At 33.3% G+C, this 141,927-nt stretch overlaps 13 protein-coding genes and 1 long non-coding RNA gene across 20 annotated transcripts; 10 read left to right on the top strand and 4 right to left on the bottom strand.

The window, feature by feature from the left end:
- The first annotated feature begins 9,211 nt into the window (after positions 1-9,211).
- LOC145614772 (alcohol dehydrogenase-like 2) lies at positions 9,212-15,453 on the top strand. Its single transcript, XM_081669835.1, has 9 exons — positions 9,212-9,329; positions 9,438-9,577; positions 9,776-9,822; positions 10,407-10,729; positions 11,225-11,307; positions 12,695-12,770; positions 12,954-13,114; positions 13,487-13,648; positions 14,934-15,453. The coding sequence occupies exons 1-9, from the start codon at positions 9,269-9,271 to the stop codon at positions 15,063-15,065; spliced, it is 1,185 nt and encodes a 394-aa protein (XP_081525961.1). The 5' UTR covers positions 9,212-9,268; the 3' UTR covers positions 15,066-15,453.
- Positions 15,454-17,012: 1,559 nt separating this feature from the next.
- LOC145614454 (uncharacterized) lies at positions 17,013-20,625 on the top strand. Its single transcript, XM_081669508.1, has 5 exons — positions 17,013-17,170; positions 18,768-19,070; positions 19,187-19,269; positions 19,353-19,434; positions 20,262-20,625. The coding sequence occupies exons 1-5, from the start codon at positions 17,144-17,146 to the stop codon at positions 20,313-20,315; spliced, it is 549 nt and encodes a 182-aa protein (XP_081525634.1). The 5' UTR covers positions 17,013-17,143; the 3' UTR covers positions 20,316-20,625.
- Positions 20,626-21,670: 1,045 nt separating this feature from the next.
- On the top strand, positions 21,671-27,166 carry LOC145614297 (serine--tRNA ligase, chloroplastic/mitochondrial-like). Of its 2 annotated transcripts, none has more exons than XM_081669327.1 (10): positions 21,671-22,017; positions 22,101-22,249; positions 23,676-23,769; positions 23,846-23,994; positions 24,124-24,216; positions 24,668-24,847; positions 25,118-25,284; positions 25,627-25,761; positions 25,848-25,941; positions 26,705-27,166. In XM_081669327.1, the coding sequence occupies exons 1-10, from the start codon at positions 21,774-21,776 to the stop codon at positions 26,969-26,971; spliced, it is 1,572 nt and encodes a 523-aa protein (XP_081525453.1). In that variant the 5' UTR covers positions 21,671-21,773; the 3' UTR covers positions 26,972-27,166. The 2 variants fall into 2 exon arrangements, with proteins under 2 accessions (XP_081525453.1, XP_081525454.1); XM_081669328.1 differs by having other exon boundaries at positions 21,881-22,017; positions 23,669-23,769.
- A 1,564-nt stretch (positions 27,167-28,730) lies between these two features.
- LOC145613627 (putative galacturan 1,4-alpha-galacturonidase SALK6) lies at positions 28,731-30,380 on the top strand. The gene is made up of 4 exons (XM_081668724.1): positions 28,731-28,853; positions 29,001-29,321; positions 29,512-30,027; positions 30,123-30,380. The coding sequence occupies exons 1-4, from the start codon at positions 28,731-28,733 to the stop codon at positions 30,378-30,380; spliced, it is 1,218 nt and encodes a 405-aa protein (XP_081524850.1).
- Positions 30,381-32,900: 2,520 nt separating this feature from the next.
- Positions 32,901-34,965, top strand: LOC145613626 (putative galacturan 1,4-alpha-galacturonidase SALK6). Its single transcript, XM_081668723.1, has 4 exons — positions 32,901-33,047; positions 33,244-33,567; positions 33,880-34,395; positions 34,711-34,965. Exons 1-4 carry the CDS (start codon positions 32,901-32,903, stop codon positions 34,963-34,965), a joined length of 1,242 nt encoding a protein of 413 aa, XP_081524849.1.
- A 4,082-nt stretch (positions 34,966-39,047) lies between these two features.
- On the top strand, positions 39,048-40,957 carry LOC145613625 (putative galacturan 1,4-alpha-galacturonidase SALK6). Its single transcript, XM_081668722.1, has 4 exons — positions 39,048-39,194; positions 39,320-39,643; positions 39,997-40,512; positions 40,703-40,957. The coding sequence occupies exons 1-4, from the start codon at positions 39,048-39,050 to the stop codon at positions 40,955-40,957; spliced, it is 1,242 nt and encodes a 413-aa protein (XP_081524848.1).
- Positions 40,958-47,891: 6,934 nt separating this feature from the next.
- LOC145613106 (putative galacturan 1,4-alpha-galacturonidase SALK6) lies at positions 47,892-50,612 on the top strand. Its single transcript, XM_081668160.1, has 4 exons — positions 47,892-48,047; positions 48,201-48,524; positions 48,640-49,155; positions 49,236-50,612. The coding sequence occupies exons 1-4, from the start codon at positions 47,892-47,894 to the stop codon at positions 49,488-49,490; spliced, it is 1,251 nt and encodes a 416-aa protein (XP_081524286.1). The 3' UTR covers positions 49,491-50,612.
- Positions 50,613-50,938: 326 nt separating this feature from the next.
- On the top strand, positions 50,939-52,676 carry LOC145613624 (putative galacturan 1,4-alpha-galacturonidase SALK6). The gene is made up of 4 exons (XM_081668720.1): positions 50,939-51,082; positions 51,194-51,514; positions 51,636-52,151; positions 52,422-52,676. Exons 1-4 carry the CDS (start codon positions 50,939-50,941, stop codon positions 52,674-52,676), a joined length of 1,236 nt encoding a protein of 411 aa, XP_081524846.1.
- LOC145613107 (thylakoid lumenal 29 kDa protein, chloroplastic-like) lies at positions 51,835-57,752 on the bottom strand. 2 transcript variants are annotated; one of them, XR_014106865.1, is made up of 12 exons: positions 57,578-57,752; positions 57,403-57,498; positions 56,496-56,580; positions 56,384-56,418; positions 56,192-56,257; positions 56,037-56,077; positions 55,670-55,800; positions 55,124-55,230; positions 54,838-54,975; positions 54,041-54,175; positions 53,650-53,868; positions 51,835-52,138 (listed from the first exon to the last, which is right to left on the bottom strand). XR_014106865.1 is itself a non-coding variant. In XM_081668161.1 (11 exons), the coding sequence occupies exons 1-11, from the start codon at positions 57,677-57,679 to the stop codon at positions 53,758-53,760; spliced, it is 1,047 nt and encodes a 348-aa protein (XP_081524287.1). In that variant the 5' UTR covers positions 57,680-57,752; the 3' UTR covers positions 53,442-53,757. The 2 variants fall into 2 exon arrangements, 1 of the variants encoding a protein (XP_081524287.1); XM_081668161.1 differs by lacking the exon at positions 51,835-52,138 and having other exon boundaries at positions 53,442-53,868.
- A 973-nt stretch (positions 57,753-58,725) lies between these two features.
- Positions 58,726-64,063, bottom strand: LOC145614140 (O-fucosyltransferase 7-like). Its single transcript, XM_081669140.1, has 12 exons — positions 63,530-64,063; positions 62,969-63,070; positions 62,586-62,685; positions 62,424-62,491; positions 61,652-61,740; positions 61,363-61,543; positions 61,128-61,256; positions 60,895-61,028; positions 60,562-60,775; positions 59,779-59,963; positions 59,603-59,698; positions 58,726-59,367 (listed from the first exon to the last, which is right to left on the bottom strand). The coding sequence occupies exons 1-12, from the start codon at positions 63,671-63,673 to the stop codon at positions 59,211-59,213; spliced, it is 1,599 nt and encodes a 532-aa protein (XP_081525266.1). The 5' UTR covers positions 63,674-64,063; the 3' UTR covers positions 58,726-59,210.
- Positions 64,064-77,043: 12,980 nt separating this feature from the next.
- LOC145613278 (E3 ubiquitin-protein ligase BRE1-like 2) lies at positions 77,044-88,799 on the bottom strand. 3 transcript variants are annotated; one of them, XM_081668352.1, is made up of 20 exons: positions 88,659-88,799; positions 88,195-88,520; positions 86,613-86,774; positions 86,430-86,517; positions 86,083-86,322; positions 85,775-85,942; positions 85,412-85,605; positions 85,218-85,301; positions 84,917-85,036; positions 84,662-84,848; positions 84,418-84,581; positions 83,956-84,027; positions 83,701-83,777; positions 80,710-80,904; positions 79,275-79,347; positions 79,072-79,158; positions 78,833-78,970; positions 78,552-78,754; positions 77,620-77,782; positions 77,044-77,473 (listed from the first exon to the last, which is right to left on the bottom strand). In XM_081668352.1, the coding sequence occupies exons 2-20, from the start codon at positions 88,297-88,299 to the stop codon at positions 77,342-77,344; spliced, it is 2,652 nt and encodes an 883-aa protein (XP_081524478.1). In that variant the 5' UTR covers positions 88,300-88,520; positions 88,659-88,799; the 3' UTR covers positions 77,044-77,341. The 3 variants fall into 3 exon arrangements, with proteins under 3 accessions (XP_081524478.1, XP_081524480.1, XP_081524479.1); XM_081668354.1 differs by having other exon boundaries at positions 84,418-84,578; XM_081668353.1 differs by having other exon boundaries at positions 88,195-88,472; positions 88,659-88,791.
- A 9,473-nt stretch (positions 88,800-98,272) lies between these two features.
- LOC145615015 (uncharacterized) lies at positions 98,273-102,339 on the bottom strand. Of its 2 annotated transcripts, none has more exons than XR_014107201.1 (4): positions 102,165-102,339; positions 101,970-102,068; positions 99,705-100,511; positions 98,273-98,615 (listed from the first exon to the last, which is right to left on the bottom strand). It is a non-coding gene; the product is annotated as an uncharacterized LOC145615015 (long non-coding RNA). The 2 variants fall into 2 exon arrangements; XR_014107200.1 differs by having other exon boundaries at positions 99,705-99,815.
- A 1,927-nt stretch (positions 102,340-104,266) lies between these two features.
- On the top strand, positions 104,267-115,872 carry LOC145614134 (uncharacterized). Of its 2 annotated transcripts, none has more exons than XM_081669133.1 (12): positions 104,267-104,442; positions 104,580-104,740; positions 107,501-107,618; positions 109,058-109,154; positions 110,128-110,234; positions 110,863-110,985; positions 111,196-111,349; positions 111,947-112,007; positions 112,104-112,474; positions 112,883-114,476; positions 114,714-115,125; positions 115,775-115,872. In XM_081669133.1, exons 2-11 carry the CDS (start codon positions 104,613-104,615, stop codon positions 114,958-114,960), a joined length of 3,000 nt encoding a protein of 999 aa, XP_081525259.1. In that variant the 5' UTR covers positions 104,267-104,442; positions 104,580-104,612; the 3' UTR covers positions 114,961-115,125; positions 115,775-115,872. The 2 variants fall into 2 exon arrangements, with proteins under 2 accessions (XP_081525259.1, XP_081525260.1); XM_081669134.1 differs by having other exon boundaries at positions 104,559-104,740.
- A 1,320-nt stretch (positions 115,873-117,192) lies between these two features.
- On the top strand, positions 117,193-134,942 carry LOC145614175 (isoamylase 3, chloroplastic-like). Its single transcript, XM_081669184.1, has 24 exons — positions 117,193-117,446; positions 118,754-118,802; positions 118,899-118,967; positions 119,658-119,821; positions 120,184-120,277; positions 121,207-121,440; positions 122,417-122,521; positions 122,665-122,769; positions 123,096-123,230; positions 123,701-123,787; positions 124,615-124,666; positions 125,412-125,475; positions 125,606-125,705; positions 127,464-127,564; positions 127,762-127,813; positions 127,944-128,006; positions 128,583-128,672; positions 128,753-128,825; positions 130,728-130,807; positions 131,970-132,074; positions 132,153-132,251; positions 132,836-132,897; positions 133,720-133,828; positions 134,434-134,942. The coding sequence occupies exons 1-24, from the start codon at positions 117,289-117,291 to the stop codon at positions 134,542-134,544; spliced, it is 2,361 nt and encodes a 786-aa protein (XP_081525310.1). The 5' UTR covers positions 117,193-117,288; the 3' UTR covers positions 134,545-134,942.
- The last annotated feature ends 6,985 nt before the right edge of the window (positions 134,943-141,927 follow it).

Below are 141,927 nucleotides of genomic sequence, written 5' to 3'. Positions count from 1 at the left end.
AAGAAATATGTATCGCGGGCTAGCCTGTCCGTCTCGTTTACTAATATATAATAATAATAACATTTTCATTTTAATAATTTTATTTAGTTAGTTAGTTATGACATACTTTGTGTATTTTTGAAAATAAATACAAAGAGACTATATTGAACTATAAGCATTTATTAGTTACAATTATTCATTTTAATTTTATATTTTAGCATTAACACTTATTAAATAAGTTTTATCTTACATATATTTATAACATATGTCATAATTTCAACCTTTTTTTAAATTTCTATTACCATTTGTGAACAAAAAATTATAAGACAACTATACCAAAATAATTTATCACAAATAAATAATAAAAAGATTAGTTGGTGTTATAAAAAATAAAACAAAAACTAAGGCCCGTTAGCCCGCGGGCAAGCCCGACCCGTTTAACAAGCAGGCATGGACATACAAATTTTTACCTAGACTCTAAGGCAGGGAACACTGCCTGCACCCCCCCTCCGCGCGTGCCCCGCCCCCACCCCTTTTTATTTATGAATTTCTGCAAATTTTTCATACTATGTTCATTTCTGTATTGGTAAATGTTCATTTATAAATCATTAGATGTTCATTTTTATAATAAGGAGTTTTTGTTCAAATTAATATATTTTGCATTGCATTTTAAGAATTTTTTTATCAATAAAAATGAGCAAATTTATTTATATGGATTGTTGCGTTCAAATCATTTTTATTATTAGAAGTATTGCATCATCCAATGTACATTTTTTTTTATTCGTGTTTCAACATATGTTCATTTTTGTATCATTAAATGTTCATTTTAAGAGTTATGTGTAAGTTTTACAGTAAGATGTATGCAAATACATACGTCTTAGAATTGTATTGATGTAAATAAAGAGTTGTTTAAAATAATTTCCAATATAAAATAAATTCAATTTAATTACAATAATAATGCATTTCCATACAGGTATACTATTACATGTAATTGTTTCATAAACACGAAAGTGAACATTTCCATCATCTAATGTTCATTTATGTTTAATGTATGTTTTCTGTAGTAAACTATAGGATTATTGTAGTTGTACTTGAATATAAATGTTGTACACGTGAATTTCAATGATTTTTATTCTTTTAAAGGCGCTCATATATATTTTAACTAGTGAACATATTTTAAAATTTGTTATTTTGTGTATTTGTAATAATTCTTTTAAAGACGCTCATATATATTTGTGTTTATGGGATTATAAGTTGTACGTGTGACTTTTAATGTTCATTTATATATATATATTAGTTATGAATATTTACTTTTTTGTTTATGAACATATTGTTTTCCTAATATGAACATTATATAAGTCGTCAAAAAATATAAACATTATATATACTTTGGGAAAAAAAAGTTTATTTCCTTTTAAATGTTTGCTTTTGAAGGATGTGATTTGTAATAATACTTTGGGCAAAAAAAAAAAAAAGATTATTTCCTTCTTGTTAAAATCAAATAGAAATTTTATATCACCAAAAATTGAAATATTGGATATTAAAATATACAACACAATTCCACACATATTATTATACATACTGAATTCTCGATCTAAAATTGAAAGATACAAGCTCGTGTTATTGGTTCATGTTGCACAAATACATGTCTTGTTGATTAATTTCCTAATTTTTGTTGTCTTCTTTTTTCTCCTTGATATTATGTGGTGTAACTAACTCACTATATCCACGATTCTTTGTTTAACTAATAGACAAAAACAAATGAATTTTTAGTTAGATTTGAGCAAGAATAAATGTTGAAATGAACCGATTTTCATATGAATATGAATAGTAGAACAATTGAAATGATCGATATATATATATATATATATATATATATATATATATATATATATATATATATATGGAAATGAACATATATTAATAAATAAATAAATGAACATATAATAGTATAGAAATGATCATCCATTAATATGGAAATGAACAACTCTTAATACATAAATGAACATAATTAGATAATTGAATATTAAAATGACCATCTATTAATATATAAATTAACATGCATTAGTTTAAAAATGCCTATGAAAGATATCAATCAATGAACATGAAATACAAATGAACATTCATCAGAATAATTTTCCACCCCAAACTATGAAAAAGAATTAATATTAATACAATGACTATATATATATATATATATTAATCATCTATTAACAAGTGAATGATTGTATACTAATATACAAATGATTATCTATCAAAATGGAAAAGAACATTTATTAAATAAAAAACCCACTACGAACTAGTTTAATTAATGCTTACTTTTCTCCAGATTTTTTATTTTCTTTTCTAAAACTATTTCCTTCGCACTGCAATAAAAATGAACATTCATCAAACACCTTTGATGTTCTAATAATCGTATGCTAATATGTGAAATTGTGAATGACCATGTATTATTATGTGATTGAACATTTACCAAAATAAAAACGAACATTCATCAAAATAATTCTCCACTTCAAACTATGAAAAAATGAACATTGTTACACGAATGACTATAAATTATTAAATACATATGAATTGAATGAGCATTTGTATTAATTAAATGAGAGTTTTTTCGAAAAAAAAACATGTGAATGATAGTGTACTAATGTATAAATGAGCATTTATCAAAATGGAAATGAACATTCATCAAAAGAAAAATTTCACTACGAATTAATTTTATTAATACTTACATTTTTCCAGAATCTTTGTTTTCCTTTTCTGGAACTGTTTTCTTCGTTGTACAAAAAAAAATGAAGAATGTAATGATTTGATTTACTAGTTTTTGAACAAAAATTACTAAAACTATAGTAAATGCTTACATGATGCATTTTCCACAGTTGATTTTTCAATAATTGTTTTGAAATACAATCACAACAAAAAAAAATTTAGTAAAACCTAGGTTTCATACTCTTTTTTGAACCAAATATAAACAAAACCACTTATTCTTTCGAATTTCAATCTTGTTTTGTTGAATTTTGTAGTGATTGAACAATTTTTATTGATAATTTGTCTCAAATTCGTAGAAATTTTGGGTTTGAAAAAGTAGATCAATGGGTTTAGGGAGAGAAATTGGGTGAAGAGAGAGAAAATGGGTAAGGAGAGAGAAAATGAAATGAAATGATGATTTAAATTATTTTTTTATTTATTTTATCTATAGGTGGGTAAAAAGTGTGGTTACTATTCAGTTACTACATAATTACAAGAGTTGTTGGGTTTGTTTATGCATTGTTTAGGGGTGGGGGTGTAGGGATAGATAGCTACACTAGAGTCTAGGAGTATATAATTAGCATGGACAAAGTATCAAGCCCACTTAAAGGGTTCGGATTTGCTACATAAAGCCCGTTGGACAAAAAAATAAGCATAGGTCCGGCCCGCTACCCATCCAAGCCCTCAAATTATCACCTCTACTTCCCTCCCATAAATAATCCCATTTCTTACACAATAGTTTTCCTTTAACAAACATCCCAAAATAAGATGTCCAAGCCCAATATTCAAAAAAAAAAAAAAAAAAAAAAAAAAAAGTGTCCAAGCCCAAACCATCACAAACTTAAATTCCCTCTGCAAATGCGAAATGCCCAACAAGAAATGGCTTGACATGTACGAGCAACCTTTTATTTTCTACTGTACTCTAGTCTATAGACTCACTTGATGAGCAGAATTTTTTTTTTTTAGGGAAAATCAATATAATTTCTGCACAAAATTTTACATGTGGCCGGGGTAACTTATAGAGGTTACTTGTTTGATTTGGGGTTACTTACAGAGGTTACCTATTTAGGGATTACTTATTCAAGGGTTACTCGATCGATCATGGTTAATCTCACACAGAAAATGCATTGACCGACTTGGAAATTTAGAATAAATAACCCCTGACCGACTGAGTAACTCTTAAATAATTAACCCCGGAATAAGTAACCCCGACGAAAACACGTCAACTGACTTAATAACTCCAGAATAAGTAACCCCGGCCACAAACCGTGTGGCCAACCACAAAGAAAAAACATTGTTTCTACTAATACTCGTAGGAATTAAGAAAGAACACTGATAGAAAATCTAAACTACTAATGTATTATTTCAAATGAATATCAAACAGTTCATGATGAGTTGACGACAAATAATCAATAAGAAAAAAGAGTGCAATGCAACCTTTTTTTTTTTTTTTGAAGCAAGTGCAATGCAACCTCGTTCTACGTCATTTAATTATTAAGTCAATCATGAATAAATTTAGCAATACTTAATAAAGTATTGACTTACTTAGTAAGACTTTTGCTTCATATCTTAAAGATTTGGTGTTCGCTCGTCATACGTTGAACATCAAACCTTACTTTAAAAACGTGAATAATAATTTAACTCCAAAGAACACGAAGACTAACATATATAGATTTCACATTGAGCCAAAAACTATCCCATTATTCCCATAGTACAATTATTTTTCACTAAAAGAGTAACATACAAGTATTTGGCAATTGGATAATCTGTTTCTTTTTTTACCCAAATGTAGCATCTTGCAATGTTGTTTTTTTTTTTTTTAGGGCAATCTTGCAATGTTGGTGGATAATGCAGTAGTGCAGCTACGAGAATAATTCGTTATATATGGCTCTACCTTTATTTTTATTTTTTTATTATTTTTTTTTTTGTGAAATATATGGCTCTACCTTAAATAAAAGTCAAGGGTGAAAATTATGAAATATAGCTTAGAGAACAAGACATGACAGAAGAAATGATATTTTGCACTATCCTGAAAAAAAGTGAATCAAATTTATCACTTTACAACACTAGTAGAAAAAAGCAATTGGCCACCTGTTCAAAATCCCCTATGCCACCGGTTTTAAACCGGTGGTCATTTGGGGGGTGGCAATAATCTGATGCAAAAGCCACCGGTTCAAAACCGGTGGCAAAAACAAGTATTGCCACCGGTTAACTGGTGGCAATTACAATTGGCGGTTTTTTTTTTTTTGGGTATTAAACATCTTTGCCACCGGTTAACCGGTGGCAATAATAGGTACATAATTTTTTTTTTCCTTTTTCTTTTCTGCTGCAATTATAATACTAATACTATACTATAAAAACAATCAATGTAAGGCAAACAACATCACATTAGCGCAAAAGAATTGTTATTATAAATTGTTATTGTACAATACTAAAAAAAATTAAAAAATTACATTGAATTATAATCAAACAATGAAATTCAACTTTAAATTATTGTACAATAAAAAATAATAAATAAAAAAAATACATATAAAACAATTTTCTAAATCAAAGTCTTGAATCTTGTTGCATGTCTTGAATCTTGATGCATCAATTAAGACCTGCATAAATTAAACCCAGAATTAATAAAACTTACCAAAAAAATGCGAAAAAAAGTACCCAAAAAATTCACGAACTCTAAATAATAAAAAAAATCCCGAACCCAGAAATCAAACAAAAATAAATAAGCTGCGAAAAAATAAAGAAAAAAAAAACCATAAACCCATAAATCAAACAAAAATCTAGAAAAAAAAAACAAAAAAACCCAGAAAAAGAAAACCCAGACATTGTAATCGATCAAACCCAGCAAACCCAGAAATTATTAAAACTCAAAAAAAAAAAAAAAAAGCGAAAAAAACCCACAAATTATTAAAATTCAAAAAAAAAAAAAAAATCCCAGATATCATGCATGTACCCATAAACCTTCGAATATCAATCACACCCGGCAAAAAATTAAACCCAGAAATTTCAAACAATATTGAACCAATCAATTTCGAAATTAAACCTAGAAATTTCAAAACTCAATTAAACGCAAACAACTAAACAAAATCAATTAACCCCAGAAAATTCCAAAATCAATTAAACCTATCAATTTCGAACAATATTACAACAATCAAACCCAAAAAAAAAAATCAAGGCATGTGACATAAATAATTAAACCCAGAAATCCTAACCCCAAATAATTAAACCCAACTACATGCACTAAACTCGAATTTTACCTGAAAATAACCTCGAATTTTACAAGTTGTGGTTGATTTCGGACTTGGTGGCGGCGGTGGTTAGTGGCGTTGGTGGTGGTGGGCAGAAGACAGAGGGAAATCGAAGAGATCGAGCTGGGAAAGACGAGGGATAATAGAGGTGAGAGAAGAGGGAGAGATCATCAAGAGGGGAAAGAAGTTGACGGCGGCGGTGGTGGTAAGACGAGAGAGCAGGAAAGAGAAGAAGAGGGACGGCGGCGGTGGTGGTGAGGTGAGAGAGGAGGAAAAGAGGAGATGAGATCCGGAGAGGAGAGGAGATGAGATGAGATCTGGAGAGAGAGGAGAGGGGAGAGAGAATGAGGGAGGCTGATGAGTGATTTGGGAGTAGGGTTTGGGTTTTTATATGGGGCGTTTTTTTTTTTTTTTTAATTTAATTGGATATTGCCACCGGTTCAAAACCGGTGGCCTTATAATTATTGCCACGGGTTTGGTTTGAACCGGTGGCAATATCGGTTTGGCTCATCCCGCCCATTAATTAAGCCACCGGTTTTCAAAAACCGGTGGCCAATTAGCGGTGCATTTTTCAATTTTTCTACTAGTGCAATGTGAAACACAACCATATAGGAAACATTTATAAAAGTTAATAGATTTCAGTACTCCTCGAGATTTAACTTTACATAAGTCCAATAAGATATAATTAGACAAGAGTTGATGAATTCAGATAAGAAGATTGATAAATTCAAATAAGATAAATTTAAAGACTAATAAAATAAGATATGTGAAATTCAGATAAAGAAAAAACACTGCCTTAATACTTACTTCGTAGCAATTTAAAAATTACAATATTAAAGTGAAGAAAATTAGGCCATAGCAAAAGAGAATGCAACATTTTTTTTTACTGAAGATCTATATAGTAATATTATTGAAACTCGAAGAGACAACATGTTACTACCATGTGTCACGGTTCCTTCCATATGACTTGACGCTACATGAGCACTATTACGTGTAATCATTCATCACCCTAAAACTCTTCATATATGTAATCTTTGTACTTAAATTATTTTTCCTATTTTCCATTAATTGTAACTCCTAAATAATTGCAAATTAAGACATTAATCTCACACTAATTGCTATTGATTCCTTGCATGCTAATTTTCTAGATTCAATACTGGTAAATAGTAATAGTAAAGCAATTTTACAAAGTACTCCGTAATATTTACATAAGTTATTATTTTATTGTTAGCAGAGAGAGTTATTATTATATTTTTATTCACTTATTTATATTGTTGAACACTATTACATTGATACGGGGCATCCCCTGGGCCAATAGCTAGTTTTTATTTAAAAGTACTCCTTTTGTTTCTAACATAGTAATTTTAATTCTATCACTAATTAATGTTTTGACAATTTTAAATGCATGTTTATGAGTTATAGCCATTAAGAACTTAATTTTAGTAAGTTTTGCAAAAAAAAAAAAAAGGTAAAGAAATATATATATATGTAATACTAAGGGCTTGTCTGGTTCAACATATTTTTGCTTTTCTGAACTTATCTGATTTGGTTTGACTAATATGAACTTATCTGATTTGGTCTGATCTGACAACCTTTGATCTTAAGTTACGATAGATAATTTATAAGAATTAATTTATCAAGTGGGATTTTGTTAGATTCGTAATAATGTGTATTTTATTAATATGTAATTTTCATAATTTTAATAATGACTATATATTACTCTGACAACTCTATATATCATTTAAATATATTTAGTAAATAATATAAATATGACAAAAACGCACATAAATTGACGTAATTACCTTTCAATTTTTTAGCTTCTTTATATGCAACTCCTCTTAGGGCTTGTTTAGTTCACCTCATTTTTGCTAATCTGAACTTATTTGATCTAGTCTGATGTGATCTTATTGTCTTATTTAACTAAACTTTGACCTTAAGTGTACGATAATATATAAAGCGTGGTCTTGTTAGATTCGTAATAATGTAATTTTCATAATTTTTTTCATTAAGAAATTTAATATATTTATCGATAAAAAACTGCACATAAAACGATGATTTGATCATTTTTTTTTTGAAATTAGTAAAAATAAGTTGAACTAAACAACTTAGTACATACTAATACATTTTCCTTTTTTTTGAGGGAAAATAATACAGTTTCCTTGTAAAAGAGTTAAAAGAGGTAATTATAAAAAACAATACGAAGTATTTTGATAATATACGATAACCAAACAAGCCTAAAACACAAGTCTATAATTTTTGTAACAGGTTAACGTTTGGTATAGTTTTAACCATAAACTAGTGTGTGGCTCGGGCGATGTCCCGAGTTGCTAGTTTGTAATTAACATTTGATTATTTTTGCTTAATGTATTGATAATTATCTTCAAAATGTAATATTTTGAATAAAGATTTGTATAAGGAGAGCCATATTCAATATTTGTAACCAAATTTAATATAAGTTGTTAGGTTATCCTATGATATGTAACAAATAGTACAATTAAGGACCGATCATCTAATATAAGTTAACTATAACTTTGTTGGATAAATTCACACAATTTATGGTTAGCTAAGGTGGTAAGACTTGTATCGTAGTACTTATTGGTATCAAGTTCAAGTCATGCTGTACTATTAATCACTGTGTCTATACAAGAATGTAGCTTCAATTTGTACAAAAATACAAAATTTGTCCACAAATCTCAATATTATTTCATTACCAATCATATGAAAAACACGTTAAGCAACTAATTGAATATTGCAATCAGACAAGAAAAAATGTAGCTGGTGGAGAAATTATTGAGTCACTTTTTAAATTAAGCTACTGACTCTCTTTATTAATGCATGCATCAAAGGGTAAATATCAATTCCAAATTTCTAATGTTCGGATTGGGTTTTTGAATCTATTATTATATTCATACAAGTTGAATTGAAATTTAAATCGGGTATTTTTTAAGTCTAATTTTGAGTCAGGTCAGTCGTATTAGGTTTTAACACCTCTAAATTTGTAAACATAACAAATTCTTTTGTTCCAAAATAATAACAAGAAACAAAAGTAGTATTAAAATAAGCATATTTCTTTCAAGTAGTTTCAACCATCACATGTTTTTTTATTTTTTAAAAAACATGATGATGAGTTGAAAGAAATACTACGTATGTTTTTTATTTTTTTTGACAGTGAGAAAGAAATATGTTTGTTATAATACAACATCTGTTTCGTGTTATCTGAATAGCCACACAAACTTTTTTGCCTTCCACAAGTTCCACCCTCCCACATCTTTCTTGAGCTCTCTTTGATTTTGAGCATGGACTATGTTAATGGCAACGGTCCATCGAAAACGGCTGGCAAACCAATCATATGCAAAGGTTAGTACTCCATCAATGATTTGAGTTTGTTTTTCGCTCTTTTGATCTACTAAAAGAATCAATCTTATCTGAACTTATTAACCGTTAACTTATCGAAAAACTTTGCAGGTGCAGTATGTAGAAAAGCAGGGGAAGCTTTAGTAATAGAAGATGTTGTAGTGGCACCACCTAAAGCTTGGGAAGTTCGGATCAAAATACTATGTACTTCTCTTTGTCATACTGATCTTTCCTTCTGGAAGATGGATTCAGTAAGTTTTCATTTATTAATAATATTTCAAGAAATTCATTATACAGTATGTATTTTAATATAATTACTACTAATAAAATTGTTATAATGTAAGCATTTTTTTTTTAAACTTTTAATAAAATTGTTATACTAATAATAGTAATAAAATTGTTATATGAAATGTAAGCATAATTTTTATATTACCATTATTGGACATTAGGGACCAATTGTTGCACATCCAAGGATCTTTGGGCATGAAGCTGTCGGGTGAGTTGAGTCTCCCTCTCTTCAATTTCTTTCAAAATCCGTCTCTTTCATGTGTGATCTTGTTTAATTATTGAAAGTTTTAGAAATCTTGTTGCTTAAAAATAATCCAATCATTATCTTTCATGAGTTTTCGAAGTTTGACTTATGTTTAGAGAGTGAGTCGATAGTTGTTAAATCAGCCTGCCCTATCACATATTTGTACAAAGTCCTTTTCAAATAGTGTTTACATCTGGTCTAATTTAATTGTTTTACAAAATAATCCTAAATGTTATGCATTTTATGAGTAACAATATTTTGCATTTTATGAGTAACAATATTTATTCTTTATTTTCATGTTACACGAATCAATTTTGTTATAATATACTCCTTTCCTTTAATCCTAAATGTTCATTTCATTTTGACTGTGTAAGTTTGTCAATTCATACTGTCCAGATTTTCACGCTTTGTGAATAGTGGCATGAAACCAAATTAGAAGAATAAAAAGGATTGGAAAAAATTACTTGTATTAGATTCACTACCAGAATAGTATTTTTTTATTTTCCTACTTTTTAATTGTTGTTTCAATTAACATTTTGTGATAATAGGATAGTAGAGAGTGTAGGAGAGTATGTTGAGGAAGTAAAAGAAGGGGATACAGTGATACCAGTGTTCTTCCCCGAATGTGGCGAGTGCAGAGACTGTAAGTCCAGTAAAAGCAATGTTTGCACAAAGTTTGGCAAGTACTCTAACGCCATGCCAAGGGACGAGGTTGGTAGGTTTACGGACATGAAAGGGGACCCAATTCATCACTTCCTCCGCGTTTCGAGCTTCGTCGAATATACTGTTGTGGATATCACGGTTGTGGTTAAGATCAGCCCTCAGATGCCTGTTGACAAAGCTTGTTTGCTTAGTTGTGGTGTTACTACAGGTATGACCTGGCCTAAAAATAAACTTGTACTCCCTCCGTTTCATAATATTAGTTTCATATGGAATCAATCACATAAAATAAGAAAACAAATTTATTTGGAATTTAACATTAAAGTACAACAAAATTTATATTTAGTTTACCTTATTTAACATTTTCGATTTTTTATTAAGAAAGCACAATTCACAATTGCATAATTTAAGGTAAAAATTTCCTTACTTAGAGTCATGTCACCAATCCACAATCAATGAATTTAAAAAAAAATCAAGTAATAAATGAAATATATTCAATATGGGTAGATCTTTTTAAAACGTCCAAAATAGTATATGAGACTATCATTATGAAACGAAGGGAGTAATTATTTTGAGTTGATTCGAAAGTAACATGACAAACAATAAGTTATTGAATGATCCATTATTGTTTGAAAGCGATAAATAGAAAGGTTTAAATTAGTCGAATTATAGCAAATAAGTTCGTTGTTGTTTTGTGAGGGTGCAGGGATTGGAGCTGTGTGGAAGGTGGCTAAGGTGGAGGAAGGATCTACTGTGGCTATTTTTGGACTTGGTGCAGTTGGACTTGCGGTAAATAATTACTCCGTACTAATTACTTTGTTTTCGACTTTATGCATTACTCCCTCGGCCCCTTTTTGCATGCACCATGAGCCTACTTTTTATGAGAGCTTTTTGGGTCAAATGGTGCAAACAATAAGGGATGGATGGAGTATTATTCTCGTAATTGTCTCAAACAAAAAGCCAAATTATGTGAGCTTTAATAAAATATAATCATTAAGAATCACATGAACGTAACACTGTACAAGTTGCAATATGGAGAGATGTTAAACATGTGAGTCCTACAAAACAAACAAATCAATTTAATTACAAGGATAACTCAAGTGGTTAGAGTTTACCTCCCAATTCTAGGAGATCTGAGATCGATTTTCACCCTTGCCTTTATGACTCTCTAAACACCAAAAAAAAAAACATTAGAAAACGATTGAAATGCTGCGCTATACCTGTTCGATTTGAAATTATCTTTCTAAATCAATTTGTAATCAATCAATCAAGAAGGTATAGGGTGTCACATTATTTTATTTTAACTCATCAATCCATGATTTCATTAAAGATATTTATTTTGGACAAATTAAGTTGTGACATGTGTAAATTAAATTTAATTAAAAAAAATTACCTCTTCAACCGTGACATGTGTAAGTTATACATATTCGTGTATGCACTAAAATTATCACTGTGGTTGTGAAGTAATCATGCAATTATTAAGGTTAAATGCATAGATTAATAAAAGTATATGTATAATAGTGATGGTGATCACCAAGAAGAGATTCGAAAAGAAGCGCAACCAAATTTTCTAAATTACACCTTTGCAATTTCCGACCACCACAAACCCCACACTGCAGCCAATTTCGCAGCCAACAACAACAACAACCTTGGTGCCCAACCAACCCTAGGAGCAGCAATTTCCGCTCAATCTCAACTCCACCAGCCACCAATTGCAAAATACACCGCGCAACAACCTCGATCTTCGCACCACCGTAGCAGCCCTAATTGACCGCCGCTCCCTCTTCACCCGCAAACTCCGGCAGCCAGCCAACAATCGCAACCCAAAATCCCAATCCGACAAATTTTAAATTGTGAGGAACAATGATGAACAATTTTAATTTTGTGATTTTTAATTATAAGTATAATTTTGAAGATTAATTAATATTATAAAATAGATTTTCATAATTTATAATTATGTATTTCTAAAAAAAATATATGTATTAATATAAATACAATTTAATACATTAGGGACCTAAAAATAATTCAAAATGAAATTCAAATTACTAAATATGAGTCAATTAAATTTTGCCATGTCACCATATTGTGGTGCCTTTTTTTAAAGAATGACGTTATAGAATTTTTATTATGGGTTAGCAAAGATATGTTAGCAATATTGCTTTGGCTGTTGAGACAGGTGGCTCAAGCAGCAAAAAACCAAGGAGCTTCAAGAATCATTGGAGTAGACCTTAACCCTGAAAAAGAGGATTTAGGTTAGTCTCTCAATTTTGTTACATACCTATTTGAATTCTTTGGCTTATACTATTTCTGTCCGTCCATGTTTAGTTGTCGCACTTCTAAACTTTAGTTGACATTATTACTTGTATGACCATTTATTTGATCACATACATGCCGGGCTAAGTACTCGTAACTAAATTGATTATTTGTTTTGGCAGGGAAGAGATTTGGGATTACTGATTTTATAAATCCAAAATCTTGTGAAGAGAAGAAAGTAAGCGAGTTTATTAAGGAACTTACTGATGGAGGTGCGGATTATTGTTTTGAGTGTATAGGCTCAGCTACTGTTATGCAAGATGCTTTTAAAAGCTGTAGAGAGGTTTGTACTAATTTTCAACTATAAGGCCCTGTTTGATTCATCTTAATTTTGCTGAACTGAAATTATTTTTACTGAACTGAACTTATTTTTACTGAACTGAACTTATTTTTACTGAACTAAACTTAATTTTACTGAAATTAAATTATTTTTACTGAACTGAAATTATTTTTACTGATTTTCTATTATAATTCTTCTTTAAGAAAACTGAATTTTACTGAACTGAACTTATTTTTACTGAACTGAAATTAATTTTACTGAACTGAAATTATTTTTACTTAATATTATTTTTTTAAGGTGAAAAGAACAGGGTCTAATTATCGATCTAATACGAAGCATCTATTTTTACAATTACTAAATTTGTTTGTTTGATAGGGTTGGGGAAGGACAATAATACTTGGCGTGGAGGTACGAGGCATTCCCTTGAATTTGGATTGCATGGAAATTATAAGAGGCAAAAGTGTTACAGGGTCTATATTTGGTGGGATTAAACCCAAAGTCGATATACCTGTACTTGTCAAAAAATATATGAACGAGGTAAGTCGATATTGACATCATTTTCATTTCATATTTTCATGTTTAATCAATACGACCTTATATCTTAGAATGTTGTTTGTCAATTCAAGATACTCATTAATGAGTTTTATTTATACTTTTGCAATTACTAGGGTATCCTACGCGCGCGAAAAAGTTAGCTCTTGCATAGAAGTTGTATTAGCGAGTAGTTACACCTTTGGTTTGGGTGATATATCTGGTAGTTTTAATACGTACTATTTGGTTATGTGCCTATATAGTGGTTTTGTAGAATTATAAAAAAGCCACCAAAATCTTAAATGATAATTATTTTTTAAAACCCTCAAAAGTTTGACAGTGTTATTTCAAAATTATTATTAAATAATATTTAATTGATTTGCATCCCTTCATATCTTAATCTAGTTTAGAACTCTTAATTGATTTGCATGATTCAATAATACTTAACGTATTTTTCTTCAAACGAATTTTTTGTGAGATTGGTCATACGGAGTAATAATATGTGAAATGTTCGATGTGGCTAAAAACTTAATAATGTAAGTTCAATGTTCTACGACCATCTAATATCTATATCTATATCTAATAATAAAGCAATAACCACTTAGTTATATTTTTCCTCTTAAATTCTCTCCATATTTAATACATTTTTTTTCCTATCATCGATTTCCTTCGATTTTAGGATTTTAAAGTTATTTATACCTCTTGATAACATCTGCTCAAATATCATTATTTATTATGAATGTCATTTAAATTCCACGTTGTTTATGTGCGTACCATCAAATAATGTACAATTAAAAAGCTAATGAACAATAACAATATTCGTAATAATTAAAGGACAACAAAATTGTAAATAAGAAGAGCAACCACGAAGGAGTAAAAATAAATCATCTCGTGGTAATAAACAAAGTCTTCGTACATACAATTTTTTTTCCTTTTTAAATAATAATAATAACATATGAAGTACAAAACATTATAATTTTTTTATTTAAAAAAAGGCATTACAAGTTTTTGTTAAAAAATTTTTTGTATTAATTGATGGTATGTTTAATGAAAAAAAAAACCTAATTAAATATTATATTAATGAGAGTAAACATGTTAATGAGGGTAAAAAAGTAAATATACATTTTTATTTACAATTTTGTACATATTTTTGAGGGTATATTTGGTAGCACACTATTCCTAAGAGTTATATTCTATTTTTTATAAGGTAGATTTTTTATAAGGTAGGGATTTACTTCCAATAAGTATCTTTTCATAAACATAATATAGACAATATTGACTTAATTTGTAGGAGCTTTCGCTTGATGGATTCATTACTCATGAAGTTAGCTTACGTGATATCAACAAAGCATTTGAATATCTCATCAATGGGCAGAGTCTTCGCTGCATTATATGGATGGACAATATGATGGATCGTCAGTGAATGAAATTATTCTTGCCTGTGTAAATTACAGATCCTACAAAATCTAATTTGTATTTTAAGTACGAGACGTAAATAATAAGGTATGTTTGATATGGAGTATCAATCATACCGCGCATACTCTCTAGTTTTTAGAGAGAGATAGTTCCCTTTAGGGTTTTATCTTGGGAGGGTTTTTCCTAGCTAGCCTCTTTTGCTAGGATTTTTTTTCTTTGTTTTTTCTTCAATCCTTCCTTCTCTTCATCTCCTTCATTCTTAATTTTTATTTGTGAATTTTGTAGGGGCTTCCACTAGTTGTTACCGGTGAAAAGCCCCGAAATCTCTTTAATTGCTTTCAAATAAAAAATACCATCCGTAAGATGGTGTTCATGGCAGGGATTTTAATTACTTGTTTATTGAAGAATGAAGATCGAATATTTTGCAATTTCTAACGGAGTTTAGAAGACCAAGGAAGTATATTCATCCAAAATATTATGCATTTGCAGATCTTATGCCGAATTAGAGCGAACTCACAAATTGTATTGCTTCAGATGAAGTTTTTTGTTAAGGCTACTATCAATCGATTCTGCGATGTTATATTTAGGGTTTTATACATTCTTGTTGGAATTTTAAATTTCTTAAAAATTGATTGTAAGTGATGTTTGGCTATTTTAGAAATGAAATCTTTAATCTTCCCGTCAAAAAAAAAAAAAAAAGTTCAATCATACCGTGCATCCAGATATCAAGTAGTACTTGGCTAGTGATGGGATCAATCCCCCACTAAAAGCAACTTGGGGATGGTAGGGATACCCTCTTCCAACATGCAAGGGACAACCCTCACCTACATGGCTACAAGAATCGGATTGACTTGTGATAGACTTTGGTCCAGTTATACGTCTTTTCCTTACCTAGAAATGTATAAACTCAATCAAATCCTTACCTAGAAATGTATAAACTCAATCAAATCCTTACCTAGAAATGTATAAACTCAATCAAAGTGTAACAATACAACGCTACCTTCCTAGAAATGGAGGATTATATGGATATGATCTTTTGATGAGTATATCACCAAGCACGCATAAAACAAAACAAATTGTTTATTTCAAATGTTCATTTCAAATGTTTCAACATTAACATTTAAAATATCTAACTTTAACTTCCTTTGTTTTCTTTTTAATGTAACATGTTGACTTTTCCACCATTATAAATTTCTAATACTTCATCTTGATTAGTTTAGGAGAAATATAGTCGATCATGTGAGATTTTGTTTTAACGTTTTTTATATAACTCATCCTTTTCTAGAAGGAACTCTTATCCTTCGAAAGACAGAGTTTTTTTTCTTCCATAGGAGAATGTTTTTTCCTTCAAAAGATAAAGTTTCTCTTCTTCCACTGGATAATGTTTTTCCTTCAAAAGATAGGGTTTCGTTTTTGTTTTTTAGGAAGATCCTTTCTCCTTCGAAAGACAAGATTTTACTTCTACTCTTTTGAGGGAGGAATTGCTTTGATATACTGCTGTATGAAAATCATTTTTACAGTTACAACAAACAGTTATCTCTAAAAGAATTGTATATTACAACAATGTAAACAAGAAATATTTCACAGTGCAAGATCTGCTCGACGATTGAGTTTATACTAAGGATTTTTTTTTAAAAGTAAAATTAATCCATTAATAAAAAGTCATACGACATCTACAAAGATAATCGAATTTAAGTATTTAACAAATACACAATTTGAATAAAATAAAATTTCCTTCATAAAACTACGATATGCATTTCTGCTCGACGATTGTGATTTCTTTGTGTTATGTATTTTTGAATTCGAGTAGTTTTTATTTTCTTATAAATGTCATATGACTTTTTATTAATGAATAATTTAATTTAATTTTTATTTTTTTCTATTGGTTCCCTTAGGCCAAGTCAGCAATACACGTGTAAAATAACAATTGGACAGAAATTTCTCAATGTCAATTGACGGAGCAATCCTTTCTCCTTTCTCTCTCCACTAGCAGTGAGCAACACCTACCCTAAAAAAGCTTCAAACTTTTTCTCATTTTCTCACCGCAACTCAACCCAGCTTCGTACGCCGTCCCACCAACCTTCAATGGCTGCTCCCCCTTCTCTCTCCGAGGTACCCTCTTTTTTTCTCTCTCCTACTTTATTATGCTTCTTATCGTCTTCATTTCAATTGGTAAATCTGAACTTTAATTGACTTTATGTGTTTATTTCGATCTGATTTCCCCCCTTTATTTGCATCTATTTATTGAGGTTTTAGATGGGTATTTGATCGGTTATTATGAGATGTCAATTTGGATTGTTTTTATTTGAATGGATCAATTTTTGGTTTGATAGCTTCATCTGAAGTTGATAACTCTTGATACTGTTGATTGTAAGTTTTATTTTTTCTTTCATTTGATTTTTATATAATGGGTTTTAAAATGATCTTAATTAGTGTTCTTCCCGAGTATTGTTTATATCAATACTACAACTTTAATGAATTGTAGATTTGTGGATGTCAATTAGTTTTAATTGGTCGAATTCGGGGGATTGGTATTCAAGAATTGGAATCGAATTCCATTTACACTCTCTCTAAACCAAGAAATAATGCAATTCAATTGAACTTGAATTAGATGATTTTGATTCTAATTTGACCCTTGAGTGCCTTTTATAGCTCTTGATTTCAAGCTATTGATAGGGTTATATACTATTATTTATTAGTAAGATTGGATGATATAGACTTATAGAGTGTTGAACCCTAAGAATCGCCCAATTGTGCAATAAAAGAGTTGTCTTAAAGAATGAAATATGTATGATACGACTGTATAACGGTATAACCTCATATTTAGTTTCATATTGTTAAGGGGATGTTGAATTTGATTGGCAGTGCATGTTGGAAAAACCAGAGTGGTTTTTAGCTCCATATTTGAGTTTACGATTTGAATGTGATTAAAACTGCAATCTAGCAGTTCTTTGGTATTCTAATGAAAACTAATACCAGAAATTAGAGAGAGAGAAAGTTTGTAATAAATAATTTAATTTTTATCACAGGCTTTAGAGCTCTATTTATACTTCGTATATTGCTGCTTGTACGAATAAACGTAGTTACAGATTGATAACAGAATTCGTAGAATCAAGGATTTCTGTTGTAACAGAATCTATACGGATTTCTTGAAGCATCTATACATTTTGAGCTGAGCTGAGCTTAAGCATTGACCTGTTGAACTCCATAGACTGCTTTGATCAATAGTGAAACACATGTGCTTGCTATCCTTGCTTGTGTCATGCCTGCCAAGTCTTGCTGCTGACTGTAGACCTTTTGCACTGTGAGGCTGTATTTCAACAACAGCATGACTATTACCATTAGATTGATTGCAAAGTTTGCCTATTTTTACTTACAAAATGGGAAGGAAATTTTTTGTCATAAATTCCAAAATCCATGGATTTTTCCGTTATTTGTTTCTGCCAGCCCAAATTCTCCTTATAAATCTCTTGTGTGTTACAAGTTGAACTATTGATTTAACAATGTTTGGTCATGATGTATCTCTACTGATGTTCTATGCTAATCTTCTCAGTTATGCTTATATATCGTGAAGCACTTGCTTATTCTTTTGAGTGTGTGTAGTGTATTGGTCATTAAATTTGCATGCTTGCACATAATTGTTTTTAGAAAGCACTGATCACATATTAGTTTGAATCTAAAATGCTCTGCCTAATGCTGTTGAACTCAGCAATATTCTTTGCCAAAAGATGAGAAGCCTGTTGAATCAAAACCTGTTGAAGTAGTAGAGGTTGAGACTGCAGCAGAGGCTGCTCCTGAGAAAACTGAAGAAGCACCTGCTGCTGTAGAAGAGAGCAGTGAAGCACCCTCTGCTCCAGCTGTTGAGAGTAGTGAGGCTCCAGCTGTTGAGAGCAGTGAGGCTCCAGCTGATGATGCTCAAACAAGCAATGAGGATGCCGCTCCAGCAGCTGAGGAAAGCAGCGAAGCTCCAGAGCAAGAAGAAGCCAGTGAAGAGACCCCAGAAGAAATAAAGGTCATTTTACTAAGAATTAAATGAGATACATTGGCTTTCTGTGTTAGCTTTCTATGTTCATCTTAAGCATGACCTCCTTGTGAGCCTCTTTCTTATCTTTGTATTATATGCTACAGCTTGAGACTGCACCAGCAGATTTTCGTTTCCCAACCACAAACCAAACAAGGCATTGCTTTACCCGATACATTGAGTATCATCGGTAAGACAACTGACTCAATGAATTGGTATTTCTTTTTTAAACACTTGCTCCTTGTGATTAACAAATATTCTGTCCTCTTTTAGGTGCACCGCTGCCAAGGGTGAAGATGCCCCAGAGTGTGATAAATTTGCCAAGTTCTATAGGTCTCTCTGCCCTGGTGAATGGGTAAGTACATTGTTTCTTGTTAATTACCTAAAATTTCTTACGAGTTTCCTTCTTTTTTGATGAGTAAATATCATCATACAGCACAAACAGTGATTTAGATTCAAAAATTTCTGTCTAGGATAGATAATTGTTTGTAGCCTGTTTAGTTCTCTGCTTCCCTATGATGAGTGGAAAGGAGGGGAGGAGCAAAGAAGGGCAAAAGAACATACATTTCAATGCTTTTAAAGTCAGAACTTGGAATTGAAGTGAATTCTTGGTTTACGAGTGGACTAGAAAAGAATTTGCCAAAATATGAAGTTTACATTGTAAGCTTCTGTTGAGTGCAAATCACTGCAAATCAGACTACGACTGAGTTCCCAACGGAGTGGCCTCATAAATTTGTAGAAAATATCTTAGTTTGATACCCTTTTTCCTGAAATTCTGTGTATAATTCTGAACCTGTGATGAAGATGTGATCCGTGCTATCCCACTTGTTGTTTTCAATCAAACAAAATTTTAAGGAATCTTGGAGGCTGAGGTTTGGTAACTTAGAACTTGAGGGTAATCACTGAGAACACTAAGGAATAACCGTGCGTAATTTGTAGTATATTGTTGGCTTGTCGCTTCTTGTCGGAATTTTGGTATATGTAGAAATCAAACTGAGATAAACTCACCTTCACATATTACTTGTCAAGTTGTCTGCTATTATTGCAAATTTCTTTGTGAGAATTTCCTTCTTACATTGCCTTGACATTGAGATGAATCAATTTTTTTTTTAATTTTTTTTCTATGTCAGCTCTCCATGTTGGTTAATATGGTTGCAAATTTGCAATGTTTGTTGAATGCAGATTGACAGGTGGAATGAGCAAAGGGAGAACGGCACCTTTCCTGGACCTCTGTAGGATGCGTCTTCCTGAACAGATGGATTCATGTGGTTATGTTGATTTTGTCTAATTCAACTGTTTGTCAAGGGAAACCCGCTGCCTAAAGCAAATCTCATATAGAAGGCCTAGTTAATAAATTTAGGCTTGTCTGTTGGAACTAATTTTAGTCCCAAAATACAGAAAGATGTACTTTTTGCTCATGTAATAATTTTGGTTATGTATCCTGTTAACTGAGCAGTGGAACTCAGTTATTGTAGGTCCAAATGTCCAATGGTCTCCATTTTTTACACACTGAAATTGTGAGAAAAATTCTGCGGCACTTTTATAATTCTGCGGCTTCTGCATATTCACTTTAAACAGCACATTTGTTGTAGCCTTAAAATGATCCCATAACGAAAAAGGAGCAACTAAGCGGGTGCTTAGTGATAAAGCTGAGTATAGGTCTCTTAATATTGATCTCGAGTAAGACTCGCAGCAGAAGGTTATTTTGTAGCTGGCTTGATAGCACGATCGCTTGTTTTACACTTTTACCTAATACTTCCTCCGTTTCTTTATAGTTGCAACACTTCTCTAAAATAGAATTGTCACAATATTTGCAACACACTATAAATGGAAGGTTTTTATGGTGGAGTTTGTTCTATTACCTTTATTTGAAGCACATGCCCCATTTGCTTATACTCATAACAACCTTTTAACCTCATTTTAAATGTATATTATATCATATGAGACTTACTTTTCTTAAATATTGTGATAAATTGTGTGTTGCAACTACAAAAAAACGGAGGAAGTATGAAGTATTATTTGGAGTTACAAATCTTGGAATACCGAGTTACTAGCAGATCATTTCATGATTCATCTTCTATCCCTTTCTTTCTACGAGTATTTTTTAAGTCTTCTTCACACAACATGAACAGTACCATTTAACATTGTTGTGAAAATAATAGTGTTTTAGGTGTCATTGAAGGAGATATGCCTTATTTGATACTTTTGAAAAATCTATAGATTTGGGAATTTATACTTGTATAATGTTAATGTTGATTGAGTTATATTTGTAGCCTAAATATAGATACAATGTTTAGGTACTGTTCACTGCATCTTATTTTTGCTAAATTACAAAATACAAATGTATTGTTTAGGCTTTGTTCACTTCACCTTATTTCTGCCGAGTTTAATTGTTTTTACTGAATTGAAATTATTATTTACTAATTTTCTATATTTTTTCGTTAAATTTCTGATATTTACTTAACTGAAATTATTACTACATCTTATTTTCTTTAAGGTGAAGTGAACATTGCCTTACGTTATGCAATCGATTCGGGTGCATAAACCATACCTTAGTATCGACACTCGACAGTATTGCAACCAAACCCTTATCTATCCGCTGCCTAAAACCCCACAAGGACAAGGCCACACTATTGCAAGCAGGCAACTCCGTCAAACATCGTCATCTTCATCTCAAAGCTTCAACAATCAACAATGGGGTTCCCACAATGTTTAGGTGGAGCAACCTTCCACACCTTAAAAATGGCGGGCATTCCTCCTCCTTCCATTTTCAGACCCCTATTAACAACCCCATCTCTTAACCTTCTTCTTCTTCCTCGCCCCACTAAACTCCCCCATCTCCCATTTCCTTCACTTCTTCGCCCATTTTCTCTCTCCTCCTCCGCCGCTGCACAATCAGCTCCCTCAGCCGCACCCACAACTGCCTCATCTGATTCAGGTACCCTCTTCTCTTTTAATTTCTGGGTTTTCTTAATTGAAGTTAATAAATTTTAATTTGGGGTTTTTTTGTTGGGGTTGTAGGATTGAAGACTCAGTGGAAAGCAACGATTGATTTCAAGTGGATAAGGGATAACAAAGATGCAGTTGCTGCTAATATAAAGAACAGGAATTCTATTGCTAATTTGGATTTGGTGCTTGAGCTTTATGACAAAATGCTTACTCTTCAGAAGGTTAAGCCTCTTTCTTAATTGTTGGTTTTAATTTTTTCATTCCATTTTGCTTAGTTAGTTGGTTAGTTTAGATAAAGAGGACTAATATGATAAATTGGAAAACGGTTGATGTTTCTAGCAATGTTGTAAGATGAGAACTTTGATAAGTGTTCAATTTATCAAATATGGAACCTTTGAATGCTTGGAGAGTGTTAATTACCGCTGAAAATAGTGGAGTGCGTAGGGATTAGCTGCGAGATTTGCCTTTTAGTTTAGTGAGGTTTCTGAATTTACCATGGCATTTATGCACCATGCTTGGAAAGAAGTGAGAATGGTGTAGTGCGAGGAATTAGCGAGGTCATGCTTCTTAGTAGTTAAGTTAGGTTGCTGAATATACCATGGCACTAGTGCACCATGCTGGGAAAGAAGTGAAAATGGTGGAGTGGTGTGTGGGATTTAGCTATGAAATTATGCTTCTTAGTTTAGTATGCCAAGGTTGCTGACTTTGCTGCCTATCCGAGTATGCTCTCGTGTGGACTTTAGTATGATGTTGCTAAAGTTGAGTAGATCTTTAGCATAACTCTAGTATATCAACATGATATGAAATCGTTGGGATGCTCAATCAAGTTTGTTTTGGTGTTATATTAACATGTTGAGGATTGGTCTTTCAAATAAATTAAAAAATTTTGAGGACTTGGGTACTAGTCATAAACTTTAGATTTTAGCAAATTAGTTTGGAATTGTGCTTTTGTTGGATATTTTTAATTTCTTTTGATATACATGAATCATATGATAAAGGTTTTGTTTGTTTTGTGGGGACTTTCCTTTATAACTTTTTTAAGGAAACTAGTTCTCCAATTATCAAATTTGTTAGGTTTCTAAATGGGAAAGATCAAATTTGTTAAGTGATGAAGGTGAAATAGATTTCTTCACTTAAAAGAATGTTATGCTTTCCATCGCATGCCTTTTGTTACTCATTTCCTCCTTTCCCTCCCCTCTATGTATCTTAGTAACACCCCCCCCCAGGTGTCTGGTCCGGGTTTGGTAGCATCAGGTCAGGCCGGGTCTAATTAGATTTTGAGTCATGCTAAATCATTTGCATATACAAGATGAAATTTGAATCGTGTTACTTTCAGGTCGGGTCGGGTGAGTTTTTGACATTTCTACTCCTACTTTTTCCTAAGTGTGCTAAGTGCTAGTACTTCATGTAAACAAGTGTAATAATTATATATTATTTTCTTTATTTACCCCCTCCCTCCACCCCACTTTCAAAGCTGCACCATCCTTTTTGAAAAATTATTATTATGGTGTGTGTGTGTGTGTGTGTGTGTAACTTGGCACAGTCTTTTAAAGTGATCAGCTATATGTGTATCGTTTCTCGACTTCTTGTTACTGCACTAGAGTAGGTTTCTTCTGAATTTAGCTAATTGTCGCTCACAGAGAGCAGGAGGTTGAGCAGCTTCGTGGGGAAAGAAATGCAGTGGCAAACAAGATGAAAGGAAAACTGGAACCATCTGAGCGTCAGAAGCTGATAGAAGAAGGTAATAAGGGTTCTACGCAGTTGCTCGTAAAAAGTAGCTTGATTCGATGAAAACATCTGTAATGATTTGCGTTTAGGTAAGAACTTGAAGGAAAAACTTGCTAGCCTGGAGGAAGATCTCCTCAGACTAACAGATGAGCTTCAGCAGGAAGCTCAATGCATTCCAAATATGACTCATCCGGATGTGCCAATAGGAGATGAAGATGGTTCTGTGTTGAGAAAAATGGTAACTTTGTTCATACGATTCTGAATTTATGTCTCATTTTCTTTCACAATAACTTGAGGTTGGATGTTAAGAAAATGAGGGTTGTTTTCCATCCTTTTTTGTACATGTATCTAATTTTTGTCTCTGTAGGTTGGCAGGCCACGTGAATTTGGCTTTCCTGTCAAGGATCACCTTGCACTAGGCAAAGAGCTTGATCTTTTTGATTTCGATGCTGCAGCTGAGGTAATTTCCTGTTTAAGTGAGGCTAGAAGTACCTTTTCATTATTGTGTTGAATAGCCCTTTATAAATGTCATGTGATATCCTTGACTTGAGAGCTGTCGTTGTAGCATAATACTGACTAATTTTTCTTGTCAACACATACTAAACTACTTTTTTTTCCTGTGGCAATAAGTACTTTCCTTCAGATTGTGGGTGCATTCGGGATTTGGGATGTTAATTGGAAGGGATATTAATGGATTTCTGTTTCCCTTTCCGTATTCACTAAGACTGTTATTCTATGTTTCATCCTCTTAAAGAGATTTTTTTTTACTTGGTATTGGTATTGTTGCTCAATTATTGTTTGAAAATCTTAGTTACAATTTTTAAATATGGCAATGGATATTTGTTGGTGTGCAAATCCCTAATAATGTCTCAATATATTTACATTTCAATTCTTCTGTTTGCCCATTTTAGGTTAGTGGCTCCAAATTTTACTACCTGAAAAATGAAGCAGTCATGCTAGAAATGGCCCTTGTTAACTGGACTCTTTCAGAGGTCACAAAAAGAGGTTTTACTCCTTTGACAACCCCAGAAATTGTGAGGGCATCTGTTGTAGAAAAATGTGGGTTTCAACCTCGGGCAGAGAATACACAGGTTTGTCAATGGTTTTCTTTTGTAATGGTTAATTATGTTTTGCATATATTTCCTCAACAGTATGATGTTTTGATTCATGATTTCTGGAGTGCCTAATCTGTCAGGCTTGTCATATAGTAGCCTTGTTGTGCTTTATTGCTCCAATTTTTTTCTTGTAGGCATATCCAGTGATTGCTCACATATTTGTAAAGCTGTTGTTGTATCCTGTAGGAGCTAATTACCTCACTTGAACGATGAAGCTTATGTTTGGCTTTTATGAAACCTCCACAGGTTTATACTATTTCAGGTTCTGATCAGTGCCTCATAGGCACCGCTGAAATACCATTAGGAGGACTTCATATGGATTCTATTCTTTCTGAATCATCATTACCTTTGAAGTATGTTGCTTATTCACATTGCTTCCGGACTGAGGCAGGGGCTGCTGGCGCCGCCACAAGGTAAATAATCTGAAAAAGTCATATCTTCCTTTTCTGCTGCTTCTGTCTATTTTGACTTTTAAATCTATATCCCTTCTTGTGACTACATCTCATTTTTGAAAACCAGCAATTTGAATTTCTGGTTTGGTTGACATTGCTGGTTTTCTGCTCCATAGTTTGCGCAAAACTTCACCGTTCATTTACCTAATTTTTGTTCAGAATCTTGAAGGATATATTTTTCCCTATTATATTGTCATCTCACAAATAAATTGTTTTTCGTATGTTCCTGCTTGGTTTCTTCCTTGCACATAGGCCTTTTGAATTTCTTGTGTCATCTGACAAGTTTGTTGTAAACCAATACAGAGGGCTTTACCGAGTGCATCAGTTTAGCAAGGTTGAGATGTTCGTCCTGTGTAGACCTGAGGACAGTGATACATATCTTGAAGAGCTTATTGGAATTGAAGAAGACCTCTTTACAGCCCTGGGTTTTCACTTCAAGTAGGAAGAACCCTGTTCTTGTCTAATTATGTTGTGGTTCTCTCTTCTCCTCAAATAATGTTGTTATTTACTTTTGGTTGTGGCAGAACCCTGGATATGTCATCTGCAGATCTAGGTGCTCCTGCTTTTCGTAAGTTTGATGTGGAATCATGGATGCCAGGATTGGAACGTTATGGTGAGGTATGTTGACTTTCTCTATCTGTGTGAGTACAAGTTAATGACAATCAGTACATTAGTGTTATCTAGACCTAGCAAAAGTGACTCGTCAGTACGATCTGACTTGATGCAAACTAGCCTGGTCCAAACCTGAACCCCAAAATTAGGCAACCTGATATCTGCCCATTCTGACCAAATTTATAATATGATCAAAATTGATTTGACTTTTTATGCGAAGCAAATTGATGACAGATCTGAATATGACTTGATCTGAACCAAACAATTCACTGCCTGAATAAAATGCCTATTGGCCCAACCCCAATCAGAAGGATCAATTTGCCACCTCTAAAGTCTGGATTGTTATCTGCCATAAAAACTGTACTCAACCGTAATATAGTGCCTAGTTTCCTTTTGAATTCTAGTAAAAGATCATACAAGATTCTAGCACTCAACCAATTTGGGGGACAATATGCTCTTAGCCAATGGAATCTCTGCATCTTGGATAAACTACAAATCCTAAATGTCTTACGACTCTATCTAGAGAACTGTTTGTTCATGTGGTAAAGCTTGGGCTATGGACCTATGTTGCTATGACCTTTCTTCCACACACCCAGTCTCGGGTTCTATTTTTCTCACCACCCCTCCATGTTCTGTAATATCTCAAAAATAGGGGGTAGCGGGTAGTTGTGTATATGCACATCTCCAAAATATGAAGATGCTGGTTGATTTACCATCTTAGAATCTTGGTTCTTTATGTAAAGCTTGGATTCCTGAATTTCATGTGTAGATATCAAGCGCCTCAAATTGTACGGACTATCAAAGTCGTCGGTTAGGGATCCGATATCGCCCAGAATCACCGTCTATGAATCAGAAAAAGGCTAAGAATACTCCAACACAGTTCGTCCACACTCTAAATGCTACAGCATGTGCAGTGCCACGTATGATTGTTTGTTTGCTGGAGAATTACCAACAAGAGGATGGCTCGGTTATCATTCCTGAGCCACTAAGGCCCTTTATGGGCGGGATTGAGCGGATAACTTATAAATTCCGATAGGAGTAGCTCTTGTAAGCTAAGCTCTATCTTCATTTTTGGATTCGAGATGTATATTTGACGATTTTTACATCTTCTTAAGGGCTTCAATGCAAATTAGAGTTGAGAATAGGTTGAAACAGTTTGCTAATGATTTCATGGACACTTGAATAATAAATTTTACTACTCACTTTATAATACAAGGCCATGCTTTACTTATGTGGTAAGTCTTATCAACGCTTTGATTACCTTTTTTTCCTTAATTAATTTTTTTTTTTTTTAAAAATTTTTGTTAACATTTTAGCACTGAAGCAGATCACTATTGGATGGGGACCAAATGACCAATGTTGGAAGGAAAAGCTCAATTTGAATTCTTCATAATAAGAAAAGTATGAATATTCATGTATGCATTATTGACATGTTGTACTTTGGCCAACTTTGATGATCATGGTTAAAGAATAATATAGTCATATGGAAATTTGTTAAGTTCGCACCAAAAGTGAAATTGTTGTAAATAACAAAGGAAGTATTTAACACCAGAGTTGTATGGTGAGATACAATTAACAAGACTTGATTATTCACTTAAGTTTGTCTAACAGTGACTTATGAATTATCATAATTCTCTTATAATACTTGAGAAAAAACTTAGAAGAGAGCAGCAAATATGGCCAATTTTTATAGTTTCTCTATTACATTAAAGTGCTCAATACTTAAGAGAATGGAAACATACTTGAAGAGACATATTCCCAAGAGGGTTGTCTTTTGATATCAATATCAAAAACATCATCAACATCACATTAGGTCTTTAGCTATAACTTCGTGTGTTTACTACTACATACGAAGTAATAGTCAATAATCACAAAGCATAAACATGCACGGTTGTACAACAATGAAATGTCAAGGTTGTACAACAATGAAATGTATATGGTGCTACAACAAAACAACGCGGCAATGAACCAAGCTAACCAAAGGACACACAAATGTGCCGCCTTGATCACGCTCAGATACTAACATGTATGTTTTCAAAATTTTCAAGCACTTCTAGAGTAGTTAAGTGCGAACAAAATTGTATAGGCAAGTGCAGATGTGCTACATCCTTTAATCACTAGCACTTAAGTTCTTGGATTTTGTAATTACTTAATCACTTAGGATCTCCTGAAATCGGGAGGGAGCTCTAACCACTTGAGCTATCCCTCACTCTCATACATTATGATATAATGAAAATGTTGTTAAATCAATTTCAATGTATATTGTTAAAATGTAATGTAATTTTGGTAATGAATAACTAAAAATATAAATTATTAAAGTTGTGTGTTGGCACACCTGTCTAAATAAAATGACAAGCTTTTTGTAGGATTTAGGGAGTAACCGAGTAATTCTCTAACTTATAACTGCTTCATTAAACTACACAGCTCCAAATGACATAAAACCTTGTGAAATACTCATTATCAATTTTGTTACATAAATTTAATTAGTTCCAACAGAAAATAAAAACACTAATGCAACACGCGTTTAGTTTATCAATGGATAGGAGTTTATCAAGGTGAAAGAAGTAGATCTGAAATTAATTTTAATTTACAATAACCACAAACTTAGCTTAAATATAGTAACTTGCTTGAAACTGAATTAACATATGAGTGGTAGAGGATTTCAGCTGCTACTATATAAGCAGCAGTTGTTTCTGTCAATGATCATAATAAAAAAATTAAAAAAAAAAACCAAAAAAAAAAAAAAAAACAATATTTTTTTTTAAAAAACCCAAAAAAAAAAAAAAAAAAAAAAAATGAAAACTCCCATTCTCCCATTGTTGTTTAGCTTGTTATATACATTTGTTATAGTCGTAAGATCCCATAAGTCCATCGACATAACAAAATTTGGTGCTAAGCCTAATGCAGATGCAACACAGGTACATTTTTTTCTTTCTTGATTCAGTTTTGTATTATTCTTCAACATTTGATAAGTAGTTCTTGTCCATCTTGATGAATGATGATTTTTTTTTTTGAAATGTCGCGAATTTTGCTTACTAAGATGTATGTACGTTATGTTGTTTCAGGGCTTGTTGGGTGCCTGGAAAAAAGCATGTGCAGCAAAAGCACCTACAACGATTGTAGTACCTAAAGGAACCTTCTTGTTGAATGCTGTGAAGCTTATGGGTCCTTGCAAGGGTCCGATTACTATCGAAGTTAGAGGAAACTTCAAAGCTCCACCAAAAGTAGCCCAGTTTAAAGGCCAAGACACTTGGGTTAAATTTGAAAACGTTGAGGGTCTTACCATCAATGGTCTAGCCGGTGGTGGAACTTTTGATGGTCAAGGACAATCGGCGTGGAAGCAGAATGATTGTGCTAAGACTGGCTCTTGCAACGATCTTCCTTACGTATGTCACCTTTGTTACATTTAGGAGTCTTATAATATACTATTTCCGTTTCATATTATTTGCAATGATTAGACATATTCTACTCATATTTTATGTCAAATCATTGCAAATAATATGAAACAGGGTAGTAATTAGATCTTTTTTTATTAAGGAGTACTAATCAATCATGTCATTACAATTATGCGTGCAGAATTTCAGGTTCAACATGGTAACAAACGGTAAAATAAATGGGATCAAATCATTGAACAGCAAGCTATATCACATGGGAGTTTTGGGGTGCAAAAACTTAACATTAAACGATTTAACTATCGAAGCACCACAAGACAGTCTTAATACAGATGGTATGCACATTGGACGTTCAAACGGGGTGTTTGTCACCAATTCAAAGATCGGTACAGGAGATGATTGTATCTCTTTGGGTGATGGAGCTGTCGACGTGCACATTGAGGGTATCACATGTGGTCCTGGCCATGGTATAAGTATTGGAAGCATGGGCAGGTACCCGAATGAGGCTCCTAATAAAGGTATCACTGTTAAGAACTGCACCTTTACTGATACCGAAAATGGTGTTAGAATCAAGAGTTGGATGAACTCTTATGCAGCAACTGGTACTGATCTTCACTTTGAGGACATCACTGTTAAGAATGTGCTAAATCCTGTTATTATCGATCAAGAGTATTGCCCCTACAATCACTGCAAGGATAAGGTTATCAATTGAACGATTTGATCTAACTGATATACATCTTAATTTATTAAGTCATTCACACTTTAGTTGTACACTAATAAATGTTTTATTTTCAGACACCATCAAAGGTTAAGCTCAGCAACATTAGTTTCAAAAGAGTAAGAGGAACTGCAACTTCAAAGGAGGCAGTGAAGCTGTTGTGCAGCAGTGGAGCTCCTTGTGACAAGGTCGAGCTTTGTGACATTGACTTGACTTACTCTGGAGGGGCCGCTGTCTCAGAGTGTAAAAATGTCAAGCCAATCATTACTGGCAAGCAGAACCCTGCTGCATGTGGTGCACCTGCTAAGGATTCCGGGGAGTCAAAATCTTCGTAGATCAATTGACAAAGCACTTTATGTTTGTACGTATCAAGTATTTGACCGCTGAGCTGTAAACGTATAATTTTGTCAACTGCATAGATTCTGTACTAGGATGTCTTTGGTTTAGTACCTTTTCAAGACTATTTTGTTGATGCCTTGATAACATATGATTGTAAGAGAATTTATGCAATAATATAACTTGATTGTTACACTAACATTTCTATTGTTTGTGTGAATGAGTGATGTATGTCTTACATTTTTATCTTTTTACGCACACATTATTAGAAAATGGCATTGAGTTGAGTATGTTTGGCTAACTTACAGGATAAATTTCCTTCAGAAAATTACCCGATTATTGTAGCGGTACATAAGTAATTAAGGGAGTAGAAATTTATGAAGTATCAATTTGAATATTCGAGTATAGTATCCAATTTAATTTGTCTCCACGACTCCACCATTTTAACCTCTACGTTCATGAATTTATACAGTCTCGAACGATTTTATTTTATATTTTATTTTATTTAATTTTTTTTTTTTGAGGGAGTCTCGAATGAATTTAGTTTCTTGAGAACTAATTTTAATGTTCTTAACAAAGTGCAGTTTCATGAAATTTTTTAAATTTCTATTTAGTTTAGTTGGTTAAGGTTTTGAGGCTCAAGATAGCTAGGGATCATATCATTCTAAATGATCATTTTTCATAAGGGATTTCCTCTCCCAATAAAAAACCCAAAAAAAAAAAAAAATTGAAAAAAAAGAAACAACTAACTTTGTCCTCTCCTTTTTTTAGTAGTTGCAATAAGTAGAAAGAAAACTATGTAATAAAGAAAGTGTTAGGGTATATTAATAGTAATGACAAACATTTAAATAAATCTGGTGTAAAACAAATTGTACATCTATATTGGTGTGGTAAAGTCACTCTAAAATGATCAAAAGTTATCCCAATATGTAGAAGTTATCTTAGCTCTTTTTTATTGATATATAGATAGAGTACTCTTTTAATTTGATAAGAGTAAAAATCAAATCCGATCTTAGTGTATGAAAATAAACTTGTCATATGAACTAATTACATTAGGCTTAAAGTTACCTCTAATATAATACAAGTACATACGGGTTAAAAGTTACTCAAACTTGTATTGTTTACACTACTACCTCTGTCTATTTTTTATGTTACTCATTAACTAGCATGTAATTATAGGCAATTTAATTGATTTTAATATAATAAGAGGTAAGTGGGCGTAATTGAAATATTAAAAATCATGATATAAGATAGTGAAGTTTAGTATTTTATTGAAAAGTAAGAAATATAAGAGGGAAAGAAATAATAATAAAAAAGTATTAAATTAGAATGAGGACTATGAGATCAGAAGAGATATAAATAATATTAAAATGTAGTTGTTTGCCAAAAATAGAATTGCAACAATTAAAATAAAAAGGCCATGGTAGGTGGTGTTACAGAAAAAAAGGAAAGAGTAATTAGTAATATCACTACAAATACATGTGGTGTAACAATCTATACTTTATGTTTACAAAGTTTGTGATATATATATTATGTTTATTTCATCTGTCCATTTTAAGAATTGAAGATGAAGGCCTTTAGAGCTGTGGTGAAAACTTTGAAAACAACTCCTCCATTACCGTGTTAGATTAAATTTATTCGTACCATTGTCTAGAAAAAATAACCACCTTGAAGCCTATATTAGCTTGTAGGTACTACGGAAAATATATTAGTGCCTCTGTTAATTTCTAGTTGCAACAAAGATACTTTTAATATACTGGCCTTGTTTGGCAATTGGCTGTCGGCTGTTGGCTGGTTTGATTGGCTGGTTTGACTGGCTGTTTGTATTGGCTTTTTTGTTGGCTGTTTGACTTTTTATTAGTCTAAAAACATGTTTGGTAAAATTGGCTGTTTGATGTTATTAGTAACTTAGGTAGCCAAAAGCCAAAAGCTACTCCAAGTAGCTTTTTCATTTTGGCTTAAAAGCCAGCTTTTCAGCTGGCTGAAAAAACCATTTACCAAACACAAATTTTGGATGTTTGACCAAATGAAAGAGCCAAAAGCCAACCAAAAAGCCAATGAAAAGCCATTTATCAAACAAGCCTACTATCTCACAAGCAAATAATACCCTGTTGTTACAGTTAAAGATTAACGGAAGTAGTATTAATTAAAGTCGATTGATATTTCTAGCGTCTTGCATTGTTTCTAGGAGTGAAACATATTTTCTAAAAGCAGATATCGACTGTACTGTGATGGTATGAGTGTAGTTATGATATGTATTTTTAGCAACACTTATAATAGGTTTCTTAAAATGGTTAACCTCTTGTTCTACATCAAGTAAGTTATAATAAGTGAATATTTAGTAAATAACTCATGGCAGAGAACAAAAGAGATTAAAAATTTGCTCGGCCTAATCATATGTTTACCAGAAACTGTTTAGTATATATATTGTAGTTTTAACAAAGAAAATCATAGAGCAATAATATTTCAACTACTACTTTCTAAACTAATTATTCTAAGAAAAAAAAAAAATTAAAAAAATGGCAGCGAATTTAAATTACATTTTGCTTTTCCTTGCATTTAATTTGCTTGTGTTACAAATAAATGGTCATGAAGCTGCTGTGGGTGATACCATTGTATTTGACATAACCAAATATGGTGCAAAGCCTAATGCCGATGTTGCACAGGTAAAGGAACACTATAGGATCAACGTCATGATTACAAAGAGTAGTTTCTATGTGATTGAGACGTACGGGCGTGTACATAGATATATAGGGATGTGTTAGATGACCTAAAGACGAATTTTATATCTATTTTTCGATCAACTTGTAATATCATATCAATTTGTGAGAATTGAACGTTTATTTGTTGATTATATTTCAGGCATTTTTAGATGCATGGAGTGATGCATGTGAATCAAAAAAACGAAGCAAGGTATTAATTCCTAAAGGTGAATACTTGCTAGGCCCAATAAAACTTAAAGGTCCATGCCAAACACCAACTACAATAGAAATTCTTGGAAACTTCAAGGCCCCTTCAAGTGTGGCTTCATTTAAGAAAGAAGATACATGGTTTAAGGTAGAATATGTCGATAGTTTGACAATCACAGCTCCTAAAGGGGCAGGTGTATTTGACGGCCAAGGAAAAGATGCTTGGAAACAGAATGGATGCGTCAAGAGCTACGTCGGATGCTTCACCCTACCTTACGTAAGATCTTCGAATCTTTATAACTTTTTGAGAGGTCTTGGGTCAAAAAAAAGGTCACAAATTATAATAATTTAATATGACTCGTCATATGTTAGAAAAAGTATCTATATTTTACATCAACATTTATCGACATAGTCATCTCTTGGTTAATCTTGAGGTGACTTATTATATTGTTGAGAGGTGGCTTGTTATATGTCTAACCATACACTGCATAACCTTGGTCACATATACTCAAGACTTTGTCGATTTTATATATACCAAGCAGTTTGTTTACAAAATATGAAATTACTAATAGTATGTTGTCCATTGCAGAACTTTAGATTCAATTTTGTGACGAATTCAAAGATTGTTGGCTTAACCTCAAAAGACAGCAAGCTATTTCACATAGCCCTCCTAGGGTGTAAGCACCTGGAGATGAGTAGCATAACTATTAAAGCCCCAGCAGATAGCCCTAATACAGATGGCATTCACATCGGCCGTTCAGAATTTATTACCATAAGAGGATTCACCATTGGCACCGGAGATGACTGTGTGTCCTTCGGTGATGGTGCTAAGAACGTCCTGGTAGAGCATGTCACCTGTGGACCTGGCCACGGCATAAGTGTTGGGAGTCTTGGCAGATATCCTAATGAGGATCCAGTGTCGAATATCACTGTAAGGCATTGTACCATTAAGAACACTGACAATGGTGTCCGTGTTAAAACATGGCACAACTCGTATCCATCCACTGTTAGCAAGCTGCATTTCGAAGATATCACTGTCGAAAATGTTAGAAACCCCGTCATTGTTGATCAAGAGTATTGCCCCTACAATCACTGCAAAGAAAAGGTAAGCCTAAAACAAATACTTACTCCGTTTCTTTTTAGTGGTCACGTTTGCCAATGTACTTATTCAATCATTAATATCTTTAATTATCGATAAACAAAATTATGAAAAGTTGATATTTAGAAAGTATATAACGTGACGAATCTAACAAGATCCCACATGACTATATTTTTCATTACGTATAAAGTACAAAATACTGTCAAGGTGTGTGAATAGTGCTAAAGTCAAAACGTGTCAACTAAATAAAGTAGTAATTTTTTTCTTTTCATTTTTTTTTTTGGCCTTTTTTTGACAATGAATATCATTTCATTTTGGCAGACACCATCAAAAGTTAAGATTTCGGACATTAAGTTTATGAACATTAAGGGAGCTTCATGTGGAAAGGAGGCCGTGAAGTTGATTTGTAGCAGCGGATATCCATGTGACAAGGTGGAGCTCGCAGACATAGACTTAAAATACACTGGCAGCGATGGTCCTGCAGTTTCGATGTGTAAATTCGTTAAGCCTACTCTTGTTGGAAAGCAGAATCCGCCTGCTTGTGATGCTCCTGCTACCCCTGTTGTTGAATTGTAGTCTCTAGATTTACCTTGTAGTATCTTTCATAAGTAGACTTTCGAATACTTTGTAAGATTCTACAAATACTCATCGATTTCTTGTGAATAAAAAGCAAGAGAAAATGTGAATTTGACACAGAAAATCATATTCCTCTGATCTTCTCATTGAAAGATTAGAAGAATGATAGCCTTTTTGTATTGAGATTGAAAGAGATTATATGATTACAAGATATTGGCTATAATAATGTTTGTGATTTTCTAGGATAAGAAAAACTTTGGTACGAAAATGATATCATACTTGTATTTTTCACTTATTATAAATTCCGTACCATTAATTTCCTATTACAGTTCCTTGGTTCCATCATTTGGCTTGTAATACAAAGCCAAATTAGAAATACCCTAATAGGATTCAATTATTCACAGTTTCGAGGACTATATTGTTTGAGAGCATGTATGTCCTCTTGATTGATTAGCAAAGGAGTGGGCTTAAATCGCGTAGTATTTAACATAAACTCTGGTATTCTAAATATCCTACTCGTACAATAGTCTTCCTTAAAATGACTATCACAATATTTAATTTTCATTACAATTTTTTATATAGTTTTATTGGTCAAACTTAATAGACAATTAAATTGAATTTTGAACTAAATTTTATTGGCCAAACTTATTACTTTTTTCGTGTTTTTAATAAGTGTTACAATTTGATCTGCACATAATTTTAGACAATTTAATTGACTTGAATGAAATAAGATGTAAGTGGGGTAGTTGGATAGTTAGATTATTTAAAATATTGTAAAAGAAAGATATAGTAGTGTTGATAGTTTGTTGAAAAGTACAGGTAATGAATATGAGAGGAAGATAAATAAAAAAAAGTACTCCCTCCATCCCAAAAAGAACGACCCATTTGGGTTGATTACGCGGGTATTAAGGAAGTTAAGTAAAAAGAAGTAAAAGTATATTGGAAAGATAAATTTACATGGGATTTGTAAAAAAATAGAGAGAGAAAGTAATAAAATAACATGGAAAATCAAATTTTTATATGGGAAAGCTAATTTTGCACAAATATTGTAGCAAATTGGTGGGTGTTTTAATGCAAATGGGTCATTCTTTTTGGGACAAAGTTTTGGCCAAATGGGTCGTTCTTTTTGGGACGGAGGGAGTAGTACGGTAATGGATTTAGGTGGAGACCATGAGAGGAGAGATATAATATTTGGGTGGGGACCAAAAAAAGAAATGTAACACTTATGATAATACGACCTCATTTAGTAAGCGTAACACTCTTTTTTTTTTAAAAAAAAAACAGTAAGTTCAACACTTATTAAAACACAAAGGGAGTTGATAGGTTGTCGTACACCTGTCAAAAATAAATTCCTAACGAATCCAACTAACAATGTAGTAGGGTAAGTAGGGTCGAATCCACAGAGAGATGGTATTCAATCTAACCTCTAAGAAATTGAAGAAACTAAACAAGTCACGAAATTCAAATAGAAAAGTAGTCTAAATTAAAATAGGAATAAAACAAATAATAAAAAGACCTAGGGTTATGGTTCACCATGTTTATAGTTCTAAATCTATCAAAAATCAATAACAATTCAATCAATCAATTATCTAGAGCAATTGCTAAGCCTACGGTCGGGTCTTAACGCTCTCAATTCAACATATATAGTTCGGTCGCTAACATAATCAGAATTGCTAATTGTAGGTAAGCCTCTAAAAGTAAGATCTTTCGATTCAAACTCTTATTAACACGAATTAATCATACAATTGATCAGGTTGCAGGATTAACAATAAAACACTATCAATTAGAGAAATCAATAATCAAAATATCAACCAAGATTCATAATATAAACATGGATTCCCAAACCCTAGAAATAAAACTACTCAAGCATGAAATAAATAATTAAAAATAAAACTAACAAAGAAAACATAATTAAAATAAAGAAATAAAATTACCTCTATAAATTAAAGTAACAAATTCAAGGACAAATCCATGGAGGAATCCATGGAGTTGTCCATGAAAAACTGGGGCAAGAGAGAAACTACAACAAACGTAAAATAAAAAGTATAAAAAGGCATAAGGGAAAATAATTATCCCTTGAGTATTTATATTATCCTAAAACTAATCTTAAAATAAATAAATAAAATAAAATCAGAAAAATAGCAATTACACAAGTCGTGATGTGATTGGTCGATTGAAAGAATTATAATCGATGTAGGATTCCTAGTAGCTTGCGCGCACACCCCATCCATCGGGCGATGGGTGGCCGATGGTCGTACAAGCTGCACAAGGAGGAGGTCGACCAGCGGGCGCTGGCTTCCCATCGCCCCAACCAGCAGCTCCAGCACGAGCGCACATCACGGCCATCGCCCGATGGCCGGGCGATGGGTTGGCAGTTTCGCAGGGTCAACTTTAAAGGGCTGTATCTCAAGATCTAGGAAGTGTATATGGGCGTGCAACCTATCAATGGAAAGATCTTCAAGTCTAGTTTCTAATGCAATTTGAATCGCTTCATCCCGATCTGTAGAACTCAAGTTATGATCAAAAGAGTGATCAAAGGTCTGTTTTGACACTTTGTAGACCATCGTTTTCCTTCGTTTCTAACTCAAATTCATTTCCGAAAGATGCATAGCGACCCTTGTGGATGCAATTATCAATCCTAATGCATATAAATATCAACCGAAGCTTCCACAAACACATATCCTTGTTTGAGCAATCCTCGATTCATCGACTTTTCATCCTTTCATTATCCGGTTCTTCCAAAATCACTCCGAAAGCGTCCAAATAGTTATAGAAACTACCTGAAACATTAAGAAAACACAAACGAAGCGTAATAGAGCACAAAATGAACAACTCATTCATTTGAGACCTAAAAAGCGGCAAAAGACTCAAAAAACAGCTATTAAACTTAGCGTAAACGTGCCTATAAATCCTATATAAATGTGATTCATCAGGAGTAAAATGAAAATTCATTTTTTTTTCATCTTTTTTAATTAATTTCCCAAACTAAGTAATTATTTTTTTTAAACTAAAAATCATTTTTAATAAGTTTGGCCAATAAAATAATAAAATAAAAAATCAACTAATAAAAATTAAGTACTCGGTATAGTGTTTTGTCCAGCAAACCTCATTTACAACGTATGCATATATTTTAGTCATCAATTCAATTTATCAATGTTGTACTCCCTCTGTTTCATGCTACCTTCGTCTCTTAATACACAACCTTTTTCAACAAACTATGGACGGAGGGAGATGATGTTCCTGTTTACATAAACCGATGCAAATTTTTACCCATCTTTGACCGCAAATATCTTTAGTATCACATTAGCAAAAATTATAAAAGTTAGATATTAATAATGTACTCATCAAGACGAATCAAACTTGATCCCACATGACTATATTTGTTCTTATAAATTGAGAGAAATTTAGAAGATTCCCTCTTATTTTCAAAAAGTCAAAGATTCTAAACAGGAACATCAATGTGGAACGGAGAGAGTTAAATTTTTGGCTGATTAATAAAAAGTTAAGTAACTAAAACAGTACAGAGGGAGTATGGGAGTTCTTTCAAAAAAAAAAAAAAAAAAAAAAAAAAAAAAAAAAAAAAGAGGGAGTATGAGAGTATTTCGAGTCATGGTCTTGATATTAGCTTAGACATCCTAAACACCTCTAAAAAAATTACATTTGAGAAAGCAAGACGATTATCACATTAATTAGAGTACGTATTTTGCTATAATTTAGTGTAAACAAGCATCATAAGTCTCTTCTCCTTAAACTTTTTCCATATTTTGTCCGTTTGACCCCTTCAACACTCAAACTTCTATGCATGGATTATGTTAGTTTAGGTATATTATTATGCATATTTAGCAACACTTATAATAGGTTTAATAAAATGGTTAACCTCTATTATTCATAATGTAAATTAGATTTATTGATATATTTAGAAAACAACTCATGGCAGCGAACAGAACAAATTTCAACAACTGATCGTCTAACCTATGTTTAACATAAACTGTTGACTATATATATCGAAGTTTTTACAAAGAAAATCATAAAGCAATATATTTTAACTAGTTTCATAACCCAAAAAAAAAAAAAAAAAAAAAATGGCTACTAAATTAAATTACACATTGTTTTTTCTTGCATTTTGTTTGCTCGTCTTACAAATAAATGGTCAGGAACCTGCTGAAGGTGATACCATTGTATTTGACATAACAACAAAAGGTGCAAAGCCTAATTGCGATGTTACACAGGTAAAGGAATAGAAGAAAGATCGGCGTTATAATCATAAAAAGTAGTTTATACGTGATATTGATTTGTGAATGCTTGTATGTCCGAAATGAATTGAGTGTTTATTTGTTTGTTGATTATTTTTCAGGCCTTTTTAGACGCATGGAGTGCTGCATGTGAATCAAAAAAGCGAAGCAAGGTATTAGTTCCTGAAGGCGATTACTTGCTAGGCCCTATTAAACTAAAAGGTCCATGCCAAACACCAACTACAATAGAAATTCTAGGGAACTTCAAGGCCCCTGCAAGTTTGGCTCCGTTTAAGAACGAAGATACATGGTTTAAGGTAGAAAATGTCGATAGTTTGACAATCACAGCTCCTAAAGGGGCTGGTGTCTTTGATGGCCAAGGACAAGATGCTTGGAAACAGAATGGGTGCGTTAAGAGCTACGTCGGTTGCTTCACCCTTCCTTATGTAAGATCTTTAAATCCCTTTAAGTTTTTGAGAATGTCACACATTATAACATAATGTGAGTTGTTATATATTCGTAAGGAAATTTGATGCAACAGTTGACATTAATATATTTTCGTTACAGTCATCTGGTTAGTCTTGGGATGACTTGTTATATTGTTAAGGGATGATTTGTTGTTTGTCTCATCATACGTTGTATAACATTGGTCACATCCAAGACTATTTGCTAAAAGTAACCCCTAAAAAAAATCAAATGTCAACTCCTTTATAGATTAAGTCTCTACCATTTTTCATACATACCAAGATTGTTTACAAATGATACAATTCCTAATGATTTATGTTGTTGTGCATTGCAGAACTTTAGGTTCAATTTTGTAACGAATTCAAAGGTCACCGGCTTAACTTCAAAAGACAGCAAGATATTTCACTTTGCCCTCCTAGGGTGTAAGCACCTGGAAATGTCCGACATAACAATAACGGCTCCAGCAGACAGCCCCAACACTGATGGCATTCACATCGGACGTTCAGAATTTGTTACCATAAGAGGATTCACAATTGGCACAGGAGATGATTGTGTGTCCTTTGGTGATGGTGCTAAGAACGTCCTCGTAGAAAATGTCACCTGTGGACCTGGCCACGGAATTAGTGTTGGTAGTCTTGGCAGATACCCTAATGAAGAGCCAGTGTCAAACATCACTGTAAGGCATTGTACCATCAAGGATACCGACAATGGTGTCCGTGTTAAAACATGGCACAACTCTTACCCATCTAATGTTGATGGGTTGCATTTTGAAGATATCACGGTTGAAAATGTTAGAAACCCCGTCATTGTCGATCAAGAATATTGCCCCTACAATCACTGCAAAGAAAAGGTAAACCTATAAATTTTAATAGATATATTTACATCCTACCTCTGTTAATTATAATCTGCAACATTGAAATTTTTTTATTTGTCACAAATAATACACAAAAGTTGCACATAATAATTAACAGAGGTAGTATATATATTTGTACAAATATTTGTTTCTCCTCCTAACAATGTATATCGTATCATTTTTGTAGACACCCTCAAAAGTTAAGCTTTCCGACATGAAGTTTATGAACGTTAAGGGAGCTTCAAGTGGAAAGGAAGCCGTGAAGTTGATTTGCAGCAGCGGCTTTCCGTGTGACAAGGTAGAGCTCGCAGACATAGACATTAAGTACACTGGCAGCGATGGTCCAGCGGTTTCGATGTGTAAATTCGTTAAGCCTACTCTTGTTGGAACGCAGAATCCACCTGCTTGTGATGCCCCTGCTACCCCTGTTGTTGAACTTTAAGGGTTGAGTCAACAAGGCTTTTTACCATTTAAAGTTTTGTAGTCTCCAATTTTACCTTGTATTAGTATCGAACTTGCATAATTATTCTATCACTTTAGCATAGACTTTTGAATACTTTGTATTATTTTACAAGAATTTGTCTATTTCATGTGAATAAAAAGCAAGCAAATTAATGAATTGCCACTGAAAAATCATGTTCCTTTTCTCATTGCTTGAGTCATCGAAAAATTAGATGAATGATATATAATCTTTGTGTTGAGATTGAAAGAGCTTGTATATTTGCAAAAGAAAGGCTAATTTTATTTGTGTGTGATATTCTAAGTAAGCTAGAAAATAAGAATAGTATATCCTTTGCAAAGAATACTTTGCAAAGAATACTTTACAAGAATACAGAGATTGCTAATTAAAAATCAAGCTTAATAGGATGATTTTCAAAGATGATCACAACACGATAATAGATATTAATATAAACTTATTCTTTTTTTTACGTTATTTATATATATATTCTTACATTCTACAACGCAATTTATAGGTTCCTTTTAATTTATACACAAAGTACTAGCATATATTAATATATACTAGGCCAGCATCCCTAAATAATTTCCTCTTTCTCACCAAAAATAAATAAAAATGGATCCCGTTTTTCACTAACTTTTCATTTTCATTGTTTAAATTGGTACAATAATTAGTAGCAGGAGAAAAAATAACCATGGAAATACAAAGAACCATATCAATATACAGTATAATCAAATTCTTGATATTATCTTATCTTTGATATCCTTATCATGTCCTAGTAAGATGGACTCTCTGTCGAAGTCCGATTTTGTTGAGTAGAATATCATGTTATCGATGGTCATGTAGTTAAAGACTTTGTTAGGAAATTATATAGCAAACGTGACAAGTGATGGTGTGGGCGGCGGATTTTGATTTGATTATACCTTTGAATCCTTTGATGCGTGTTCAGTTCTTCCTCGCTAATCCGATTAATCACAATGCTATCCCTCTATCAATATCCACTCGACAAAGAATGAATCCCAAAGAGTTTGCCAGATGAGCAGTAATTGGTTGGTGAGAGGAGGAGGTAACGTTCAACGGGCAATCAAGGAAGTCGAATCTGGAACTGTTCGAATCAGCTTCTTATGAGAAAACCTGTGCCTCGATTGAGTATTCACCGCATCAACCTCGATATCTTGAAAGATCGATTGACAACCTAGTTTATGTCTAGTATGATTGTGTGATGGTAGTAGGTTACTATATGTAATTAAAGCTGTCAAAAACTGACCCGACTTGAGAACTCGACCTGAACCGGCAATGATCTGAACTCAACCTGTACCCGGACAATGAGGTGAAACTAGTGACCTGTAACCCGACTTAAACCTGACCATATGTTAACCGACAACCGATTTGGTCAAATATTTTTTGACCTTTTTTCGTCCAAAAATAAAATTTGCCGAGATGTTTACCATGGTTCCTAATACCCTCCAAGAGTCCAATTGGGTCGGTGGAACCATCCAATATGTCCTTAAACAATCATTTTACCCGTTCACAACTTGAATTGATTTGGTAAAATCAAGCCTAAGGACATTTATGACAACATAAAATGATCATATGTGGTTTCAAACGGAATTATATGATCCCGCGCGAGATGTATCCCTTAGGGTCTCAAGGTTTTTCGCCACCGGGCCCCGAAATCTCAAAATTTCCTCAAAAAGCGTGGATTATAGCCTTCAATTTTGTAATTTTTTGACATTCTTTCGCCCAAAACTAAATATTGCCAAGATGTTTACCATGGTCCCTAATACCCTCTAGGAGTACAATTGGGTCGGTGGAACCATCCAATATGCCCTTAAACAATCATTTTACCCGTTCACAACTTGAAGTGATTTCGTAAAATTAAGTCTACCACGGACGTTTAAGACAACATATAATGATCATATATGGTTTCAAAAGGAATTATACGACCCCGAGATGTATCCCTTAGGGTCTTAAACCTTTTCGCCACCGGGCCCCGAAACCTCAAAATTTCCTCAAAAAGCGTGTATTATAGCCTTCGATTTTGTAATTTTTTGACCTTTTTTCGCCCGGAAATAAAAATTTATGAGATGTTTACCATGGTCCCTAATATCCTCCCGGAGTCAAATTGGGTCGGTGGAACCATCCAATATGCCCTTAAACGATTCTTTTACCCGTTCACAACTTGCAATAATTTCGTAAACTCAAGCGTACCACGGACGTTTATGACAACATATAATGATCATATATGGTTCCAAATGGCATTATACGACCCCGTGATGTATCCCTTAGGGTTTCAAGGCTTTTCGCCACAGGCCCTCAAACCTTAAAATTTCCTAGAAAAGCGTGGATTATAGCCTTCATTTTTGTAATTTTTCGACCTTTTTTTACACGGAAATAAAATTACCTAGACGTTTATGACAACATATAATGATCATATATGGTTCCAAACGGTATTAGACGACCCCGTTATGTATCCCTTAGGGTTTCAAGGCTTTTCGCCACAGGCCCTTAAACCTTAAAATTTCCTAGAAAAGCGTGGATTGTAGCCTTCATTTTTGTAATTTTTCGACCTTTATTTGCGCGGAAATAAAAATTACCAAGATGTTTACCATTGTCCCTAATATCCTACGGGAGTCCAATTGGGTCAGTGGAACCATCCAATATGTCCTTAAACGGTCATTTTACCCATTCACAACTTGCAGTGATTTCGTAAACTCAAGCGGCCTACCACGGACGTTTATGACAACATATAATGATCATATGTGGTTTCAAACGGCATTATATGACCCCGAGATGTATCACTTAGGGTTTCAAGGCTTTTCGCCATCGGGGCCCTGAAACCTCAAATTTTCATCAAAAAGCGTGGATTATAGCCTTCAATTTTGTAATTTTTTTGACTTTTTTTCGCCCGAAAAACAAAATTGCCGAGATGTTTAACATGGTCCCTAATGTCCTCCGGGACTCAAATTGGGTCGGTGACACCGTCTAATTTGTCCTTAAACAGTTATTTTACCCGTTCACAACTTGAAGTGATTTCGTAAACTCAAGTCTACCACGGATGTTTATGACAACCTATAATGATCATATGTGGTTTCAAACAGCATTATATGACCCAGAGATGTGTCACTTAGGGTCTCAAGGCTTTTCGCCACCGAGCTCCAAAACCTTAAAATTTCATCAAAAAGCTTGGATTATAGCCTTCAATTTTGTAATTTTTTTATCTTTTTCGCGGAAAAAAATATTTCCGAGATGTTTACCATGGTCCCTAATATCCTACGGGAGTCTAATTGGGTCGGTGGAACCATCCAATATGCCCTTAAACGGTCATTTTACTCGTTAACAACTTGTAGTGATCGATTTCGTAAACTTAAGCCTATCACGGACGTTTATGTCAACATATAATGATCATATATGGTTTCAAACGACATTATACGACACCGAGATATATCCCCTAGGGTCTCAACACTTTTGGTGGCCCTGAAACCTCAAAATTTCTTCAAAAAGCGTGGATTAGAGCCTTCAAATATTTTGACTATTTTTCGTCCGGAAATAAAAATTGTCGAGATGTTCACCATGGTCTCTAATACCCTCCAGGAGTCAAATTAGGTCAGTGGAACCGTCCAATAGACCCTTATTCGGTTATTTTACTTGTTCACAACTAAAAGTGATTTCGTAAACTCAAGCCTACCACTGACGTTTATGATAACATATGATTATCTTATATGGTTTTAAACGACATTATATGACTCCAAGTTGTACTCTTAGGGTCTCAAGGCATTTCGCCACCGGGCTCCGAAACGTTTAAATTTCATCAAAAACCGTGGATTATAGCCTTCTATATATATTGTTATTTTTTGATCTTTTTTCGCCCGAAAACAAATATTGCTGAGATGTTTACCATGGTCCCTAATATCCTTCGGGAGTCCAATTGGGTCGGTGGAACCATTCAATATGCCCTTAAACGGTCATTTTACCCGTTCACAACTTGTAGTGATTTCGTAAACTCAAGCCTGCTAAGGACGTTTATGTCAACATATAATGATCATGTATGGTTTCAAACGACATTATATGACACCAAGATACATCCCTTAGTGTCTCAACACTTTTCGCCACTGGCCCTGAAACCTCAAAATTTCCTCAAAAAGCGTGGATTATAGCCTTCAATTTTATAATTTTTTGACCTTTTTTCTCCCTGGAAATAAAAATTGCCGAGATGTTTACCATGGTTCCTAATACCCTCCGGGAATCCAATTGAGTCGGTGGAACCATCCAATATGTCCTAAAACGGTCATTTTACCCGTTTGCAACATGCACCGATTTCGTTATCTCAAGCCTAGCTACCACGGACGTGTATCCCATATGGTTTCAAACAGCATTATATGACCCCGAGATGTATCCCTTAGGGTCTCAAGGATTTTCGCAACATGGCCTAAAACCCCAAAATTTCCTCAAAAAGCTTGGATTGTAGCCTTTAATTTTGCAATTGTTTAACCTTTTTATTACCCGAAAATAAAAATTGGCGAGATGTTTAATTACCATGGTCCCTAATACCCTCCGGGTGTCCAATTTGGTCGGTTGAACCATCAAATATGCCCTTAAACGATCATTCACATTTATTTTATCCATTCATAAATTGCATTGATTTCGTAAACTCAAGCCTACCACGTACGTTTATGACAACATATAATGATCATATATGGTTTCAAACGGCATTATATGATCCCAAGATATGTCCCCTAGGGTCTCAACACTTATTGCCACCGGGCCCCAAAACCTCTAAATTTCCTCAAAGAGTGAGGATAATAGCTAGAACTGTCAAAAACTGACGCGACCCAAAAACCCGACCTTAACGGACAAAGATATGAACCCAGCATGTACTTGAACAATGGAGTGAAACTAGTGACTTGTAACCGCACTTGAACCTGACTTGATCTTAACCGAAAACCCATTTGATCGAATACTTTATGACCTGAACACAAACCTGCCCCGACCTGATAGATAGTAACCGTCAACCTATTTAATCCGACCCGAAAACAATCCGAACCTGAACTAGTACCCGACTCAATTAAAACATGAACCCGAGTAATGAAATGTTTAATAAAATTTTATATACCTTTTATTCAACTTATATACTGGTATAATTCTGTAAACCTTCAATCCGATTTAATAAAATCTTTTGTTCAGCTTATATAACTTTTGTTCTCTATTACTCGCATATAGGTTTAATAAAATCTTGATGATGCTTAATCAAATTATGGAAGACGTAATTATAGTTTAACTTGGCCACATCGATATTTATTAGAATTTAACACTAACTCGAACCCGAATGTACCATATTGTTAACCAGACTCAATACAACCCGAACCTGAAATTGAACCTGATCTGATTTTAACTCGAATTGAACCCGATCTATATCCGAAAAGGTGAACGAATTGTTATAACTTGAACTGAAATTGACCCGACCTGAACCTGAACTGAAACTAGATTGACCCGACATAACCTGATCCTGATTTAACCCGATACCTAATTTGACTCGATCCAAACCTGACTTGAATACCCGAATTGACAGCTCTATATGTAATATGTCTATATAAACTCGTGAACTGTTGTAATCAAGTTATTATCAAACAAATATCGATCAATCATAATATTTCCCCTAAATAAGTATTTAATTAATGTGTAGTCCTGACGTTGCACCAAATCTCTACTTTAACTAAACTTTGTACACTTCTCATTTTACGCTTGCCAATGTACTATTTCAATCGTTAATATCTTTATAAATATGTAAAAATTATAAAAATTTGATATTATGAAAGTATAATCGAAATGAGTAAAACAAGATACCACATGACATGACTATATTTTTTCTGATGGATAATCACCAAATCTAGTCAAAGTGAAATATATGAATAGTGTATAAGTCAAACTGTTGCAAGTAAAAAGAAACGGAGAAAGTACATTTATTTTAATGTTTATAACACGATTGATGATTGACTTAAATGGTGATGAAATAATCATCTTTCTTATAAGAGGTTGGTTGTAACAATTTCACTGTATAATACATTAATTTCCGAGAATATTAACTTTAAAGCTATGAGACTAAACTCTTATCTTTTTTTATCACAACTAGAAGATAGATTATATTAATAGGCTAAAGCCTTAATATTTACATTGTACATCCCATAATTAATAGGCTAAAGCCTTAATAGATTATATTAATAGGCTATGAGACTAAGCTCTTATCAGTATGCCAAATCTTGTTTGGTTTTGTGACATGAGTGACATTGTTTATTACTGTAATACACTATTTTTCTTTTTCTACCAAACACCACTTACACAATATGTATTTTACTCAATACCATTCAATTTCTAAAAAGTGTGTTGGTCAAAAAGTTTATTTATTTTTGTAAAAAAAGGAGTATAAAGAGACAAATTAAATCAATATCAAGTTAAGGTCTTAGGTCTTGATATTATCATTGATATGCTTAGCAAAGTCATTTTTTACGAAAACAAGGCAAATATCACAGTAAGTAGATTAGTATTTTGCTTTAATTAAGTGTAAACAAGCATAAGAAGTCTCTTCTCCTTCAACACCTTCCAATTTTGTCTGTTTGACCCTTTCGATACTCAAACTTTTATGGATGATATTAGTATAGTTAATATATTTTTAGCTACACCTATAATAGGTTTATTAAAATAAAATGGTTAACCTCTATTTTACATCAAATAAATTAGAATTAGTGATATATTTAGAAAATAACTCATGGCAGGGAACAAAACAATTTTCAAATAATTGATCGTCTAAACCATGTTTACCATAAAATCATTAGTATATATATCAAAGTAGTTTCAACAAAGAAAATCATTCAGCAATAATATTTCAACTAGTTTAATAACTAAAAGCTGTGAGAAAATAAAAATGGCTACTAAATTACAATATACACTGCTTTTTCTTGCATTTAGTTTGCTTGTGCTACAAATTAATGGTCACGAACCAGTTGTGGCCCCTGAGGGTGATACCGTTGTATTTGACATAACCGCAAATGGTGCAAAGCCTAATGCTGATGTTACACAGGTAAAGAAATGCTTGAATAATCAACGTCATAAATTTAAGGAGTAGTTTCTACATGATTGAGACTGTCTCATACAAAAATTTGTCAAATATCGATTGTGAATGTGTATGTACAGTTGAAATGAATTGAACGTTTGTTTGTTGAATATTTTTCAGGCCTTTTTAGACGCATGGAGTGCTGCATGTGAATCAAAAAAGCGAAGCAAGGTATTAGTTCCTAAAGGAGATTACTTGCTAGGCCCTATTAAACTAAAAGGTCCATGCCAAACACCAACTACAATAGAAATTCTAGGGAACTTCAAGGCCCCTGCAAGTTTGGCTCCGTTTAAGAACGAAGATACATGGTTTAAGGTAGAAAATGTCGATAGTTTGACAATCACAGCTCCTAAAGGGGCTGGTGTCTTTGATGGCCAAGGACAAGATGCTTGGAAACAGAATGGGTGCGTTAAGAGCTACGTCGGCTGCTTCACCCTTCCTTATGTAAGATCTTTAAATTCCTTTTATTTTTGAGAAGTCATGGGTCATAATGTCACATACCAAGATTGTTTAATTAAATATGACAGCAAATCCTAATGATTTATGTTGTGTATTGCAGAACTTCAGGTTCAATTTCGTGACGAATTCAAAGGTTATTGGCTTGACTTCATTAAACAGCAAGATATTCCACTTTGCCCTCTTAGGGTGTAAGCACCTGGAAATGACTGACATAACTATAACCGCCCCAGCAGACAGCCCTAACACAGATGGCATTCACATCGGACGTTCAGAATTTGTTATCATAAGAGGATTCACCATTGGCACAGGAGATGACTGTGTGTCCTTCGGTGATGGTGCTAAGAACGTCCTTGTAGAAAATGTCACCTGTGGACCTGGCCACGGTATCAGTGTTGGTAGTCTTGGCAGATACCCTAACGAGGAGCCAGTGTCAAACATCACTGTAAGGCATTGTACCATCAAGGATACCGACAATGGTGTCCGTGTTAAAACATGGCACAACTCTTACCCATCTAATGTTGATGGGTTGCATTTTGAAGATATCGCGGTTGAAAATGTTAGAAACCCTGTCATTGTTGATCAAGAGTATTGCCCCTACAATCACTGCAAAGAAAAGGTAAGACTAATTTGAATGATCCTAATCTATTTTTTTCCATTTCCGACCTTCTAACAATGTATTGTATTTTATTTTCACAGACGCCATCAAAGGTTAAGCTTTCCGACATTAAGTTTACAAACGTTAAGGGAGCTTCAAGTGGCAAGGAGGCTGTGAAGCTAATTTGCAGCAGTGGATTTCCATGTGACAAGGTGGAGCTCGCAGACATAGACCTTAAGTACACTGGCAGCGATGGTCCTGCAGTTTCAATGTGTAAATTCGTTAAGCCTACTCTTGCTGGAACACAGAATCCGCCTGCTTGTGATGCTCCTGCTACCCCTGTTGTTGAGCTTTAAGTGCCAGGGCAGGGCGAAGGGTTACATATTAAAGTTTTGTAGTATAGTTAATAATTAGTCTAGCACTATAGCGCATAGACTGTCGAATAATTTGTATGATATTACAATTATTCGTCTACTTTATGTAAATGAAAAGCAAGCAAAATTATGATTTTGCCAAAGTAAATCATGTTCCTCTTCTCTAAGATCTGTTTCGACTAGTATTGTGTTTTGGAGATGTAATAACCGAGTCAAGAATTTTACCAAAAACAGGCCTAATACCACAAAAACTAGAGCACGTATTTTGCTTTTATAAAGTGTAAACAAGCATCAGAATTTGAACGCATTTCTATGTTCTTACCACTTGATACTTGATAAGGAGACTTGCAGTAGAATCAGTAGAGCTTAAGATGTCAGACATAACTCAATCCAATCTACATGAACTTGACGAAGAAACAAAAACTTAACACGATGTGAACGCAGATAGATCGACCCAAATTAGACTAAGGAGAACTGCCAGTGTTATTCAGAATATGATTGAAAACTATACAGCAGATAAAGGAGGTACATTTTATTCTGAATCCAGGCAAGCCCCTGAATTGTTCTCATATAAATGAGCCATATCACCATTTTAGCTATTCAACGCCAAAAAAATATGTAAACCTTAGGTTATCAATAATTATGGATTTTTATGGTTAGTTTATTAAAATAAACCAATTGTTTGGATGTGCACTAGACTACTACTACTACTATTAAGGAGTAGTGGGTTTGAATAGACGGAATATTATTTACATTTTCTTAATAAAGGGTGGTTATAGCCTTATGGAGTTATGGGTGGTTTTGACTTAAATATTTGGCTTTTAATTATAAAAGTTACAGTGAATATATTTTCAGACATCCCAAATAATTGATATGTATTAAGTTTATTATGAGAGAAATAAACATTTTGGAACAACCCGAATCTATCGACCTTAATTAAACACAAATATGATCCGTTTACCCAAGTCCAAGAGCACCAATGCACCATCAATTTCAACTCTACTCATAAAGAATTCAAAAGCAATGTGTAAAAAGAGGGGGAAAAAAATTACAAGCACAAAAGGTAGGTAGATAGAACCTGCCTATAGATAGTAAGCAGAGAAGCAATCTGTTAACAGCATTTTTAATAGCTATGGTACTGAATAAAAATTGCAGTTACTTGGTTTTCCTTAGTTAATTACACGGGAAAAAAAAAAAAAAAAAAAAAAAAAAAAAAATTAGATACCTAAAAGACTAATTGTAGAGAGCGAAAAGAACATGATTCAACTGAAAGTAACAAAGGTATGAACAAAGCTTATAAAATTAAAAGCTCATTTCAATTAGAAAGGGTGCTAATAATAGAAATATAGGTAATTTTATGCCTAGAAAAACAGCATATAAGAAGCGGGGACAAAGAGTAAAAATAATTCAAACAGTTAAATAGAAAAAAAATGGCACCCACAGCAAAACTTCCATTGTTCATCATTCTATTTCAATGGTGCATCGTAGCGATTAAGGGACATACAGCCGCTAGTGGTGGTGTTGTACATGATATATGGAATCATGGAGCGAAGCCTGATGGCGATGCTACACAGGTGAGTGGTTATGCATGCTCGAAACGTACATAAAAGCATAATAAACTTCTTTGATGTCAGTTTTTTAGAGCATAGATCAGTTTTCTTTTTAACACATTTCTTGATTGTTAGGCCTTAACGAGTGCTTGGAAAGCAGCTTGTGCAGCAACAACTCCTACCACAATTTTGGTTCCGAAAGGATCATATGTGCTAAATGCAATCAAGCTTCAAGGTCCATGCAAGTCTAGAGTCACATTAGAGATTTTAGGGAACTTCAGGGCTCCTGCTGACCCGGCTCTATTTAGGGGTGAAGATACATGGGTTAAGATTCAAAACGTTGATGGTTTGACCATCACGGCTCCTAAAGGAGCAGGTGTGTTTGATGGTCAAGGATATATGGCCTGGACAATGAATGACTGCTCTAAAACTGGCAAATGCAATAGCCTTCCTTATGTAAGTTAAGCATCATCAACTATCACACCAACCAAATTGGTCTAGTTTCATCCCTATCAAAAATGTTAGGACCCTTAATTTAATGGTAGTTCTTATATTTTTCATTTTTCTCCAATTGCAGAATTTTAGGTTTAATTCCTTGACGAATTCAGTGATTCATGGCATAACTTCACTCGACAGCAAACTATTCCACATGGCAATCTTGAGATGCAAGCAACTAATAATGCATGACATTACTATTTCTGCCCCAAAAACTAGTTTAAACACTGATGGAATACACGTAGGACGTTCAGAAGGAGTGAATATAACACTTGCACAAATTGGAACAGGAGATGACTGTGTTTCCATTGGGGATGGTGCTAAAAATGTTCTTATCGAGCAGGTCACTTGTGGACCTGGCCATGGTATTAGTGTAGGAAGTCTAGGTAGGTACCCTAATGAGGAACCGGTGCAAGATATCACCGTGAAGGGATGCACAATCAAGAACACAGATAATGGTGTTAGGGTTAAAACATGGCACAACTCTTACCAAGGTGTTGTCACTGGCTTGCATTTTGAGGACATCACTGTTGAAAACGTCTTGAATCCTATTATTGTTGATCAAGAATATTGCCCCTATAATCACTGCGTACAAAAGGTAAGAAATTATCTGCTACTATTAAGCTCCGACTATTTTAGCTGTTATAATATCTAAGACACCCCATAATTATGTGAAGTCTATGTCTAAAGACACCCCGTATAAAATATATCCCCTGCAACACCCTCCACCCCCCCCCCCCCCCCACCCCACAAAGGCCCCAACACACACATACACACTCCCTCTTCCCAAATAAAAGAAGCAAAACCAGCCAAGTGAATCAACTATGATAAACATGTACTGATTTTTCTATTCATGCTTTGTTTGCAGACACCATCCAAAGTGAAGCTTAGTGACATTAGATTCAAGAATGTGAGGGGCACATCAGGTAGCAAGGAAGCAGTGAAGGTGGTTTGCAGCAGTGGCGTGCCATGTGAGAAGATACAGCTCACTGACATCGACCTGACATACACAGGCGAAGATGGTCCTGCAGTCTCTATGTGTAAAAATGTCAGGCCTGTTGTAACAGGAAAGCAGATCCCACCTGCTTGCGCTGCACCTGTTACCCCTGGTAAAGATCTATGAAGATTTTTAAGTTTTAAGCTTTGTAAAATTATCCCCTGTTTCTTAGCTAGTATGTTGAGTTATCAATTGTAATCTCACAATGATCTGATATACAAATTCAATGGAGGTACATATGCCTTTAGAGGTACATGTGTTATAATTCATATAAAAATTACCACAAGTACAAAACTTGTGACTATTTTGCAATGAAAATTCATTTTAGTACCTCCACTATCATTCTTAAATATATGCCTTGACAATGCTAAGAACTGCTAGAGCTAAAAAAAGGTTGGGACTCCACCAAACACATACATATATAATCCCGGATTTTGGTGTGATAGTAGTACTACACTATAATGACATACAAATACTGACTGTCAGGGTAATTTTCCTAGTAAAAAAAAAATGGAGTTTAGTCAGTTTGTTCTATTCTTATCTCTTGTGCATTAGTGTATGATTGCAAACATTACAGCAAACCCTGCCATGGATTCCGGATTTATATATGACTTGAAAGGTAGTTTTATGTTTTGTATTTTCCTAAAAAAAATTTTAGTAAGATCTAAGTCTTCCAACATGTGCTCTTGGGTTGCTTACTTGCTCCATAGAGCACTTTGGTAAAAAAATAAATATAACCCGCTTCCTCTCTTTTAATTTCATGCAATAATTTGTGCATCTCAAAATGCAATTGGATACAACATTTGTTAAATACGGCAACTTCAGTGACTTTAAGAAGGCAGTAATCAGGCATTTTACATGTCACAAACTTGTTTGGACTGTGCATTGATATATTAGAACCTTCTAAAATTATGTTTTATTAATCACAAATGAATATCATTTATGTGTACAGGAAAAAGTAGTAACTGGCAAAGATGAGAATCAGATGACTTTTTCAAGAAAATGGGGGAGAAAACAAAGTTATTTGCAAGTTTGGATGGTTTAGCACAGATATATAAAGGTCCAGAGTCATGCCAAGGATCTTTCAACAAGAACTTACAGATAGTTTGTTGGTGAATTCAGGACTTTGGACTTCATCTCTCCCATCTAAATGAGACTCAAATCAGTTAAACATCTCGCAGTGGCACTTCTTCATGGTGCATTGTTGTTACAACTTCAGTTTGCTCAACTCAATCTTTTTCACAGGATATGTATATGCTTCATAATTAATTTGCTGTCCCAGGCAGCTTAACTTCGTAAGAGTAGTTATCAGGTCAACCTAATAAAAGAGAAAAGAGCAGAATTCATATGAAATTGGAAGAAACTAGTTCTAAGTTCAAAAGTGGAAGCAAAGTCCGTCTTCCAAATAAACAGAGTAAATGAAGGGTGTGTGTGTGTTTGTTGGGGGGGTGGGGGTCATATATAATCTAACTAAAAGTCCTTCCACTCACCTCATAGTCAGTCTGAGAAACTGTTTCTCGACTGCGCTGGTACTTCTGAACCCATGGAGCAACTTCAGGATCTGTAGCCAATAAGTCCTCAGTTGCTTTTTGATCAGGACCAAGAAATGCAGACATAACAGCCAGCTGATGAGCAAAACAAGGTAAAGAGAAAATTGATTAGGGTGACATTTTACCCCTGTTCTACATTACTCACAAAGTACAGCTTAATGAAAACAAGATTATTTACACTTTTTTAAGACGTGATTAAATAAGTCATATGATGAAAAGACCTCTACATCCTGCAAGTTAAAATTCAAATCACAGCAACAGAGATGCAGTCTTGTATTACTCGCATAACAAGTACCGGTAGACAATATCATGATTTGTCAATGCACACATACCAAAAAAAACACTAAGTTTAACCTGATTATAAGAGTTTAAAATATAAGCTTTGTTACAGCTACCAATTTACACCTAATAGTTGCATTTTTAACTACCCCATGTCTCTAAGAAGAAAGCTCATTGTAATGGTCATTTTACTGGACAATCTTCAAACGAATGTGTGAAAATTCTCTTAAATCTCTAAGACCTACAAAATTAGCATGACAGCATCATTTGGTGCTCAAGTATCAGTCCACATCACAAACAAAGAGATTTGTACGAAGAAATCCTAAGGGTTAAATGGCACAAGGAAATGTAGCAGCAACTAACCCCAACACAACAATTACTGAAATGCACTAAAAGATCTTTCAAGGATAAAAGAAAAGCATTAAGAACTTGGTGGGGGAGGGGGTGGGGGGAATTACCTGACGTGGGCCGAATCCCACGGCTTTGAATTTATCCTTCATTTCCTGGACACTTGCTTTATCCCATTGGGGAACTCTGCCTTCTGGGTCTGGTTCTTGAGCATCTGTCCTCCCAAATGTCTTATCAAACAGGCCCCACTATTGCATTAATTTGAGCATTACATGCAAAAGCACAAGTGAAAACTCGTCAGTCAGCATCACATGGATTTTCTCTTTAAATATCCAGAAAACTGAAAAAGCCTGCCTGTTAAGGTTGTCCAGAATATCCAAAGTAAAGGGAACACACCTGTCCATTAGAGCCATACGCCGTATATAATAAAGATCCCTTCTCTTCATTCCCACCACATTTACGGATTGCAGAAGCCAAGAAAGTATTCTTTAAAGCTGACTGTGCTGCATTGATGAAAAGAACATGCTCAGGGTATCCATAAGTTCAACTACATTACATTATTGTTTCCACAGGATAGGATTGGAGACTGGTATACTAAATTCATTCTAGTTCTGCATTTACTCCTCGCATCTAAAATAATGATATAAGCATTTGAATAAGTTATGCGACCACAATAATTTTCTACCTATTAGTATAGTGGAATGCTACACTGAATTCCATGCCGCCACTGCATCTCTGTTCAAGAATATTTTTCTCACAAACTAGTGCGTAGTAAGATTACATGATTAGAATAATCCACAAAGACACAGTATGTTGCTTACAACTCCCAGAGTGCCAGCTAGAAACCAAATTCAAGGAAGAACATGCATTTGTGCGATGGAATTTAATGAAGAAACATCACATGTTCGAAAAGAACATAGAAATAGTCACTAGTTATCTAACCTGCACATTGGATAAGGTCCGCATAAGCGATAGGTCCACCCTTAGAGTATGAATCAATTTCCTTTTTTGCATCCTCCAACAGATTTAAAGCAGAAGAAAGGCCTTTGTTTTCAGGTCTGCTTATCTCTGAGCTTCAAGCAAGAAGTTCAAACAAGAAATCAACCCTAGTCTCAAAATTTGTGGGAAAACAGACCACTACAGCCATATTGATGGATTAACACCTATATATCAAACTTCTGAGACAGGGAAGTGGCAGACACAAAACATGATCCCATTGCCGGATGCAAGAGAACTGGGTTGACATTATTCTAGCCTCACTAAACAATTCACACCTTTTCACTAAGGTAATCAATTTTTCCAGAAATACCTGAATCGTATTGAACCATTTGGACCTCCAGATTTTGAGGCCTACAAAGTTAGCCATAAGGAATCAGCTTTTCATAAATCTATTACTTTGCCACAAGTAATGTACAAAGAAGATTTGCATAAAGAAACTTAATATAAAATTATCAATGATTTCACCTTGTCATAAGTCATCACATCATTAAGAGAGAGAGTTAGGATAGACGGAATAAGGTCTGGATTTTTCTGAAGATTTAACAAGAAGGATGTATTAGCCTAACAAAATACATACTGTCAAAAGATTCAAAACTACAAATTTAACAAGCGGTTCAGATTTTAAAAGGACGACACGTCTATATACTACTAGCATACCTTAATAGCCGTATAAAGTGTCCCTTTAATATCAGCTGCAATGTATTAAAGTAAGGACATTAAGCTTAAGTAAACTATTAAACAGAAATTGCCAAGCATCTGAGAGACTTACAAAGAAACTCAGAGCGCTGCCTTCTCTGAATTAAATCAGCAGCATAGGCATCTCCAGAGAAGGTTCCTGAACTTGATATTACTTCCTGAGAAGGCATTAAGACTGGTAAAAAATCATCATCAAATTACAAAAAGTCTTAGTTTGGGGTATAATATGTTTTACAGCAATCTATAACATGTAAGTCCCATCAGAAAATCACTAAGACTCGTCAATTGATACGCAGACACTATTGTTCAGGAGTTAAGTTCTTCAAAACTAACTTGAAATTTTGAGAAGCAAAATTAAGCTAATTCTAGAAGAAGTACAAGGCTTGTGCCGAGGAGGCGAGAAATTAAAACTCTAAGCCAAACAACCATAACATGAGTATATGATATTACCAGTTACTGATAAACTGTCCTCTTAATCAAGTATCTCCTAGTGAAATTTATTGTTCTTACAACTGCAGCATCTACAATGACCAACCTCTTTAATCATTATAAATAAATTTCAAAAAAATAAAAAATTTGCAGAATGCCGACTTTAAGGTGTGTTTTGTTCAACTAATTCTAACTTACTGCAGAATTTAAAAGTTCAAATAAGTTCCATAAACTCAAATAATTTCTGATACAGTTCAATGCACAACTACAATGAGTTTAATTTGCAACAACAATAAGTTCCAATAAGTTCAATTGATGTCAAGTCATAATTAGTTGTACAGAACACACCTTTACTGATAAAATTGCATAGAAATTAAAAATGATAATGTCAAAATCAACCAAAGATACAAAACAAAGTGTATCAAAATTAAAGCGTAGACATTCAACTTTTTATAAACTGAAATACTTCAGAAAACTTGCAGAATTCTTCAAAACCCTAAACTTATGAAATTTGAAGAAATGCACAAGAATAATGAAGGAAAATAGCTCACAATTCCAGCTGACAATGCAAGGCAATTGAGGAAATCTCTTCGTCGAAATTGATCATCGTCTACCTCCAATTTATTATTACTACATCGAATCGTACCCTGAAATTGTGCTAAAAATGAGTTAATCAAATAATTTGGAGTAAAATCAAATGAAAATGTGAGAAATTGAGAATCATACTTGAAGAGAAGAATATCTGGTAGTAGTAGTAGTAATGGCGGGAGAAGAGAGAGAAAGAGGAGCGAGAGAAGGGAGAGTTGAAAGGAGGGAGAGTGACACCATTTTTGAGGAGGAGAGAGAAAGTGAAAGAGAAGGAATTTTGGAGCCAAAAATATGGTGAAAGATAAAAGAATCATGGAGTATTATGAGGTTTTGGATGTGTTTTGCTGATATCTGTGGAGACTGGAAAGCGGGAGTGGGGTTTAATTGGATATCAATATATCCTCTGTTATCCTAATCAGTCTATTCATCTCATTTCAGGATCTGTGTAAAAGATCCTGTTAGACTTCGGCACGGTCCTACCGTGGACCGTGCCTAAACTGGGCTAAGAAAGTAAGTCGAGTCATGTTGTACTTGTAATCTTAATAAATGAGTATAATCCATAATCTACTAGTATGTCTCTCGTGTTATGTTGAGTTTGTATCAAATGAGTACGTTTCATAACCCACTGTCATGCCTCTCATGTCATGTTGAGCTTGTATTAGATGAGTATAGTACTATAGTCCATAATCTATTGGCATGCCTCTTATGTCATGTTGAGCTTATATTAGACGAGTATAGAGTTATAGACATGCCTCTCATGTCATCTTGAACTTGTATTGGATTATGTTGGGTTACTTGGGTAAGATCATTTGATGTAGTGCCTAAGAACTAATGTAATAACTATAGGAACCAAATGTGAGTTTTGTGACATGTGTGAGTGAAGTAAAGGGTTTGATATCCGTAAAATTTTCCATGAGATCAGAATGACTTTTTCTTATTGTATTTTTTTATTTTTTCCTGTATCAAAATAATTCAATTTTAGTTTTTATTTTTGTTATTAGTTAAATTATAACCTCACTTTTGGCAAACACATTTCACCATTTAACCCCCTTTAGAGACTTACTTCATTTATTCCATCAATCTGCTCCCTCTCTCCTACTTATCTTCCCTTTTTTTTCCTTACAGCCACACAATTTTTCTTTACTCCACCTCTCTGTTAGTTAGTCCATTTTAGATTTCTGAATCAACAGTATGTAAGTAGAACCAAAGAAAAATGTTGAGTAGTAGTACATTTGTACAAACTTAATGCCATAAAAATCAAATTTTCAATATAAAAGGTACAAGAGTAAGAAATTATAACCTTTTATTTCATTTGATTTGATGTAAATATAAATGATAAATGTAATAAACTATACATGTAAATTCCCGCATATGTTACTACCCATGAAAAACTGCAGATGCAGCTAAGTATCCCTATTGGGGGAATTTCCCCCCCTTCGAAATAAGTAAAACTTTGTTTCCGCCTTTAATTTACCTTGTTGAAGTAAATGTACACATTTTACCTCCCTAATAAAACTGGAGGCCCGTATATCCTAACAATGTACCCGTTTCTCCTTTCGCTTAGCCTTGTAATCTCAGAAAATTTGAACAGAGAATGTTCGCAGCATATTTATACAGGCTTCATATGAATATGCACTTGGAACTGCAGTCAGAATCAGATTGCTGTCGTCGGATATTGCAGCTATGGTGAGTTAATGTATGGAAATTCAGCCTTTGCAGTTTACAGCAAATGTATCTGTGTGTATGACTCTGAGATCAGTTCTGCAGGTCACTATTTGACAGCAGAAGTATTTGTATGTGTGGATGCTCCTTGACTTTGACACAAACATTCTGGTAGAGGATTTTCATAAAATGCTTCTTCAGAGCGAAATCTGTCCATGCCCTTTGTTCCTGAAATTGGACCCTTTCTTCTTCTCGGCGACCCTTGCCTATTCAAGGACATCAAACATCAGTAATTGTACATGAGACTTGAATTCCACATAATATCTACTCCATATGTATTCATCAACCCATGTATGTACTATGTAATATACTTATCTATGTACCACTTTATCAATGCCTCCATAGACTCATAAAGCAACTAACTGACTTTCAGAGGAAAGTTTATGAATGACAAGACAAAGAATAGCTAAAGTTCAAAGATGCTGTAATCTATAACATTACCTTCTTCGGTGGATTTCAATTATTCGATATGATAGGTTCTTCCCTTCTTTCAAAGATCCTTGCTCAACTTTGTCAAACAAACGAACAAGAGATTTCCTGTGAAGAAACATAATAACAAATGAATCTCACATATTGTAACAAATATCCACAGGAATAGGGCTTAGAAAGAAATTTACCGGTCAGGAATAATTGTTTTTCTATGACCCAAATATCGGCGATGACCTTCAACAGCCCTTGCCATATTCCCTGAGTATGTAGGAATGAACACATCGCTTTCAACAGAAACAATATAATCCAGTGCAGCCATTTGAGATGCATGATTCATAAAAGGCTCCAATTCTTCTACAGATGCTAGTTTCTCCTGAAAATGACCAAGAAGACAGTGATTGACATGTTAAAAGTCCACGTTTCCAACCTCCTATCAGCTACAATTTGGATGATTCACACTGTGAATAAGCCATTATATATCCTATTATCAAGAACTTGATAATATGAACTTATGATATCAACATAAACCCGTAGTGATTCAAGTTTAACATTGTAAATAACATTTGCTCACAAATACTCTGCATTCCTTGATATTTAATAATTTACATTTTAACAAAAGAAGATTTCATATCTCTTCTATCCACATTCTGCAAATAACATGGATTAGCAGGCACTTAACCCATAAGCACAATTGTAACATGACAGTCTTGAGTCTTGACAGAATAATAAAATTAATAAACCAACAAAAATAAATTGTTTTAATTTTTTTAAAGTTGGCAAGTTTCATAATAGCAGGCTTATCTGAATACATGCATTGTACCCGGACATTCAGAATCCCCCTTTACTTGTTTCTTCTCATCCGTACCTCTTTCCTTCCTAACTCATGTCTCATTCTTACATTAAATATGTACAGCTAGATATCTAGACTAGAAGACAAAAGTAATAATTAAGAGCAGAAAGATAGGAAATACCTTGTTCATCAAAATGGGATAACGAGACCGTAATTCAGCTATGCGAGCTTCACCACCATAAATCTCTCCGGCAGCAACATATATGGGAGTGTCAGATGGAAATCCAAGACCAGACAAAAATAAGCCAACTTCCTTTGGAGTCAAGGGACAAAACCCTTTAATCCTTTGTTCTGTCGCGTTAATATCCTTCACTTTCCAATGTGATGTATTATGCCTTTGAGTTAGAACATGCAGAAAATCAATTTCATAAGCTAGGCTTAAAAATCAGTATAAAGCACCAGTAAAGCAATGGTAAATGATTTCTTTATAATTGCAGCGAAAATATAGCTTTACCTAATCGTGGTGAGCTCATTAGTTTCCTCATGAGACAATCCATGGGAGCATCCACTGAATGCAAGCATGTCTTTTTCATACCGTAAGTGCAAAGCAATATAACGGCCATAATTCCTCATTCTCTCCACCAGTAACTATACAAAAGAAAGAAACATTAAACTTCCATACTACATTTTATTGGTCATATACGAAGTATAAGCTATGCATTCATAAACTTATTTAGAGAAATTTACTTTTCCCATTGCTTCAATCTTTGGGGAAAAGCGGAGGGCTTCATAACAGGCACGACAGCGTAACTTCTGAATGTCAAGGGGGAGATTATTATTTGCTAAGCGAGAGTCAGATTTGGCAGCTCGTATCACCTGCCCCAAAAAGTTAAAAATGTTAAAAAATTACAAATGAAAATGCAGTTTTTTCAGGCTTGCAACTCACCAAACAGGATTAAACAGAGCAAAACAAAAAATGTACCTGGAAGTTGTTCCACATGCTTGCTATGTCATTCCGGTAGTAGTCTAATCCCGACCAACTTCGAAAATGTTTCACTGCTCTAGGGGCAGTCATAAGTTCCTTAGGTAAATTTTGAACTACTTTAATATCATTAGCCAGAGCTTTAATGAAATAATCTTGATCAAAAATATCTGCAAAGTTGCTGCAATCAATTTTTGGAAAGATTAACATAAGAGACAGAATTTCCAATCTCAAGCACCAGGTCAGTTGATGTCATATCAATTGAAAACAAAAGACAATGAATAAGTACCTAGAGTCTTGCCAAAATGACCTCTTATCAAGTTCCGGGATTACAAGAGTCGCATTAATGATCCGGGCCACAGCCACCATATCACAAATCTGAAATTCAAACATGAAAGTGATGGGTGTCAAACTCTCATTTACTCAACTCAAAAGAGATAATGACATTTTCTTAACACCAATTCATGTAAATTTATCCAGATAATTAGGTGAAAAAAAGGTGCAGCATTACACAAAAGATACAGTAAAATCTCAAGAATAAAAAAGCACAGATATAAAAAAGATATAAGACAATCAATGTTCTAATGTCCTGTAAATGTATGATGGGAATGATGACAAATGACGATTAACACTAAGCTCGTGATTCATATATTAAAAACAAATCAACTGGTATATAAAGGAAAGACATATAGCAGATAAACTGTAAAATCCATAACTAATCAACCATATGAGCCTATTAGTACCAGACCTGGACCAGACATATGCTAGTTGTTCAATCAAAGTGTCCACCAAAACAGAACATCTGAAGAATTTAATGAAATATGAATAAGCTATTGAAATTACATAGTGCTTTATAGTACCATCAAACTTTAACTTTGCCTACTAAAAATTCTTCTAGTGCAATCATATAGTTCTAATTTTGGCATACCATCATACCAAAACAATAACATAATTTCAAATTTTCAATATGGTTCTTTAACATGGATAAACTCAGACGAAATAAACAATATAATTCATTAGTGTTTCCGAGGAGGGAGAGGGTGAAGAGTGAGGTGACAAACCCCAGCTCGCATCTGATTAAGACCACCATTAGTGTGAACAAGCAGGTAATTCTGTGACTCTGCAGGAGCTGAAAATTGTGAAAAACAATAGCAAACATATGAATGTTTTATAATTTCACATTATTCATACAAATCAAGGAAAACCAAAGAACGATTCCTTACGTGTATACACATTGCTAGGCTCGACACAATGTATAAAATCGCGATTAGGAGGCTTCTTCCATAATTTGTCATAGTCCAATAACCCACTGGCACCAATGAACTGTCAATTCTAAACGAGTGAAAAAATGAAAAACCGAGCATAAATTCTTTGCATCAAACAGATGGTTCAGAACTTTCAGCTCTCCACATTCAGCCAATTACAGATAAAATTCCACTTTACCAATATCACTATCAGTTATCAATTATAAAATTAATGCCAAACCATATATGATTCCATTTATCACGTAGTTGTCACGTTACTGGTTTAAATCACACTATCAACGCGACTACTAATTCCGGCAGATGTAATAACTAGAAAAGACAAGGGGTGAGGAATCACATACCTTCTGTGAAGAAGAAAGTGAAGGTTTAGCTATATTTGGAGGTGCATTTTCAAGCACAAGCTCTTGCTCAGCCTCTAATTTCGGAAAATTAGTTTCATGTGGCTGCAAATATGAAAACCACAACCAATTAGTTAATGGAAAAACAACACATACACTCCACATTTTCTAAAGTGGAAATATTAAGCTTAAATCAAACACTAATTACACCGATTCGCCCCTGATTTTATCATTCATCATATACCATAAAAATCACATTAAAAAAAAAAAAAAAAAAAAAAAAAAAAAAAAAAAAAAAAAAACCCACTTATTAGATTGTTATAAGAAAATTACCAAACAAACAACACTTTTAGAAGTTGCCCATCATTATACATAAAATATTCATCACCCCATTAAAAATTTAATGTCATACTTCTTCCAAGGAAATAAATCACTCATTAATGGAAATTAATTAATGATTATACTTGTATAGTAATTTTAATTACACCCATTATTGTTAAAAAAAAAAAAGAATTTTTTAAATTTAAAAAAAAAGAAAAGAAAAAAGAGGAGAGAGAAAAAAACCGTGGGAAGTTTGTAGGGATCAGGAAGCTTAGGAACACGGGGGACATGAACAGAGAAGAGTGCTAATAATCCAATTGTACAAATGGCGCATGTTAGGAACTTTCGAAGAAGTGCTAACGTTAATAATCTTCGTTTTTGCGTCATTCTCTTTCCTTTCTCTCTCTACAATTTACTTTCTCTCTCTAGAAAATTAATTTCCAACCAAACACATCCTCCTATGATCAAACAAAGACAACAACTAACAAAAACTATAAACTGGGTTTATGTTTTTTCGGATAAATTAATGTAATCTTATTGGGTTTTTATTGAAAGAATCGAAAATTGTCGGTTGATTGAAGGAAACTGGTATTGGTGTTTTTTGTTTCGGTGTTTTCGACGCTTTGAGCTGTGTTTGCGTTTAATGCCGATTTTTGAGGGGGTTAAAGGTTAGAGTATAAAAAATATGGAGAGTTTCAGAGAGAGAAAGTGAGGAGTTTTTAGAGAGAGAAAGAGGAGGAAGGGAGATTCTGGGTAAACGTGGGAGAGAGGGAGAAGAAGAAGAGAGGTGGAGGTGGGGGAGTTTGAGGAATTTTGAAAAAGAGAAATTAAAATTTGATTTATTATAATTATAATAATTATTATGTTTTTAATTAATTTGATAATTAAGATATTAAGATTTGATTAAGGGAAGAAGAGGAAGTTTGTTAAATACTCGATAACATAGGAGTTTAAGGCGTAATATGAGCCCTGTTTTTGTCATTTTCTTTCACAATCTTTTACGAACTTTGCTCTTACTTGAACGACCCATTACTTCTAGAGTTCTAGGATTTCGGATTTTTTTTTTTTTTTTTTCCTTTTTATGTAACTAGTTTATTTTTTTAATGCTAGATTTTTAGATGGATTAGATGATTAAATACCTCGGTTTTTGGCCTTGTTTTGTGATGGCCATTATTGTATTGATGTGGTTGAAAATGTATAGATTAAGTTTTGCATATACTCCTATCTAGTACGAAATGTTTATATTACAATATAAAGAGAGCCGTAAGGGAAATAATGTAGACCGGATTTAATTCAAGTTAAGGGGACAATGTTTACTGGTTAAAGAAAGTCGTAAAGATGATATTATAGATCAGATTTGAATCATGTTTACGATATCATACTCATACGTTAACAGACTATGCTTGTTGCAATTAGCATCGGATATATTAATGTAAGGTAATATAGTTATCTTTTTTTTTTGAAACCAGGTAATATAGTTATCTTTATGCATTATGAATGATTAATACTCTGTATAATACGAGTAGAAAAACTTTACTTTATAAAGGGGTAACTTTTACTTTTTATTAAGATAAACTAGCTATTGGACCCGTTCTACGCACGGGTTATGCTTAAATTATAAATTTATTTGAAACTTTACAAATTATCTTGTCACCAAAAAAAAAAAAACCCCCCTTTACAAATTATTTGAATGAATTTATTTTATCGTCTTTTGACATATTATAATATTTTATGAATTAGTGGTAATAGACTAATAGTTGTAGAAAAAATGGCTTAAAATCGTAAAATCATATCTCTATCGCATGATATATTAATCAACAATTTGTATAAAAAACTACTTTGTAAATACCAAACACTTAATATAATTTTACAATTTTTACATCAAATGTGAAGGCATGATATTCTTCTTTAGTCTTTACCAATATATGTCTCTTATATTGCGCTTAATATCTTCAAAATTAAAGCCCCATGACACGCAAAAAATGCCATCCTATGGAATTTCCATAGTATTCTTGCCACCTCAATATTTTCCTTTTCAATCATCATCCTCATTGTTGTAGAAATTTCACATAGAATTTTGAGAGACGTTTCTCTAATTTTTTAGTTTTTGAAACTTAATGAGTGTGAAAAAATCTTTATTGAAAATTTGTATTTATATAAGAAGAGGGGGAAGATAAGGGGTCAAATTAAAGAAATGAATTATTAATGTGAATAAATTGAATTGATAGATGGAATAATGAGAAGAGGAGAAGGTTTAGGAAATTTAATTTGTTATTGAATTAAAATAAAGATTACAAAATATAAAAGTTATTGAGAAATAAAGGGGGAGATGAAGAGAGAATTTCTTTGAAAACATAAGAAGGGAGAATGAATAAAGAAAGGTGAGAAAGAATGATGACATGTGTCAATTTTGGTTTGTGTTTTTAAATACTAAGTATAGATTCTATCACTTTATGATATTTTTTCACCAAATGAACAATTTTTATCTTGATTTAAGGCAGATAATGAGAAACGATCCTAATATCTTATGAAATCAGGAGGAGAGCTCTAATAACCACTTAGGGTCTGTTCTGCTTGACTGAACTGAACTGAATATTTTATGAGAGAAGGAAATTAAGAACTGAACTAAAAATAATCTAAAGAGAATAAGCCCTTAAGCTATCTCTCATTCTCTGACCTTTAGTTAGTTAAATAGCTTACAATCACGTTAATTTAGAATGGTGATTAAATGCTTAATTGTAGCCTTAAGGGTTACATGTATCATTTTCTTTTTTTCGATCATTACCATATTTTTATATGAATGGAATAGTGGATCATTTCATTATGCATATTTAACAACCATATGATATTGAAGTAAATTGTATAATTAATAGTAAAGTAACAATAAACGTTACACAATTGTATACTTTCTTCGTTTTTAATACTTGCAACACTTTTCTAATTTGGAAATGTCAAAATACTGCAACACACTATAATTGGAAAGTTTTTTTTTGGTTGAAGGTTGTACTATTACCCTTATTTTAAGCTCATGACCCACTAAATTATACTCTTAACTAACTCTCACCCCTATTTAAAGTGTATTATATCATGTAAAAGTCGTTTTTCTTAATACGTTGAAAAAAATGTGTGTTGCTAATATCATAAAACGGAGGAAGTATAAAATATCATAGGGAGAGTATTATGATCCAATGGGAAAAAAAACGGAGGGTATATTACCTACCTTGTGAACTTAAAGTCAATGTTAATAAATGCCATTATAATTTTATATTTTTTGGTGTGTTATATGATTTTATAAATGGCCAATAAGACTACATATTTCTGGGTGGTATTGTCACTTGTTCAAATATATTCGTTCGATATGCTCCATCATTAGAGGCTGCTACTTAAAATCCACTAATCATTTAAGCTTACACCAACTGTATTGCTGTACATACTTAGACTATTCACCTAACTACCTTCAAGATTCTCAATTATTCTTGCTCGCAATTTGATAATTTTCACGTTACAAACTAATTAATTGAAATTATATTTGTTGGTTATACATGTTAATCATTGTGGTTATTCAACTTAATATTATTTAATTCGTATAAATAATTATTTTTAGACCAATGAATACATAAAAGTGATGCCAGTTGTGTTAGAATATTAGTTTGCCTAGCCAAAATTCAATTTAAAAATGGCTTTGTTGCTCATAAATGGCAATGCAATTCAAGGACGCCGGATGTTCTTATGTCAAAATCCAGAGTACGTGATTGTAAATGGCTTACCTCAATTCCAAGGAAAGTCAATAATTGGAGTAAATGGCCACTAAATAGAAAAATTTATTGACTTCACAAATAGCACAAAACAATGAAATTTTAGGTAGGGTAATGCTATATGCAGCCTAAAAAGGCTACATATAAGCATTCAATATACTTATTTTTTAGTATGAAGTTAGGAATTTATCAATAATTCATGAGTAAATCGGTGTAATAATTTTATGTCTATTATTTTCATTTTTAGTTTCTTATATGCAGCCTTATATTTTTTCTTTTATGTATTAGAGACTAGAGGTCACAACAGGTATTGACATACTAGATAGCCAAGACAGGTATGATTTGAATACATCTAAAATGCACTTAATTATAAAAAATACGGAGTATTTTTAAAATATGTCCGGTAAAATATATTGTCATATTAGACCAAACTTTCTTATATGTCAATCCGACATATCGACTTTAATTTACAAGCCAGACACTTTGAGAGTAGAGAGAAAAGTAATTATGATTATAATAAAAAAAAAAAAAAAAAATATGTAGAGTACTTATTCTACCGTTGTCCATACTACGTACTTCGTATTTGATAATTCATTGTAGTACATGAATGAATAATCTAGGAGCATAATATGTTGCTTCAGCTCCAAAACAGTGACGTGTGTAGGATATATATGCTCTTGAAATGTAGTACAGCTAAAGTTTGAATTAATGACGATTTGTACTAGAGAGTCTGCCCATCTATCGTTGACAAATTAAAGTTGTGAACAGATATTAGCAGATGATGTGGAATAAATGAATGGAATGAAGATTAAATACATACACAAAGAAGCTAATTAAGTTCATTTACCAATTTGTAGATCTCAAGAAAACACTCTTTTATTTACCATGACTCTGCATGCATGTGCACCAACAAATTCAAGTGTCCTAGAACAACAATCGAGTATACATTCGTACCCCATGCATAATTTATATATTATGTGGATATTCTAGATTAATTCTAGCATTAGGACGGTAATTAGGAATATTATGTCAGTTAAATATGTTATTTTATTCAAAGTGTACTCTGTAGTTGGATTCTATAAATTTAACTACTCCCTCCGTATTTTTTTAAGTGATACATATTGACCGGCACATAGTTTTAGGCAATTTAATTGACTTAAATAAAATAAGAGGTAAGTGGGGTAGTGGAGTATTAAAAAATTGTTAAAGAAAGATAGTGGGGTTAATAGTTTATTGAAAAGTAATATATGTGAGTGGAAAGATATAATAAAAAAGTAGTAGTGGGTTTGGGTAGGGACCATGAGAGGAGAGAGATATAATATTTTAATGTATTGTTTTGCCAAAAAAGGAAATGTATCACTTAAAAAAACACGGCCGGGAATGGAAAATGTATCACTTAAAAAAACACGGAGGGAGTACTACCTCTGTTCTATAGTATATTATGTGCAATAAATGAGTATTTTTTGTGAGTTATAAAAATATTAAATTGTTGCACATAATGTAAAAGTGAAACTAAGTTAGTATAAAAGATTGGAGTAATCATATCCTTAATTAAAAACAAAAAACCCAAGCCACTCTTCCTCGTCTTTTCTCTCAAGGTTTATCAATACACACAATTCTTTAAGCTAGACATAACTGAATTTCTTTGGAAATTTAATTGGTTATTTTCAAATATCTCTCTTTAATTATTGTGTGTTTATTTATCTTGTGCTATTTATTTCAATCAAACTACATTGTTTAAATAAATGAAGTAATTTCTCCTTTAATGGGATTCATATAATGTTTGTAATTGGTGACAATACTTAAGCTGTAAATTTCAATTAATCTCTAGAGGCTTAAACAAGAGATGTAAAGTTTGAATGGAATGAATGAAAGAAGGGTCACATCATCACATGCAAAAACAAGAAGATATAGACCATTTTATAAAATATTATTTACAATTGTATTATTCATTTAATCCATAAATGAAAGTGGATAATACTTCGTAGTAACTTGCAAAAATATTCGTTACATAGATAAATATGTGTAGCACGCACTTGTCTCATTTCCTAACTCCAAATTAAACTTTTTTTTTTTTTCTTTTGAGATTAAACTTTAATACTGTATATAGTAACATAATATTTTCTCTAAATCTATTTTCTGAATAAACTTTAAATTTCTACAAATGTAGTGTCAAAAACATTCTAACAATAGGAGAGTTCTCGTGACATATTTCAGTTTGCAATCAATAATGTCTGTCTTTTTTGTCAACTTGCTTAAACATGGTTTGGGACCTTCGAGTTAAAATGTACTTTCTCTACCAATAATTCACGGTTTTGATGCATCACATATAATAGGGTCATGTGTCTGCTGGTAAAAGAACAAAATAACTCTTATAAGACTGACCGAGTAACCCCTATAACGCTGACCGAATAATCTTATAATATTGACTAAGTAATTCATGTAACACTGACCGAATAAGTGAATAACCCCTATAACAATAATTTAACGAAGTAAACTCCATCCGGTCCCCATATTGGCATATAAAATTTGGTGTTCACATACTCCCTCTGTCCCAATTTACTTACAACATTTTGACTGAACACGCTTGCCGGTAAACAAGTTTGACCGTTAATATCTTTTATTGTATATTTATATAAGCTATAAAAAGTTTATATTAAGAAACTATACATTAAAATAGACCCAACAACATATTACATGATAACATTGGCTTTCATATAATAGCTAAAAAAATTATCAAAGTGAGATGTGTAAATAGTGCAAAAAGTCAAAACGTTATGAGTATGGGACGAAGGGAGTACATTAGATAAGCTAGTAAAAATTAATTATGAAAAGGGTGATAAGAGTTATCCAAGTTCAAATTATTATGAACACTAAACTAAGTTATAATAAAGCCTAATAATTTCAGATGAGTTAAATCCAAGCAATAGATTAAGAAAATACTACGAGTTGTAAATATAACCTTCTTTTGTACACAATATATACTATGATATTTTATTACTAAACTATAACATTGAAACATTATGTTACATACTTACATAGTACGTTCTAATTTAATTACTGGTATTTCAATGAGGATGACCCCTTGGCCGTGTTCGTAAATCAATATTTCTAAACATAAAGTCAACACTACTACGTACATTTTTAAGTCATCAAGGGAGAATGAGTCCACGGTTTACTCCCCCAGTTCCCTACCTGCCGTCATTTATATTTTGTAGATATTAGATTTTGGTTTTCAAGGTCAATACTCAATACTATCAATATTGAGTTAGCAACATAGCGCGTTTATACGTGATAATGTCTGAAAGCAATCATTTAATGTGAGGTAGGATTCTTAATACTCCTATATATATGGTAAATTACCAAATTACAGAATACAAAGTACGAAGTCTAATTTAATGTGTATTAAAAATATCAACTTAGAGATTATAGCTTATTCTTATTCCAATGTTTGTGGACTATGCAATTGATCAAAAGTCAGAAGATAGTGTAAAAGAACCTTAGGGAGTTAGAGTATTTGTTTAGGTCACTATTTCTAGTACACAACAAGAAGATTTGAACCATATGATGGTTTCAATGTCTCGCACTTATGAGCTTTGTTCTATATATGATGATGCTTGCATTACACCTACGCGTGCATAAGGATGCATGTCTATCAAGTGTAATATAGTAAGTAGGTATGTCGATCTTCATGTGTGTGTCATAATGTCATATCATAATATGATAATGCACGTACAATTCTTAGTGCTCTCGGATTATTCATATAACAATTTAAGTATCATTAAAGGTTCACTTAAGTAGTACAAACTACAAGTAGAGTATGAAACATGACATAAGTTACTCCATATGTAGAATTGGTAAAGAGTAGTTTGCATGTCACAATCCAAACATGAAACTCCACAACTAAAATTAAACACTAATGCATGCATCACCTTTGGCATTTAGTACTTTAGAAGTTTTATACTTGGTACTACTTTTTAGTTTAGAAAAGTGTACTAGGAGTAGTTTGCTATATTTAATGGTGGGGGTTTCTTTTGGATGAGACCAAGTAGTACAAGGTTGTAAATAAAGGTGCCTTATATTGTAAAAGGCTTTTAACTTAAGATATGCCAAATGCCCTCCCTCATCAAGAATTTCTCAACGACAAGCAAAATCATGACAATTCATAAGAAAGAGGTGAATTGTTTTTAATTTTCAATTGGGATTCTAATTAATGCTCCCACTTGTGAGAATAATCATAATAATAACACTATATTTGCTTAATTTATAATTGTCCTTATAGAATCTCTTAATCCCCTTTGATCAATCCGTACATAGTGTATACTATTCTAAATTGACAAAAGAAAAATAAATTAAAGTTGTATCTATTTACCTGATTTTTATTTATATGAACTTAGAGCTAATTATTTTAGTTGTAAATTAAACATGAGGGAACCTCGTCATTAACCTAGTATGAGCTCATTGAAGCTTATTCTTTTTCTAATATGAGTAAAAAATAAGGTCAGACGAACAATATAAGATATAAACGAAAGACAAGCGAGCCACTTTGTAAAGTTATATACTCTATTACCACTATTTCTACCTTGTTAGTGAACCGTAAACCTACTCATCTTTCTATTTCTGGATGATGTTTTGTGCTTCTCATTTTTAATTTCTAAGGCCACTACTTTATCTTTTTGGGGTTATAAAATTCTTGCTTTTTCTTAGAAAATTATTAAGAGTGTTGCTTATGGTATATGTACACTATCAAAACTAAGTTACTACTCCAACTTCAAAATGTCAAAGATAATTACTCCAATTCACCAAAGTCAAAGTTGGTCTGCTTCCATTTTTAGTGGCCCACCAATTGTATTTTGCATATCTGAAAGTATATTGTTGAAAAATTAGAGGATATCTTGGGTCGAACCAGGACCTAATTAAGTCTAGTTCAGACCTAATTGAAGGAGCAAATCTACAATCGTGTTGAAATTTCGTGTCCAAAACTCGCTAAATTGAGCTTAGAAAATGGGTTTTTTTTTGGAACAAAACCGGAATTTGGATCAAAAGAGGGTCAACTTTGAAGTTGAGCCTAATTGTTACCCAAACCTATTGTTTTTGTAGAATAGAGATAGAGAGAACAATGTGTTGTGTTTTGTATTAGAGTATGCACAAGTAATAAGTATATATACAACCTATAGAGATTAGGGCTCGTAACATCACAATGGCCCATGAGCTATACACTAAAAATAGGCTTAACAGTTTTTGCGGGTTAATCTATGTTTTATTACCTATTAATTTATTACAAAAATAAAAAAAAAAATTAAATAACTATGGATTTAAAGGGGTAAAACTGTCTCTCACTCTCTTTTTTATCATGAGGACCAAAATTTCTCATATATTATCAAGCCTAGATATTTAGTGCAATACTCAATAGTTGATATAAACCAAAATGTTACTATACCTGGCCTACATATGCTTTATGAGCTCTTTTGATCTTCCCACCAAGTTCATATAATGATTCATATAAGTTTGGGAGGAGTTTTTTCAACAATTAACCTAAACAAACAACATAAAACTTGTTGTAATTTGCAAACTTTTTTTTTGAAAGAAAGAAAGAAAATGCATTAAAAAAAAAAAAAAAAAAAAGATGGCAGTTGTAGTATTATTCTTGTTTGACAAAACTAACTAAAAGTTGGAAAGACAATTGAAAGCCGAAAGCTAATCATACAACCTTCATTTTTTAATTTATTGGTTATCACACCCTAATTTAGTAATATATATATATATATATATATATATATATATATATATATATATATATATATATATATATATATATATATATATATATATATATATATATATATATATATATATATATATATATATATATATTTATATATTTATATATTTGACGTACAAACTGGTTTTTAAAACATAGTTTCATTTGCCACATTCCATTTAAAAAAAAAATAAAATAAAAAAAGTCGAAACATATTTACACTCCTCTTACTTTTTTCTTACATGTCTTACTTTCTACATCAGTTAGTAGCATTAGTGGTCATTTGGTAGCGCATTAGAAATCTACAAATCTCAAGTTTATTGTATGGACTATTTAGTTGAAACTTAGGGCCTGTTCATATTTACTTAATTTTAGTTCAGTTCAGTTCAATTCAGCTCCAATCAGTTCAGTTCAGCTCCAATCAGTTCAGTTCAGTTCAGCTCTTAATTTCCCTCTCTCATAAAATATTCATTTCAGCTCAATTCAGTTCAGTTCAGCTCCAAGCAGTTCAGTTCAGTTCAGTTCCAATCAGTTCAGTTCAGCTTAGTTCAGTATATATGAACAGGCCCCTTATAACGTTCAACATACCCTGATACCCACAATATGATTAGATAAAGTATTTCTTCATTATGTTTGAAGTATGGTCTATATATATCTATATATAGCATTAAAAAGCATATTTGAGACTATGTGTCATGTGATACTCTACATCGGCAATGATTCTTATTTTATGTCATCAACTTACATAAAAAAAATCAAAAATAAATAAAATAAATAAATATATAAAATATAAATATTAATAGTCTAAACAAGATTTTAACATAAACTCATGCTATAACACAAGTTTACATGTCACATGAAACTCTACATCACGCAAACAAAAGATTTAAATGTAGCATATGGCAATATTATAAAAATATTAAAAAAAATATTAAATTATGAATCAAATGTATTATATATTGACAATCAAGGACATAGTCCATGCTCAAATACTATTCTGTTGTTAGATACTCCTATTTTAGAAGCCGGATTTTGTCAACTAAACAATATCCAAATTTATAGCAATATACAGGGGAAATTAGAAACGAGAAGACCATGACCTAATTTTGTAATAAGAAATAATTAAAATTTATAAATACATACAAATATACGATGCTTCTCAGCTACTGCAAGGTCTACTGTACAACTTTCCATGTAATTTGTGTGAGCCTAACCCCTAAGGCCTTAATCATTAGCTAAAACTATAAATTGCCACACCATGAATTACTTGTCAAACTTAAACATTACATTTGATTAAAATGGAATTAAAGCTTCAAATCTATACTATATATTAAAAGGCGTTCCTAATCAAGGATACACGCCACGTGTCACCCCTCTCATCCACCAAGAGCATGCCACATCACCCAAATTAGAAATGCGAATGCCATGTGTTATTTGAAAAAAGTGTTTTTGTCAAGAATCGAACTTGAGTCCATTGAAAAATAAATAAGAAGTCATAACAACTTTGCTATCTAATTATATGGTTAACTCATTCTTCTTAAATATATTTAATGGAAACCATGAGAGTGTTTCTATTTGTACTTTTACATGTCAAAATTTTTTTAGAATAAATCTAAAATAAAAATATTTAACACTATTATGTACAACAAAATATTAAAAGTAAAGTTTTATCTAAATAAAATATAATATATTAATTTTTAACGTATCGACCCGGGGCAACGCCCGGGCTAAACACTAGTTTAACAGTAAAAACAATATAGAACAAGACACGTGGCGTAGACCTAAAGGCCAATAATCAAAAGACAATTAATTTAGTGGGATTATTATGATGATATGATTATGAATCTATGATGATAATGGGCACGTTAAAATGCTCCTCATTCTAAAAAAAATAATTAAATTAATAACCAAAATGTAACGTGGATAGTCACGTGGCAACAAACCTGTTGCTTGAGAGTCTCTTTAACAATCAATTAATTCAGTTTGAACTTTATAATGTCAGGAATGGCAGCTTCTAATAAAATTTTACCAAACCAATTAAGCAAAGAATAATTAACAAGCTCACATGCATTTTAAATGAAATTGTATCAAACCTAAGTTATTTTCCTGTTAATATATCTTTGATATTAGTTGTGTATATTCATACATATTTGTGCTTGCACTTGTGATTGAAATTTAAAGGAATTTGTAGTGTTGGAATGGTGCAATTGCAAAGTACTGTAACTCACACAGTCATACATGATTATAGTCCAGTTAGCGCATGTGTACATTATGTGCCCATAAAAATAAACCCTTCGTTTTACATTAGTTTGAACATCTATTGTCACGTGAAGTTTTAAGAGATGAGTTTAATTTGAATAATTCATTGTTATTTGTATTATTTATTTATAATTTTTGTTAAATAAGAAAACGTGGTTGTGATTATGTGAAAAATGAGAGTGTAGCTTTGAAAATATGATACGAAAAATAAAAATAAATTATTAGCATAAGTATTCAAAGTAAAAAAAGTTTGAACAATTATAGAACATATATAAATGACCATTCTCTCGATTCTCCTCCATAAATCACCCTCCATATTCACCTCCACCAGACCACCCTCCAGATTCTCCCCCTCCGGTTCCTCATCCCCACCGTGACCACCCTCTAGATTCTCCTCCTCCGGTTCCTCATCCCCACCATGACCACCTGGATTCCGACGAATGCAAACGAGTTCATACGTCCCATCATTGTCCCGCCGAATCTGATAGGGTTGGTTTAACCCTCGGAGCAAAGCATTCGATACTTGAACATAAGATGCTAAAGCATTATTCTGGTATAGTTGGTTTATTTACTTTCCGTTTCCTTTTAATACACATCGGAAAAAAAATCAATATTTTGTATTAATGATTTGTGTATTTTTATGATGAATTTATTGTTTAAGTATAAAAATAACTAATTTATTAATAGATTAATTGTTTTTATCAATAAATGATAAAATTAGGAATAATAATCAAACCGAAAATTTTTATTGATCAGTGACTTTATTTGCAATTCAAAATTTGACTCAAATTACTTGTTTGGAATTGGATTTGGGTCAATTTTATAACAATTACTCCAAGGCATATATCCACTTTTAATTTTTATCCATCTCTTATTATAAATCTCTCTTATCCTTATCTTCTCCCTCTCAAACAATTTATCATTCCATCATTGCAAATCCGTCATTACTATACCTTACACCTTGTTTTTTTTTATCAACTCTAGTATATTTATTTTTTATATACGTTTATTTTGATAGAATATAAAATTAGACGCACAAACATGTCAAGTTAAATAGTATGCACGCACATTCATTGGCATGAAGGGTAGGAAGAAGATTGAGTTAGAAAGGACCAATGTTTTTTATTTTTTTTGGATAAACACTAGTGTTTATTGAAACTTACTCAAATAATGTATACAAATTATCCTTAACGCCTATTTATAGTCCCTTAGCCCCTAGCCTAGAAACTAAGATATTTTAGACACTTTCAAACTAAAAACAATTACTACTCCAAATGACACTTCAAGACTACAAACATTTATTTACGGGCCTCGCCTTAGAAAATTGGCACATCATTATCTTAATTGACCCAAAATAGGGACACCCAATTCTAAGCACATTTGAAGTCTCTTTAGGCCTGAAAGGGCTCATTATACAAGTCCAAGAATACGTATGGACACCAAGGGCCATACACCAAAGTACCAAACACCGTGTGCAGGATGTAAAAAAGGAAATCAAAAACAAAAAAGAATAAAGGGTAACTTTGCATAATGTGATTGCACTTGACAACATACTTCGCTCTATTTTTTAGATGAAACACTTCTCTTATCACGTATGGACTATGGAGCACACGATAACTAGACATTACTATCAACATACTCCGTATACATGTGTTTTTCAGAAATCCGACAAGTGTTGGGCTTATCTGCTTACTCCGTATACATCTTCCTCACTCAGGTGTTGACAATGTAAACCATATGCAACAAATAGTCTATTAACACACCCAAATCATTTTACATACTCACATTGAATGTAGAAAGACAATTTCAAATTGGCAACACACATTTTCAGCTTATTCTAATCCATATACATCATCAATCATTCATTAAATAAAAAATGTTTACAATAAGAACCCCCAAAAATCAGCCAAGAAAAAGAATAGGCTGTCATGAGTCAAGCACTCAAGCAGGCTACAAGAATATTGCTACTCTTATTAGTTCTCAACAACAAAAAAAAAAAAAAAAAAAAAAAAAAAAAAAAAAAAAAAAAAAATGAACTAATGCGAATTCACATCAGCGTGCACAATTAAGGGCATGAGTTAAAAAGTCACCTATAGTACACTACAGATAAGCACCGCTACTATAGTTTATAAGAGGAGCTCACTACACTAATTGCTATTTACGAGGGGGCATAACCACTTAGGCTGCCAATTACAATGGTGTGGTGCAACTTTATCATACAAAGCATTGGGTTTTCTGCAAACCCAAAATACTAATTGAGGCTAAAGGAGTAGGTTTATTTCATATTTTTACAAACCGAACATCATTTTGCCCAAATGCGGTACCACAGCCAGGGCATTTCCTGTGGCGAATTTCCAAATTTCTTTGTATACACTGATTGCAGAATAGATGGTAGCACTTCACAATCACAACCTATATGAAACAATTCCTTGCTTCATAAGTATATTGAACCAGAGGACTAGTAGGAAACGAATGGGAAATAATCGCAATATCTAGCAAATTATGATGATAGGCAACGACTTCAACCTCAAGAATAGCGTAAATGATAAGTAACCTACCTCTTTTGGTCGGTCAAAGCAAACACTGCATTTGAGAATAGACTTGCAATCTTTTATTTCCTCCTGAAGTCTCTGGATTGCAGCCTCCCCTGTTTCAGCGGTCATCTCCACAACTCTGTCCTTCCACTCTCTGAGCTCCTCCTCAAGCTTCCTTTTGTCATTCCTGGTTTCCCATAAGCAACACTCGTTTTCTTATAAATCCATATACAATCATAAGCAGGAGAATGACAATAACTACAATCAGGGGAAGTGCACAAACTGAACCTGTGTATCAGACCAGCACCAGTTGCAATAACTATATCCTGCACCTGGGACCACAATGCATGTCGTGGCCCCAAATGTGTAAATAGGTTCTAAGTTAAGGAATATATTTTCTATTTTCATTTATTAATCTATATGTTCATTTATTACAGCCTAAGTAATAAAAGAATTATATGTACACAATTTGTACAACAATATGTTAGCAGTGATATATGAACTAAATTTTCATAATTATTGAAAATATATAATCTATATGTTCATAATCTACTATTTGAATGTTCGTAATTTTAAACTATTCATTCAATCAGGACATTCCTGGAAAAAAAACTTTATGTACCAGAAGACCAGAGGTATTAATTTTGGTAGACTGGGGGATCAGAGTTATTCCAGCCCAGTCCAATTTTGGACATGTTTCGTGATATTTAATGAATTTTCCAAGCCTGGTCGATTCCAGTACCTAGTTATGAACAATGGACTTACAAAACATGGAGTGCCTGCCAAAGTGCCAAGGTGGGTAAAGACAGACAACTATCAAGCAAAAAGTTATAATACTTGGAACAAGCTCACATGACTTTCCTGTTACATCACATCTTTTTCAGGTAACAGGAATAATAAATATTCGGATATGAAAATAGATGTCTAATAGCAGGGTAAGATAACAAAGATATTACCTTTCACTGCCCAACTCCTTTTGAATATCAGCAGTCTTCCGTTGAACCTGTTCATATTCCTTCTCGGAAGAAGCAATAGCAGATTTAACCCATTTTAATTCCTTTTCTACATCTGATAATTCCCATTTCGCTCTCTCTAGGCTAACAATGAGGTGCCTGTCTTCCTGACAATGATTCAAGGCTTCTGACATAATAGCCTTCATCTGCAAAGAGTTAAGTCGTCACCTTGGCATTACAAATAACTGCAAAATTTTAGCACAAGATCAAATATGGAAACATACCTGCTCCTCACTCCTAGAAATTCTTGCTCTAAGAGATTCCAATGATGCATTAACTGATTGAAATTGCTTAGCCAGGGCTTGTTTTTCTGTGAGAAGTGTATTCACAGCCTGCTTTGTCTTCACACTTTCAGACACCAGCTAAATACACAGCACAACAGTAAATTAGTTAGCACATTAAAAGAAATATATATATATATAATAAAAGAGACCAAATTAAGCACATGTGACTAGCATTACACCTTAATATTGTAATCATCCCTCTCAGTCATCTGCAACAAGAGATGTTGATTTTGTGTCTGCATATCTTCATATGCTTGACCAATCGTCTGCAATATAAAAATCGAAAAAAAATAAAATAAAATCAGTAATAAAACCAATAAAAAAAAGAGGAACACTTTGAATGCCAAAATCTTTGAGGAACAAGGTAGAATGAGATAAAAACCTCAATTTCAGATATATAAGCTTCCGCCTCTGCGTCCTTTATTTTAATTGCTTCTGTCAGTTCACAAACTTCTCTGCAGAAAGAAAAGTGATTTGTAACTTTCAAAGCCAACAAAGATGTACTCTATGACTTTTAAGAATGTCTACTGTTTATCAGCCTCGAGAACATGCCAAATTTCATATAAGTAGCTTTCTGCTTCAAACCTTTAAGAGGCCAGCTTTTACCTTTCCAATAGAATTCCAGAAAGACAAATTGCAAACTTGCAATCAGGGGTAATGCTGCATACTACTGATTTTTATATACATTGATCCATCATACAAGACAAAATAGAGGCACTAGGGTATGCTGCAATATGGTTAGTATCTACCTCTCAATTCAACCAGAAATCAGGAAGAAAGAAGGTAGATTCCATCTGGGCAGGGTTCATTTCTCATCAAAGGCTCATTATAGTCACCTTGCCTCTTACACAGCAATTTTCTACAAAAACGTATAGCCACCTTGCCTATTACACAACAATTTTCAACCAACTAGTATACTTCTGCAGTAATACTTCAATACTAAACAGAGACAAATATACACAATGTTGGAAGTTTCCCACTGAGTAACCTCACTTAGCTTGTACACTAGTCGACTCTCCTCTTGTCTAATGCCTTAACCCAGATCCCAACAACTGTTATGGGTAAGAATGGATTGCCTTAACCCAGATCCCAACAACTGTTATGGCCTTCTGGGTAAGAATGGATTGCCTTAACCCAGATCCCAACAACTGTCATGGGTAAGAATGGATTGCCTTAACCCAGATCCCAACAACTGTAATGGGTAAGAATGGATTGCCTTAAATGGTTTAATGTTGCGGAGTGTAGCATGAATAAGTCCGAGGTGTTGCAAGCAAGTGGGAGCCAAGGAAGTGGGCGAGTGATATGGATCTTAGTCAAACAATATGAATCTTAACCTAATAAACGTAACCGATAGACAATAGACCCAAATCACTCCTAAAAGAATGTATTGGTCAATTTGGTTCTTGAGTCCCCTCAAGGTATTCAACCAATAATCTTAATCACTCTTGAAATAAGATTAAAGGTTTGTGTTTCAATCCTTAAACCCGATAAATTCCGCAAAGGGAAAACTCAATTTAATAACTAAATACATAAACACAATAACTAAAACCCTAACATGAATCCATATATACCCATAAGCCCATATAATATAACTTCGACGAGCCCACAATACAATGATGCTATTTAAACCATAAAATATACCAAGTGACATTTTAACCGGTAACAAGCCAAGCCCAATAACTAAAAAGACTAATCAAATAATTGGTTTTTGGTCTTCTTTCCCCCACATCAACTACACACACACACACACACACACACACACACAAAAAAAAAAAAAAAAAAAAAAAAAAAAAAAAAAAAAAACACGAAGTTCAAACCTTTCAGTACTATCCAGTTTGGCTCTTAAATCAGCAATTTCAGCTTCAGCAACAGAGAAACGCAACTGGCAAGCAGCCTCAGCTTCATTAGCAGCTTTTATCCTTAGCTCCAGATTATGCTCATCAAGAGCATGTTTCAACACCTCAGCTTGTGCACAAGCTCTTCGTTCAGATTCTTGGATTTCCATAAGATCCCTGAAATTCAGAGTAAAAAATCTTCATTAGATACATAGAGCATGTATGAAACATCCAATGCAGCTCAAAATATAAGAAAACAGAGAAAGGTAATTAACATGAAGAGCAGCCAAAATATGCATCTTCGTGATAAGAAATCAATCATATCAGCAAATTGATTGCAATCAAGACACTAGGATTCCCTGAGCCTTGACCAAAATTGAAATTGACAACGCATGTTCCATATGAGCAATATAATACATGCACTTTCAATTTTAGGAAATAAGCTAATCCGTTCATAGCCAACCGCTAAACAGACAGAGGTAGCAATGTTAATTTTAGAATCAAACGGATCTAGATATATATCACTCAGCCAAATAGTCAGTCAAATGTGAAACAACCTCAAGGTATAAACTTGAGGGAAACTAAACACAAGAATATATTCTTGATTTTTCTAGAAAACAATATCTTAAATAATGATGTACTTCCTCTGTTTACACTTCCCTATAATGGAAATATCACAATAGTTGCAACACACCATAAAAGGAAGGTTTTTATGGTGAAAATTGTACTATTACCTTTAACTAAAGCACATGGCCCACTTGATTATACTTCTAACAAAGTAACAAGCTTTTAACCCCATTTTAAGTGTATTATAACATGTGAGGTCCACTTCTCTTAAATACTTAATAAAGTGTGTGTTGCAACTATAAAGAAACGGAGGAAGTAATAAATTGCAAATAATGGAAGTCTTAGATAGGCCCCGCTAACCGACTAAGAAAAATATGTTGCGAGCGCAAAGGCAACATACTGCCAACAAAACAAAAAAGCATATTTTAGAATCTACGTACTTAGAGTATTCCTATTTGGGGGCCAGATTGTATCTCGGTTTCCCACTAATTTTCTATAGGTTGTATAACTTTATCTGTTTTTGAGATACATAAAAAAATAAAAAAAAATAAAAACCATGATTTTAGTCTAAAATGGAATGTCCAAGCATGGAAAAAAAACTCGGCCGTTCCGTTGTATAACGGCCGCTTTGTAACGGGTTTCAAAGTTGCCGATCCGAAAAAGGCCGTTATATAACGCCGAATTGAAATTCACACCCAAATCGCCGAGTTGGCCGTTACGTAACGGTAGAACGCCGTTCTGTAACCGTTACATTCGCGAGTAATTGTTTTGGGCATGCTGAGATGCTCGGAATTCTCTGTGAACCAGTGTTGCCATGGCTATGGAGAAGTCAGAATTTTTTTTTTTGACGGGAGGTTGAAGAAGGAAGTACAAAAAGAAACTGAAAGTAATAAAAGTCACATGATGCTTTACAGCTGTCTCCCTTTTCCCCCTTTTACTGGTTCTTTTTTTTAAATCCTTTTTATTTTAACAGTTGTGTCCCATCACTTTTTTACCCCTTTTACTTATCCTTTGTGGTAACTGGTAAGTTACTAACTTACTTATTAAGTAGTCATCTTTACCCTTTTTCTTTTTTTAAAAAAAAACCCAAATTAGTAAGAAATCAAAACCAAATAAATAAGTGCTTCAAGAAAAAAATTAATACTACGTGTAATTGTCATAGCTTTAGCATAATATGGTATAAATAATTAGTAAACAAGCTAAAGTTCTACTTATGTGTTTTTTTAAAAAAAATTCACACCGCGAAATCCGCGATCCGTTCTATTTAACCGTTACAAGCCGTTTCCGCGACAACGCGACCGTTACCGCAAACGCGACCGCGACCGAGTTTTTTTTCCATGTGTCCAAGTGTCCTACCCATGTCCGAGAGTCGAGGGTTCAAGGTTCGACACAAGTACTTATGGTAAATTAAGAGTTCATGTAACATAGATTTAGGGGCTAAGGCAGGAATGGGCCTTAGCTTAGTTGTACTCCAATGGGACAACATTGGTGACACAGTGGGCTAAGCTTGTCATTTGGTCACATTAACTAGCAGCAGCTAGGAATTTTAAGAAGTAAAGTCTAAATTTTCTTCGTTATTGTAAACCTACATTGGAGTGCGGCATACACCAAAAGAATAGCCAATGTAATACACTTCATAGGATAAGAAACATTGATCACTTCTATAGAAAATTCCATCCATAAAAAATCCTCTTAACATAAAATTTCATAGCATGATTTGAGATTAGGGGTGGGATTAGGAATATAAATCCATAGTTACAATGAAAATAATACCTTAGGGGACTGGGGAAGGGAGTGGGATTTTAAAGGGGAATAGAAGCCCTCACTTCCCATCAAAATAGTATCCAGGGGCAGGAATTAAAGGAAGGGAATTAATAAAGGGGTAAAATGTCCCACATGCCATGAATGAAAAAGAAGGCTAATTGTATCAGTTACAATTTATGGGTAGTCTTGTAAAGTATTCCAAATCTTTTCAAATCACTACCAAAACAAGCGATGGGACGAATTTTAATGATTTCCTGCCTAAATATAGTTATCCCCAATCCCACCCTCATTCTCATACCAAACGCTTCCTTAAAGAAGAAATCAAGATATATTGGAAGCCAAATATCATACTATTGTACTAAAAAGTTGTATCATGGGTTTTCTAGGTAAAAAAACTCAAAATACATTAGAGCATTCGAAAATATCAGCTGACCTAATCACCAAACAAGTAAGAAATCTTATTCGTCTTTGTAAAGTCCATTTCATACCCGAGTAAATATCAGTTATATCAATATTCACTTCAAATTGAACAAACCCCATGTTTTGGAAGTGCCACCGAATCATGTATAAGGCTTACTAATTGATCCATCAAACGTGTAATTGGATAACATGTCAGAAGTTAGGAAGACCTCATCAACATACCTATTGTCATAACTTCCCTGACCAAGCATATCTACGAAAATTTGCAGTTCCAACTTTTCTTTTTGCAGCTTCTCCATCTGCAATGTTATTATACTTGTAAGTTAACAGAAAAGGCCCCTCAAATACTGAGGCGTCATGACTCATGATTAGTATACCAACACTATCAGAGAGTTTCAAACATAATTACTCATTTGACTGAAAAGATGAAGAAAAAAAAAGTTGATTTAAGACTCGATTGGGAGGAAGACATCTCACCAACTCTTTGAGGGATTTGATTTCTGACATCTGCTGACCACATTTATCTCCCAAGGCCTTCACTTCACTAGTCTACCAGCAAATAAAAGATTGTGAACATATTAGGAAAAAAATGTCAAGAAACTTGTCACTTGAAAAAGATAAAAAGGAAATAAACACGTACATAAATGACATCCAATTACTATATAGATCCATTGGAATTTTTTACTTATGTAACCTTGACAAAAATTTGGTCCCCTACAGTATATTTACTATTTCTATTAAGTTTTTTAAGCGCCAAGTTAAAACCCGTTGCTGACAGTACATCTGAAAACTCAACATGCACCAATTTTCTACATCATCTAAATATACTGTATCATGATTTGCCAAGAAATGACATGATATGCCAAGATATTTAGATATTACTTCAAATAGTTAAATTTAACTAGAAATCAAGTACAGCACAACAGTTTTACACAATACCTTTCTATTTAACAATGCCTTCTGTGTTTCTGCTTCCCCGCGCAAGGACAAGGCTTCCTGAGCAATATCTTTCCATCGATTCAATTGAGCCTCTACCATACCCATTTCTTTGGACAGAGCAGAGGCCATTACATTGAACTCAGATTTAATGTCTGTTCTTCCTGCTGAAAGTTTCAAGTATTAAAGACTAATCAATTACAAAGATGTACATTAATGATTGTATTAACTATAAACAATAAGTCACCTGAATCTTGAACAGCTTCTTCCATTTTAGCCTCAAGTTCATTCTTCTCAATAATAGAATTCTGGAACTTTAGCTCTAATTCCTCAACTCTTGTCTCAGCCTTGTCAATAGAAGCTTTTGCACTGTCAGCTGATTCTTTCTTTAACTCTAGTTCCTTCTCTCTTCTGATAAGGTATGACCTATCGGACTGAAGCAAGCCTTTTTAGAGGAAAAAAAAGTACACAGGAAACCAGGCTAAAAAATAGCAGTCATCACCTGCAGAGAATCAGTCAATGTTTTATATCGTGTGACTTCAGCTTTCCAATGGTGGAGCTGATCATTTACCAAAGTGTACAATCGAGAACTGCACACGTATTTATCATCCTTCATTTCTTTCTGCAATGACAATATTGCCAATTCAAGATTAGAAAACAAAGTAGCAAGTGTGCCCAAGCTAATCTATAGACTCCATACCATATCATCACATACAGTGCCTATAAAAAGGCTCCTGCCAATGCTATGGACCAGTTAATTATGATTATAAAACATCAATTAATTCAATTGTCATGCAACAGACCTCAATTTCTTCTAATTGTTTTGACAGGATCGAATTGTCTTCACGTGCATCCTCAAGCTCAGCAAGACGATCAGCAGCCAATATCTGCATTTACGTAAATAAAGGGACTGAAAGTTTGTCATAACTTCAAAATAGGCCACATGATTTGTCCCATTTTTTCTGTAGTAATAGGGATGCACATAAAAGCTAAGTACCTCAGCTTCTTCAATTGAGTGTTTCAGCTCCCGCAGGCCCATTGACTTATCAGGCAACTTCAATGAAGATAAATTTCCATTCATAACCCCAGTGACTGGGCTGTAAGTCCCAGATGCTAAATTCTTCTGCATTCTCAGATTTACAAGCTTTCTTCTGCTTTCTTCAAGCTCAGCCATGCTCTCTTCAAGTTCACCTTTTTAACATTGAGAAAGGGAAAAAGGTGGTATGTGTAAGAACAACAGTGTCATATAGAACATCATATGTATTGACAACACTAAAACCCATAATAGTACAGATAAAATCTAGTTCGGTATTACAGGCCATTTAAAAAGGCCAGAATTGAAGAGAAGAATACAACTGACCAGCAATATGTTTGATTTCAGTTTCATCCACTGACTTGTTCTGTATATAGCTCTGGATCCTATCAGCATATTGTGAGTGCTTTAGATGAAGACCATCAATGACCACACGAAGGCTACTAGCCTCCTCGGTCATCAGATCTTCAATTTTATTCAATTTAGTTATGGCATCTGCAACAACCACAAATGCCAATAAGCATATGATGATGCTCAACCAGAAAAATGTATAGGACTAGAGGATACTTTCTATAAGAAATCCCAATAAAGGTACTTTAAAAATAGTTATAACTTATAAGTTATCCAAAACTGACCTCCAGGACCTTCTGTAGAAGGGTCTTCATGCAATTCCTGGCCAATACTGAAGGTCTTTTTCTTCTGATCCTCAACAAAGTTTTCAAAAAATCTCAGTAAATCCAAAATAGAGGAATAGTGTTGGGAAAAAATTTCTTCAACAGTTTTAACATGATCCTCTCCTCCATTGACCTTGACTGAATCAACATTTAGAAGCCTACAGAGTAATACATGCTCCGCAGGACACGAAGTGTTTGAACCTAAGAGGTACATCAAGTCAATCTAGAGTAGAAGCAAAGAATTTCTTAGCTGTAAGAAAACAGAAGAACCTAAGAGGTAAATCAAGTCAATAAGTCACACATAAGACCTTGAGAATAGTCTTCAGAATCTAAAGTTTGCAAGACATTTAGGCTTCCTCCAGCTCTAACCCCGAGAAAAACTACATCATCAATCAACTACATCACAAAGACATGGTATCTCATTAACAAACAGAATAAGAACAGAAATATGAAGCCAAGAAAGTAAGTACAGATCATTTTTAGGAATTAACCTGGTTCCATAGTTGCTTGATAGTTGTTAGCATATCATCGTAAGAGGATTGCCTTTCTTTTAATTCTTGGATTTTGACTTCAAGATCGTGTAGCTCATGTTTCTGTGCATCCAATTGTTGTACAAGCTTTTGATTCTGGTATTGGAGGACAGCTGCATCAACCTGTAACAAACATAGAGCTCTTAACTAGCCTTCTTCTCTGCGCGATTTTTCACCCACAGAAATATGCTTGATTTTTCACAACTACTTTTGGTTTGTTGTATTTGCAAGTTGTTAATGTTATAAATTTATGACCATACAGTTTTTTAAATATAATTTTGCAAAAAATTATTATGTATTTAAAAAAAAATAAAAAAAAATAAAAAAAATAATAAAAAAAAAAGTTACCCTGAACTGGAACCTGGTTCTCATTTTCCAGGAACCGGTTCTAGCCGCCATTTTTTCTCATTCAGGTTCCAAAAATTTTAACAAGGTACCCTTTTATGCTCACCCCCTACAAATAAGTACATGTTCCTAGTAGCTACAGACAACTTGAGATCGTGGGCACCATAAAGTCGATAGCATTATATTGTTTATCTGTTAGCCTCACGCCCGCAAGTATCTAGCATTTTTTAAAAAAACTGCATTCGAATACTGGGGAGGAAAAAGGTTGGACAATCTATAAGTGGACTAATGGCAATGGGCATACATAGAGAAAAGGAATGATTCTAAATTCCATGCAAAATGAAAAATGATTAAAATCAAACTGCAGAAAGAAATTTTAAAGAGGAGGTCAAGGGAAAGACTATTCAATATGACTTAACAGTAAAGTACAGTTACAAATTACAACAGGTTGGTTAAACGGAATCCCAACCCACAAAATGGGCACAGAAGGAAATCAAAAGTTTAAATTCTTCCAGCTAAGGAATGTATTAATCCCGTAACGACCATTCAAAACAAAGTAGTATTTACATATAATACAAAAATATCCCCACACCTTAGGTCTGCGTCTACAAATACCAAAGCTTGAACATCACTGAAGAAGCCGGAGAATGAATATACAGGAAAATTCAGATAACAAAAGACTTCCTCCAGTCTTAGCAACACACTCCATAGTCACGCCACCAAGTTCAATATCCAACCTTAAACCACTGGGATTGGTTCACAATATGTTTTAAACACCAAATTCAATTTATCATGAGCAAACAATAGTAACCCAAGCATCAAACACACCAACACTGAATTCAAGTCGTAAACTCAAGCTATTATCAGTAGTCAGTACTCAAATTTCACAATGCCAACATATTCTGACAGCAACAAACCAAAATTTACACTTACTGAGCTACAATACATCACTGGATTATAACACAATATACGCAAATTAGGCCAATTACAGAAACCCTCTTCTCCGGCAACACGTGGGAAGTAATGATTAAACCAGTTATAAGCTTATAATCAATTCAAACCTAAACCCTACTTTCATATCCAATTTATCAACAATTCAAAACAGCATATATCAAATTGAGGCAAATAGAATGTTATCAATTAAGTAAGCAAATGATCATATCAAATTGAGGCAAAGAGATATAGCGCGAAAGCGTACCGATTTGTTATCAGGGGAGAGATTAGAGTTGCGAGCCATTGGGGAAGAATCACTGCTCAAATGAGGTCTTTTCTTCTCTGGTTCTTCCAACTCCGCGTTTTCCATCACCTCGCCTCCTCAACCACCACCACCCCCACCACCATTACCCTATTCTCTAAAACCCTAACCCTAACCCTAAACCCCCAAAACCATATTCTTTAATTGCTTCAATACCCAGATTAATTTTGCAATATTAACTAACTCCCAAATCAATTCCGAGCTAATTAATTCAATCCAACCTAAAAAAAATGAAATATTTAGAGTAATCAACAGTGAGGATGAACAACCTGAAGCATGCAAACAAATTAAAATTAAAAAAAAAATTAGGAATTCACAAAAATAAACAGAATAAAAAAATATATAAATTTCAATGAAAATAATACAAATTAAGAGAAACAAACATGCAATTGAAAGTATGAACTAACCAATATTTTTGTTTTATAGTGAAATTAATAAAATTGAGTTAAAGTTGGTTGAAAGAAGAGTGGCAGGTTGAAGGTGAGGAAGAAGAGAATTTGAGGAGAGAGAAAGAAAAAGCGCCAATGTTACGGAATTTGAGGTGGGTCTTTGAGAGTTCCGTTTTTAGGGCTCTCAGCTTTATTTAACTAATCTTGGGTTTAATTCACTGATGCTGTATTATTGTTGTATCTAATCTGAGTTATAGTGGCTTTACTAATTTAGGGGACATCAGTTGTACTTCTGCTACCTATGCTTTGAGTCTTTCACCATCGTATGTATGGAGTAATACTCTTTTGTTGCACATAATTGTGGGTGGAGGAAATAGTTCAATTCGTATATGTATGTAAAAAGTAGGAAATATTAATGCGGAGTCTTATTAGATTAATTTCAATAAATGAAATTTTTATTTATTATGAAGTAATACAATAGTTATTAACAAATGCAATTGCACATGTACTAGTCTATTGTATTAGGCATTGTTTTCATAGATATACTTCTTTTTATAAATAATTAAGTTTTATAAGTTTTTATTTACAAGATTCATTTTTTTTTTTTTAACTTATTGTATAAGAGCAACTCCAAAATATGGAAAAGGGACTTACTCGAATAGTACTCCCTCTATCCCTAATTTTTTGTCCCATACTTATTTTTTTTGTTTTTAAATTTTTGATTTAATGACGTTGATAAGAGAGAAAATGGTGGAACTTAAAGTGATTGTCTGAAAATAAAGTTGTAGTCCCCATATCCATATATAGTTTGTAGCAATGTTTATGAGACATCCGTTTATGAAAAATTAGACAAACAAATAAGAATATAGAAGTAGGAAGTATTGCATGTTAATGTTGGATGCCTGCGCCGGCATTTGATGTGGATCATATTTTACTGTGAGCACGAGACACAACCCAGTGATACCCTTGATGTAAGCTTTTACAAATCATAGTCAATATACTACCTCCGGTTCTTATTTCTCGCAACAAAGAAATATTATATGCTCACAAATAATACCCTTTGTTGCGACTTTCGAGTAATAAGAACTAGAGGTAGTATAAGAGTTTCAAATCAAGTATGTACTGCTAATAAAGTTAATAGATCTTCGTTAGTCAAGCCCATAAAAGACGCACAAAGCCCAAATAGTATTTGGCCCAAAAGTCTTCTTCAATTTGGTAGGATGGGAAGCCCATAAAGACAACAGTTCGATATCAGTTAATAAAGACATCAAAAGACAATAAACTCGAATTTCCTGTAAAAGACAGGAAAATGTAAAAGCAAAAGAAAAAGGAGAAAGAAGAAATACGCAGAAGCACGTTGGTTTGACCACCGACTAGTACACATAGCCAGTTTGAATTCGTCAAAGACGAGGAATTTCTTAACAACTTGAAATGCACGATTAATTATGTTGTGTGATGTGGGGGTTATATTCAATTAACCAGTAAGTAATAACTTATTATTAATCTTTCCGGTCCGATATGGAGTATGTTCTGATTTAATATGATTAATCTACAACAATATTTTTAAATAAATGTATAAAACATTACTATAGTATAATGAGATTTTATTGACTTAGGGTTTGTTCTTTTCAGATTATTTTCAGTTCAATTCAGTTTTTAATTTCCTTCTCTCATAAAATATTTAGTCAGACCCTTATTTATTGTTTTGTGTGTGTTTGACTTTGTAAATATGTAACTTTATTCTCATTTACAATGATACACAATTAAAAATAGTTAGTAAAAAATAACAATATCAAGATTATAACATGATTGAAATAATTCTGATAAAACTAGGTACTCCGTTATAAGTTTTTTTGTGATACGGAGTATAAGTTGAAAAGAACAGCTTCTTATCTTTAGCCTAATGAAAAATTAATAATGAGTGACTACACGTTAAGAAGCCTAATTTGACAAGTTGTATTAAACTTTTTCCTAGTTGTCTATTTTAGACGATTTCATACTTGTGTTTCTACCCCATAATGACCGAATCAACCTAATTTCTACGGCCTACACATGCGCAAGTCACCATAAAACATCACCAAATAGTTGTTCTACCCTTTCCTTATATTATTCCACGTCTCTCTCTTAACTTCTATCTTTCCTGATAGTACTATTTCTTCCTGTTGTTTGCATGAAGATCACGACATTCACAAGAAGAATATTTCATTAACATACGATGGTAATATAAGATCTTGAAATGGTAATGATGTAAAGGTGAAAATAAGTTGATGCAAATATTATCGGCGAACTTATTATTGAGTAGTAAATGAGCTTGAGCCAGGATACATAGATTAATGGATACATTATTAATACTACGTACGTGTGTTATGAACAATTTTTTTTTTTTTTATATATTCGTGGTTTATTTGTCTATGTAATCATTCACTAACAATTGATTTTATTTAAAACTTATCTAGAATTTGTATTAATTGTTTGATTTTGTCAATAATTTGCTAGGCTAGAGATTATTATCTTAAGTATATTCTTGGAGAATAAGTAATAATGTAATTACGCAAAGTTAGACAGAACAAAGCTTGTTCATTTAATACTCAAAATACAAACCAAGTTCAAACATGATAAAATCTAATTAAGGTGAGTTTGAACAATATTTTGAACTCAATTGAAATATTCAAATTCAACTAATAAATAATAAGCTTGCATATAAATAAGATATAATGTTCAAATCAGCATGACTCACTCTAACCTCTAATTATGTATTTTAAGATTAATTAGTATAGATAATCGTATATTTAAAGGTATATTACTTTGTAAGCTGAAATAAAGGGATCATGATGTGGCTAGTTTAGCAATCTAGCGAATAGTGTACCTATCAGGATTTGTATGCTTACGGATAATAAATTCTTTTAATGCATATCTTGAAAATACTTAATTAAGCAAAACGGTCACCATAACATATTTATATTCTTTCTTTTGCGTCATTTCTAATGTAAACAGAATTCATGACTATTGTGTCAATCATTATCCATCCCTTAACATAAGATATACATTATTATTGTAATTATGATATAATATGACGTCAATTTCAACATAATTGAATTCATTTTTTTTTTTGGTGAAGGATAATTGAATTCATGTATAATAAAAGGAATTGTTTATTATGTATATACCGATTATATAAACTAGTAATGTAAGAAGAAAAAGAAAGGTAAGAGAATGGATAGAGTGATCAAGTGAGCGTACATATGATAAATATTTGAATCGTATTGTGTATGCAAGTTGAAACTTCATGGATCTATAGGCATTATTATCAATAATACGTAGTTAATTTATATATATTTATTGGATCTTGCTCTCTTTGTGGCTTTAAATTGTCCAAATTTTGGTTGTTTGATGATGCATGTCCTCTCCTCGATCTACGATAGAGGAAATGTATCTGTACTATTAATAAAAGGTACAGTGAACAATACTATCCGGAGTATAGCAATTTGCAATTGAGTTGCATAATAACAAAGAAAAATCGAGTTGCATTTACGAATGTGTTGAACTGTGTGTAATATCATCATCAATAGCTAACTCAAAAAATTGCATATATTTGTATGATTTTCATCTATAAACTTGCAATTACATAAACAAATTAAAGTAAAAACTAAGTACTCCATCCTTATACAGGACTAACATTATGAAACGAAGAGAGTGATAATCTTTACCCATTCTTACATAAATCTTATAAATCAGATCATTTATCAAATAAAAATAAAATCTAGCTACTACATCCAAAGCAAAATTCCTACAAGTATTTTACTTTTCGATGCACAAATTAAACAACATGCACTTGAATGGAAAAACCAAAAATAATCATCAACATATGTATCCAAATTTCCAAAATCATTAACCACAAAAAGGAAAATAATTGACAATAATAAAATAAACACAAATTATCCACAAAATTTCATTTCACTATCTTTTTTGAAACTTGTATCACATAAATGTACATATTCATCAAAGCATGATAAATTTCTTCAATTCTTTTGTAATTTGGATTGCTGTATGTATATTTTTCTCCCCTCCATTTTTCCTTTTCTTTTATATATACACAAAAAAAGTAAAAAAAAAAAAATCACTAGTCATGTCCAAATAACATGATTAACAAAACTAATCTAGCTTAATCAATCAATCAATCAATTAATAAACAACCATGCTGCTAGAACTTTGAAGTTGATGCGGCTGAATAATCTTACGATCATTAACTTGTGCATTAACACGCTTCTCTTCATTTCTTCCTAACCGAAGCAAATTAGCCCATAATTTCCTTACATTCTTCTTCATATTCTTCTTTTTATCATCATATTTCTCAACATGAGCCATAGATTTACTCTTACTAAAAACCGAACCACCTTTGCTGTTATTGTTACACCCATCCTTGCCTACAACAACATTAGCTCGTACATCGGACACGATCCTCCGATGATGAGCACCACTTAAAACGTGGTGTACGGGGGAGGCAGCGGTAGAAGAAGCATTAGAAGAATCATAGCTAGATGAAAGAGAGGAGGATGATGAGGATTGATAGTAAATACGAGCACGAGCTCGAATGATAGCGGACCGTGAGGCGGTACCGGAGTTAGAAACCTTTGATAGTTTGTCTGAGAGACAAAGGGAGCACACGCCAGGGGATTGGCGGTGTTTAGGGTGCTTCTTGCACTGCTGTCTTCCCATCATACTTGTGTGTAATTGTTGAAATTTGTATATTTTGGTTTTAGTGAATTCGAATTTATTATTTATAGTAATTTTAATTTCTTTCTTGTTTGATCAAGTTAGAGGATTTGGAGGGTTATATATATAGGGTTATATATATATATATATAGGGAGGTGTATTGTGTTGGTGTTGGTGGGAGTTTGTTTCTAAGAGAGTTCAAGTGAGGTTCTAAGTAGTTTCATATAATAAAGAAGGAAATGAAGGAAGGACTACATATTTTAATTAATGACACTTTTTACTTGGTTGGTTGGTTAAGTTCCTTCTTTCCTAGTTGTAGACTTGTGGATAGTGAGTGTGTTTGAAAGGTAGGGTAAGTGGGTCAGTACATAATTATACTTTTCTATTAATCAAAAGTGTGTTTAAAATATACTAGTAATTACATTGTTTTTTTCCTTTTACATGATATATTTAATTGGTTTTGTACGTTACTATTCACATATGTTGATTATTTGATTTACAATATAAGTCTGTTTATTTATTTATAACATTCATAACAACTAATTATTGACAATTATAGATATAATATTAATGAGCGGAGTTATGTATTTAAAGCGAAAATTCAAAACGTTGCAAGTAATAAAATAAGAAAGTTCCGTATAAATGTATAACATAAATGTATTAAAAAAAAAGTTCAAAATATGTCTACTCCATGGGTTTAAAGTTTTCACCATAACAATCAAATTTAAATTTCGAGATTATTTAAATTATGCTTCTTATTATATATTTTATTTATAATAATATCAAACAATATATGTACCTCAATTTATAAGAAAAAACAATAGTGAGATTTTTTTTAACGAACAATGTTAAACGCGGGCCTAGGCCGCACCCGCAAACCAAGAGAGAGAGTCCACTTTACAAGATCAAAGGAGGTTCCATCCCAAAACCATATGGCAATAGGAGGAATAGCCCCTTAGCCTTATAAAGTGATTAACTCTCTCATCTTAAACCAATGTGGGACACTTACATGTGGTGATACACTTCAACACTCCCCCTCACATGTAAGGTCCCTTTTTTACTCAAGGATCATTTGATCCAACTTAATTTGGCCCAGAATACTTAATGCCATTAAAGATCCTAAACCATGGGCCTAGCAATATACTCAAGCCATTAAAGGTCCCAAACCGTGAACCTGGCTCTGATACCATTTTAAACGCGGGCCTAGGCCGCACCTGCAAACCAAGAGAGAGAGTCTACTTCACAAGATCAAAGGAGGTTCCATCCCAAAACCATATGGCAATATGAGGAATAGCCCCTTAGCCTTATAAAGTGATTAACTCTCTCATCTTAAACTAATGTGGGACACTTACATGTGGTGATACACTTCAACAAACAATAGTGAGATTTGTTAGATTCATTATTACGTGTAATTTTCAAATATCTAATTTTTCATAATTTTAACAAATATTTAAAAAATATTTTGACGATAACAAATACGTAATTTTTTTTTAAAAAAGCAAGAACAAATACGTAATTAAAGATACACGACAATCCATGAACAAACATAAATAAGATTATATGATCGGATTTGGTTTGAAATTTTTGTTTTGATCTTCAACGCAAATAACGTCAAGATTTTTTTTATTTTTATTTTAATTTTTTTTTGAAATAACGTCAATAACAAAGCCTTAATCACAAATATCTTTATTCCAAAGAGAGGAAGCCAAGTTGATACAAGTAGTAACTAGCACAAATTATTTATTTATTTAACAAGTAGTAACTAGCACAAAGCACAATTAGATTAATCCTAAACAAAATCTAAAAAATGTGCAAAAAAAAAAGTGTAAGTAAAAACCCTGAAAATTTCCTAAAATAGTTGTGTATGTGTGTGAAATTGCGAAAGGATCGCCTGTTTTGACTTAAGGTGGGGTAGGGTGGACAGATGTCACAAATTGTATGGAGGTGAAGGAGTATGGTTTGACAGATTAATCGTGTGGAAAGCGTTGCGGCTTGACTAATCAATGAGGACTACATTAGGAGCACGAGACGGGGAATTATGATACGTGTCCGTGCATGTGGATGTACGTTTACTAAGTCAACTACGAATATACAATTATAAATACATAATTATACAGCCGTAGATTGTATAGTGTATAATTATACACTTACATTAAACTTACAGGTTGTCACGTCTCTAATTACTGTTGCCCCATGAAAATTTCTTACAAAATCTTTGTAATTTGTATCAAGGATTTTGTTATGTATCAAGGATTTTTTAGAGCTTGTAAACAAGCTCGAGTTTGCGTGATTGTAAATGGACTAAATGAATATACATCGGTTGAAAATTGAGTTGTTAAATAGGAGTATGAAAAAAGTTTGATCATTTGCTTTTTGGTCGATAAGGAGAATACCTTATTAGGTTGAAGTATGCGTGAATTAACTTTGCACAATTAGCGGAGAGGGGAAGGGTAATGAAATATTTATCCTAAAAGCTTTTTAATTAATAGGGTTTGATCGTACGAATTTATGGTGTAAAATTGTAAATGTAAAACTTCTCAAAGACCAAATCTCTTACTCATTGAACATGAACATTTCATTACTACTAGACTTGGCCAAGATAGAGAAACATACTTTGTTTAATATAAGTAGTTTAGGAATAAAAGTTGGGTTGAGTCTTTTGTATGAAGTTGGATATGTTTTGTGATGGGCTAAAAGACTATCATTAAAAGTGTTATATTAGAAACAAGATTATAGTTTGTTATTAACGAGTTGTCATAAAAAATTAAGATTTTTGTAATGACTTTATCCTCTTTCCATACAATGAACTCGGCCAAGTTCTAGAGTTTCATATCCCTTCTCCTAGGATAGCATATGAAGGTGTGTTACATGTTAAAACTCAAAGACATACTCCATAGTGACATGTATATTCCGGTTACCTAATCAAGTATCAAGGAAATAGACTAAAATAGAAGATTTAACTTATAGAAAAGTGCTTGATTATAAGAGTAAGGTGTACCATGCTACGGAGAATATTGCTTTTGATTCATTCATACAATATATGATATGATTTGAGAAATGTTAACATGTATAGTCTACAATGTAGACAAAAAAAGGACTTCAAATATGTATTTGCAGGCATAAATGAAGGGATTAATAACCATTTTTTATTAAATCATATTCTTAAAAAAAAATTTGTTCCTCTACAATAAATTATCAACAACTTGTATGACAAAGCCAACTCAAAAGCAAGCTTTAATTCACACACACCATCCTCAAATCTGCCATCTATTCAGACAATGTTCCGACAAGAGAACCACTTTCTTAGAAGCTGCTAACTACTAGCAATTTACTTCATAAACATATATTTTAATAATGTATTAGCATAAAATTACAAAAAAAAATGACTACTCTAAGTATTATAATACAACCAAATATGTATGTATTTTAGTTACAGTACATCAGTATCTTAATTTTAATAATGATTTTATGTAACAATAATTGAGAATAATAGTTGAGATTTTGAGTATCTTTCAAACATGCCAAAGCTTAGCTGTTGCAGGCATAGGGATTAGGGGCATTGTACTTTCCCGTAGGCCGTAGCTTATGGTGTACCATCATCAACAACTGTCCCACCACCCTCTAACAGTTTCATAGATATTATAGGAATCATTTTATTCAATTGTTTGCATCTCAAAAGAGTATAATTTTTATTCAATATTAGTTTATTGAGTTGGGTGTATAGGTGTCAATCATGATGTTCGGATTGAATCTAATTTGAGTTAGTTCGATTCCGGTCATTGCAAGTGATAAAGTCAATCAGTTCAGTTTAGTAACAAGCAGTATTCGTGTTTTTATGGTTATGTTAATTTTCGGGTATATTTAGTTTGGTTCGAGTGACTTGAGTCAATTTCAATTCATGTTAATGCGGTAAACTAGTCTAGTTTTTAAATATAGTTATGATCTGGGCTGGATACAGTGGATTACTGAATTTTATTACAACAGGTCAGTTTTGCCAAAGTTTAGTTTGGTCTAGGAGGAGTGCATAAGATGAAGTTCATTCAAATTCCTGTATCTATCCAAAAAGCTGAGCACCAGTTTCATCTGCTATTCTGCTGCATATCTCTGTAAATGTGGGTGCAAATTGTGTTTTAATATGAAATGACAGCACTTATTATCTATGTAGATCTGTTACAGACCTTACAAATTTACAATAGTATACTTCCTCCGTTAATGGTTATTTACAACAAAGGAATATTTTATATCTCACAAATAATACACCTTTGTTGCAAATAACCATTATGAATCATGGATCTCAGCTAGATTGCCATTAAGATGAGAGTAAGTGTTATAGATATACATTTTCTTCTGTTATTTACAAAGATCAGTCCTCAGTTGAAGGCTTGAAGCTGATATCCCACCCTCCCCCTCCTCCTCTCTCTATATATCATTTTTACATTTGCAAAGATGACTTAGGTCGGGGTCCCCAACGGAACCCCGACCCAACTCATCCTTACAGGTGAAAAAAGAAATACCAGCATCACTCATTACTAAAATCAAACAAATAGCTGAAATAAGGGGATAGGCAACAAGCCCACCACCCCCCTCTTTATTAAAGACTTGATTATGGACTTTGAGTCATAATTATGTCATCATCCACGCTAATATACCACTTGATAATATTGCTTTTACACCATGTGAAAAACAAACTTAACCAAAGGTTTTAAATGGGATTCAAGAAGTTTTTGAATCATAATTCAACAAAAAAATAGATTAAAAAAAGATAAAAAAATATCAATGAGCACCATTCTTCTAAGTCTCATTAAGGAAATCCACAGCCAACAGAAAGTTGAAACATTCGAATTGCTGTCAGTTTTTAACAGCAGTAGAATCATATTACATCAATTCAATTAATTTGAATGTTAAAATGATCTGAGAACAGCAGTTTGCCTTGTGCAAGTACATAATTAAGAAAAATTTTAAGAACGCCATATGCTTATAGTAAAGAATTTCCACATAAATCCAACTATTAGTTTTGTGTGGCAATAATGTGTCATATATGTGTTGTAAATTTCCTAAGTATGGTACCTAGTAAAAAATTGGCACATAAATCCAATTATATTGCAAGCTGCAGTTGCATCACCTGTCATCCAGTCGAGCATATGATTAAATAAAAAGAACCTGCTTGGAAAGTGACAACAATCATCCACAGCATGAAAAAACATTGGTTCAGCAACCTCCATGGCATTGCAGACCCAATCAGGTACATCTCAGTTTGGAAGCTACACCAAGAGCATAGAAATATCAATTATCCAAACTCCAATGTCATTTGAATTTCACTCTAAACAAAAAGAAATAATAATAGTTCAGCTATCGCACACAAACCTGCAGAAAATCCTAAAAATGATGAGATATGTTAAAACAGCAGTATGATGCGTTCATCAAGCACAACGAACTCATCAGGGGAGTAAACAGGTTAGCAGCAGCAACAACAACAAAACCTAAGTCCCAAAATGATTTAGGTTTGGCTAACATGAACCTTCATAAGGAACCGTCCGAAAAGGAAAAAGAGCATAGCAAAATAAGTTAACAGGCTAGCAACAAAACAGTTGAGTTACATACTATGGATGTGCCGTTCAACCATAGATGTATGAAGACCTATATATAGCTGGAGAAAATTCCACAACTAAACTGTATGACTAAAATGAGCAGAAACTGTACATTATTACATTAATCTAGAAATACCACCAAGACATGTACCTTCATTATGTAAGTTGTAAGCCTATTGTGTCTTTTGTAGCACCACACTGAATATAAGCTCTTGTATATGTCTAGACAACCTACAGTAAAAGGACATCCCCCAGGTTTAGTAACTACAAATGTTACTTTTTTTTTTAAAATTACTCCCTTGGTCTTTTGATGAATTAATACTTTCCCATATTACTCTTGAACTCTTATTGATACCCTAGACAAAGAACTAAACTGGTATGGTAAAGATGTAAAGTTTAAAAATGAAGGATCGTAAAGGTGCTTTAACTCAAATCCCTAGGAATGACCTCCAATCAAAGATTCAAAGGTGATCTATGATTCAAGCATAGAGTATCTAGGAAGTTGGTTATTTTACAGAATTCCCATTCAAGCACAGGAAGGATCAATAGGGCAAGTAGCCAAGTATCATCATTCTTGGCCTTAGTGCTTTATTTTTGATATGCCCTGCTAGGGAAATTTAAGTTGGAAAAATGCAGAGAGAAGAGTAAGGCATATTCTTTAACATATCAAGGAATAGAAATTTTGTGTCAGTATGCAGCCACAAGCACATACCTTCCCAATAGAATTATACAACAATACGTTTCCAGAGGCTTTTGGCATACCTCTAGTATAAGGGCTGTACCAAAACGAGCAGTGCAGGTGGAGTAAAGACGATCATACATATCAACACCCAAAGCACTACAAATAATGATGTCCAATGGATAACTGCCACCCTGAAATGAGCAAAAAAAAAAGAGTGTGACATAAGCTAGTAGGGTGAGAGACTGTTAATACCATCACATATTGTGATAAATCTTCAGCAATGCAGCAGTGCAACAATGCACCAAATTGAATCCTTGTTCACCATCAATCTGCTTATGATCAATTAGCTTCACTACCTGCTAACTACGACTTTCAAGTATCTTTTTGTTGCTTATACCCATCCCCCTCTCCTGTGCGTATGCTGGCAGAAGAGACACAGAAGCCCCTGCCACCTCTGCAGGGTGCCTCACAAAATTTCCATGACTGCGTTTCTCCTGTTCCAATTTCCCCACGTGGAAACTGCAGCAGCATTCCTATCATCTTTATCTAGCTTAGATAGCCACCAATCAACCCAATCAATCAAGCTTATTATGTTCGGACAATCCATGCCCCCAAGCCCTGAGCAATCCCACATGCATTCTGCATAGAAGCACTTCCATATCATGAAGCTCCATCTCCTCATATCTATAAGAGTGTTGAGCTATTGACACAGTGGCGAGATGCTCTTAATATGTTTGTGCAGCCCCTTATTTGTAGGTAAGGCACCACTACAGTATCTCCATATAAAAACACAAACCTTGGGAGGAACATCAAGCTACCATATATTCTTTCAAATTTTACGATCCAACAATGACCCAAGTCACCCAACCATACCATCAACTGAATTCCTGTACAAAGATATAAGTGTTACCCTGACTTTACTGTATAATTTCCAGATTTGTCGAATCACCATACATTCATATCAACTAGTTATTGCGATGCTAACAGAATACCCAAATATTCACCAAACTCAAATGAGTGAAAATTTCCTCGTACCACCCTTTGATACCACCTTGACTCCTTGAAATTAAACAGTTAACATATCGAAAGACAGGAAAGTTAGCATACTATTCTTGCTTATTCTGAAAGTAAATCATGTAGCATGAAGCGTGAAGCATCCTTTGGGACTTCAAAGGACTTCTTAAATGAAATGTATCGCCTAATGCATTTCACATTACAAATTTCACGTTCTATCTAGCCATCATCATCTTTTGGGCAAAAAAAAGTGAATGTGTTACATATGTCGCCATCTAGAACATATATTATGGTTTGAAGATTCAAAATCTATATACAATGGATGTGGAGTTGGCTTGATGGTAGCACTCCCATCTCGTAACCTTGAGGTTACGGGATCGATCCTTGCCCCCAGCATATGCTGGAATTTCCCCCGCCCCCGTTGTACCCACCCTTGTGGCTCATATGAATCAAAAAATATACAATATTGCCGCAAATCCATGCTACCAAGTGTGTTTTTATGAGTTCGAAGATGTAGGTCTAAAAAGTGTTATTAAAATCCCATCATTCGATCTTTAATATATAACATAATCCCCTGAACAATAATAGTCAGAGTTAGAACATATGAACATGTTTGGCAAGGTTTTTTTTTTTGGTTGAACAAATTCAATTAAACCATTATTGTCACCAAGTATTTGGTTACATAATCTGGGTAATGATTACCATTACATAGGGGTAATGGTTTCCGCCTATTTGTTACCTGAATTACCTCTCTCCTATCATCACACCATCACTACATAAAACCCGTTACAATCACACCATCACTATCTTTTCCTCACTTCTATTCACTTTCGTTTTGACTTGTTTGACTTCTATTACCCTAGCAATACATTACTCTCAAATTCTCAATCTAAGCATGCCATAAAAGTCTAAAACCTAAGGTAATAGTTCTCTTGCCCTTCTAAAGGGAGCTACGTTTAAGTGATTTCTTTCTATGGTTAAACCAAACAAATGAAAATGTAAGAGTTAAATGATTTCTTTTCTCGCTTTTATTTGCTTCCTTTCCCATTCCGTTTCCAACGCTACCAACTGCCGCTTAATATATTCGATATCTATTTTTGCTCTTTCATAGTTTCTTCATGCAAGCTACATCTTTATTGCATCATTGAGTGATGATAATGATAATTCGTTAATAGGTGACAATGCTTTATTAATAATGGCAGAAACTTTGGTTATGCAATCTAATGGTGCTAATGATGTCATTAGTGCTTGTACTTATTTGACACTCTAAATATCGCTGCAAAATAAATTGAAATAAAATGAATACAAACATGTAAAACAAATAAACTCACCAATAACCCATATTTTTCCGGGTAAGTAACAATCTTTTCTCCTTCTCCTTTGAAAATTGAATTAATATATCTGGTTTCTCCATTTCCTTTCTTCAATTGCTGCAAAATATGTATGAAAATAAGATAAAAACAATATTCCAGTAGAAGATTCAAGTTTATATAAAAAATGACAAAAAATTCCAATGAAAGTATTACCTTATAATGGACTCCTTTTTGGAGGATTAGCTTTGTACTCTATGAGTCAATGTTTGAGAGAAGAGAGGAGGGTAATAAAGTAATAAACGAATATTGTGGAAATTTTTTGATTTGAGAGTGACTCTGCAATTTAAATCTTGACGTTGAAACGCATATGGAGAAGATTAGAACATGATTTTCTTGGAGCATTGAAGAATTAATGTTTTATTTTTCTTTTTATTTTACGAATTAGATGGGAATTTATTTGCGATTAATAAAGGAAACAATTTTCAAAAAAAAAATAAAAATAAAGGAAACATGTATTTGGCACTTTGTAAAACTAAATTAAATGATGAAATTGATTGACACTACTTAAAGGTCCTATATGTGTGAATGTCAACTAGCTTAATTGGTTAAAGTTTGTGAAGTCAAAAGAAAATTTTGATGATTGTCTTTGACTATAATTGCAATAGCATGGGCAGTTTGATAAATTAGGTTGTTAGTAAGATGAAAATCGTAAATTGAACTATTTCGTGTGTTTTTAGAAGATTTAGGATGAGGAAGCACGTAATTCGTGTTTGATTTGCCTAATTTGAAAACTGGTTTTCATTTTCGAGCTCATTTTCAAATCACTTTGCATTTCTCTTCCCGTTGTTGCTTAATCGTTTTCTCCATTTGCAAATTGTTTGGCTTATTGAGGATTAATCGTTTCCTTCATCTCGCATCTAAGTCTAAAACGTACTCGAAATTTCGTGTATGCTCACAATGACCAATGTAATTTTTTTCTCATATTATCTTTAGCTTATATAGGTTGAACATAACCTTTTTCTTTTTTTAATCTTTTTGCAATCTAATTGATTTTTGTTGGAAAACTCACTAACAAGTGCATAAAAAATAGATTAACATTAAACAGCTAGAAGAGCGAAGTGAAGAATATCTATTTAGGGTTTTGGTCCAAGAACAATTCTAGACAAACCAGTGCATCAAACGATGATTCAATCGTTAAAAAATAGATCTTACATATCCCCAATAAGGGCTTGTTTACATTTACTTCAGTTCAGTTCCTAATTTCCTTCTCTCATAAAATATTCAGTTTAGCTTAGTTTAGTAAATGTAAACAGGCCCTAAGGCCCCGTTCTTTAGAGCTGCTCTGCTTTGCTCTGCTGAAATCTGCTCTGCTCTGCTTAAAATTAATACTTAATATTGAATTATTATAATAATAATGTATATTTAATAATAATAATAAATAATTAATACTTAATGATAATAATAATAATAAATAAATAATATTTAATAATAATAATATATAATTAATATTTAATAATAATAATAATATATATTTAATATTTAATAATAATAATATATAATTAATATTTAATAATAATAATATATAATATTTAATAATAATAATATTAATAATAACATAATTAATATTTGATAATAATAATATTAATAATAATAATATAATTAATATTTAATAATATAAATATTATTAATTATAATTAATATTTAATAATAAAATTTAATGATTATAATAGTAGTAGTAGTAGTAGCAGTAGTAGTAATAATAATAATTGTAGTAATAATAATAATAATAATAATAGTAATAATAATAATAATAATAATAATAATAATAATAGTAAAAATAATAATAATAATAATAATAGTAATAATAATAATAATAGTAATAATAATATTAGTAATTATAATAATATTAGTAATAATAATATTAATATTAATGAAATCTACTCTACTCTGCTCGGCTCTGCTTTGCTCTGCTGAAATCTGCTCTGCTCTGCCAGAAGCTCAAAAGAACAGGGCCTAAGTCGATAAAATTTCAAAACGATCGAGCGATGTAAATTCTAGCAACATACTCATAATGACAATCGACTATTTTACAAATCCATAAAGATAGACCAATCAAAAGAAATCAAAACCTTTTAAAACAAATACTCCATCCAAAACACAAACCATATCCATTTTGATTTTGATTTTCCATGATTATTACCATTACCATAACAAATTAGCACAAATCACGATTTTCATAAAGGCAACACTGTCGGCTGTTGATTAATATAGCGGGACCTAAACACACTTTCTAGCACGGACCATTTTCAAAACAACGTGGAACCTCATGCTCATACCTCATACCAAACCAAGCTTCCTCTATTCAACGTCCCTCAATTCACCTTCTTCTTCTTCTCCCTCTCTCCTCAATTCCTACTTCGCATCTCGCTGAATTCAAACCCTAGAACTCCGATTTCGTCGCTTAGATCCATCAACTCTTCGATCGTAACCGGTAATGTCGACTCATTTTCAGTTTTATTTTTGATTACGATGTTTGATCTGATGAATTTTATGATTTCATTGATTGTAAATTTTGTTGAAGAATTGTGGATTTTGATTTGTTTTTAGGTGATTTGGTTGATTTTGTAGGTTGATTGTTTGGAAAATTGAGAGGAGTTTGAAATGTTGCGCGCTCCGGCAACAGTGGAGGAGCAATTGATTTTGAAAGCTATTAGGGAGGAGTGTTCATGGGAGAATTTGCCTAAGAGGTTGCAATCAACTCTTTCTTCTAAAGAGGAATGGCATAGAAGGTTTGTTTCTTTTGATTTCATGTTGTTTAGTAGTTTTGTTAGTGGAGTGTAATTTTCAGTGCAAAATTTAAAATTATGTTGTATAAGCTTTTGTGCTGGATATGCTACATTTGGATGATATTATTGAAAAGTTCATCGTTAAAGTCGAAATTGTGCCGGAATCTGTGCAATGCTGAAGGTGTAGCTGTTATTGAGTGGTTACATCTTCTGCATTTACTTGTTGTGATTATGTAATCTAGGATGTTTTTATGGGTGATCTATCATATACGTAGTATTAGTTCCTTCGGCTGTGGCATGTATTGATAATGCTGGTTCACAATTTTGTATAGGCAAGGGTTTTTTTTTGTTATTGGGAAGGGAAGGGGGTGGGTTGCTGGAATGTGGCATCAGGGATATAAGTTTGATCAATTAGGAACGGGAAGTTACATTGGTTTAAGAATTTAGCTGCTATGTGATTTCTACTATATTTATAATTATTAGTTAATTTGTTATCAAAATTGGAAAATTAGTGGCGGAACTCTGTTTGCAGAATTCTGTAAGCGAAGCAAATGCAAGTAAGCGATCATACCTTTCTATTTGATGTTAATTCTTCAATAGGAGCACTCATTTATTTGAGTGATTTTTACCCTTATGGTTATATAGGCTGGAGCACTCATTCATTTGAGTGATTTAAAACCTTACGGTGATACAAAAACTTAAACAAATAACAACAATACAAAAATGTAATTTGGTTATTCCTAATAGGAGTAAAACCTAGATATTAATATCGATAAATGCCTTCTCAGTATTTGCGTAGCTTTATCAAAGCCTAGTATCTTCTTTTGGTCATCATCTGTGGTGCTACTTGCTGAGTTGCTGGGATTGAGCTTGGATCAATCAAAATCAGATCATAACATCTTCATTCAAACTTGAGTTGAATCCTGAACTTTTTCAAGCTTGTTTTTAAAGTTCAGCTTGCAATAATAGAACTTGAGTTTGAGCCATTCACTATCTTTTGGAGTTGGATTTTGTTGTGCTCAACTCATGCAAACTCATGCAAATTTAGAGTTGAGCTCAAACAGTTCATGAACTAGCTAGGCTCATTAAAACCCCTAGTCATCATGCTGTTTCACGTAACTACTTTTGGGTTATAAATTGTCATTTGAGAGTGCATTTTATCATGATCTTTGGAGTGGTGTAATGACAAGTTGATGAGTGTTTTTAGGTTCATGAGGAAGTTAGATTTCATCCAAGAGAGTTTAAAGATTTAATTTATAAAGTCTAAAGGATAAAGAAAGGAGATATCCCATTGGGAATTGTGATGATCATGTAAAAAGACCAAATGGATTGTATACTTTTGGGTATGAGTTTGAGAATTTGGTGTTTAAAGAGAGAAAAATATGCGTAACATCTAGTGTAGTATTTGCATGCTTTGGGTCCAAGATGAAGTTTTGAAAATCCACACCCATGTTGATGTTTGTGTATTGGGTACTTAAAGTAAAATGACGAGTTTGATATTTGAAGTTACACGGGATACTTCCTTTTTTTTAGCGCCAAGGTAGAAGAGATGACATCAATGGGAGAGTTGCAACAAAATTAATGAAAAGTAGGTCTGTAACTCTGCATAGGTTATGCTTATCAGCTTATGTAGTCAGGTGTTTAAGAACAATTCTTTGATGGGAAAATGTTTGGCTAATCTTGCAAGATTATGTATTACGTTGGCACTCATTAAAAACTGGTATGCTCTTCGATGGATTCGCAAGTCATGTTTTCTAATATTTTCTATTCAATTTTATCAATAGCATAACTCGTGATTTTTCCCCTTTAATATAAGATATGATTGGGGATTTGTTCCTTTTTGGGAATAATCTTTTGTTAGATCGCATCTTTTGTGTTTTTTTTTTAAATATTTTTTTTTTCATATTATCATTTTTCAGTGTCTATTGAGTTGTCACTTCATGATGCATTAATGTTTTTGGGTGGCTGTGTGAACAATTCTTCATGAATCTTCTACTTTTGGAGGACTCCTAGTGGGTGTTTTTGTGAGCTCACTATGTTGTATATAGTTATGCCTATTTCCTCAACAAGTTCATAGAGTAAGAGGCTGGTTGGTTGATTCATCATTATCTATTCTTTTTACAGCCATTCACCAACATACCTGATCCTGAACCTTTGTCTAATTCTGACTTTGTTTAAGAGGCCAATGTTCCAAAGTGATTCATAGCTTTTTGTAAGGTCAGTTTTGTTGATGAAGGTAAAAACTGAAGAAAGTCTGGTTTCAGAGGCCCAATAAGGCACTGTTCTGGATCATGTGTCTTCTAGTGAAGGGATGGATGGTCACTTGTAATTGCACTGTAAGTTGAAATATCTTTATGGTGAAGATGTATGGTTTTTTCTAGCCATAAAATTTGGAGGTTTTACAGGGCTTTGGCCTGAGTTTGAGTAGGTGCTTGTCTTATAACGCTGTGCCGGTTTTCCTTTTGTTTTTTGTGGAATTGGTTGCTAAGAAACAATGAGATCTTCTGAGATCAGATCTATAAGTAGATTACCTTGTCTTAAAGTTTCTTGGCACTTGGCAGTTTCCTCTCATTTGTTGTGATTTACATTCTTTTCTTTTTCTTCTTAATTTTGTTAATTCCATGGTTGTCTTTTTCTGTAACTTTATGAAATTCCTAATCTAAATAAGTTCGAGGATATAATGTCTATTGTTCATTGAGTTTTAGGGTGTGAAATTGAATTTATCCAAGTGCTGACTAAATTTATTCTCAATTCTGCGAGTAGGGTGATTGAACATTGCATAAAAAAGAGGCTGCAATGGAATACTTGTTTTGCTCGCAAAGTAATCAAAGAAAGCGAATACTACGAGGAGATGATGCGGTATCTTCGGAAAAATCTTGCGGTCAGTTCTATACCCATGTCTTTCTGTGGTTTTGTTCTGTCTTTTAAGGTGTAGGATTGTTCTCGTGCTTTGCCTTTTGGAAACAATATAATGAGTTATCGAAATCTGACTTCTGGAATTACTTTGAAGCTCCATGGTTTAACATCTACATTTGGCATCCCAATGACTCTTAATACAGTGTCTGATAGTAACCAACTGATACTATATCATCAACCATAAATTTCTTTGCTGCTCCCATGAACAGTCATATATGGGCAATGTTACTCCGGTAACTGTTGAGAGGTTGTTTTGTTTAACATCCTTCGGAAAAGTTTAGACATCCTGTTATTTTCACCACAATAAAAGTAGATGTTACATTTATGAAGCACTTAAATTAGGCTGGTTTTGGTTTCCTTTTTGAAGTGGTCAAGTGGATGAAAGTTGAAAGTTTGAAACATATGTGTGCTATGAAAAAGTGTTTAAAGTAGTGTATTTTTTTCCCTTTATTTATGTGTGCTGTATATACCGAATTTTATTCTTTTTCCTATAAAGTTTGCCAGAAGCTAATTAACTCAAAACTGAGTGTTCTGGAAATACTGAAACAGTAGCCATATAATTATTTTCCCCCCAACCTTGTTAGGTCAATTAGCTTTAGTGTTCCTTATTTCTTTAATTAAAAGCCAACAGACCAGTGCTACTTAATCATGAAAAAAAGAAAAGATAAATATTTAATACCTAATGTGCATTGTGCAAGGAAATTACATTAACTGCAAAACACCAATATAAGCTGACAGCTTTTTAAACAAGAGATATAAAGTAAATTGTTAGTTATACCCTAAGCAAAAGAATTGCCTAGTACTTCTTTCACTCTCACTCTTTTTCTTTGTTTTTTCTTAGCATAAGCAAAAAAATCTGATCAAAGTAAGCAAGGTCAGTATTGTAATAAAAAGGAATATGAACAATTAATCTAAACTGTAATGCTTCCAAATCTCATGCCTATGTTATAAATGGCATACTGGCATAGTATGCTATACATTTGGGCACCTTAGAAATTTGACTTAAAACATTAATGTTAAATAGCTTATGCTTCTTATAGCTAATAGAGTTGGTGACTTCATATGGTGTAAAGTGTTTGGTGAGTCTATGGAGGAACTTCATGGAGTTCATATTTCCTGGTGAATAGCTTACCTATTTTTTAAAGCTGTGTTTCAAAATTGGGGCTTAACAACTTTCTCTCTCTCTCTCTCTCTCTCTCTCTCTCTCTCTCTCTCTCGTATGTTTGAGTTTGTGAGGAGAGGGAAAGGATCTCTGTCTCTCTCTCCCTCTCTTTGTTCCTTGGTATGGTTGAGTTTGTGAGGAGAGGGAAAGGATGGGGTATTTTTGTTGCTAGTATTCCCTTTGGAATATCCAGTTTTTACCTGAATCCTATAATAACCTAACTTTGATTATTTTCTCTGCAGCTTTTCCCTTATCACCTCTCAGAATATGTATGCCGAGTGATGAGGGTCTCACCTTTCCGATATTACTGTGACATAATATTTGAGGTTATGAAAAGTGGTAATTGATCCATCATTTTTCTGCATAACTTGTGTTGGCTTCTATTATTGGATATCATTGTATGTTGCAGTTTTGTAAATACTCTAATGAGCAATATTTCCCAATGTGTCATTGGAGGCTGTTCAGATTTAATGAACATACTCTAGGATGAGGCCCTGTTGTATCATGCATTGGTTTTGTGTCAAAAAATATGATGCCCTCAAGATACTGTTTTATTTACATCCACAAAACCAAGAAAAGGCAAACACCACTAAGAAATCAACACTTGATTTCTGCTATACAAATAAGCTTAATTTGGATAGTTAAACGGGGTCCTCCTCTAGCTTAACAACATTGTTGGCAAAGGCTTATTAGAGCAACTCCAATGGCAAGCTAATTGTCAAATTAGCTTGCCATGCCACATAAGCTTTTAAGCTAATTGTCATCTTAGCTATTTTTTGTTCCAATGACTAGCTATTAGCTTACTATATAAATGAATCTCACTTCCTTACTTAACTTTTTTATATTTCATTTTATTTACTACCCCCGTTAACTTTTAGTTGCAACTTAAGAATATTTTATATCTAACAAATAATACCCCGAAGTTGCGACTAAAAGTTAACGGAGGTATTAATCTATTTTGGCAAGTTTTCCAAGCAAATTGCATTTTGTAGCTCTAATGGTCAAGCTCATAGCTTGGGAATATTTAAAATTGCAAGCAAGCCCCTAGCTACAAACATTGGAGTTGCTCTAAGTGAGATGTTATTGCCTCTTTTATTCTAGGTGTTTAGAATGTTGGGATATTTTTTTTTTTCCTTCTCCTTTTTCTCAAATTTATTTTATTACAACTTGGCTTTATCCCCAATTAAACGCATCATCCAACACTTAATTTCAATACCTTTTGCAAAACTTACATTCTGAATAGTGCTTGTTGTACCCATAGTCCCATAGCTTTTCTACAATTGACTTAATAACTGATAATTTACTCTTGCAGAGCAACCTTATGATAGCATTCCAAATTTCAGTGCAGCGGATGCATTGCGGATCACAGGAATTGGGAGGAATGAGTTCATTGATATCATGAATAAATGCAGATCTAAGGTATTTCTTAAATGCTTTGTGTTATTTTTGGTAGTATCCATCATGATACAGATTGTATGCTGCAGATGAGATTTATGTACAGTTAGTGATGCCTTAACCCTGTCGTAAATATTTCTCTTAATGTCTGGCACAAATCCACAGTTACTTTAGTTTGGGAAGTATAAAAATATAATTTCTTGAGGTTCAAATCTGGGAAGTGAATAATCCACCCATTTAAAATTTTCTGGGGGGTCAAACTTTCAAACTATCGCTGCTACGACTGTGAGAAATAAGTAAAGTCAATGTCTTTCTAGACTCTATCTGCTGCAATGACTCAATAATAAAAAAGATAATCCACAAATCAATAAATTAAGGGCCGGTAGCAGGACGTTCTGAGCTCTTCAATCCTGTTAGAATAGGAATTAGTTGATATTTATTTTTTAAACTCAAAATTTATCATCAAAAGGTGCATGTAAAATATGTAATAAAATTCAGACAATTAGTAGCATCATGGCTCGTGAAAGTCACAAAGATTTGATTGACATCACTTATCTTATCTTTTTTTTTTGTTTATTTTTTTTTTAATTTTTTTTTAAAATTTCTGATACCGTTTTCTGATTTCTTCCTTCATTGATGTGGAGCTATTCAGAAATTCATGTGGAAAATTAACAAATCAATTGCAAAAGAACTTCTACCAACACAACCGGCGGATTTTCCTATCGAACCTTGGTGGGGAGTTTGTCTTGTCAACTTTACTCTTGAAGAATTTAAGGTAACTATCTAATTTGTTGTTTTCTTTCCTTCTTCCCTTGAGCAATCTGATGGTCCTTGCACCTGAAAATTTTACTGTTTGCCTATAGTTAGTGGGTAATGTCCTGTTATCTTTCTTTTTAACAAGAAATTGATGCCATGTCGCCATGATTTTGAGTTGATGCTGTTGTGGAGATTTCTGAAAGTAATTTTTTAATTTTAATTCTTTCAGAAACTTTCAGATGAAGAGATGGCAATGATAGATAAAGTTTGCAAGGAGGAAGCCAATTCATATGTTCTTTTCAATCCTGACATAATAAAGGGCTTATACCGGCGGGGTTTAATATATTTTGATGTTCCTGTATATTCAGATGACCGTTTCAAAGGTAAATCTTCATAAGGATAGCCTTTAATGTCAAATGTAGTTTCATATATTATTTATTAGCTAGGTAATTTGATTAGTAATTATTCGTATATATTCAGGTTATCATTTAATTACCTTTTGTACATTAAATGTTTGTGCACACCCTAGGTGTAGGGACTGCCAATCCTAACCCTTGCTGTAAACCAGGAGAAAGGGTTGTACATGGAGGTGGCATGTGCACCATGCCATCATATAAATACATGCTTGATCCATCTCCTGCTAGGAGGTTATTCCCCACATTTTACTGTCCATAATATCATTTTGTGGTTTACATCTAGTTAGAAGTCCCGTGTTTCTGAGGGTTGTCTTTTTGTGTTTTTGGGGGTTGGGTTTAGCAGGTAGGGCAACTATTATGCTCTCTTTTCAATTCATATTTTTCTCCAACCTATTGGTATATTTAAGCCTTTACTATCACTGTTGCTGTTAGGGATTAATTTTTACACCCCCCCCGGGTGGGTCTTTGCCCGCATATTTTGATCTGAGAGTAGAAAAGTCTCAGTGCTTACCAATATGATACAGACTTTGTTGTTCATCAAACATTTGATATAGACTGTTTCAGTTTCTAGGCTGGAGGGCTTTGTTTCAAATAGGGAGCAGTCTTATGAAGATCCTATTGAGGAGTAAGCAAGTTAACTCTTTACATAGATACATTGTTCTTGACTCTAGTATGAAAATTGGATTTATTGAGTTCCTTATTACCTATGTCCAACCTGTAGGTTACTGTACGCAGTTTTTGTTGTTTCAAGTGAGAATGCAACTGTTGCAGAACTTGCCTCTACATTACAGGCGGACCTCTTGCAGTTGCAATCTGCTGCATCCTTCGCTTGTCGATTGGGATGGGCAGAGAAAATAATTGATCCAGCATCTATTCTACAGGATGCTAGTGTCCAGGGATCTCTTATTCTAAGTGATGATGAAGATGGTTCTCGGGCTAGTGTAGGCTCCGCAAACTTGTCGGTGGATGGAGTCAGTGTTCAACAGGACTATTCAGGGTCAGAAAGCAGAGCAGCTTCAAATCATGCCCGTGTTGCATTTATTGTTGATGCTAATATTACTTCATACCTCATGATGGGGTCTGTTTCACCAGGTTTTACTTTTCCCCATACTTTGCCATTCTACATTGCGTCTAAATGTCTCTGTTCATTTTGTCATTCTGCCTCCCTTTCTAGTTTTCAAACAGTTTCTATTCCATCCTATAGAGCTCTGTATTTGGTACTCTAGGCTGTTTGGTAGGAAAGTCTTGAGTTTACTCATTATTTGCATTGCAATAGGACTTCTAGAAAACGATTTTTGGGCTTTAAACTGTAACATTTACTTATTTGTCTTTTCATGTGTCTATTTTTCTTTTGGCACAAAAACGCTTGGAAAATTACTGATAGGATAACTTATTACAGGGTATTTAGGCCAACAGGGAAGGCGGAAAAGAAAATGAAGGGAGCAGTGTGCATATGATTTCTGACTCACTCATGTTTTCCATTTGTGTTTCTTGTTTCAGGTTTGAAATCGCATGCTGTAACGCTCTATGAAGCAGGTAAGCTGGGTCACGCAAGTATTGCAGATCTTTGCAAGGATTTGAGCACATTAGAAGGAACCAAATTTGAAGGTGAATTGCAGGAATTTGCAAATCATGCATCTAGCCTCCGTTGTGTTCTAGAATGTCTTCTTTCTGGAGGAGTTTCTGATAGTATTGGAGACACAGAAATTGGTCATAAGGTGGACACCGTATCCTCACAAAGCAATGAAACCTCTACAGCAGTTGAAACGAGCTTGACTCAGAATGCCAATGGTCTTAATGGTGATAAATTCATCAATATAGAATCTCAGGATAAGATTATAGATTCAGAATGTTTGGAAAGAGATTCCTCTTCATATTCAATATCTGGAGCCAGCTCTGCCGACACCAAGCTTGTCAGTGAAGACCATGTAGATGATTCCTATGAGCAGCCTTTGTTGGATCCTATCTCAGAGGATAATGAGATTTCAGCCTTGGAAAGTGATGCTCCTAGAAGAAAAAGGAGTTATCGTTTGGATCTTCTTCGTTGTGAAAGTTTGGCCACTCTTGCACCTGCTACTTTAGATAGATTGTTCCACCGAGACTATGATATTGTCTTATCCATGGTACCTCTGCCTCCAGCCTCTATTTTGCCTGGGCAAACAGGCCCTGTGCACTTTGGGCCTCCCTCACATTCATCCATGACACCTTGGATGAAATTAGTACTATATTCAGCGGTAGGCAGTGGACCGCTGTCTGTTGTGCTAATGAAGGGCCAATATTTACGTTTACTTCCTGCACCCCTGGTGGGCTGTGAGAAAGCCCTTATATGGTCATGGGATGGATCTACAATTGGAGGGGTTGGGGGAAAATTTGAAGGGAGCTTAGTGAAAGGGACTGTTCTTCTGCATTGTCTTAATTCACTTCTTAGACATTCTGCTGTACTTGTGCAGCCTCTCAGCAAGTATGACCTTGATAAATCTGGGAAAATTGTTACAATAGATGTCCCGCTGCCGTTGAAAAATTCTGATGGTTCACTTGTGCATGTAGGGGAGGAGTTGGGTTTAGGCATTGATGAAAGCACAAGGTTGGAGTCACTAATAAGTGAGATAGTGGATAGAATTGATTTGTGGACCATTGGTTACATCCGCCTATTAAGACTTTTCATAGAGACAGATTCAGATCAGGTATCACCTGATGATGAGAGATATGAATGGGTCCCACTAAGTGTAGAGTTTGGTGTTCCTCTATTTAGTCCAAAACTGTGCAAGAAAATGTGCAAAAGAGTAATCTCTTCACAGTTGCTTCAGACAGAGTCCTTTGATGAGCACCATGAAGCAATGCATGGGTTAAGAAGAAGATTACGTGATGTATGTGCAGAGTACAGTCCCACAGGTCCTGCTGCAAAGCTTTTATATCAGAAAGAGAAACCAAAGGAAAAGTCTCGTCAACTTATGACCTATGCGAGTGGAAGATGGAATCCTCTTGCGGAACCATCATCTCCCATTGCTGGAGCCACTGAATACCAGAGGAAAAAACTTTCGTCAAGGCAGCGTTCAAGAAGAGAAGTTCTTAGCTTTGATGGGAGCATTCTCAGGTAACCAATGTTGACATGACATGTCTTATATTACACCTATTGGCAGTTCTTTTTCTATGAACTCTGGTTTTACCACTTCTGTTGGTTTGCTGGTTGTTTCTGGGTAGCATTCTAACTTTTACTGAGGGCTTTATATTTTGCTTTGTGATTTTGGTTCATCATGTATGTGCTCATGGAAACATATGATCAGATTGGGTTCTCAAGGTCCCTGATGTCCTGTTTGACTTTTATGTGTAGATCATATGCTTTGTCTCCCGTTTATGAGGCGGCCACCAGGCCAATTGAAGAATCAAATTCAACAAATGTCCCTAAAGTTGAATCTGATGATGCTGATAGCAAAGATGTGATCCTGCCTGGAGTAAGTCTCCTCTTTGATGGAGCAGAACTGGAACCTTTTGAGATAGGTGCTTGTCTCCAGGCTCGCCAACCAATTGCTCTAATTGCAGAGGCCTCATCTGCAACCTCTGCTCTAGCAGCTAAATAGGATTTATGGCTCTTGACTTCTGTCATTGTTTAGAAGATCATAGCTTCAGTAAACCGCATTGCTGACTGTTGTTGCTTCCTCATCATAAATCAGCCCTGATTATATCTTCTTCTTCTTCTCCTGAAACCTGGAGGGCAATCGATTATTTGTCTGCGTGATCTTAAGGTATCTACTAGACACTGCTTGAAGTTATTACTCCCTCCGTTTGGATTCAATAGCTGTTTTGTCCCATAAATCTCTCATATATCACCATAATATCTTTTGAAATACCCTTTGTCACTGTTGTCTACAGTTTATCCTCTCTCCATTACTTCATTGAAATTGGGTTGAAGGGAAAATTTAAGCATAATTTATTTCTGCTGTATGAAATGTTGTGAAGTTTTTGTGCATTTATATCATATACTGCTATTGTTACCAGATGGTCAATTCTCACCATATCATTATACTACTTGCAAAACTCAGTTTCAATACTTGAATTTTGTACTTGAATCTTGTACTTAAGTTATAACCAGATGGATCTGCAATAGATGATTCTCATTGCAAATCCGAGTTAATTGGGTACAAAAAGTGGAGTAACTGTAATTTTAAAATTGTAGAGTGATTCTTCATTACAGTCACAGATTGTGGAAGAATTATCTGCATGTGTGATGATAAGAGTTTCTACATCTAATCCAAGACTTTTCATGAGACTTAATATATTGGTTGCTTGCTCTTTCTCTTCACCATCTCCCCTTTCTATCTATATGTGCTCTATGTTCTGTATATTATCTTCTCTAAAGTTATATGCTTAATTTGTGATGGTTTCATTTTGCAGGTGAAGCCTGGTGGCTTGTTCTCCCTGCATGTGGTTGATGCAAGCTGTAAAAGGTGCGACTGCATTACAAAACTGATTCTTTTTACCCAAAAAAATAAGACTTGGTTGCTAATGATGTTAGTATTCAGGATTAAAATAGAGATTTTATTTAATTGTTATTTTTCCTAAATTAAAATTTGAGTTTCTTTTTTGCTGGTAGACTTGTAGTATAGGAAGAGGCAACAGGGCTTATTGTTGAAGCCTGCTGTGCTCTAGGTACATATCATGGTTGTAGGTAGCCAGGGATGTACTAGGTTTTATGTAAGTGCCATCCCTGCCTTGGAGCAACTTCCATAAGGGAAAAGAAAAGAAACCTCGAGGAGGATACTATGTAATAAGCATATAGAGTGATTCAATTGAAATTGAATTTTAGATTTGATACTTTATCTTTTGAAATTTAAAATTAAAGGTTGTAGAATTTAGAGCTCAGAATCGCTCTTAAAGTCTAAAATTAATAACCTAATCAGCTGCTTTTTTGCCTTTGTAATAGATGATCATGTGATCAATTCATGAATATTATACTTCGCTAAATTGCTGAAATAGAAAATACATATATCTTCAGTCACCATTGCAATTTTTCCATGGAATTTGATCTAGATTACAGATCCTGTCAGATTAGTGCATAGTTCATGTTAGTTTAGATTAAAAAAAAAAACATGAACTGTGGACTAAGAATTCACACCTTTTTTGTAATCGTTGTTTCAGTTTAGCAATCATATTTTACTATTGACATCATGATTTATTTAGGCTGAAGCTGATAATCCCTAGTATACTTAGAAATGAGTACAGTCAAAGGTTTCAGAGTTTGTTGTCAATATGGAAATGCATAGATCACCTGTGTGATCCCTGAATCTCTAACGCTTGATGCAAACCAACCTTCCCTATATGCACAACAAACATAAAATACAAGGAAAACAACACGCAATGACATCAGTCTTTACCAATACGCCAATACATATTCATCATTATTGCACACCTGAATAGCGAGTTGCCTCATTAGAACTTATTGTGCCATAATATCAAAGAAACTATCAAAACATAAACACGTACATGGAGAGAATACTGATCATATTTTCTATTAAATGTCCAACTCTCACCTCACACCAAAATTTGTATTTAGATATTTTGCGACCATCAACATGGGTAGTATGTACACTCGGATGTTAAGTTAGAAATTATTACTCCATAACAAATCTAACAATATTTCACTTTTAAATCTTCGATCACGACACACGAGGAAGAACAGAAAACAAAAAGGTGGGAGGTGCAAACCGTTCACGTGGCAAGCGGGGAAAGACGGGACATTTTGCCATCTTCTATTTCAGTCTAGAACTCCGAAAAACGTTAATTACCCGCCATGCAATTACTCAATCAAATAACAAAAAAATAAACCCCACATAACACTCTCCAATAATAATGAAATAAATATCTATCGCATTTTAGCAGTATTATCATAATTACTTTTTCCAAAATTCATGGATACTACCATTATTCTTCAATCTCATCATCTTCCCACCTTCAATTACAGAATGTTGCATTCGATTAATCTTCCTTCATCCTCCTCTGTTTCTCAATTTAATCGCAATTCTCTCTCCTCTGCTTCATCGTTCCCTTCATCTGCTGCTTTTGTTGGGTAATAAATTTTATTATTGTATTGTTTTATCTAATTTTTATGATTTCTGTGATTTTTATTTGATTTTCTTTGTTTGTTTTTGATGTTAGATTTATTTTGGGTTAATTTTGTACTTAGTGAAGTGTTTTGTTGATTAAATTTCTGTATTGCTTGGTTTGATTATTCGGGTGTTGATTTGTTTTGCAATGTAATTAAGGTTGGAAATTTTGGAGGTGGATGAAGAGTGATGATTAGGGTTTATGATGATTTAAGTGGGTTGTTTTGATGCAGTTGCATTTTGCTGGTAAATGGGTGGGTTTGTAAAATTAGAAGGGCTGTTGTAATTTTGACATGGGGTGTATTACATTTGGAAATTTAATTGCTTGTGTGGTATCCTTATATTATGAACTGTTTTGTAGCTAGTAATAATGATGGTAATGACATTGAAATTTTAAGTGTAATGTTGTAAAAAATGTATGTTGGTAATGTAAAATTTTATCGCATTAATGTCCATGGTAATGCAACTCCGTCCTCAAATGTGTTTTTATTCCAAGATTTTGATTAATATGGTAATTGGTGGTAATGGAAATGTAAGGGGGGAAAAAAAAAAAACTTTGGGGTTAACTAATAAAATTCATTGTCGTTATTATCGATTATTACCACCTACGGATCTACCAAACAGGCCTTTGAGGTGTTGAGCATCTATGAATATTGTAGTCGTCTTAGTTGTTCAAATTTTTTGAATTTTAGTGACAGCATGTAGTCTAATTTTGTTACATGCTAAAATATTGGAGAAGTCAATAGCATTTTGGTATAAGCACAAATTTGGAGATTAATGTTCTCTTCAAGGTGCTAGGAAGCAATAAAAGATGGTGATGGCCGGTTTTTTAAAAGAAATTTTTCTCTGAATTTTTCTGTTGAAGTTAAAGTTCTTACGCATTTGTACATCAGTTAGGCTGTCAGTGAAAAAATTTGCAGTGATCTTAAGGTATACAAATTAGTTGTTGTTACATTTCCAAATTCCAACCTTTCAAATCGTCAAGGACAATGATTGGTATTTTGGAGAATTCAGGGATGCTTCTTTATGTGTACTACTATTCTTCTACATCTTCACAAGTGTTTGATTTTTACCTTTTTACTTGTGAGTAAAGAGTTTGATTATACAAAAGCAAGGATGCTGGCTTTTGTCGGGTTAAAACTTGTATATGATATGTCAATCTCATCTGCTGAATGTCACTTAATCTGGAGTATCGTTGTTAAGATTATGTATTTTACAATGATTTGAATAAATGATGAACTATGTAAAAATCATTGTGTATTACGAACAGATCTCAATCAAGTACAGGATCAGGTAACCTACAGCAGCAAATGACAAGGGTAGGTTTTTTTTTGTCATATGTAAGGAATGCGCAAGTTCATTTCCTCCTTCAGCATACCTTATATGTCCGGTTTTACTTTTTTGGCATAGGTTAGATAAGGAGGTGCACAACTCAGGTTTCTATGAGCGCCACTAATCATGGTACCAAAGAGTGTGTGCTTGAGGTATATCTTATTTCATCAAACATATGCTTCATTTAAGGTTATAGATTTTTAAGGAAGAGGTACTCTCTTTTTTCCTTTTATGAAAGTTTATTTATTTAATTATTTTTTTTTTTTTGGGTATCTCCACTCTGTCAATAAACTGAAGAGTGTTTTTGTCCCATTTATCAAGTTATAGTTTTAAATTTTAGCAGGCAACCATTTTCAGTAGTTTTACCTAAGTTGTTTATGGAACTCAAAATAATTTGGCAACTTTTTTGGTTGTTCCTTTGGTCCTCGCAATGGGTCTCCTTCACAATAGGTTGTTCTGTATGTCTTGCTAAGTCTAGTGCTGGATAACTTAGAGGAATCATCTTGCTTATTACCAAGAACTCTATATCTGTATAATTAGATTGGTTCATATCATAATAAATACATGTATTTAAGGAGTATGCAAAAGGGTGGTCGTCTTTTATTGTGACTTTGTGAGTAAGGCTCATGTCAATATGTCATAGTAAACACGTCACACATATATTTATGGAGTGATAAGAATATCAGCAGTCTATATCATGGAATTTTCTGTCTTTTAATGTGTTCTCCGTTTTTTTTCGATGTTGAAGAAATCTTTTTGTTGCTTTATTCATGAAATTCATCTAAAGTAGTTCTGTACTGATGTCTTAATGTTTTGTCATGCCTAATATTTTTCTGTTGAAGGAAGAAGCCTTGAGCATGATGGATACAAGCAAATCGTTCAAAATCCTGCCAGGCCAGGCATTTCCTTTGGGAGCTTCAGAAGTGGAGAATGGAATAAATTTTGCAATTTTCTCACAACATGCAAGCTCAGTAACTCTTTGCTTATTGCTTCCTCCCACCGGCTGGTGATTATGCATCTCTTTTAGTGTTATTGTTATATTGATTATGTGTGCCTTACATAACTTGTATAGCTTGGTTTTTGACTGTCCTCCTTGATTGTGTTAAAATCTGCAAACCAAAGGATTGAGGTACTGTGATCTAAATTGGAGCTTTTCTTTCCTTTTTTGTCCTTCTTATGAGGATGTGAAGGAAAAAAACCTTTCTTAGCTTGCCACTTTTATATTCGTACTACATAGCATTAAATTATTGTATATTTTTGGTTGTTTCTTTTTTTTTTTGGTAGGAAGACCCCCGTGTCCATTTGATCTCTCTTTAATTATGTCTAGTGAATATGAGATAGTTACTGAACATGATAATCTTTTCTTAGGGAGGATTTTGATACAGGAAATGAAGAGATGGTGGAATTAAGGCTGAATCGGAGTTTGAACAAGACTGGTGATATATGGCATATTTTTATCGAGGTAATCTCTAATTGTCTCCATTTTTCTTTTGGGACTCTCTGTCTTTGCCTATGGTTGAAAACTCTTTTCCTACTTATGGGTCTATTCCAACTATATAGAGAGGGGAGAGGATCTATGCTACATTTTGATATGGAAAGTTGGAAACACATGGTGATGACAAAAGGGTCGGGGGAGGGGGGTTGATTTATAGTGTATTTTGTTATGTCTATTTAGACTTAGGAAGACCCTCAGCATATTGCTTTACAAGCCATGTCACTAGGCTTTCATCCTTCTTTGATTACTGCATCTGCTACAGATGGAAATCTTGTGATAGGGATGATCCTGTATGGATAAGCGGATACAGTTTGACTTGTTGGGACCTCTGGACCTTTATAAAGAAAAATAACAGGGTTTGGTTAAGCTTGTTTTAGTCTAACAGGTGGTTTCATTTGCTGAGTTAGAAGGACTAAGATCCTCTTGTAACATGTATAATCATGTTATGTATAGGCTTGTTACTCTTTCTAACAAGGATAACAAGGATTCACTTAGTTGATCTATTACTTATCAAGAAGCATATTTAGTTTGTCAACATCTCAAGCTTCTCTCTATTATTGATACAGATGTAAAAGCTCATCATGAAAATCTCAAAATTCTCAATCATGTAAGTTAATGCAAGAAATTGCAGATGAACATTATTGGTTTTGACCCGTGGTTTAAGAGGGAAAAATTAGACTTACGGTATGAGAAGGCAAACCTTTGATGAGTGGAATTCCTTTTACTCTAGTTTGAACTTCATCTTGCACTTGCATAATGATCATTGTGTCCACATCAGGATGTGACTTTTTATAACCTTAATTGAATTAAAAATTTAGTGCTTTCATTTGTCTCTCTTTTATTTTTTGTTTTAAATATAATTTTTTAGTTCCTTCTGAATTCCTTTTATGTCATAGGATCTTCCGCGGAGTGGTGTTCTCTATGGCTACCGCATTGACGGTCCTCAAGATACGCGACAAGGGCATCGTTTTGACAGTAGCATTGTTTTGATTGATCCCTATGCAAAATTTGTTGAAGGTCGCCGGCTTTTTGGAGATCAAAACTATAAGCTTTCTAAATTCTTGGGGACATACGATTTTGAGGGGCCATCCTTTGACTGGGAAGATGATGTGCATCCAAACATACCAGAGGTATAGGCATAATTTTCATCTTTGTATTTATTTATTTATTTTATTTGGAGGGTTGAGGTTAGGAATGTGGGATCTTCCCTCTAGGAATCATGGTAAGAGTGATTTTCTTACTATGGTTGGTTTAGGGAAACTATTGAATGGAGACATGCTACAAGGCTTAGTTCCCTTTTTTTTAGAACATGAGAAACTTAGGCTATGTAGTTAATTCTCGATTTGGTTACATAACTTGTTTGTAGCTTGGGTGATGCATTGGGTTGGTACTTTGTATACGTGTTTATTTAGATGAGCAACTTCGACTTTTTAGAATTGTTTTGATGATTATCTTCGAGATGTCTCAAAAAAAAGGCTGTCTTATTTATTGATGCATCTTTTTGAGTAATTATGATCTATATTGTTTATGGTTGTTTGTATTAAGAAAACCATGCCCGAAGTTTTGTAAGTTACTCCTTATGATCCAAAGATGTCAACAACTGTTGACTATTATAAAGGGAAAAAAAAAAGTTATCATATCATTCATATGTCATCATATGCAAAAGGACATGATTTTTCAAATCCATAAGATTTAATTGTTTAAGTTATGGTGTTACAAAATTTACAATAGAAAGCATAATAAATAAATAGCTAAAATAGTAAGACTTATAAATTAATACCTGTTGGTCTTAAGTTCAATAAGCAGTCTTTTTTTTTTTTTTTTTTTTGTTGTCCTAGGTAACACATGTTACTTGCTAAATAGGTGATGTGGCATGTTTTTAGTGCTTAAATGGGCAACATGTGGCACAAATACAATTTTAAGATTACTTTGTAATACTCTGTGCATTATTATAGATGATTGACATATCTCTTCAATGATCTAAACTTAGTTGTACTAGCTCCAACATTTTTTGTTATGTAAAAGCTATATTTCTGTTTTTACAAAAACCTGAAATTTATTGATTGTGCTTACATGTATGATTTAATTCTTGCATTTTTGTTGCAGAATGATCTTGTCATATATGAAATGAATGTTCGTGCATATACTGCTGATGAGTCTAGTGGGGTTGATGCAGATATACGGGGAAGCTATCTTGGTGTTATTGAGAAGGTAATGGTCTCAGATATCTTTAAGAAATCTTGTATAACATACATCATACTTGATTTTCCTGTCATTCAGATTTTAGAAAAGCTTGATGTTACCTTTTTTTTTTTTTTTTTTTTTTTTTTTTTTTTTTTTTTTTTTAAATAAAGATTCCTCATCTTTTGGAGCTTGGAATCAATGCGGTGGAATTGCTTCCAGTCTTTGAGTTCGATGAGATGGAGTTCCAAAGGCGCTCCAACCCCAGAGATCACATGGTGTGTTGGCAACTCTCTTTTATGTAGGCCTTCCAAAAGTTTTATGCATTTATTTTGATGTTATGTCCCTTCTTTAAAGAATACTGGATAAATTCACAATCATTTTTGGTGTTGACCAGAATGTAGAAGCATTTATTGCTGTTTTTTGTGTTTGTTGCAAAATCTTTTTCTTCTGATTTATATGTTTTTGCTTGCTTGGCAGCTGAGATTGTAGGCAAAATGCTTTTCATGTGTAGGTTATCTGCATGTTTAATTTATTAGTTGTTGCTAATGATATTTTTATTGACACTAATGGCTGAAAATTTTTTGGCGCTGGAAAATGGAAGATTAATACCTGGGGCTATTCAACTATCAATTTTTTTGCCCCTATGAGTCGCTATGCAAGTTGTGGTGGAGGACCTATTAATGCTTCTCTGGAGTTCAAGGAAATGGTTAAAGCGTTGCATAATGCTGGAATAGAGGTCTGATGTCAATACTGATATACTTCGTTTAAAATTGATAATGTTTACTTCTCTGATAGATTACATCAATGTGATTGGTTTGGATTTTATAATGCACTCCCTGTCTCCACTTTGCTTTGTTTGTGGCCTTTGACTATGTTTACTCATATGCTCAGATTAATACTATTTAACATCTCTTCATCTCTTATATATATATACTATAACATAATTATATTAGAAAAAGACACAATCTGGTGTAATTTTGGAAAAAAAAAAATTGATTGTAGGCTTATTGGGAAATTTGAAGTAGTAGATCATTGACCTTTTCGGGTTTCGAAACAACAAACATTTTTGGGGTATTTCATGTATATTGGATGCATTGAAGAAGTAAATGAACAATTATTCTTTTTTATTTATGAGAGGTTTTTTTTTTTTATAAGATATTGTTACTATTTGTCTAAAATAACATGGATAATATATATTTTTCCCAGGTCATCTTGGATGTTGTGTATAATCATACAAATGAGGGTGATGATAAATTCCCTTACACTACTTCTTTCCGTGGCATAGATAATAAGGTTAGTGATATAGACTCCTATCATCCTATGCTTGTCTTTGATGTTTTACCTAGGGCACACAGAGGTTTTTATTTGTTTATGTATGTATGTATGTTATATTAAAATTTATTTCATTTGACCTTTTGCTGTTCATTGTTAACTAAATAGTACAAATTTAAAACTTTTACCAAACAATTCTACATGACTTAACTTTAAAAACTGTAAGATGTGCTGTGAGGAGGCTTATTTTAAAATGCATCCCCCAATTGCACATAAGTAAAAGCAATGAGGTATTATTCCAAGGTGCAACCTTTTCTCCATCCTTCTCTCTCCTCCCTATATCTCTTATTGCTTCTCCTTGAAAGTTAGAAGAGAAATTAAAAAAAAGAAAAGAAAAAAAACAATTTTTGCTAATTTGGGATGGATTTTCTTGTAACATTTATATAATTTTGCCTTGAGATAACATGAAAATCCAGATTTATATAAGTGTCGAAGCTAAAATAGATAAATCAGGCATTCCTCTATTTTTTTTTATCCGTGTCATGTCAAAATAACATTGCAGTTGGTAGAAGTTGAAATTTAGGTAATTAGTAGTAAGGATAAGAGTCTTTGAAAATAAAAATAGAAATTTGTTTGATAAAAGAATTTTAGTGATTAAGGACATTGTGGTAGTCTTTTCAAACAAAATATTGAAGTTCATGTGAAAGACTATGCCGAAGTAGTAAATTGTGGGAGTATATGTAATTCGTTGGATCAAAACCTTCTTTGTTATTTTTGGTTTAAACATATATTTTCGAATCATTTTTGGAACCTTTATATTTTCTCGTTGGTCTATTCCGGGTCTTCAGGTATATTACATGCTGGATGAGGATAGCAAATTTATGAATTATTCAGGATGTGGTAAGTATTTCAGCACTTTTTTTCATTTAGTTTCTATGTAAAATGCTTTTGAGAATAATGTGTAAATTCTCTGTTTAACATGACTAGATCACAAAGCTACACTATGAATGGTGTATTACGATAAAACTTTAAAAATTCGCATTTCTCACCCTAGAGTAATGCTGTCTTATTGCTTTATTTGTTCTTCGGTAATTTGATCTCACGGCTGCTCTAAGGGCATTGCTTTGACTTCATTACAGAAAACTGAAGTGTTTAGAGCTGTTTTAAATTAATCCTCACCTTGGTGGTTTTGTTTTCCAAATTTAGATTCAGGTTTCTCATTGTTCTGTTCTCTTAGTTTCATGTGTTACACATCCTTCTCTAAGCAATCTTTTTGATTGAATTTAGTTGCTTTAAGAAATTACCCTCCCGCTGAAAAGGTTGATGGGAAAAATACTATGGGGTGAATGGTGCATGTTTAATATGCTGACAATTATTAATATCTAATGAGTACAGTGTTGATGCTAATGTATAATTATGTGGGCCTGCTGCTATTTGTCTTCTGCTGTCTTCATTGGGTTGAGAGTCATTTTTTTTTTTTACTTAGTTTATTACTATATGTGGTTTAAGGTAGTGGCTACTTGGCATCTGACAATGCTTGTTATAAGAAAGGAGATCTCTCAGATGCATATTTTTAAACATGTGCAATGGATGTTTTTGTTCTAGTGATCTTAAAGCAATGCTTTTGCTTCTTTCTTGGCTGCAGGAAACACAATAAACTGTAATCATCCTGTGGTCATGGAACTCATTCTTGACAGCTTGAGGCACTGGTATGTCATACGTGTTTTAGTGTTTAGTTTTATATGATTACTGAACTCTTGCTTGTTTGTGAATATAAATCCTTTTACTTCTACATCTTTAATAACAACTCTTATGCCTTTTTCTCTAAACCAATTGAAGGGTCAAGGAATACCATGTGGATGGCTTCCGGTTTGACCTTGCTAGTGTGCTTTGTCGAGGAACTGATGGTTTGCCTCTTGGTGCACCTCCTCTTGTGAGGGTAAGTTGTTTGATGCTTGAATTATCACAAGTTTGAACACTTTTGTATGCTTATGGTAAAAATCTAAAAAGGTTTTGCTGTTAGAATGTTATAGGCATCTAGTTGACTTTCCATGTGGCATTCATTTCCTCTAGGTTTAAAGTATTGCCTGGAATCTATGGAAACTATAACAATCTGATTTCTCTTGCTAACCAGATGTTGGTGTGGTGACAAAAGCACCTCCTATCTCTAACCCCCACCTTCCCACCCAACCATGATACTCACAATTCTTTATAGAATTTATCATTCCTATTCCAAAAATAGGTTTTAGTTCTTTCCTTCAATCCAAAAATCAAGTTACGTAGTATGCCCTCCGTTTTCATCTGTTTTTCTAAATTCTACATTTTTACTTTATTCCTTATATGACAATATTTTATTCATTTTTTTATTGACTACAACCCCACCATGCAGGGCTCAATTATTTTATATAAATCTCTTACTTTGTGTCTCTCTCCTCTTAAAAGCAAAAGAAGTCATATGTGTTGTCTTCTTTTAATCTTTTACTTGATTCTTGTAGCTACAGTGAGTAGAACTTAGAAAAACGGAGGTAGTATTTTACAATAACAATACAACTTCTATTATCAGTATAACAATATAGGTTATATTGTAATATCAATACAAGTATTACTACCACTTTTTTAATTTTTTTTATGGCTAACGCAATAACTGAATCCTTGATTCCTTGATGTGTGCAATGGCTAAGACTTTGTTCTCTTTACCTTAATCAAATAATATTCAATGAAAATAATTAAACTTCAGTAAAAATAATTTCATTTCAGTAAAAAAAAGTTATTTCCAAAAAAAAAAAAAAAAAAAAAGGTTTAGTTCAACAAAAAAAAGTTAAATTCAGCAAATCTAGATTCAAGCTAGTAAATACTACGTAATAAGTTTTTATTAGTGAAAATCAATAACTAAAGAAATATTATAATAGCAAATCGGTAAATAAAAAGGTTATAATTAGTAATAATATTTTAAGTTAGCAATAATTTCATTAAAGCAAAGATTATTTAATTTCAGTAAAACTAATTCAAGTATAGCAAAAATTATTTCAGTTCAGCAAAAGTCAAATGAAGAGAACATATGAGTATATGACATATATTTTGAATCTCAGGGAGTGAATTATATATAAATCTTATGGCGAATGAGCTTTTATAGCACCTTGTTGCATACTAATATTTGTCTGTCTGATCCATAATCTGATGTTTTGGAATTCCATGAGGGGCAAGATTAAAGAAAGATAAGTTCAGCTGTCTCTTTGTTAAAACGTTAAATGTCATAGGGAATGTTATAACTGATTTTCTGCTTTGCTGTTGTTACATAACAGAGAGTTTTGTACTGTACTTCTGCCGATTTCCTTTTGTAATTGACATATGGTACAGTCCTGAACTAATGGTATATCTTCAGTCTATGGCTAGTGTTAGACCAATACGCTTGGATTTGCCTGCCTAAAACTTGCAATAGCCAGATTTTGTCACTGCTTATGGTTCATGCTGAATGGGGATACCGGGTAGATGTTAAGAGCTTGCAGATATTTATGGCATCTTTAATTTATGCTTTATGTAATTTGGATTAAACTTGACTTGATTATTGTATTGATGAAATTCTTATGCTTTTTTTTAGTTCTTCTGGTTTTATATTTAAGGCATATAGCCTATTATATATGAGTTTGCTCATCTTATGTGCCTTTTGCAATTCGTGATACTCCATTCTTTGTGCCAGGCCATTGCAAAAGACGCTGTCCTTTCGAAGTGTAAGATAATTGCAGAACCATGGGACTGTGGAGGTCTTTATCTAGTTGGACAGTTTCCTAACTGGGACAGGTAATCTTTTTTTTTTTCTTTTTTTTTTTTCCTTTTGGGTGGTGGGAAAGGTTTTTTTCAGCATGTCCTAATATATTATACTAGATCCATGTGACTGCTGGCATCAAGTTTTATGTGTATGGTAGGTATAAAATTGTTTTATAAATTTAATGTTCACTGCTTGCTCCTAATTGCTACTCTTGGAATCTCATACATAGGTGGGCAGAATGGAATGGCAAGTATCGTGATGATATGAGAAGATTTATGAAGGTAGAGCTTTTCTATCACAAGAGTTTCCTAATAAAAGTTCATGTTCTTTCCAAGGAATGCTGCTAAATACTACTCTTATATGTTTTTTTTATGGTATTGCATCTGTTCACTGTTTGAATGTATAATGCAGGGTGACTGTGGCTTGAAAGGAAGTTTTGCAACTCGTGTATCAGGATCTGCAGACCTATACAGAGTAAGAGCTATTTAGCACATCCTGCTCATAACTAAAGTAGTGGTGTTTTAACTTTAAAGCATAAAAATTTCATCAATATGTGAATTGTGAAGTATTGAACAACCAATACATGAGTCACTATATCCATATCATTAAGTTTTTTTTTAAAAAAAAAATTCATTTTTTTGAGAATAAACTTATAATTATATATTAGAATGCAATCCCAAGTCAGTCCTTACTGCCACATAGTGCCTTCCCTTATCCTATGAGTATAATTTTATGTCATCCACATATATCTAAAAATTTACAAACATACTATCAGTCTATCACTTCAAGGCTCAAACATGTGATCTCTATATTGAATATTTAGTACTTAACTAATGCGCTATGTAGTCTTACATATTCTCCTATAAATATAAAATATAATAAGGGCAATATATGAAAGAAAACTAGTAAAAATATTGTTCATCATTTTCACACATAAGGTCACAACTGTTGTTTATGTACCTACCCGGAGCATTGTCCAGAGCCAAAAACTAGTTGTCAGTCATTTGGTATGTAGTATCTTATGATGTTAATTGCTGCCTTCTTATTTAGGTTAACAAGCGGAAGCCATACCACAGCATAAACTTTATTATTGCTCATGATGGATTTACTTTATATGATCTCGTCTCATACAATTTTAAGGTAATATCTGATTACTTATCACAAACATTTGTTGGGTAATGGTTTCACTGGATTTGACATATGATTGAATTGTATTGTAGCACAATGAGTCAAATGGAGAAGAAGGCAATGATGGATGCAACGATAACTACAGTTGGAACTGTGGTTTTGAAGGTGGGATTTCATTTTGTCTGTGCTCAGTTATTATCGTATCTCTATGGTTCCATCTGTCTTGCAGCAAAGTCTTTTTTTGTTGTAAGAGCCAACTACCCAGTATAAGAAGTGATTTGTAGCCTGAATAATTTAGTCCTTTCTAACAAGGCCATATGTGTAGATTTGCTCTTTCACGCTGCTGGCTGTTACGTATGGAAATGGATTAAATCAATATGTATGCTGTCTTTTGTTATGTTTGCACTTTTTTAAAAAAAGTAAATGTTTTACGCTAAGTTGTCTTGCTCTATGAGTTTATGTACTAACAGAACTTGAGCTGGTTTTGGTGTGTGGCAGAAGTTCACCTCGCCCAAAAACTAAAATGCTAGCCATGTGTGTGATCTGGGGTTAATGCCATAGAAGTTTAACTTTCAAGAGGCAGGACTTCTTGACTCCCACTGTTTCTAACGGTACCAGTGAGAAATAAAGACAAAAATTTAGGAATGTAACTCCAGCTGTTTGGACCCAATACAAAATCTTAACAATCCAATGTCAGGGCATCATGGGGCTTGGATGGTCAGAATTGGGCTGAATCATTGCAACAAGTTTAGAATGAATGTGGCGGATTTATTCAAAACCCAAAAATCTCCTACAATATGGATACTAGTGAAAAATCTCATAATTACTTTTTAAGGATAAGGAGTGGACCACACTGTACCAGCAAATGCTTGAGGAATTTTCTTGGCTGTTTTAAACATTTGATCTAATTCCAACTTTTGGGTGCTGGTTATTTTCCTGGTGCACCCTCTAATGCTCTAAAACACTGATGGTTACACATTCTTACTCAGGAAGCTGACCTGGATACAAAAGTTGAAGGCTATATCTCTTAGTTGTGATATGTCAACTAAGTGGCTCCATGGCATGGATGAGGGGCTTTCAAACTCACTATCACTGATCTGGACCTAACACTGTTTCATGGTCTGGAAAACAAGTCGTTCCCTGTTGTGAAGTGCCCCATTGCTAAGGTCTATAAATCTTCAGCAAGGGTACATGACAGTATACTTAGTATTTAGGTTTCGGGATCCACCATTGTTATGTTTAGTGGGATTTAGAAAGCCTAAACTTAAGGGTGATATACTCATTGGACCACAATATTTGTTATTGGCTAGGATTTTTCTTGTTTGATTGACATTTCAAACCCAAGAGAGGTAATATTTATGCCAGAGAAAGTGTCAATTTTTATAAGGTTGTGAAGCATCCCAGTCCAAAATTGATCCTTCTTGGCCTAGAATTGAGGATAGATGCTGTCAGAGTAACATGAGTGTTATTTAACTTTTGTAAATATCTATTTCATTGTTAAATACTAACTCTACATCATAGCAGAGGCCCACAATTGACTTTGCATGATCATGGAAATATTCTTCCTAAAAAATGAGTGAGGATAAAAACTCTGGTCTCATCTTAGTGGGATAAAAATTTATGACAAGTTTAGGTCAGGATCTCTTATGTTTAGTTTCAACCCTTAAGGGGGTGGAATGTGGAATTCTTGTGTTCTCTAGCTTTTAGCCCTTCCGATTCCTTTTTGATCCTGCGTAAAGGGAAGTCAAGGATGTTATAATAAATTCTCGTGAATGTTTGCATGGACAAGCATGAGCGTAAACTCTGTCATTGATAGACAATAAATTTATTCCTCTTATATTTTCTCCTCCTTGAAAAACAAGAATATGAAGAAGGAATTGGTTGTACTAATCATATGAAACAATAGATGTGGAAAATTCTGTCTTTGAAGGATATTAGTTGACAGCAATTCTAGGAAATCAGCTATATTATCTGAAAGCATTAATGTAGAAGAATGCTCTAAGATTGTCTTTGTAAGATGCAAATGCTGGAAAAAGGCTATAATTTGCTTTATTTTTTCTGGTGTAGGAGAAACAACGGATGCTGATATAATTGCTCTACGTTCACGGCAGATGAAAAACTTTCATTTGGCCCTGATGATATCTCAGGTATATATGCCCAGTGGTCTTTGTTTCAGCTTGATTGTGTTTACTGTCTCTGCATTAGTACCTTTTTCCTTTTTCTTTTTCTTTTTTTTTTCTTTTTTTTTTTTTTTTTTGGGCTTCTGTTGTTGCTACGCCATATTTCTTTCTGAAATTGCTCAATTGCTAGAATGCCAGCAGTGTCTGTTATTGCGTTCCTGATTGTCAACTCCTCTTTGTTCGGAGTAATTTCTTGGTTTTTCTGGAATCAATTGCAAGCCATTTTTTGTTCAATGTTTTAAAAGTATGTCTTGGAAAGAATATGTATGGTTCAAATTTGGTTTTGCTAAAATGCTTGTGTTCTGTAAACATTTTTATTGTAATAAAATGGTGGTTGTTCAATACACCAGTTTTACTTCAGTCATTTTGGTGGGGGAAAAAAACAGGAAAAGGTTTTATCAAATTATTAACTTTTCTAATTCTAACATAAATCTCATCTTGGCTGTTGAGATGCTTACTTGCTGGATGACTAATTATTAATGACTGATTCTGTTTTTTTCCATGTTGAATTGTATCTTGTAGTTGTAGCACAATTGCCTAATTGAAATCAGTTTATAATGATAACATTGGTCAATGCACTTGCAAATTTAGAACATCTTGTGATGAAAAGTTGCTATAAAAAATTCAGTTCTTATGGAATAACATATCAAGATTAAAAAGTATGGAAGTGAAACTAAGTTTATGGTATATTTACTGTCTACTTAAAAAATAGAGAAGTAATGAGTTAGCAATTATTTGTCTTGCCAGTCATTATATGAAATTTATGCTTTCCATGTATGATGGTAACTGGTAAGAATCTCTCAATTGCATTGATTGTTTTTGTCCCCCTCCCCCCTTAACGCTCCCTCTTAACGCTCCAAATTGATATGAAGATTCCCACTGCTCCCTCTCCCCTTCCTTTTTTTTTTCCTCCTATCTTCTTTTTCAAATCTTACTTCAGGAGACATGGGAACATGGCTCTACACCTACAAAGGTGTAATTTATTTTTCCCCTGTGTTTATTTGTTATCCCACATTCCCACTTATTTTAATTTCAGGCTTTATTGATAGTTTCACCCAAAATTATGCAACCCAAATCTATTTACTGACGCGTGTGTTAGTCCTGATTCTCTTTATTTGCACACATTCAGGGTACTCCCATGATGCTAATGGGTGATGAATATGGGCATACCCGTTTTGGAAATAACAACAGTTACGGCCATGATAATGCCCTTAACAACTTCCAGTGGACAAAGGTGTGAAGCCATCGCTTATTCAAGTTAATTTGTATTTAATGGGTTTACTGACATGATACCCTTGTCTACAATGAAAAGTTGGATGCAAAGAAAGAAGACCACTTCAGGTTTTTCTCTGAAGCTGTGAAATTTCGTAAAACACATGACATATTCAGACGTGAGAATTTTCTTGAGAAGGTAAACAACTTCATCATTTCAATATAGTATCTACTGTACAATTTTTTGCAACTAGGCATGATTTCTTGCACCAAAATAGCCTTTGTTTGCAATTATAATGTAAATTATGTTTTCTCTGTTCTTGCTCATGGAAATGCCTCTACATATGGTTTCCAGGCTTGTCCCCTTTGAGTGCAGTTTTGCAAGAAGAGCTTGGTTAGATCCATAAGACCATGAGTCATCATTATGTTGTCCTCTTGTCATAACCCATAAGTTGATCTTAACCAAACCTGTCCTCCAAGGGAATTTATGGGATCTTAAGAACTAAACGAAAGATCTTGTAAGAAAAATCTTGACAGAAATTCTTTACCCGAGTTTCTTGTCATTTTAATCATGGAAACTATAGCTGCCATTTCTTGACCTGACACGAACTTATTAAACAAAGTTTTATATCCCATAAAAGCTACTCAAGCTCGGATGCTTTTAGATAAGTCGAGGACACCCTAGGCGTTCTTTAGCTGCACTATTATCTTTATAAATAAATCTTATTTTGGAGGATATCAGTCATTTTCCCGACTTACAAGTTCTTAATTAATAATTTACAGAAGGATGTGACGTGGCATGAGGACAATTGGAGCAATAGCGAGAGTAAATTCCTGGCTTTCACGTAAGTTGTGCCAACCTTTTTTTGAAATCAGACCGTATTAATAATTCAGCAGCATGCTGCCTTTTTCCTGCATATTGTTTATTGGACGTCTACTGACCAGATACTGCCACATATTACTTGATCATCTTTTTGCTCATGTACTTCTATATGAATTTTTGTTTTTTGTTATTTAGACTTATGTTGCCCAGAAGGCTGAAGGAACATGTAAAGTTAGTATGCATATCCTGTCTACCATTGATGTTTAATCTGGGAATGACATATCTAAATATCTTTTGCCAAGTTATACAGTAACCACATAGTGTTTCAGATGATTCTGCAGTAGGTAGTATGTAACTATTTAAGACATTGTGATTGAATTCATCCATCCTTTTTAATTGAATGCTTTAAAGAAGCTAGAAAGCTAGGCCAAGCCATATGTGAATGTTCATTTTGCTCATCTGCATGAGAATGGCATGCATTTTAGGTATGATGATGTGCATATGTCGTTCTGTGCATCACCACGATGTCTTTCAAAATCTGAATTTGAACTGTCATCTTGGATTTGCAAATATGAATCTCTGTTCTTGCTGTTATGTTAAAATTCATATGTTTAACTATTTTTGTATCTTGATACTGTAATAGTGTAATTTACCGAGTCTTGCACTACATAATCTTCATCTTGTCCTGCTGTGGTCCCTGGCCTTTTCCTGTCTTTCTGTACATGCATTCCACACTTACATGTATTTGAAGTTTACGCAGCAAATGAAGTATTCATAATTTTAAGGTATACTTAAGATTTTTTTTATGTTGCTGGCTGCCCCTAAATCAGTATAATTTCTGCAGATTACATGGTGAAAAGCGAGAAGACGTTTACTTGGCATTCAATGCTCATGACTTCTTTGTTCAAGTTCCAATACCTTCACCGCCACAAAATAAACGTTGGTTCAGAGTGGTGAGGATTCTCTTTTATTCTTTTTCCTTGTTGGGGATTGTTGTAACACTAAATTTAATGATGGGTTCTTAACTTCTTATCATGCTGATCTGGATTTTTTTTTTTTTTTTTAATTGTACTGAACCACATAACGTTTCCAGTTTTGTCTGCTAACTCAGTCAATTTAAAAGTTCACCTCACTGTTCAAGTTTCAGCATGATTTTTTTTTGTGGCATGTTTTGGACTTCTACTGCCTGTTTGGTGGAAAATAATTAGTGGTGGCAAAAGCAGTAAACTGTATGAGTTTTGGCAAGGAAAGTCATATACCAATGTCCATGACTCCATGGTAATACAATTATGCTCCCCAACCCAATAAGTGTTTTTTGTTGTAAAACTCCACTACTCGTTACAAGAGGTTATATGAAGTATAATTTTATGAATAATGTCACATACTCAGGGCCTAAAGGTGGAGAAGCATAGCATTATCATGGACATTGTGATGCAAATTTCTTTATAAAATTACTTGTATATCTGTTTCTTTTGCTGCCTTTTTGATGAATACCAAAAGGGCCAAAAATTTCTGTATCAAGGCCGGAAATGATGTGCTCATATATGATTTATTTCAGGTGGATACAAATCTTAAATCTCCAGACGATTTTGTAGCTGAGGGTGTCCCAGGCATTCAAAGCACATACAACGTAGCTCCCTATTCATCAATTTTACTTGAAGCAAAGTAATGGAAGTCCTTAAGATGTGCAAGCCTTAACTTGCATAATTCTCATCAATTATGGAGAAAATCTGGTCTAATTTGACTGGAATTTATACTCTATCTTCACTCCAAGCCTGTCAGCTGCAAGCAAAACAGACAACAGTCCGGTTGCTTGAGATCAGATGAGCCAGTCAGCTGTAGCAAGCCAGTGGACAAGCCAAGCTTAAATAAACTAGGAACTACATAATCTCTTACACTTGTCGTGTCACTCCGTTATGTACAATTTTGTATAATCACGTAGTGTTAACTTCTTTTCGCTACTGACTGTAATAAGAAAAAACTATTTACCTACTGTAAAGTGTAAACACATGGTTGCGGTCTTACGGAGTACTTAAAATGGGAAATAAAATGAGACGTTGTTTTGTATCTCTAGGTTTGCATGACTAACTCTGGAAGGTTCTTTTGTGGGAAAGACAGGGAATGTCACAATCGTGGTCCAAATGAATATGTGAACATAAGGCATCTTTTGGGTCGGTGACAGGTAACCTGTTATTACACCAAGATTTTGAAATCCCTTCTAAGATGGGGAATATAACCATATAAGTGAGGTCAACAGCAATTTTCAACTTCTTTTTTTAATTCTGAAATTATATTTCTGTTATACTATATGGTTTGGAATAAGCTAATTTATTGTATAGAATAATTTGGGGTAAAAAAAAAAAAAAAAGGAAATGTTGTTGGTGACTGATGAGAGGTTGAGACTGGATAACTTTGGCTTTTGAGGAGAACCACAATTTTATTTTCTTTTCATGGGAAAAGTTCAATTGTGAATCAAATTACTACTGATTTAGCAACTTGCATATTTACCTTTAATGGTGTATTGAAATGCTTACACATGTTTTGTTTGGCTATTAGTTATTGATTGTTGGTTAGTTCATTAACTTGTTTGTATTTGTTGTTTGAGTTGGATGTTTGTAATGATTAGTTGTTTGTATTGAATTTGGTGTAAACAGCGATGCAACATGCAAGAGCGAGATTTTGATCCCATATTTTGAGTAACACACCTTAAAGCTTTAACTAACTAATCTAATTATCATTTTTTTTTTTTTTGAAGACAATCAAATTATCATTCAAATAATTGTTTATTGAGGTTGTGTGCTTATTAACAATTAACCAAACACATCATTGGGGTGTTTGTTATCATAATAAACCAAAAGCCAATTAAAAAGCAACAAATTTCAATTAGAATACACGAGTAATATTTGTGGACTGATTTTGATTTCAAACATCACCTGTATACATGTAAAATAATTAGTTATTTTATTGATATACAAGTAAAAAAATTAACAATAAAATTATGAACATTAATGCATTGATACTTGGTAAATTCATATGAAAAAAATAAAATAAAATTGGGAGGTAGTTGATATGGACCAATCAGAAATTCTGAATAGGTACATGAACTCTGTGCCAAACTCTGATGTTGACCAAAGTTGTCTGATGATTAAAAATCCTGGATCTCTGGATCTCAGCAACCTAAATAAATGGGTCTTATTGTGTTGTACTATAAAGATATGAGGATGTCCGTATATTATGTAACTGCTTCATTTGATCTGTAACAATATAATTGCTTCTACTGTAATTATTTGTGATAATTCACTTCTAATTACAGTAGTGTAGTAACTACTCACATGTAACTAAGTTATCCACGTAAGTAGCAAAACCTTAGTATTAAGAAAAGTGGGACTTAACAAGTCACGTGTTTTTGTTTCCTTAACATTCTCCTAATTCTTCTTTGCCTTCGACAGCTGGTCATTGTCCCACTTCCATCACTATTTTCCTGCCTAGTGCTCCACAAATTTTATGGATTTCTTTTATTTTCTTCTTCTTCAATTCATCCAAATTATGGAATAGATTTTTCTAAAAAAATTACGCATCTTAAAACACATTTTTAACCGAGTAGAGTTTATAAAACAAAATGATATTATAAAAGTATGTGTAAGGACAAATCTAATACGACTCCTATGAGTATATTTTTCTTATTTTTTATGTCGTAATATATTATTAAAAAGGAGTGTATAATTAGTGTTAAAAGTCTACTATAAATAAGAAAAAGATATACTCGTAATTGGCAGTGAGTATTAATCAAGTGAAACCCTATAAAGATATATAACTGGCAGTGAGTCTTAATCAAGTGAAACCCTATTTATTGTTTCATGTTACATAGTACAGAGTACTATTTGTTGATTTAGGGCTTGTTCACATTTACTTAATTTCAGTTCAGTTCAGCTCCGATCAGTTCAGCTCCAATCAGTTCAGTTCAGTTCAGCTCTTAATTTCCCTCTCACATAAAATATTCATTTAAGCTCAATTCAGTTCAGTTCAGTTCAGTTCAGCTCCAATCAGTTCAGTTCAGTTCAGCTCCACTCAGTTCAGTTCAGTTCAGTTCAGCTTAGTTCAGTAAATGTGAAACAGGCCCTTATTCGAGTTCTACTTATTTAATTTAGACGACGCTATTATAATGATGTTAAACAATAATCATCATATGACATGGAGAGTTTTGTCTAGGTCTTGCATAAACTTAAGAATTAGAGAAATATAGAAACAAAGTTGATTGAGAAAGCAAACATAATAAATGAAAAAAAGGAAAAAAGAAAAAGAAAGAAGCAAGTCTTGTTGAAGGACTAAAAAGGAGTAGTAAGGACTTTGACAGCCCATGATTGCGAAGTGAGAAAAGACTAAGTCTTAACATAAATCAAATTATATTACGCGTATAACTTGATTATCAAACAGTCAATATTACTTATATTTGGATTAAATTCAAACTTAATAATTGCATTTTATCTTGTTCACCTAACTGTTTAATTAGTTCTATGTTGCCATTTACGACCAAACATTTACACGCGTTACAAGTTAATCTAGATCCTCTAATTTGTTAATGTATTTTTACACAATAATCTTGTTAAGATAGAACACCATGTAGGAAATGTGACACTCTAACCGACTCTTCAACTAGCCACATTTGTTTTGAGTTCCTTAACATCACGTTTGATAAGCGGTCATAAATTGTTTGAAAAATAATTAATTTGTCTGCATTTTTGCAATGAAACCTTATTGTTATTACCATGTCAATAAAACTCTCAAAAGATCTTGCATGGACCTGGTCCACAATAAAATTATTGTGGACCTTATAGTCTCACGTGCAAGCAACAATACAGGCAGCCCGTTTTATTCTTCTCAGTCCATATACAAAACAGCCCACCTTGTTCCTACCCAATAATAAACCTCTATACGAAAACCATAGCAACGCTAAAGCTGCAAAATTCATCAATGGAAGAATCGATCTCTACGAATTGCTGAATTCATCAATGGAACAACAATATTATGTTGCTATCAATCTCAACAAATCAATTCAATATATTTCAGATTATTCGCAAATTACAATTGAAGATCTCAAAACAACGGACCCGAACAGCATGAGGTTGATGATTTTGAAGAAGACGAACCAGAGGATTGGATAACGATAATCTTCAATTGAGTGCTATTTCTACTGTAACTGATGGTGATCGAATGCTATTTGATTGCGTTTGGGTGATTTGATTAGATTTAGGATGACGATATTCAACATATTGTTTTGTGGTTTTGATTTGATTTAATTTTTTATTTATTCTGAAAAAGATGATAGACATATTGTGTAATTGATCTAATTTGGCTTCATTTTTTTTTTTTCTTCAAATTCTGTTTTTTTTGCTCGAAATTAGGGCTCACAAACCTTAATTTATTTTGGTTTGGTATACGCATCCTTGGGTGTGTGTGTGTGTGTTTGTGTGTGTGTGTTGCCTCGAGTGGGTGCTGCTGTTTGGTTTGGTGCGTTCTGTTTTTTAGCGTTCTGTTTTGGTTTAGTTTGCGTGTGTGCTGCGTGCTTTGGTGGGTTTGTTGCTTAGTGTTGCTGCGTGCTTTGGTGCGTGTGTGGGTTCTGTTGCGTGGTATTGTGTGTTTGCAGCACTGCGTGGTGTATTTTTGGTGTGTGTGTGGCTGCGTGTTTTGTTGCGTGGTGTTGTGTGTTTGCATCACTACGTGGTGTAGTTTTGGTGCGGTGTGGTGCTGAGGAGTGCTGTGCTGTGTTGGTGTGTTGTGCTGTGCTCGCTGTGGTTCTGTGCGCATGTGTTGGTGTGTTGCTAGGTGCTGTGTGCTGTTGTGCACATTCTTGGCAGCATATTGTGTTGGTGTTGTGGTATTTTCTTGTGGTGTGGTGCGTGTGTTGTGTGTGTCACACCTCTCTTGTTTGATTGTTTTGCTCGTAGCTGGGTGCAACGGAGTATTATAAATCTAATAAAAGTCACTATGGTTATTTTGACATTAACGTTGCTATCCTAAGGGTCACTATGCATACGGCATACCTAATTAATTGTGTTTCGTATATGATGAGTTTGAAAATTGAAAGGATTGTTATTGTGAAAGAATCAATAATGTAACAAACGTGAGTGATGTTCTTCTGAGAAAGTGTTGTCATGGTTCTCAATTTTGTTGTGACTTGTGAGTTGTGACCCTTATTTAAATATATATTGACCTCTTATATGTATATAGTGACCTCTTATATATATATAGTGATCCTTATATTTAAATATAGTTATGGTTATACATAGTGACATTTATTTAAACATAGTAACCCTTATTTAAACATATAGTGACCCTTATTTAAAATATTATCAAGTCATATTTATACATGTATACAGTGAGTCAGTGACTCTTATTTAAAATGTTATCAACCCATATTTATACATGCCTATAGTGAGTCAGTGACTCTTATTTAAATATAGTCATAGACTCATAGTTATACATAATGACCTTTATTTGAATATAGTGACCTCATTTTAATATATAGTGACCTTTATTTAAATATAGTCATATATAATTATCGTATTTTTACAACATATTATTGAAATTATCTTTACATAGCCTATGTAGGATTCGAACCTACATCATTGTGCATCTGCACACTGCTCTACCAATTGAGCTAATAGGCTTTACTATTAAAAAACAATTTTCACTATTTTCCAACGAGATATAACATGATTACACAAATAGCTAATAGGCCTAACACCATGTCATAATTGTCACTTATCATATCTAAATAGCTTAAAACCAACTTGTAGCTATTTTGATTTCGTAAATAATCCAAAATACATCATTAATTTCTTTTTCCCTATTTTTTATGCTTCATCAACACAATATGGAGTAACACATTATACAAAGAAGTACATGTTCATTTACAACTTTTAAAACTCTTCATCAAAGTCATAATAAGCAACAGAGCACTTCCTTGGTAAGCAACAGAGCAGCACCAACAAACAAGTCAGCTTGCCCAATCTTATCATACATGCACCATAACCCCTTTTAACAACACCACACTCACATCCCTCCATTCAACCAAACAGCAGTAGCAAAATTCTTAATCTCCACCTCGTCAACAACAAAAATTAATCATAATAATTGACCATATTATTATCTACTTCAACTAATAATTGAGCAAAATTCTTAACCTGCCCTTCTAAATCATAGTTACCCTATTATCTCCTTCAACTAATAATTGACCAAATTTCAAAAAATTGAAAAAAAAACATACAGTGACCCTTCGTATTATCATCCAAATCCTCACTTTCAACAATAATTACGCGAAATCAAAAACCCTAATTAAATAGCTAATGTATAAACATAAAACAATGAGATTCAATTTAAGTATAAATCAACATAAATTGATCAAATTGAAACCCTAATCGTTAATACTACATAAAATTCAAGCGAAAATCCCAAAAGAGCTTCAATTCAAGAAGAACAACAACATAATAAGCTTAAAAAGTTCAATAATCAACTCAAAAATAAGAAATTTACCGCAGTTATGTCCATTGTCGGAATTTGCCGAAGAAACGAAGGCCGTCTTCCTCTAAAATGTTCCATTGCCTCTAGTTATCACCATTGAAGAAGAGGCTAAGAGGTCTTGAAATGTAGAGAGAGAATAACTCATATGGGCGAGCTTCGAAGAGAGAGAAAATGGACCTTTGAAGAGAGAAGATGGAGCTTGAAATTTGGAAGTTCATGTGAAGAGAGAGAAAGCAAAAGATAATGAAATAATTTTGTAGCTTGTTTGAATTTCCAAAACAATTTACCCATTCTATTCCTTACACACGTGACAGGTACTTGGTCCACAATTATTTAAGAATTTTTATAAAACTCTACCTACATTATTTTTTATTCAAAAAATTTTCATTACCACTTTATATCACATCTAACATTGGTAATGAAATACTCGTATAATATCCTGTCAAAAAAAAATACTAGTATAGTATTTGTAGAATAAATTTCAAAGTATGTAATAAGAAAAGCTAGAGCTAATATTTTGAAACTACACATTAAAACAAATCAAACTGCATTTCATTATAAATAACATGCTTTTTCTTACTGTTTATGGTAATTAAACAAAGTAATAAGTTACAAAGTTTGCTAATAAAAAAAAGTTACAAAGTATTAGCTTAGACTTCATTTGCATTAAAATTTGTAAATATTCCAACCACAACATGATTAAAAAAATAAAATTGCAAGGGAAATTAACAAAAATTATAAGGAGCAACAATAAACATGTATACTTTGTACTAATGACTAATAAAATAAGTCAAATTTGTATGATCTAGCATCTCCTCAACTTTTTCACAACTTCAAATGACATCGTACCAATCGGAATCATCAACAATTGGATTATTTAAACATGGAACACGAAAGATTACAACTGCTTTCAAAAGCAATGTTTTGGCTTTTTCATTTTATTTTATTTTATAATTGCCATGACCCAAAGCTTAAAGACATTATTTGAAAGACGGTGTCAACTTTTAATTTGGCTGATAAAGTAGCACTTAAAGAAGAGCTCTTCCCAGAAATCTTTATTGAACATTAATTAATTAAATTATAAATTGATTAATACAGAACTTTTTGAGATTTTTTTTTTAAGTTTTTATTAATAAAACAGGGGAAAAAATAACCAATCTTAAATTAAATTTTGTTTGGCACCAACATAAAACTTTTATTCTATATACAGAGTATATTTAGAGAATTTTTACTAATAATGGATGCACAATAACAAAACTCGTATAATGCATATAATAAAAGTTATAAGTAAATATTTTCATGCAATGAATGATTTTAATTTACATATTGAAAAGAAATATAAGTCTCTCTCTCTCTAAGGGTTCGTCATTTATATATATATCCTTCATTCTCAATTCTCGCTCTATCTCAATGGTTATACAAAGTATATCAAGTTCATCATCATAAAATGAAAGGAACTTCTTGTACATTACCTACTAGCTAGCTTAGTTTACAACCATGTAGCAATATAAATGATACCACTTATTCAAAT

The sequence above is a fragment of the Chenopodium album genome, chromosome 25, assembly GCF_948465745.1.
Source record: "Chenopodium album chromosome 25, dcCheAlbu1.1, whole genome shotgun sequence".
NCBI lineage: Eukaryota > Viridiplantae > Streptophyta > Magnoliopsida > Caryophyllales > Amaranthaceae > Chenopodium > Chenopodium album.
This window is presented reverse-complemented; position numbering and strand designations above follow the sequence as displayed.

Excerpts from the sequence above, each read along its gene's own strand:
- LOC145613625 (XM_081668722.1), top strand. The coding sequence starts at position 39,048 with ATGGCTACTAAATTAAATTACACATTGTTTTTTCTTGCATTTTGTTTG. Across the intron at positions 39,195-39,319 it reads CTAATTGCGATGTTACACAG|GCCTTTTTAGACGCATGGAG; the intron begins GTAAAGGAATAG and ends ATTATTTTTCAG. Across the intron at positions 39,644-39,996 it reads GTTGCTTCACCCTTCCTTAT|AACTTTAGGTTCAATTTTGT; the intron begins GTAAGATCTTTA and ends TGTGCATTGCAG.
- LOC145613627 (XM_081668724.1), top strand. The coding sequence starts at position 28,731 with ATGAAAACTCCCATTCTCCCATTGTTGTTTAGCTTGTTATATACATTT. Across the intron at positions 28,854-29,000 it reads CTAATGCAGATGCAACACAG|GGCTTGTTGGGTGCCTGGAA; the intron begins GTACATTTTTTT and ends ATGTTGTTTCAG. Across the intron at positions 30,028-30,122 it reads ACAATCACTGCAAGGATAAG|ACACCATCAAAGGTTAAGCT; the intron begins GTTATCAATTGA and ends TTTTATTTTCAG.
- LOC145614175 (XM_081669184.1), top strand. The coding sequence starts at position 117,289 with ATGGATACTACCATTATTCTTCAATCTCATCATCTTCCCACCTTCAAT. Across the intron at positions 118,968-119,657 it reads CCAAAGAGTGTGTGCTTGAG|GAAGAAGCCTTGAGCATGAT; the intron begins GTATATCTTATT and ends TTTCTGTTGAAG. Across the intron at positions 124,667-125,411 it reads TATGAATTATTCAGGATGTG|GAAACACAATAAACTGTAAT; the intron begins GTAAGTATTTCA and ends TCTTGGCTGCAG.
- LOC145613278 (XM_081668352.1), bottom strand. The coding sequence starts at position 88,299 with ATGGAAAACGCGGAGTTGGAAGAACCAGAGAAGAAAAGACCTCATTTG. Across the intron at positions 85,302-85,411 it reads ACTCAATTGAAGAAGCTGAG|ATATTGGCTGCTGATCGTCT; the intron begins GTACTTAGCTTT and ends ACGTAAATGCAG. Across the intron at positions 84,849-84,916 it reads CATTGACTGATTCTCTGCAG|TCCGATAGGTCATACCTTAT; the intron begins GTGATGACTGCT and ends GGCTTGCTTCAG.
- LOC145614134 (XM_081669133.1), top strand. The coding sequence starts at position 104,613 with ATGTTGCGCGCTCCGGCAACAGTGGAGGAGCAATTGATTTTGAAAGCT. Across the intron at positions 112,475-112,882 it reads GATGGGGTCTGTTTCACCAG|GTTTGAAATCGCATGCTGTA; the intron begins GTTTTACTTTTC and ends TTCTTGTTTCAG. Across the intron at positions 114,477-114,713 it reads TTTGATGGGAGCATTCTCAG|ATCATATGCTTTGTCTCCCG; the intron begins GTAACCAATGTT and ends TTTTATGTGTAG.
- LOC145613106 (XM_081668160.1), top strand. The coding sequence starts at position 47,892 with ATGGCTACTAAATTACAATATACACTGCTTTTTCTTGCATTTAGTTTG. Across the intron at positions 48,525-48,639 it reads GCTGCTTCACCCTTCCTTAT|AACTTCAGGTTCAATTTCGT; the intron begins GTAAGATCTTTA and ends TGTGTATTGCAG. Across the intron at positions 49,156-49,235 it reads ACAATCACTGCAAAGAAAAG|ACGCCATCAAAGGTTAAGCT; the intron begins GTAAGACTAATT and ends TTATTTTCACAG.
- LOC145614772 (XM_081669835.1), top strand. The coding sequence starts at position 9,269 with ATGGACTATGTTAATGGCAACGGTCCATCGAAAACGGCTGGCAAACCA. Across the intron at positions 9,578-9,775 it reads CCTTCTGGAAGATGGATTCA|GGACCAATTGTTGCACATCC; the intron begins GTAAGTTTTCAT and ends ATTGGACATTAG. Across the intron at positions 12,771-12,953 it reads CCCTGAAAAAGAGGATTTAG|GGAAGAGATTTGGGATTACT; the intron begins GTTAGTCTCTCA and ends TTGTTTTGGCAG.
- LOC145614297 (XM_081669327.1), top strand. The coding sequence starts at position 21,774 with ATGGGGTTCCCACAATGTTTAGGTGGAGCAACCTTCCACACCTTAAAA. Across the intron at positions 23,770-23,845 it reads TCAGAAGCTGATAGAAGAAG|GTAAGAACTTGAAGGAAAAA; the intron begins GTAATAAGGGTT and ends ATTTGCGTTTAG. Across the intron at positions 23,995-24,123 it reads GTTCTGTGTTGAGAAAAATG|GTTGGCAGGCCACGTGAATT; the intron begins GTAACTTTGTTC and ends TTGTCTCTGTAG.
- LOC145614454 (XM_081669508.1), top strand. The coding sequence starts at position 17,144 with ATGGCTGCTCCCCCTTCTCTCTCCGAG. Across the intron at positions 19,270-19,352 it reads CGATACATTGAGTATCATCG|GTGCACCGCTGCCAAGGGTG; the intron begins GTAAGACAACTG and ends GTCCTCTTTTAG. Across the intron at positions 19,435-20,261 it reads CTCTCTGCCCTGGTGAATGG|ATTGACAGGTGGAATGAGCA; the intron begins GTAAGTACATTG and ends TGTTGAATGCAG.
- LOC145613626 (XM_081668723.1), top strand. The coding sequence starts at position 32,901 with ATGGCAGCGAATTTAAATTACATTTTGCTTTTCCTTGCATTTAATTTG. Across the intron at positions 33,568-33,879 it reads GATGCTTCACCCTACCTTAC|AACTTTAGATTCAATTTTGT; the intron begins GTAAGATCTTCG and ends TGTCCATTGCAG. Across the intron at positions 34,396-34,710 it reads ACAATCACTGCAAAGAAAAG|ACACCATCAAAAGTTAAGAT; the intron begins GTAAGCCTAAAA and ends TCATTTTGGCAG.
- LOC145613107 (XM_081668161.1), bottom strand. The coding sequence starts at position 57,679 with ATGGTGTCACTCTCCCTCCTTTCAACTCTCCCTTCTCTCGCTCCTCTT. Across the intron at positions 56,419-56,495 it reads GCAGCGCTCTGAGTTTCTTT|CTGATATTAAAGGGACACTT; the intron begins GTAAGTCTCTCA and ends AATACATTGCAG. Across the intron at positions 55,801-56,036 it reads AATGGTTCAATACGATTCAG|CTCAGAGATAAGCAGACCTG; the intron begins GTATTTCTGGAA and ends TCTTGCTTGAAG.
- LOC145614140 (XM_081669140.1), bottom strand. The coding sequence starts at position 63,673 with ATGACGCAAAAACGAAGATTATTAACGTTAGCACTTCTTCGAAAGTTC. Across the intron at positions 63,071-63,529 it reads ATCCCTACAAACTTCCCACG|CCACATGAAACTAATTTTCC; the intron begins GTTTTTTTCTCT and ends TCATATTTGCAG. Across the intron at positions 59,699-59,778 it reads AAAACAATTATTCCTGACCG|GAAATCTCTTGTTCGTTTGT; the intron begins GTAAATTTCTTT and ends GTTTCTTCACAG.
- LOC145613624 (XM_081668720.1), top strand. The coding sequence starts at position 50,939 with ATGGCACCCACAGCAAAACTTCCATTGTTCATCATTCTATTTCAATGG. Across the intron at positions 51,515-51,635 it reads AATGCAATAGCCTTCCTTAT|AATTTTAGGTTTAATTCCTT; the intron begins GTAAGTTAAGCA and ends CTCCAATTGCAG. Across the intron at positions 52,152-52,421 it reads ATAATCACTGCGTACAAAAG|ACACCATCCAAAGTGAAGCT; the intron begins GTAAGAAATTAT and ends CTTTGTTTGCAG.